Below are 144,179 nucleotides of genomic sequence, written 5' to 3' on the forward strand. Positions count from 1 at the left end.
TCAAATATCCTATTTTTGGCATTTGATTATTATGACAGGCTAGGACGAGAGGCACAATGCTTTGGGAATAGAAGAAATCGGTGGACACTTGGCATCGAAGGTCACATGCACTTCATGCATGAGAATATATCCCCTTGGTTGTGGTTTTTTGTCTCCCAACTTTGGAATTGAAGTGATTTAATATATATGCATGTTTTAGCCTCATTTTTTATCGTTTCTTGTTGCAGATTTTAGCTAAGCTTTTGCTTGTCTCTTTAGTGGTTGATAAACTATTGGAGAAGGAGGCTTTTGGATGGGATGTTCATGGTTTCCAAGGGTATTTAAGGATGTGAATCATAGGATTAATAGGTGTTCTAAGGAAGAGAGTCAAGGAATGTCATAGAATGATCTCATTTTAAAGGTTATCACTGTGTTGAATTGTTAGAATTTCTTCAATTTTATAGATTGATATTTTGGGCTTGTGTGTTCTATTTGTAGAAAAGCTCTTAGGCAGCCTTGAGGTCATGGGTTTTCTACAAATATCATGTATTTTTCTTTTCTTTTCTTTTTTTATCATATTGAACTCGTGTGTGAATTTATTTGAAGTTATTAATGTGATAGTGCATCTGCAGTGAGTTGTTTGTTCTAGATTTGAATATCATTTTGTATGCAACACTTTGGATTGCATGATTATTGTTACTAGCAATTTATGATAGCAATAAGATGTTATTATGTGAGAATAGTCTGAAATAAATATTTCATATCAATTGTGTACAAGGGGAAAATCAACATGTCAATTAGATTATAAAGGCAACCACAAAACCTTAAATCTAAACAACATAATCCAATCACAATACAATGAAGGAATACACAAACAAAATCAACAAAACAAAATAACAATAACACAAGAAAATTCAATGTTGATTCTCATGCACTTGGCCTCTATTGTTCTTCTTTTCCTTGTGTGGGTGATGGCTCTCAAAGTTGCACTTTACGAAAACCTGCAAGATAAAAGCACAAGAATACAAAGACAATGATTGTTGAAAAGGAAGGATTGGTGTTCAATTTATAGATGTTCAGAGGTTTGATTCAATGGCTGAGATTGATCTAAAATATAATTGATTAGTGGTTTAGATTTCATGGGATAGGTTGGTGGGAGATAATTACTTATTGTAACTAGATATGATTGAGAAAAATAGCTCACTTGACTGACTAGTTAAGAGACTTGATTGAGGGTGGAACTGAATTGACTAAATTAGAAAATGATGATTTTGAAAAGAGGGGAAATGATTGACTAATTATAAAAAGTGATTGTTGACTCACTAGTTAGAACTGAGTGTTAATGGTGGTTAGGAATTTGCACATGTGATGTCGGAAATTTGAATGAAATGTCATTTGAAGGAAATTTAGATTTTCGAAAATGTGAAATGAAATTAGAATGAGAGGGAAATGAATTTGAATTGATTTTGGAGGGAAATTGAATTGATTTGAAATGATGGTTAAATGAGATTAAACACATTTAGGAAATTTATTTAATTAAGAGGACATTACCAGCTAATTAAATAATTTAAAGAAATTTTATCAATATGAGAAGATAGGAATTTAATTTAATTAAACAATAAAAAATATTTAATTAAAGTGAAGAATAAATTTTATTTAATTAATATTAGAAGGGAAATGGTTTAATGATTAAACGGTTTAATCATTAAAAGGGAAATTTGAATGATTAATTTGTAATAGAAGAAGAATATTAATTTAAAGAGAATAAATTCAAGGTTTACCTATGGAGGAGGAAGGGAAGTTGTAGAGTGGGTACAGGAATGGCGATGGTGGAGGGAAAGGAGATATTGAAGATGATGTCTCCAACAATGAGATTTTCAACAATGAGAGAGGACATATGGAATGCCATACAATAGATCTCTCGGAGGAAGTAGAGATTGATAGAGAATCGATGAAAGATTTGGTGGTTATTTGTAGATTTATTGGAGCAAAAATGTTGGGAAATAAGGTGTTGTATACCTTGCTTAATAATGTTTATAATTGTAATATTTATTTATTATGTGATGTTGCACATGGATGTGTAACATGTAGAGATTCATTTGGAATATTATGGGGTCACTTGATGAGTTGTATTGTAAAATTGTAATATTATATTGTATTTATTTAATATTGGGGAAAGATATTAAAAAAGAGAAAACTTAATACCCAATATTAAATGTGGGTTCAAGGGTTAGTTGTGAGCACATGGTTTTATTTTACCACTAGTTGTTTTTGTGTGAGATTGGGTCTATAAAAGCAAACACATGTTTAGTGGTTAAAGTTGGTTGGTGGTTTTGGGTTGTCATTGTATTGAGTCCTTTGGAGGATTGCATTTGTGAAGCATGACATGGGATATGTGGATTAATTCTTGGACACATGAGAATGCATTGGAGGGTTTGATGATTTGAAGGTATTCATTGTAACTCTATATTGCTTTATGGTTAAATAATATGATGGAGTATGGATGCTTTTGGAGGCTGGGTTTTTCCCTCATGAGGGTTTTTCCAAGGTACATCTTGTGTTATCTTGTTGCTTGTCTATTTTGATCTTTGCATTATGGCAATTTCGTAAGCTTGTATGCATGATTTTATATCATGGGTTATGTAGGAAATGAATTAATAGTATGTGGGTTTAAAGCATTATTTTAACAAAAAAAGAAGATAGAGTCTATAAAAAAAATGGATTAAAGAGTCTTGGAAAACGGAGTTTATTGTAAAATTTATTCCTAATTTTTTTTTGTTGTTGTTATTTTTGCCACCATAAAGGAGAGGGAGAATATTTTGCAAGTTGGTTTATGGACGATGAAGGAAGATCCTTTATATATGTAGAAGTGATTCCTAAATTTTAACCCTGTTGCTTACATGTTAGGGTTTCAAGAAGATCCAAAGCAAATATGAACTAACAATTTGTGTGGGATAAAAAGTGACACTAAGCAAACATGCCCTAATCTCACTTTCAACCACACACTTGTGGAATACGAAAGAGCCTAGAGGTATCACACAATTGGCTACTTCTTCTTGTGGAAGAGAGAGCCACGGGCTACCTATTAGGATTTCTATTCCTTTGTTGTAATTGAAAGATGAAATGATGCAAGTTCAATCCCTAACCCCAAAGTGCAAGTATGAACTAATAACAAGATTACAGAATTGAACTTAAATGATGGAAAGCTGTAAACACAAGGACAAGACAAGAATGCAAATGCGTACCCGGAGTTAAAATCTGACTGAAAATATTCGGGACGGGGGCGCGGGCGCCACTGTCCTGATTCTGCCCCTGAAACTGCTCCGAAAACTGTTGTTTTGCAAAGCTGTCAAAAATGCTGAAAACTGCTGTCAAAAGGACCAGGGCGCCCCACGCCCCTGTCCTGGTCTTTTGCTCTGAAATTTGATGCAGAGTGCTGTCTCGACCTGCTATTCCCGGATCTGCAACCTGCAGCGTCGTTCGAGTCCCGAAACCTGCACTTATATCTGAAAAGATGTTTGGGCGGCTATATAGGGTTTTGCCTTAGTCAAACCCCCGCTTCGGTGATTTCCACCTCCACGAATAGCCAAGTTGTATTGTAAAATATATTGTGTGTGCAGACCTAGTGTGTGTGCAAGGTCCTTAAATGCAAGAAAGTAAACTAGAGCAACCTAGAAAGTAAACCCTAATTGCTTGTAAATGATAATGTAAATGCTCTAAATCAAGATGCAAAGTGATCTAAAGCATGAATAAAGGATATATTGAAGCTTATGCAAAGACATGAAAACAACATGAAATCATACCCAACCCTCAAGGGAGGAGTACAAGCCAATCTTCAGTCGGTAATCTCCTATTGTTCTTCAATGTCTCCCAAGCCCTAAATGAATGAAATTGATGAATGCTTGATGGATGGATGTTGAATGTTATTGAAGTCTTCAAAGATCTGCTTTTTCGCTGCATAGAAGGTCCTCGAGAACCCAAAATTCTGATCCTTTCAAATGAAGAAAGAGAGCTCTTATGTATGAAACCCTAGGTCTTAATTTCAACTTTAGGCCAACCTAGAGATTGAATCTCCCACCAATTTCTTGGGGTTAAGCTTTATTTTATGATTGGATCGCGCTCCTAAAATTTTGGGAAAAATGTCCGGGACCATGTTGCACTCCGGGCGCCATGGTCCCGACAACTTTTCACCAAATTTTCAGGACTGTCGGATATGATGATTTTAGAGAGAATCCCGAAGTTACAGGTGATTTTGAGATGTTTTGACCCCCGAAATCAAGCCCCCAAGTTCAAAATAGGACCTAATTAGGGTTTTTGATTAAATGATGTATAGGAGGAATAAAATGAAAAGGGCACACTTTAATGAAAGGGCCCAACTTTATGATATGGGAGATGATAAAATAGAACCTTAGACCTAATTAATTTAATTAATTAAGTGCTAAAGGGGAAATGTAATGCAAAATGCAAAATGCGCCAAGGCGGGTGCTAAACTAGGTGTGAAATTGTACCACCCTAGCAAGTGCGTACAATTTACGACGCTACACAATTATATGCAAATTTAAATACAAAAGATAAAGAAATAAAACAGGACACAGATAACACAGAGATTTAACGTGGTTCACCCAGAATGGGTTACGTCCACCATACACAGCCGTCCAATCTTTCTTATTATCCAGCAAAAATAGTACATCAACCTTCCAATGCCTTAAGCATCCCAGCAGCTTATAACATGCATTTTTAGGGCAACAAACAAAGTCGGCCTTTTTAGGGTTTTATTACAATGTCGGTTTTCATCAACAAAAAAATGGCAAAAAAAAATTTCTCAGGGGCTACCGCCCCCAAACCCCCGTAGCAGGCTTCACCCACTTTCCCGAGGCCCAACCCAACCCTGGACCCCACCGAGGATACGTGTTGAGTGTATAGTACTTTGCTGATCAGTCGCCACATATCAACATTACATCCATGCGATTTTGTCATATGGATTAGGCTATATAATTTGCCAATTGAATATAGGTGGGAGGATTGCCTAGAGAAGATTGGTAGATCACTAGGCATTCTCTTTAATATTGATGTGGAATTGGCAAATAGTGACTTATTTTTATGCAAGAATAAAAATAGTCGCAATTAATATTATCCTGTCCAAAATCAAACTCTATGCACAAAAGAAACATTGGTTGTAGAATATTGAAGTTGAGGAGATTAAATTCTTCTATCTAAGGTGTTGCGGAAGAGACCACAAAGAAGATGAATGCACACGGGGTATGAGAAACACAAGAAAGTGGGTTCCAAAGAGAATGATCCTTCAAACGAGAGAGGAAAATACAGAACTATAGAAATGATAGTTATGGCCATATAGAAGGACACAAAGAAGTCACCAAATAGGAAGGGAGAGTATTTTAGAGATAATGGAAGATCTTCACAAAAGGAGACGACGTCATATAATCGACTGACAATGTGATGCCAAAAGAGAAGGTGGTGGATTCTCTTGAGAAAGGTATGGTGGTGAAGAATCAAAAATCCCCCACACTACTAAAGATGAAAGATAAAGAGCCAATGGAAGATAAGGCGAGCCAGGTGGGTGAAGGGATAGAATTTCTATTCGATGTGAAAATGGTGAATGATTGGCCTTCAGAGGATTTTTCAGGGACTCAAAGCTACAAGGGTAATATCACATAGAAAAGAATAAAGTATACAAACAAGTTAGGTGAAGGAAAAAGTCTAGCTTTCTTTCTAGGGCTATTTTTTATTGAGGAGCTAATTCTTTACCTCCGATCTGATTTGTTGATTGTTTTTAATCTAAGTCTAGAAGGTACCCTTAAGTTTTGTCGCTTGTTTGAGATGAAAAATAATCCAAGTGTCTAGTCTAGATAAGGATCATTTTTTAGCCTTTTGTGAAACTTATGTAAAAAATGTTCTATCACCGTTCTCACTCCTACAAGATTTCCTAATAGGTCTTATCTAAAAAGTTTAATTTGTCACCCTATACTAAGTCAAACCATAATCCCCTAGGTCAAATATCCTACTAGAGAGTAATCATAGTGTTAGTTCCATATGCGTATCATACAAATATAAAAAATAAATCATGTCATAGAAACAATGGTAGTATATAAATGCATTGCATTTCCATCCATACATATATTAGATGCATCTATATATATTGTGCTTACATTGCATACATCTCATTTATAATAGAAACTAACCAAAAAAAACATGAACATAATACCACCATACACAACGTATAAGCATAAACATCTCTATAAACATCCATATTTATAAACATAAGTTTTGTAATCATCCATGTGCATAACAATGAAGCAAAGTATAAGATATCAATTGAGAACAACTATATGTATTTCAAAACCAACAATGGCCATCATAATATATGCTAAAAAAATAAATATCTTCTCCTACTATTTTCTCTATCAAGGGAGCTAAAAGAGAAAAATAATGCACATGTGTAGGCATCTCCATGCATGGTGGCAAGTGAAAAATCTCAAATCATGAAAGGCAAGAATCTCAAAGATCTCAAGATTGATTTCGTTGTCGCAAATGAAAGTGACCACCATTTCTTTTAGCATTGTTTTTGCATAGTAGGCTAGATTTGTTCTCATTGTGTGTTTTCTTTCATCATCTTAGCAAGTCATTGATACAAGGCAAGCAACACAAATGAACTTCAAACTCCCACATCTAAGGTACCTTTATCTTTATTTTCTACTTAAATTGAGATGATTATTTATCAAAATGCACTTGAATTGATTTGTTGGTCTTGATTTTGCAAGCCTAGATGTGGGACAACAACAAATGTGAGTACATGTAAGTGCAAGTGCAGTGCCAATTTTCAAGAGTAGAACCTACTTATTATGTAGACTACCTTCCCTAAGGGGGCATATATGTGTGCACGAAAAAATTACATAGGCTAACATAGTAGTCTAATGATAATTGGGCAATCCAACTCATAACCCACAAAAGTGTGAATTACATTTTCTCTTAGTAATTTCAAGCTTGATGACACATCCCCTAACCTATTTAGCCCCTTGAGCATCTTGTTCATATGCGTGCATGCTCAAACACTTTTTATGGATCCATAATTAAAGGATCACTTGGGAGACTTGAGTGCCACCAAGGCAACCTACCCTTAAGTTGTTGGGTCACCCTAATGACATGCCCTAACAATGATAACTTTCTATTTTGACAATTTTGCTTTTATTATTTCTTTTGATTGACAGTCTCTAAACCTCACAAAATCACAACTCCCTTAACTAATTTTGCTGTCCCCTTGAGTGTTGATCAATATTTTGTTATTCTCCAATTAGTCTTTTGTTATCTCTCAATCAATCCTCAATGATTTCTCAAATAACCCCGCCATTGGTGTTGCTTCTCCAACTAATAAGTTGTTTTTAAAAAAACACTATCATAACCCAAAGTGCTACTATTCAATGAGCCCAAAAATATAATCATTTTTAATTTCAATAGTTTTATTAAATGACTTCAATCGGTACTGAATGAAGGTTTAAATTCATATTTATGTTTATATTTTTGTATTAAGATTTAAGACTTTTAATGACGTTTCGATTGAACATATTTTAGTCATGTTTACTAATTCCTATGGGATTCTTACTCAGATTGTGTTGAATGTGAATTTTTAATACATCATGAATCCTATTGATCTAATAGAGAATTTTTATATTTTTTTAAAAAAAAATTTAAAGCAATTTTTTTCTGCAATCCCATGTCCCAACAAATTAAAATTTTACTAGTGATTATGTTATAATGTATTTCTCTGCAGAGGGATCGTGCTGCACAACTCCGACAGCATTAGTTTTGATCTGTGCAGTTTTTCTGTAGTTTTTAGAGAAAATAAAAAACAAAGGAAACGAGTGGATTGAAGTCAAACAATTGTGCTTTTTGTAACTTCCAAGATATCCCTTGGTCTTCCACTCTTGCATATTAAACTCATTTATTAACGTATTACGACTCTTCTTTCATATGAGAGACAGATTGATAACGAGAGCAATACATAAACATCTGTAACCTTTGCATGATACAATCTTGCAATTTACAGTTCTAACATGATGTGTTCTTGCGCATAGACCACTCCTGTTATTTAATGAACTCTGAATAATACCCATGGATCATTCTTGTTTAATGGAAACCGAATAATACTGTGCATTATAACAATTACATAATTCAGTTCTGTTCATATCACATTTCCATACCAGTTTGAGTGTATTGCCCTAGATTAGTGGAATCAGAGCCCTGAATATCTGAATCATTCTCTGCAGTTTGTATGCCCACCCAAATGAGCTCTGGGTATATGAAGCTTGATCTCGAAATTATTTCAGAGATGATATAAAGCGATTTGCAGTGACAGAAAGTCGATTTATAGCAACATTATGCAGGAGGAGGAATGGGAATTATTGATCACTTTGCTCAGCTTTTGCAGCGGGAACAATATCCTTAAGATCTCATTACTCCAGCACTAGATAGACTGGAGGCCAAATACTGCATGAGGTACAGATCAATCTATGTGTAAATCACTAGATAAATTAATGCTCTAGATAACTTGTCTAATCTTGTTTGTTCATACTATGTGATAAGTCACTTTTCTCATCAAGAGAAGGTTGTTTTGCCTCTCTGAGATTTTCCTTGGCTATTAAGAAATGGTGGATAACTACTGCATTAACTATGAAGATGACATTACACATGTAGATACTTGGAATGATTTTGTAGAAGCCTTGAAATAAACTTACTACCCTTTTGGAAAATATGAGGATCAAAACATCATGAATTCAATTCAACTTTAGCAAGGTTGTGACCAGTCTATTAAAAATAATATATTGGTATATTCCACACTTGTGACCTACAATTTGAACATCTAAAAGGCAGAACAAAATCTCTTTTGAAGTGTAAATCACGCCTGACACCTTATATCCGGATGAGACCTTATATCCGGATTGACATGGTTTTCCTCCATATTTTGTCTTTAGGAGAAGCGTATAGATCTGCTTAATAAATCTATTATGAAGATTCTATGTCATAAGATAAGAATTGAGTCTGGAGCCAAACAAAATTCAAAACAAAGAAAGATTCCCATGTCAACTCTATAAGAGCATACTATTTGAAGAGCAAAAAGAAGCAATGGAAGACATGGAAGCAGTGCAGGATACAGAATGTCGATTAACACTCCAATAAACAATGTCGTGCTAGAAATGATTACTTGCATGGGTGAAAACGCCTTGTTTTACCACGGTGGCACACATTGAAGGTAACCAGATCATGAATTGTGTGCTGAGCACCATGGTAGTGTTTTTAAGCATTGTCTCATCTGTCTGTATATTGCTTCTAGATTTGAATCAATGTTTTGGATCACATTCTTTGATCTATCATCAGAATAATAGAAAGCATAAAGAAATTCAAAATAAAAAATGCTTTTCTCATTCTACAAAATGGTTGAATGAATGATTGATTTACTTCATTGTTGGTAATGGTAGCTAGTCTCTGGAGATAGTTCAAAGTTTGAATCTACAAATAATGCATCACCTACCATCAAACATATGTCCTTGAATCTACAATTGATATGCTTTTCAGTCATCGGTGCTATTTGATCTACAAAATCAAACCTTTTCAAGATATAGTCTTCGTGATGTGGGACCATTAGAGGTATGTAATGTTTTACTTGGGCACTCATATCTGTTTCAGTGTCATACAATCTATAAAGCTAATGTTGGTCAAAAAGATATCACAACTAGAATTAGTCCCTAAGTTGTCACTCATCAGTGCTAAGTAGTGACAAAAGCTAATTATTTTCAGTGAAAAAAGCTCCATTCTTTATGTTAATACCTAAACTTGAGGAACACATCCTTGTGGTACAAACTAATATAACTCCTTTAGCAGAAATAACAACTGGGCAGCATGCTAGATAAATACAATCAATAGTTCATGCCAAAGAAGGATGGTACACTTAGGTTGTGCATTGAGTGTAGAGCTCTCAAAAAGATCACTGTGAAGAATTGCTATCCTGTTCCTAGGATTAAGGATCTGAGGACCAGCTCCGTAGTGCAAAATAATTCATCAATATTGATCAATATTGATTTAAGTTAGGGTACATTCAAATCCTTGTAGAACCAGACAAATGGAAGACAATATTAAAGTCAAGAAAGGTATGCTGGAAAGATTGGCTATGCATTTTGGTTTGACTAATGCCCCTGTAACATTCGTGAGGTTGATGAGAAACATTCTTTGCCCATTCACTACTTTTGCTGTTGTTTATCTTGATGATATTATCATTCTCAATAATTCACGGGAGGTACATTTGCGCTATATTGAACAAGTTCTGGACACAAGCACAAATAGTACAAACATGAGAAGATATTCTTTTGCAATGTAGGAAATACTGTAACTTGGGTATATCATTGATGCACGTGTGAATTGGGCTAAGATATGTGTCATACAAGTATGGCCAATATCAATGATCCCCATAGAACTTTGCAGTTTTCTAGGTTTGGTGAATTACTACACAAAAGTTTGTTTTTACCTTCGAACCAAGTTACCAAAGATGCTACCATAGCAATACTCACCCGGTTAGCTACATTACATAAAAAGCATTCGAGTAATTATAAAGCAAACTTTGTTTTGTGCCATTGCTCGGAGAAATTTGGCAGTTAGACAATTGTTGATTACCGTTTGTGGAAGAACTCTTGTATTATTTGGGATGCTTGAGTATACCGAATGAGGTTGAGTGTCAAAAATTGATATGGGAGGCTCACCTGAACAAGTTTGCAGGTCATTTTGGAGTTAACAAAGCTCTTAGAGCACCGAAGAAATATTTCTTTTGGTCATTTCTGGGTCAATGATGGACACAAAGCTGTGAAATTCTTGCCATGTTTCCTCCTCAACTTGATAGATTGGCAAAAGTGGTTAATAGGATGATTGTGCAAATTCGAAGAATGTAAAATTCTAGGAAATGGTGCACATGGGAAGGAAGTCTCTTCCATTAAGCATTACTACGATAGAGCCATTCACAACTCTTCTCAGTACAACCATTTTAAGGTCTTATTGGGTTTTAACCATAACTACAATAAAGCCATTCATTAAGTGTGGTTGAGAATAATATCAAGATTTTGTTTCTAGATTTGAATATGTATATTTTTGTTGTCAATGTTTTGGATCATACTCTTGATACAACTAGAACCATTCACAACTAAAATGAATTGGCACCAAATAATGTAGTTTGTCTTTTGTTGCCTACCATAGTAACAAATCCTTCAAGTGAAAAGAAGTTGACAAGACTGCCAAGTTCTTTGAGCACATTTAACATATTTAGTAGCAGGTAAAAACCATTTTGCAGAAAGTCAAGTGCCGATTATAAGCAGTACCATGATCAACATCAGGTACCACATACTTTTTAAGAATTGAAAGCACTACATATTTAGAAAAGGTACCACGATTTATGTAAATCATAAACCATTTTAGTTCTTGTAAACACAAAAGAAGTCTTAGGAAGAGTATCATAAAAAGAGGTCAACCTATGTTTAATAACTCTACATGATCATCAAGTACAACAAAGGGATTGCGACTTAGTAGTAGACTATTTCAGCAGACCTACAGTCCAAGGGCTACTCTCGATCCTCAATACATATGGACACCAGACCAAGTTTGGCCAGACTCTGGAGAAATTTATTAGGCTTTGCATGGCACTAAGACAATTGTTGATTACCATTTGCGGATGAACTCTTGTATTATTTGGGATGCTTGCGTGTACCGACTGAGGTTGAGTGCCATTTCAATAAAAGGCTCTTGGAGCACCAAAGAAACATTTCTCTTGGTCAGTTCTGGGTCAATGATGGACACAAAGCTGTGAAACTCTTACCATGTTTCCTCCTTAGCTTGATAGATTGGCAAAAGTGATTAATGGGATGATTGTGCAAATTCGAAGAATGTTAACTTCTAGGAAATGGTGCACATGGGATGGAGTTTCTTTCATTAAGCATAACTACAATAGAGCCATTCACAACTCTACTCAGTACAACCATTTTAAGGTCTCGCTGGGTTTCTAAGCATAAATAAGTACAATAAAACCATTCATTAAACATAACTACAATAAGTTAAATTTATGAAATTTTCACGGTTTACAATGGTATTAAGATTTTGCTTCTGGATTTAATTGTGTATATTTTTTCTGTCAACGTTTCAGATCAAATTTTATGATCCATCATCAGAACAACCAGCAGATAACTAGAATTTGATCCAAAACATTGATTAAGAAAACATACATAATCAAATCCAAAAACAAAATCTTGATACAAATGAACCATTCCCAACTAAAATGGATTGAAACCAAGTGATGTAACTTGTCCTATGTTGCCTACTATAACAACAAATCCTTCAATTGAAAGGGAAATTGACAAGATGCCAAGTTCCTTGAGGCTTTGAGCACATTTAACATATTAAATAGCAGGTACAAAACATTTTACAGAGAGTCAAGTGCCAAATATAAGCAGCACCATGATCAACATCAGGCGGCACATACTTTTTCAGGTTGGTGACAGAGTCTAGTTTAATGTGCAAGAATGGCCTGTCTAGCTTGACCCATACGCTCACTAAGAAAGTGGGAGAATGCTTTTGAGTAGAATCTTCGTGCTTATCTTGGTCCACGTGTAGTATCTGTTGCAGTACTATTGCGTCCTCATTTAACGCCTTCGTTGGATATACCATATACCTAGTTGTTGTAGAAGAACTCCAGTTAGTAAAAGCCAATCTTGAGTGCAGCAAACCATCAGAAGTGAATCAAGAAATTGACTTAAGAGTTAAATGCACCAGGATTCAAAAGATATCTCTTTTGCATCTTCACACAATGGGGATCATTGCTTCTCAAAGAAGGGCAATTGATGCAGAATGATCTGTTGCTTTGATTGACTTGGGGTGCAATGATGTTACTATGTGCCATTGTTGTCTTTACCATCTAGAGATATTGTGACCTGCCAACTCCTTTCTAATCATGGTGCAGCTCTGACTGTGTCAGCCCTGTTTTGCGCACCTGGTTTGTATTATTTGTAGAAAATGGGAAACAAAGGAAATGAGTCCATTAAAGATAAATGGTTGTCTTTTTATTAACTTGCAAGATGGTGTTGTCTGTCTTTTTGTTAACTTGCAAGATGGTGCTGTCTGTCTTTTTGTCAACTTCCAAGGTGTTGCTTTGTCCTCCTCACTTGTATGTTAAAAGTTTTTTTTATATATAGGGAAAGAATGCAATTTACATGAGAAAGGTTGAGTTAATTTTTATTTTTTATTTTTAAAGTTGTCTTTGTTGTATTTGTGTTTGTATGTCATTTTTGTATTTGTCTTTGTCATTTTAGAAAGCGTGGTGAGATGTTAGAGGTTAAAGATTTTTAATATTTATGTATAATTTGAATTTTCAATTATTAGATTAGAATTTAGATAGAAAAGTTAGTTTTATACGCACATTATTCAAAAGGTATTTGTTGGAGCTCTTATCTATATAATATAAAAAAATGTGAAAAAACAAACTTTCATGTTGGATAAATATAATTATAAAGATGATTTACAAAAGGTCAAATTAAAAGACAACACAACATATCAAAAATCTTATACTAATAGGGAGGAGAACCATACTACCTTGAGAAAATTATAGCAAAACAAAATCCTAAAGGAATAAGGGCATACAACCAATTAAACCAATAACACAATGCCAACCTACTTCACTAAAGCAACCATGAAAAGATTGTCCAAGACCTTAATGTTCCATAACACATCAACCTCCTACCCTACCATGACCCTCAATCAAAGATTCCAAAACCTCTAGCACTGTGTTCTATCCTTTCTTTTCAACCATCATTTGCTTAGGAACTTGATTCGCAACACCTCATGAGTGCATCAACGACTTAAAATACACCCCATGATAATCTTTTGACACTATTTGTTGCACAATGGTCCTGTAACGAAGGAAATTTGCTACCTCAAGGATGATGAATCCTAGAGAACAAATCGACCCTCTGATACCTCACTTGAACTAGCGTTGAGGGTGAGCCAGGGGATGAAAATAACAAACTGAATAAACTAACCACAATCCAAAGCTCTCAGATGATTCTGCCAAGCCTCTGTCCAAGGGATAAGTGCACAAGTCTGGGACACTAGCGCAACGCGCTGTCATCTTGTATGGATGAGGTACAAAGATCGCACAAAAAGTATCAAACGCAATTACAATGCAATAAAAACATAGAAAACAATAAAGCTAAGCTAATGAATGCAGAATATGAAATGACTAGGATAAAATAAAAGGAGAAACGATGAGAGAGACTCACAGCCAGTCCACGATTGGAGCCTCCCGTAAAGGGACTATTCTTCCACGATTATTTACCTACACACAAACAAGAGAGAAAATGTTGGGGGTTGTGTTTTGGAGCATGCCTAAGCCAGACCCCCATTTTGGTGTGTCCACTGCCACGAACAACCCAGATAAAGCTACGGGGAAATAAATGATGAAGTTGATGGAAAGACAATGCAAGATAAAAGAGTGATAATGCATAAAATGAATGAAAAAGAGAATGAGTAAACTCCCCTATCCGAAATGCTATGAATATGGTGTTGTGAGCTATCTGGAGAGCTGCAACAATGGTGGTCTTTGTGAGAAAAGCTATGAATGTTGTCCAAAGAGATTGCCAAAAGCTCCAACCTATAAGAAGTGATCTCAAAATGCCAAAAGATCCCAAAAATGCCATCAAACAGGAGAGATATAGACCCCGAAAGGAAAACCGACGTCAGTGGGCGAATGCAAGGGCATTGTGATTCCTTCTAGGTGCAGGCATAACGCTCAAATGGCCACTTGCGAACTATCAGATTCGTAGGACGCTAGCGCACCACGTAGACATCTTTGCGTCACGCTATAGTCCCAAAGGTGACAAGTCAATAGAGTTGGTGAAATTCCAGTTTGAAGTTGACAAAGCGATCCTGATGGACAAAAGGACAAAGATGGCGGTACACGACCTCTGATGACGTGAAGGAAGGTGCCATTTGTTGCGTTGAATTGTACAAGGTGTGATTTTTTATATTACAGGTCCTATATCACTTTCTAGAAATGAAAATCTCTTATAACTTATACTTGTGTTAGAAAAGCTAATGTTCTTTGTCTCTTGATATACACATATGTGTGTGATTTTTTATGAATGTTGTATCCAAATTACTTAAGCTCTTGAAAAATAGTGGTATTTGTATTTGTGTCCATGCATCTCTTACTTTTAATTTTTTAGGTAGGTTTAACATTTTACTTTTTATGTTTTTTTAATCATTTTGTTAAATGTTGTTATAGGGGATGGGTTCTCACAAGATACAACTATAACACCCAAAACAAATGAACCTTGAATATTATAGTTTGTAAATGGGTAAATGCTTGTTCTAAAGACCATAACCATGCACTCTCAATTGATGATGAGTTGATAAATGATACTCATGTTTCTCTAGGGACATGCTTAAGAAATAATCCCATTAATCAACTTTCTCCCACCGCTTCAATATAGTCCAGTGATGTATGGAAACCTCAACAAGTCTAAATTGAGGCAATCAAGAGATTTCTTGACAAAAATGAGGTGAGCATAGGAGATTTCAAAAAAGAAAAAAAAAATTATTATCAACATAGAAAATTATTATTTTAGAATTGTTGAAGAAGTATGTTGATTACTCAATGGATTTATAGAGAGCTTGTTAGAAACACAGTTGTTGTTGGACCAAAAGGTTGACCTATTAATGCCCGATACAACTATGAGATTTAATGAATCCATGGGAGGCAGTAGAGTCATGCCATAAACCCGAGCACTATGCTACATAGCACAAGGAGACTAATGACACACACCTTGCAACAATTCCTTCCTAGCGCAAGCAAGGGGTTTGAACCCGTGACCTAGGCTCTAATACCACTTGTTAGAAACACGATTATCGTTGCACCAAAGATTGACATGTTAATGTCGGATATAATTTCAATATTTAATGAATCCACAAGAGGCAATTAAGCCATGTCACAAACCTGAGCACTGCACTACACAACAAAAGGAGACCAAGGTCACACACCTTGCAATAGAGTCATGCCTTTGAGTATTTTGAATCTTTACAAATAATACAAGCACACATTGATGTTAAAATGCATATGCAATGTGATTTCAATTTGCTCATAGAGTTGTTATTTAGATGGAACCCTATATAGGACACCACCTCATAAATAACAAAAAAAAATTCCTTTCTCTTGCTCATCTCATAAAAAAACTACACACTTGAAGGAAAGCGCTAACATGGTTGCAAATGATGCACTAATAGGCCCTTTTAGAAAAAAGGTGAATTTATTCTCAAAATGAGAAACAAAAATATGATAAATATATGAACAAACAAAAGTTATAAGAGGATTAGAAAGCTTCATGATGTAGTTAAAGAAGATATCAACAATGATGCCTATCTCTTGTGTATGATGAAAGGTGAAGAATTTAGTCAAACAATACAAGACTTTCATCTCAATAAATAATATGTGTAAACATCATAGAAAGTAAATATTTTAAAAAATCAAAAAGAAAAATAATTAGAAAAATCATATATCTCAAAAGAAAAATAAGCATTTCATTATGTTCACCATTGCATTTATTAGTGGTATGCTCTTGCTCGATTTTTATCCTAGTAAGGATTCTTAGAGTTGCTAGTATATGTTATTTCTATTGAACTTCATACTCCCAAATATAAAAAAAAAAGATGTGCAAAACCATTTAAAGTAATGGAAAAGGGAAAAAATGGTGTTCTTACTCTCAAGTGGAGAACATTATAAGCTCAAATATATGAGGTTGTCATCCCATCAAAAAAAAATCATACACACAAGTGAGATAAAGGCAAGAGTCTAGCTTGCTTTTTTGGGGCCATTTTTTGTTGAGTAGCTAATCCTATTCTAAATCAGCCCACAATCCCCTAAGTTGGATATCCTACTAAAGAGAAATCACGATATTAGTTTTGTATGCATATCATACAAAAATAAGCAATAAAGCATGTCATAGAAGCAAAGGTACTAGATAAATACATTTCATGTACATCCACACACATATCATATGTATCCATACATATTGTGTGTGTACTACATACATCTCATTTATAACCAAAAATAACATGAACACAATACCATCATACATGTATAAGCATAAACATATATATAAACAACCATTATTACGAACATAAATTCTATAATCATCCATGTGCACAAGAGTGAAGCAAAGTATAAGATATTGACATTAAATATATATATATATATATATATATATATATATATATATATATATATATATATATATATATATATATAGAGAGAGAGAGAGAGAGAGAGAGAGAGAGATTAAAACAAATCATGGTTATCACAATAACTATTGAAAATAAATAAATTTGAGTACAAGTTTCTCCACCAAGGGAGCCAAAATTGAAAGAGAGTGCACATAAACAGACAAATATCTGCATGCAAAGGATCAAATAGAAAATCTCAAAGCAATAAAGGTAGTTCTCTCAAAGACATTAAGGTTGAATTCCTTGTCACAAGTGAAAATGGCCATCATTTTGTTTAGTTTTTCTTTTGTATGGTAGGGTACATTTGTTCTTGTCGTGTGTTTTCTTCGTCACCTTGGTAGGTCATTAAGGAGAGGAAAGGTAACACAGTTAAATTTTGTAAACTCATGCATCCAAGATACCTTTTTATTATATTTATTTTACACTTATGTTGAGTAGATGTATCAAAAATCACAATTGATTTGTTGGTCTTCATTTTGCAAGTTTCGATGTAGGACAACAACAAAGGTAAGTCAAGTATCTATAGGTCTCACTTTGCATTTTATAGGAACAAAACCTACCTATTATGTACACTACCATCCCTAAGGGGTAAATATGTACATACTTGAAGTTACACAAGTTGACCTGGTAATCCAATGACGATATGATGATCCATCTCATGACCCATAAAGACATGTATTATATCTTCTCTTAGCAATTTGAGAATTATTCCCTTGACCATCTTGCCATCTTCATGCATATAATATCAGCTAAGGATCACCAAAGAGACCCTAGGCTCACCTAGGAAACTTTCCAATAGTGGTTACCTTGTCATCTTTTAACATGGACAATTACTTTTAGTTTCAACAAGTTTGACTTTTCTTCTTCTTTTGATTAGGATTTCCCTCTGATCCTAACTAAACCACTACTCTACCTAGCTAGTCATCTTATCCCCTTGACTCTTAATTAGTCTTTTTTATCCCCCAATTTACCCTTTATGATCTCTTAATCAACCCCACCTTTAGTGTTCCTTCAATTTTAAACGAGGATATTTATCTTCTTGCTAACAAAACTCATTCCCTCAATGAGTTGCTTCTATAGGTTTGAGTTTTTATACTGGACCCCCATAAGCATTTGATATTTACATAGGATTTTGAGAGCCTTTTACACTCTATTTATCCAAGCTTCTAAGCTTCTTGCATACAACTCTTAATCTCCCTCAATTTCCCAATTATTTCTTATCATCAAGTGGAAGTTCTAATTGTTATAGAGAAGGATATTGACAAAGTTGGATTGTTGGCGACATTCAAGCATGTATCAATGCAAAGCATCACTTTCACATATTATTTATTTGAGAAGTTATTTTAGATTCAGTAATTATAAAAGCATCTTTCCCTTGAGGAAGTAAATTCATTATCTCTTCTTAAACAGTTTCAAATTAGCTACTTTGGTAGATTTAGACCTTAGATTATATTTTCTTGTCTTTTCTATATCTTAGATTAATTACGTTTATTTTTATTAGATCATATTATCTCAAAAAACTAACACAAAAAAATTGCATCTTAGAAAAATACATATAGTTTTGGCTTGTTAAAGGGAAATCCCGAGTGCATCCGGTAAGAGAATCCCAGAAGGACGTATGTTGGAGAAAACCAAAGGAGGGATGGCATAAAATCAATTTCGATGGGGCTTCCAAAGGAAATCCAAGACCTTCGGGGTGTGCGGTGAGGGATTGGGAGGGGAATATGGTGGCAATAGGAGGAAAAAGAATTGAAGATGGAACAAATAATGTGACAGAGGCAAAAGCGGCCCTTTTCTGGATCAAGATGGGGAAGAAATTAGGGTTTAATACCCTTCATTTGGAAGGGGACTCACTTGTAATCATTAATGTGATCATTGCAGGGGAAATCCATGCTTGACGCCTACAAAATATATATTGTGGCTATTAAGGCTAAGTTGGATACCTTACATAATTTTAAGGTGAGCCATGTAAGGTGTTCGACGATCAAGATGCTAATATCCTTTCAAAATGGGCGACATCATTTGAAGTGGTGGGAGAAGTACACCTTGAGGATTTTCAATCGGTCACATGAGCGGATGATTAGTGCAAGTGTCCTTCGAGGCATGTGAATATTCATTTTAAGGTAGGGGACTAGGATTGATGGGACGAGGGTTGGGAGAGGTGGCATTATAAGAATGCCAATGTGTGTGTTGGTAGCAACATATGCAGAAGGGTGTGACAAAATTCTTCGAGGCAGGGTGTAATATGGAGGCAAACTTCATTCTTATCACCTCTTGACAACAAGTTGCTTTTCATGGTCGGGTCTTTGCGAGGAGGTTGAAGCACATCTTTTTGTTTGGGGAGAAAAAGTTTACACAGGTGGTAGAGATCTTGGTTGGCAACATCATCCTGCAATTCAAGCACAGATACAAGTCCAACATGGACATAATTTTCCTGGTGATTGCCTACAGTTTGGAACTAGGTGAACCCATAGAGACAATTAAGTGGGTAATGCACTCTATTTGGGAGAAGGAATGGCTCAATGGGCTAGACTCCCTTCTGGAATGGGTAGTGTCGAGGGTGGGTTTTGATGTGAGGGAAGGTATGGAGGACTCGCGGTTAGAGGAAATATATGAGCTTATTTCGTTCATCTGGCAGCCACCAGATTGTGATAGGGATGAGCAGAGGCTAGAGGCCCTAATTGGGTGGGACACAATTAAGGCATTCATCAAAAACAAGGAGGCACATATGAGGAGTGCATTGGCATTAGCAGATGGTGAGCCTAGCTCTGGGGGTTGTCGGTGATCATAGCGTGTGCGGAGGAACCAGGGTGTTAGTACGGATAAGGCAGATGGGGTGGCAAAATAAAATTTTTGAAAAGATGGTGGATTTTGAACCTCGACACGAGATGGTTTTTGTAATGCATTTTTGTTTTTGAAAGCATAATGGCTATGGCGAACTGTATATGGGCGAAGTTTTTTAGTAATGGTAGATAGTATTCTAGGGTAAGGGTTGGTTTTTTGACCATGTAAATCTTTTTGTCAATCACAACGATGTATGTAGTTTGGCTGGGGAGGGTTTTCTTCGAGTAGTTGATGGCTTGCCAATTGTTGAATCGATTTTAAGCCTTTGGTGGTGACAGGGAATGACAGTTGTTCAAGTGGTTTGTGGGTGGTGGATGCAAGGCGGGGTTAGGGTTTCAATTGACTAAGGACCTAAATTTTGGCTAGTTTATTGTTTTAATGTTTTTTCCTCTAATATTAATAAAATGTCGCTATTATAGATTTTTTTTAAAAATATATAGTTTTACATCCATTTCAAGAAATTGTCTTTAAATTTAAAAAAACTAAACAAGTAGATTGGTTTACTTTTTGCATTTATATAGAGGATAGTTACATATAGAAATTTCATAAAACTTTGAAAACACCAAAAAGAAAAAAAAAGCCTTTGATCCCAACATGAGATATTCAACTAACATGTACTCAATCTTCTTCCCTATTTAATATTTATAGTCGATGTCCCCTATAATTAGAGAAGATTAGAGAAAGACAATATTATATGAGATCAAGAAAAACTTGCTAGATTAGAAAAACATTTCCAAGGAAATATTTAAGGAGCAAACACAAATCTTGTAATGAATTGAACAAACCACAACGAGGGTCCACATCACAAAAATATTTCATATCTAAGGTCAATTCATAAACCATCTTCACGAGGAAACTATGTAGGACATTTAAATAATAAGTGAAATCTAAAACACCAATTTGAACATATTGCAATGGTTAATCTCTTAGTTCCATCTAATTAACCAGTAAGATGCAATTAAAAATCAACACCGCACATAAACAAAACACAACTACATAAATATGCATGTGGTGTTTTACTTTCCTTCAAATAGATATACTTGTTGATTCCACTCCACTCAGTTGGCTCTTGCCACAAGAGTAAAAATTTCTAGACAATGCTTCTTGGCAAGGGTCTAGTTTAATGTGATAACTGAAGTTTAACTCATTTGTCTTATGCTTGGGTTGATTTTGAACATCATATTTACTCATACAACCTACAAAATAACCCATGCATCATCTAACTCCAAGCAATAATTTATAAATAAGTACAAATTGGAAACCATCACATGGTTTTGGAAAACCATCAACAAGACCAAGAGAGGCATGGTGCCCAAATAGTGAAGTCACAAAACCTAACACTCTTGTTGACATTTGGTCTCCCAATTTTTCATATGACTAGTCAAGATTCTAATGCAGCCTCCCTCTTACATGTTATTATTCACCATAAGAATCTATCATATATAACCCCGACAAAGACTAGTCAAGATGCTCCAACACACCTTCAAGATGTTGACACATGGTAAAAATTTCAACTCAACATGGAACTTTACATCCTCATGCAAGGAAAAAATCCACTAAAGAACAAAATTAATGCCACCTTCAAATAGGATACCAAATTTTCAAGGTGAAGAAAAAAACACTAAAAATGAAATATCAACACTAAAAATATTAACATGTGGACATTTAGATTGCAAGGTTGAGACATCTTATCCTAAAAGCAAAAAGTATCACCTTGTATATTAATTCCCTTAATATCATTATGCAATAAGTATGCACATACAATCATGACATAACTCAAGGATTGAGGTGCATTAAACGTATAAATTTCAAGTGTAGTATAAATTTCATGCTTGTAATCCTAATCACCACACTAGGGTTTGTCGTGTGTGTGAAGTAGGGTACCTCCAGCTGCAACACAAACACTCAATAGATCATTACAAGCATGGTTAGCAAATTGAAATCAAACGAAAGATAAACTATCACAAAGTGACCTATCATCTCTTAAGAAATGCGAGTGTGGATTTGCTCTCAGATCTAGATGAGCAATCCCAGTGACTTGAATACACCTAAACGAAGGATTTAAAAGGATACGATATGCAAGCTAGATGAGTGTATGATTAAGCTAGATTCATCCAAGAAGCTAATTAAGCTAATGATATGCATGATTATGCTAAATGATGATGCAATTAAGCTAGAATATGATCAAATTAAGCTAGGTCTAAGATGCAATTGCCTATAATAACAATTCTCTAAAATGACATGAGATGGGATGTGCCTATAATAACAATTCTTAAGATGAAAATGAGATGGGATCCTTTGTGCTCCAAAATGGGGGATATTTATAGAATTTCCAAGGCCAAGGGTGAGGTGGCAGGAATCAACGGTCAAGATTGAGTCTGAAGATATCAAGGGTCGAATTGGAGGAGGTTGGAGAAGAGGTTGGAGGGAGGAACACTTGTCATATCTATGGTGACAAGTGTCAAGGAGCCTTGCTCACAAGAGGGCAAGTGTCCAAGGGAGGAGACATGTGGCATAAGTGCCATGTGTCTCAAGGGGAGAATATCCACCCCATAGGAGGTTAGGATAAGGAGGTTAGGATGTGCAAGATAGGATAGGGTTAGTTAAACCCAGGATTAGGTGAAATGGGTTAGGTTAGGGGATGGTTAGGTTAGGTGGTTATAAGTTAGGAGGCATGTGGGTAATTTGAATTTAAAAATTCAAATAATAGGAAAAGGCTAATTAACTTTCAACAACTCATAAATCGATTTATTTTAATTAATTAGGAGATTAGAAGAAATGAATTAAATGGGGGGATGATTAATTAATTCAAATTAATTAATCAAAGGGAGCTATTGAAATGAACCTATTAAATAAATATAAGTAGGTGAATGGGGGAATTTAATCAAATTGCTAATGAATTCAATTAAATTGGGAAGGGGGATTGATTAAATAATTGCTTATTTGATTAATTATCTTCAGATCATTTTTAGGTGTATATAGGATTAACTATTCATGTTCTTAGCAAGTTCCTAGATTCTTATTGTCCACAACCTTTAATTTGGGTTAACTATCTCCCACTTAGATACACTGCAGATTCTTCTAATATTTTTTCACTTATCACCATTGCCTTGTGTTTCTTATCAATAAAGTCATCCTTGTTGCATGCCCTAGATCTCATCTCTTGCGTTTTCCAACGTCTAAATCAAAATCCATATCCAAGAATAGAGAGACCACTCATTGAGAATGTGAATGGACAAACCTAGCATTAAACAAAATATGTAGAAAACTCCATCACTAGATATCTAATCAACATAAACCATGGTATATATAATAATGCTTCCTACACCTAAATCTAGAGAAGATCACATTGAATTAATCTTTTTTTTATTTCTCATGACAAATCCCTATCCTATCTTCACACGAACACTTTATCGCCCCATCACTGCCTAATAAGTCATCCCCTTATCAAGCACCATTGATATTTTCAAGTCTCCCTTATTAGAACCCTTGATTTTCTAGGAAAATCTTGATCCCATATCCTCTCCTTCCTTCTCTCCTTTCCTCGTATCTATCAACCCCTTAGTTCATTTCCTAGTTAGTGACTCAATTATCTTCCTATCTTATATGCATAATGGAACTTCATTTGAAACTAAAAATATAAAACAACTCTAAGTAAATAAAATAAAATAACTCTAAAGAAAATAAAAAAGCTCTTTATATCCCCTCTTAATGGGGCTCTAGAGATTAATCTGCTTGAAAGTTAACTTCGATGGAGCCTCTAAAGGAAATTCGGGTTCCAATGGTAGAGGTTGTGTGGCTAGGGATCATATAGGTAGAGTGCTTAGCAAAAAAATTAAATTTTTGGGTGTCATAACAAATCATGATGCAAAATTTTGGACATCATATCTCGGGTTAAGATGTGGTGTAGAACTGCAAGCAAGTAGATTACACTTGGAAGGAAACTCTCTCATCACGACAAATGCAATACATAAAAAAGAGACACCCAATTGAAAGCTCAAAAAATGGCTTAATTCAATCTAAGACTTAATTTCCAAATCCAAGGAGTTCAAAATATCATTTTTTTAAAGAGGGGAATGAGTTGGCTAATGACTTGGCCAAGAAGGAGATGAGATAGAGCATGTTTGTCCAATCAAGGAGGGTGGGGATGTGTTTTGGTGGATGGTATATCTCCATTATTACTACAAGTGAATATGATAAGATGGGGGAGGCTAGATAGTGTGACTCCCTAGAGGTAAACGTACAAAATGACGAGGGTTGGTTGTAGGATATCCTTCCCCTTTCCATCACAATAAAACTCTCTTTGACCCCTTAATTGGGAATCATTTGATGTTTGGCTCTGCTAGTTAAGGTTTTTTCAAAGGTGGTGGATGATATCCCATGATTTGAACAATTGGCTTGATCTTGTTGATTCTCTAGAAATCTTTCTTTGCCAATATGAATTGGGTGATAGAATAATAATGGGTTTTAGTCTCAAGGCATTTTGCTTTTACCATTCATGAATATATGGGTAGATGTGAAGTGACAAAGGAGCCTAAATATTGATTGCATGAGTGTGTAATTTTATTTATTTTTATCGGTAATAGTGATTTTTATTAATTACTCAGGATTTTGAGTTGGCCCGAACCAGGTGGTGCTACAATTAGGGAGCCACCTCCCCAGATCCATCACCCCCTTCGAGAGGGGGGTCATTACAATTGTTCCCATCCTTACCCCGCTTACCCTTTTTACGCTTCACCTCTATCCATCCATTTGATTTGGCATCCTCCAAACATTTCAACTTTTGAAAATCCATTCCAATCAACCCCTTACTATCCCAGCAATGATTCTCAGATTGATTCCCCTCATCCAAGCCTGTATTTAAACCCCTATGAGAGCTAGGACCTTCCTCCATCAACTGAATACCTCCAATAGCATCTTGAAAGGAGCTGCAACCCTCAGGAAAAACTCCCTCGCCAACCAAACCACCAGCCATATCTTGCCCTTCATTTGAAAGTTCTGGAACCTTCACAATAGAATCATTGATCAAACCGCCAACATCCTAGTGAGATTTTAGAATCTCAGCCACCTTCTCCACCGTGTAAGATTGGGGGGTAACATCCTTCCACCATGAAGCTAGACTCTGTTGGCATTATGTGAACTAGTATGAGGACATAATGATATTGTGTGTTGTCATTGATGTCAATACGATGAAGAGAAGAGAACCGGTATAACACTTTGAACCGGCATTTGTGCCAAAGTGAAGCGGTGTGTTTGTTCAAGGTGAACCGACATATGGTTATGGGAACCAGAACATGGAAGCGTTGTATGACTACCGGTTGGTAGTCTCAACTTCAGGGTTTTCGGTTGAAGTGCTTCAAGCTTGTGTAGCTCAACCGGTGACTGTGTGTGATGAGTTAGCATGATAATGATGAACAGATCATGTTGCCACATTATAAGCCCTGTGTGCGTGAAGGATCTTGCATGAAGGAGATTGTTCCTATCTACCTCGGGAATGTGTGAAGTCTGTAAATGGTGATAACGTGTGATGGGTTATCAGCCGCCATGAAATCGATGGAAAATGAACGATGGAGAATGTCTTGAGATTGGATCAAGACTGTTGCATTTAATGTAGTGTGCTCAATGGTCAGGATTGAACCATTTGAATTCCTTAACCTAACAAGTTTAGGGTTTAGGGTTTATGCTACCGACCTATCCGTTTTCCTATAAGGTCGATGTTGTGATTCTTTTTGAGGTTGTTGGCAAAAGTTGTGTGTGTGTATCCAAGAGAAGAGATACGTGATTCTTGCTAGACCAGAGGAGAGAAGTGATACCTACAGAGTGTAAGTGCATAAGGTGAAGAGGAGCTTAAGAGGATCTGCATTGGCATTGAGTGTTCTTACCATATCATTGTAATACCTGTTGATCTCTAACCACCTCAACAGTTGGAAAATCCCTTAACAGGGTAGCTTTCACTGGCTTGCTATAAATCCTTTAACAGGGTGACTCAAAACCATTGAGTTCTTGAAATCCTCTAACAAGGTAACCTTTAACAAGGTTTAACCCTTAACCGGGTATTCTAGCCATCCTTTAACTGGGTGATCCCTAACAAGATCGATTCCTAACAGAACCTATTATATCAGTCTTTAACCGGACAAGGCTCCTAACATAGCGGACTTCTAAAGAGTTCAAAAACAAGCTTGTGGGTATTCACCCCCACCGTGGTTTTTCCCAGTTGGGTTTCCACGTGAAAAATATGTGTGTCATGTGTGATGTCTTCTTCATGTGATGCTATGTTGCTTTCTATCAAACGGTGAATCATGTTGATCTAGTTGCTTATATATATATATCTTTGATGGTAGATTACATGTTCATGCATTAGGATGAAATGGAAATGAAGTGTTAGATTGTATGAGAAGATAAGTGTCAACCGATTTATGCTTGTCTCAATTATTCTAGGTTTTGTCGGTTGTACTTTGTTTAAGGACCGGTGTTACTGTTTGTCTGTTAATGCACAGTGTCTGGTGACAAACCGGTTTAAGAGTGTGTTTTTGTCTGTACTGATTCACCCCCCCTCTCAGTACCGGTTTGGTACTATTCGTTCATCATTGAGTTATCAAACTCTTCACCCTACACTTAGCACAAGAATCGGCATTATGTCCAATCTTAAAACATCTCCTACATCTGAAAGGAATCTCTTCATAATCCACTGACTGTAGCTAACTTCCCTTTGAAGTAGAAATAGAGATCTCCGAAGGGAGGTCCATGGACATATCCATCTCCACCAAGACACGAGCAAAAGTAGTATGAAGTAAATTAAGAGAGGCATCATCAATCAATAAAAACTTACCAAGGGAGTTCCCAATAGCTTCAAAACATGAGTCAAACCAGTATTGCAAAGGTAGGTTTGGAAGTCTAATCCACATAGGAGCGCGATCAAAATATTCTGACTCTGGGTTGAAAGTCGGATGCCATGGTTTAAACATCGAAGGATTATTGTCCTCCCAGCACCATTGGCTACCACCAAGGATTTTATTTCTATCCTCCACAGTCTGAAACACCACAACAAAAAAACCTCGAGCATGAGGGTAAATCTACACACTGTCATCCACAATGGGCTCCCATTGATAAAAGATCCATTTATGTAGAGCACCAAGACTTGGCCAACAACCCCTAAAATGCCCAATAAGCCCTAATGTCGAAAAAATGAGCTCATTATGATCAACCTCTTTCTCCACCGCCTCTGACAAAGATACAGTAGTCGACATGGCCAGGACAGCCGCATTCGAATTTGAGGGGCCCTAAATATCTCTACCATGGGGAGACCTCCACCTATTTGGTAGCGGGCCAGCCTTCTGATCAAGCATTGCATGGGGTCGAGACTGGGAGCAGAAGCCATAACGACTGTCATGGGCATTTGAAGCGGCTGCCCTAAACCCCTGTCGCTCGTTTGGGGACCCAAACCTGCCTAGCCTTCACACTCTGCCACCTCCATGCTTTACCACAGATGCCCAACTAACAGTGTCCCACTCGGAAGGGAAGCCACCACACTCCGCAGGAACCCTAACCCATGGAGCCACCAACAACATCGCAGTGTTGTTTAACATTAAGAAGACTTTAAATTAATGGTTTATCACGAGTGTGTAATTTTTAGAAGTACGCACGTGAAGGGAATGGTAGAACATATAATATACCTCTTTTTAGATCCTTTGTTTTGGTCGATAATATCAGTATTTTATTAATATTATATCAAAAAAGAATTACAAAGCTATAATTTTTCAGAATGTATACGGTCTCTGTGAAAATAAAATTATAGAGCCGAATGAAAATTCCCTACCCTGCCATCCAGAAACTACATCACCATACTGTAAAATGTCTCCTTTCATCAAATTTTCCATCCACAACTATCCACTTTACACATTAACCAGTACACTGTGACATAACGACACTAAACGGATTTGGCCGCTTTGTGAGAAAATTCAGAGAGCCAAATTCACAAACTACCAAACAATGCATTTCAGAATTATACCATGTGCATCCTCCCTGCAAACACATTCTACATACCAAACCCTAACCACCCCTTGCAGAATATACATATTCAAGACAAAGCCATTACACGTTTTTACAAAATTTCTCATCTAAGTGGCTATCATACACAAATTACATTACATATGGGAAAAAGGGACCCATAAGACAAAAAAATTCAAACAAACTAGTATAAACAAATAGACATTGGGGACCATCGTGCAAAGTCTTCAAAACTTCGGTCGCCCACGTTCACTCCCCGTTCATTGCACTTGTGCTCTTCTACCTCGCCGCCTCCTCCTTTGTCGCGCTCCATTGTCACCACCAGCATTACCCACCAGTACCAACACTCCACCACCCATTGCTTCCCTCTAACGAAGGAGGTTCTTTAGAGAATCCCATGCAATTAAAGCCTCAACTCGACGTTCATCCCTATTGAAACCCGTTGGCCAATGCATGAATGTGACAAGTTTATGCAACTCTGCCATCCCCGGATCCTCCAAGCCCTCACTGAAATCAAACCTTGCGCCTGGAATAGCCCATTCAAGTACCAAATTCAGCCCAACAAGCCATTCATCATCAAGAATTGACCTCACCACCCACTAAACATTGTTTGTGGAGTCACCCAATTCTAGACCCCAAGCAACCAACATGGTAACCACATCCATATTCGAACGAAATCTATGTTTCGCCTCTAGAAAAACCTCCCCAAACAACATCTCCATCACATGGATGAATTCATCATCCTTAATTTTGAAAAGTCGTTTCATTCTTAGTGGCAAGAACTTATCCAAAAAATTCAACTTGAGGTCTATCAGTGTATAGAAGAAAATTAGCCTCCATGATAACTCCGCCACCCCAAATTGTTGCAGATAGGTTTGAGAATGACATGATTTCCTTGGGCCGCCAATATAATGCCACCCGCACAAGTGAAGTCCCATCAAGGTATAATTTCCTTTACATCCTCATTAATGTCATACTTATGAAAACAAGAGGCACCTTAAAATTCATCCAGGGGAACGATAGACAAATATTCTATACGTACTTCCCAACCCTTTCAAAACCAACCACCCACTTTGCTAAAGTGTCAACTACATCATTAGCCGATCGTCGAACATGACCCACGCGATATTGATGTACCAAAGCCAACTCATTACGAATAATTAAAGAATCGCCTTCCATATTCAAATCTTGGAAAATTGCATACTCTTTCCAAACCAAATTGCAGTTAATGCCACCATTGCCTCCACTATGTTATTCGTCTCATCCTCAACCCATTTCACTCCAAATGCTAGAATATTACCTTGCCAATCCCGTGCCATAAACCTAATGCTTGACGGTTTCAGATTACCTTTCGAAGCCCCGTCAATTTTTTTTTTATCCAACCCTCCTCTGCCTTACTCCATCCTTCCTTTTTCTGTTTATCATCACTCGGATTCACCCAATGATGCCCATTCATGGGCCCTCTTTTTAGATCCTTGATGACAAAGTGATGACTCATATTTCCTAAAGTATGGTGGTGTGTAAAGTGTGACAACAATGAACACATCTCTGCATTTGGTTGGTAAGAAGTGCTAAATGTCTTTCCTCAGAGAGGTGTTTGATAAGAGGTTAAAATGCATTTTCAAAACTAATCATGACCTCATTATACATGCAGTTAAGGTGGTTTTAGGGGATGAGTTCATGAAAGAAAGTCACTAGCATAGGGTTAATATAGACATCTCGTCCATGATCCTTATGACGGTGATAGATGTTGGGTAATCAAAGGCTATGACAAAATTGATGTGCAAAACATTGATTTAGAGTAGCTTTTCAAAAGAATTGGATGATGTGTTGGAAAATGTCAACCTAATGATGGCGGTTCCACTTCCCAAGGATTATTATGTGCTTAGGCATCAGGGAAGGGAGGTTGCTAAATATCTAATGATTTCATTCTTTGAATCCTTCTCTCTTTCCTAGGGGGAAGCTGGCTATGGAGAGGAGTGTGTTGTTCCTAAAAATGATGTCGGGTTTGGTTCTAGAGGGGTGTATGGGTTGGTTGCTTAAGTACCTTAAAAAGGATAGTTTGATGGGATACAATGAAGAAGAAGAAGAATTTGGCATGGATATAATTGAAGAGGAAGTTGGGTCTGGTAGTGTGGGTGTGGGTAAGGCTATGGTGGAGGATTTGGTAGTATGGTCGAAACTTTAATCTTTTTGTTTATATGTTTTCTCCATTTTATCACTAGAGAGGTGTTATGGGTGAGAGGTACCACCTATTAATAGTTTGTATTTTTTTGTTCTATGATGTATTAGGGTAGGCAGTTTATTGATTTGGACTAGATATGAAGTTTCAGATGATCATATCCTCTTTTTATTAATATAATGGGTGCAACCCTATGCTACCATTAGCTTATAAAAAATTCTCTTTATATAAAAATAAAGTAAATAATGTAAATAAAATAAAAAGATTCTTAAGTAAATAAATTAGATGTATTTAAGATATCTACACTACTAATAAATTTACATAAGGTATTTAAAAGATTAATTTTTATAATTATATAACTAATATGATTTTAATAATTTACACTGGCATATGCTTCATAACTACATCTATCTAAATATGTTGAGATGTCGATGTTAAGAAGCATTAATCTTTAGATAGATTGATATATCTCGATATTTATAGTAAAATGTATTTAAGATATCCATGTTATTTTTACTAGACTCTACATTAAAAGGTGTTTATAATATTGATACATGTTATTTTTGCTAGACTCTAAATTAAAAGGTGTTTATAATATTGATACATGTTATTTTTGCTAGACTCTATATTAAAAGGTTTTTATAATATTGATACATGTTATTTTTGCTAGACTCTAAATTAAAAGGTGTTTATAATATTGATATATGTTATTTTTGCTAGACTCTAAATTAAAAGGTGTTCATAATATTGATACATGTTATTTGCACTAGCATTGTATATTAAATACACCTATATAAAAGAGATTGGGAATACTAATATATTTTGATGTTTTTTGTTAGATGTATTTGAGATATTCATGCTTACTTTTGCATGATACTTCTTCTTTTTAACCATCCTCAATCATACTTTGAAGGTGATGAGTCTAAGTCCTCTAATATAGTACTTGGTAGCATACCATTAGTGATGGTATTTATTTTTGCTAGTGCAGGTATGCCAAGTCTCAGAGAATTTTGGATCTACAAGTGACAAACAAATTTTTACTTCCATCTCTAATTTCTTTATTTGGTTTAGTGATTGCATCCTTCACCCACTCAATCAATTACGTCGTGGTTTGATGCTTCTCACCTATTGGCATTGTGACCCCTAAGTTAGGCACGATGCCATAAACTACTTGATATTTGTATTATTAATGGCTTTAGTTTTATCTAATTAAATCTTTAATTGTATTGTGAATTGTCGCTAGTTGATACAATGCACTAATCTAATGTAGCAAGATTATTGCAAGTATTTTACACCTTAATCTATGTATCTAAATCCTTATGGTCATTTCTCTGTTTTTTTGTGTAGCTTGGATTTATTTTTTATTTTTAAGATGTGTAGCTTGGATTTTTATTATTCATACTATAAGATTATTTTTCCCTTAAGGTTTTGTCTCACATATTACTAAAGACTCGTTTGTTTTAGTAGAGTTTTAAATGCTCTTTCCAATTGAGTTTATATATATACAATTAGTTTCTATTGATGTATCGTTTTAACCATTCTATCCATAGCTTCTTTTAATGCAATATTTGTATTCATCAAGCCTTTCTTTTCATCACAACTAAATGCATAGATCTCCTATCTCTAGTTTCTCAGGTTGTTAGGAGGTGTGATGATAAATAAAGTACATATACTTCACCTAAAAGCAATTTTTTCTTAGTCCACTTATTATCTCCATATCTAATCTCCCACAAACAAGTACATTTTGTTGGTAGACCTTTAGTAATGTCCATTTTCAACATAGATGGGGGTGTACATGAAATAAGAATATCTAGAAGTTGTCTTGAACATTTGGTGACATTTTTGAGTCTATTGCCAATAGCATCAAGAGACTTGGTTTTCCAAAATTGTATCAACAAATAAAGTAATCTCACACACAAAAATGCAGAGGAAAATGAATCTAAACTTGGATCAGGTAGGGAATAAAGGCTTACATAGATAAAATTGTCTTGAAAATCCTATAAACATGGCTATAGGATAAATTCCTTATCTTTTAGAGAGTCAAGTTTTAAAAGAAAAGTACCTTAAGCATAGGGATGTTTTTTTAGCTTCTAGGAGCTTCTTCTATTGAGAAAAGATCCATGCATGACAATCACACAATTTTAGCCAAAATTGTACAAAAAATTACAAGTCATAATAGGTTTTATCAAGTGATCTTGCTTAGTAACCCCATATTCTATTTTAATGTCCAAGGAATGAGTAGAAGGACATAAATTAACACAAGTAGTCATAGAAAGCATAAAATCTGAAGGAACCCTTGCCTCACACGATATAATGTTTCTGCTCTAAAGGATAGGGGTTTGTGGGGGTTGTAATTGCCACCCACCTTTTTCTTCATAAGAAACATTTTTTTTGGCCCAAAAATGCTAGTCCAAGTATTACTATGATCAACATTTTGAGGAGATACTATTGGCACATGGATCAACCTACTCAAGCTATTTGTAGAGAAACGATGCATGAGCATAGAAGGTCATTTGTTGGGCTAGATCTCTGGTGGAGAACTTAAAAATCCCAAGTGAATCTTGATCCTCAACACAACCTACACAAAACACTCCAGAGGAGCCAAAAACATATCCAAAGCCCTCCTATTTTTTAAGTAAACATAAGAGAAAATAAATTGAAATCTATGCTAGTTGAAATATATATTATTATATATTGTTTCATCATTTTAAGTTGTTATTAATTAATCTATATATAATTGTGTGAATTCCTTAAGTTAACTTAAATTAATACAAGGAAATCATTTTTCTTTATAATATTTATATGAATATTTTTTTCGATATCTATTCAAACTACTGTATTCACATAGACACATAAATATGTAAGCAATATTCTATAAAAGATACGTAGACATTATTTATTTAAGAGCTATTTTATTTTAGACATTATTTATTTTATATTTTGTTGAAGAGCTATTTTATTTTCAATAATATTGCAATAAATTATAAAAATTATGCTCAAATTAAAAAAGACAAAGGAAAAAAAATCCTTTGACTTTTATTATAAGAGTTATTTTTTTTAATGTAAATATACATTTAAATATCCATCCATACCACTAAATAGATGCACACATATATAAGAAAAAACATAAGGATTATTTATATTAATAATTACTTAAGAACTACTTAATTTTAAATATTTTTTACTTCTAAGAGTTGTTAGTGAACAGATTTTGCTCTTTGCATTTAAATGATTAATTTTAGGACTCTATTACCTTCTTTTAAGAATAAATGGTTCATTGAACAGTTGGGTCGGCGTTTGTTCAATCACCTCCCTCTGAATTTTTGCCTAGGTACAGCTCCCTATCTAGATTTTTCATAAAGTATGTTTTTGTTTTTATATTTATATCCAAATGAAAGCTTTTGACCAGAAAGCGTATAAGGCCGCCTATATCATTCTTGGATGAAAGGCTATAACTTTCCTCATATCTCATAAATAACGGAAACTATCTTCTTAATTTTCAAAGTATGTAATTACAGTAACTGAAACAAAGTTCAATATACTTCTTCCAAATAAAGACGAAAGCACCCACAAACATGAATGCACCCACAAACATGAATCTTTTCCAAAGTAATCAACACATTCAAAGGAAAGAGCATCAGAGGAATAATGAAAAACTGCAATGAAATAATCAAATACTGTTTCTTGATCGGATAAACATATGCAAAGACAAGTTATCCATTCGGATTCAAAATTCACAGATCTTTCTTCTCCCCAAAAACAATATCACCAAATTTCATATATATATCTTTATGTAATCAAAGACATAACGATACATCTGCTAATCTTTTTCCACCACAGATTTCAAGCATCTGATCTCTCCTTTGATTAGGAATAAGAAAATACAAAAACAAACACACGTTCCAGTTTTCTTTAAAATCAGTTACTAAAAATCTAACCCCTCTACCATCGATTCTACTTAATTTATAGTCTAAACGGGGGGGGTCTCCCTGAAAACTCGACCACTCCCCGATAAAACAGTTCTGAAACCAACATAAAATATATTGGGACAGTTGTCCCAAAGTTTTTGCATAACTATGAAAAATGTTTTGTTTTTTAAATAAAGAAAACAAGCCCAAAGCAGATGCACTATGTTATATCTCATCATCACCCTCTTCTCCGTCTTCGCGAGCGTCATGAGCAGCCGTGAGTTCTTGGATCATTGATTGGCTTGGGATTTTCATTGCATTAAGCTTCGCCTTTGCCACCTCTTTATTCCACCTGTGTTGCACCATTTTCTCTGAGTGCTTTGGCAACTGATCATTCCCAATGAATACCATTGATTCAATCCTAGCCACTTTGGTTATATCCTCCGGCGTGAAACTACTCCTAACTCTGATCTTCTCCATGTTCAACCGGAACGACTTGACTGCTTCCTGTGTACTTGCCCCGCAGATTCCTAGTTCCCAGTCATAATCGGGATTAACCACTTTATTATCTTTGACAATACTGCTCTGCAAATCCTGGAGTTCATAGATGGAGGTTTTTGCATCCGCAATTACTGACTGAAAGGTGAGCACCCGCCACATGATAGTCTTCTTAAGCACGAAAATTTGGCATTCATCAGATACCAGCTTAATTGAATGTTCTATGAGAAATCTGGTAGTTCCATACTCTTCGATTTTGGTAAACAGAGGGAGGACATTTTGCCATTTGTGCTCTTCTTTCTCCAATGGTGCAAGCTGATTTTGAATTTTAGAAATCAGGCCCTGTACCTCATCACACAACTTCCGGGAGTCGGTAATGTATTTCTCACCATCTTTGATCACTTGTTCAATCCATTTTTCAACTGCTTCAGCAATGCTCTTAGCTCGTTGAACTTGATCCATCAACTTCCTATTTTCCGGAGAAGTTGGGTCAAAATTCTCAGTGGCATGGGATATTGACATTGCTCCAAGGCAACCGATGCTCTCGATGAATTGAGCCAAAACACTTATATGTCTTTTAAGTTCTCTTTTCTCCCGTCCATCCTTCTCTGACCGGGTAAGCATCTTCTTCACTAATACTAGAAAAAAATGGTTATCTGTATCCCTACTCATCTTTCCCAACTCTACCTTTGTTATTTCGAAGTCATCAGAACCGACCTCTTTGTTCTCATCTTTCGGTTTGTAAGAAGCAATTTCTGCCATCCATTTACCAGTTTCCTCGTCATTGTTTAGGTGCGCGGTGGTCTTGAACCTCTTTGGCTTTGGATTCTTCTCAGAGTACTTGGCAACCATCTCCTGAATTGGAATGGTCATAGGAAGAGAGCTCCTTTTCTTGTTCACTAAGGTTGTTAACCATTTAGGAGTCGCAACAGAATGAGAAGTTCCTTCAATCATTTTTGGGGGTGGCGTCATTGCTACAGTCACCGTTTGAGAGTCTAGAGCACAAGCAACTTCACCATCCAAATCTTCAATTTCAAAGATCTGAGCTTCAAGTACGACATCTTTGGCTCCCATATCCTTGACCTAATCCATCCTCTTCTGGGCAAAACTACGTGATCGAGTATGCCGAGGGGTACTGAAATCCAGAGTTGGGCTAGGTCTGCGTCTAGGCTGAGCCGACTTGATTTCCTTACCTGCACGAACATGAGCACTGTTAGAAGGACGTTTTGGTGAAGACATACTTCTCGTAGAAAGAGGCTTGGCGTCTGGCTTCATTGCTTTCTTCTTGGTCACCCATGCCACTGTTCTGTCCAAAACTCGTTCGGTTCTCAATTGAATGTCATCATTTTCGTCTTCATCCTAATTAATTGAGGGCATTTCAGTCTCTGTGTGGGCTAAATACCCTGGTTCAAACAGTTCAAGATAATCTTCTTCAAGCCCTTTAATATCTATCTTTATTTGTAGAGAAATAACCTGTTCCAGCACCAGTCTCATATTTTCTCTTTTGGAGACTTCAAGTTCATCTGAACAGTCCTCCCAGAAATCTTCTAATTGTGGCATGGGAAGACAAGGCATTAAACCGAGGCTCCGAGAAAATCCTTTGTTGTCAAACCCTTTTCTTTCAGCATATAGAGAGAAATTAAAATTTCGAAGGTCTGCTCCTATACTTAGTGCATCAGACATTGAATTACAGGATAACACTCCCAAATGTATTGGAAAATGACCTTCCCACTTGTCCTTTGGCTGTGCCTTCTTGACCACGGAAGTCAGTTGTCTGCATACTTCTGCTAGGACAAAACAATCAAAACATAAATGCGGAAGCTTGAAGGGTTCCTCTTCAAAGCCTCCCACTCGTATATAGCAAAAGCATGGAAACTGGATATAAAAGCTTCCGAACTTCTTAATCAAAGCCTGCGCCTCATCTGAAATCCATTTGGCTTTTGTACCTTTCAGTTCATGACACATATCGCCCAAGAATGCATTATGTACCATTCTGAAATCTTGTAGGGCATTGTCCTTTTGTAGCATTGGATAAAACTCATACACCGAAACATCTTCCTCAGCGGGCTGCTTGGGTATGCCGGTTAACTCCTTAACACAGGCCAGACAATACAAAAGATACGAGGACATGAAGAAATTTTGTTGAAATTGCTTGGCTAGACTCAACTGCTCTTTCATCGAATCAACAATTAACTCTGCCCAATCCAGATATTGTTTTCCTTCCAGAACTAATTGTACATAGCAATATATCCAATCATCAAAGCTATAAGCTTCGGTAGAACCTCTGGCTCGATGTAACAGAAGCATTACATCGTGGATATGCGGCAACATGTGGTTCTTGTTAGGATTTTTAGGCAGTCTAGAACCACCTCTCTGAGGGACTTTCAACCAGTACTTCGCCACATTATTCTTGTGTCCAGCTCTATCCGCATTGAACTCACTAATTGACTAAGCAGAGGAGAAATTAGAAAACTGATAATCTGGTATTTTGAACACCGAAGCAATCACTTCGCGGTTAATGGCGAGAAGGGTTTCGTCGTTATCCCTTTTGATGGTTTCAGATACAGGGTCATATCTGGCAATACACTCCCGAACAAGCTCTGGACAAGGGATTTTCGAAGGAAAGGCTGCAGCTTCTAAAAGTCCACTACTCAAAATCTCTATACAGAAAGACTTATCAACACCCCTGAACACCTTTTCTTTCAAATCTTCAAGGTTCTCACCCTTTAGGTCAGTATCACTCACTATGGCTTCTGTGGACGCCATGCTAAAGACGTTTCCAAACAAGTGCAGGGTGGACTTCATGATTTCAAAACAAGAAACCCAAACTTGATTGCAATGAAACCAAACATCTCTATGAGAGAAAATGCAAGGGAAAACATTGGAGAGAATAAGGAAAAACTCACCTTCACAGCTATATAACCAGACGACGGCTAGCGGCAAGAAAAAATCCTATCCAGGGACAATATAAACACAAATCCAGCAGCAAGAGCAAACACAGAACACAAATGATTTTCATGCCTTATAAAGAAAGGTAATAATGCAGACACATTAAATGCAATGATTTCACAATTTCATTCCGAATGCGGCAAATTGATAGATTAGACCCCCACACGCATGCATTGAATGCATGGCGGCATACTTTAAGAAACTGCCAGTTCCTGTAACGTTCACTTACTTCGAAAAAACCAAAGAACGACATCATTTTACAATATGGTTCTGCCTCTCCATATTTAGCAATAAATGCACTTCATCGAAACATTAGAAACCATGGGACCCACCAGTATTGAACCTGTGTGAACATCTTGAACCGACTTCTTGAGTGTTCAAGTAGTTCAAGTTGTACACCACGTCAAACTGTTGACTGCTTTGCTGTGTTGAACACATTGAACATATTTGAACCCTTTGAACTTAGTTCAACAAGTTCAACACAAATATTATGTCACCGAACAAGAAAAACTTTATTAAAGAGCCGCTGCAAAAACTTAGAGAAAATGTTAGTACGAAGAACCTTTTCTGAACACTTCGGAACCTATTGAACCTAAATGAACATCTTGAACCTAGTTCAGAACAGTTCGACGCGTTCAAGGAGTACAATGAATTGTCCGAACTTGAATGAAAATGACTAGAGAAAGGACTTGAGGCCGCATTTAAAGACTCGAACCAAGGTAATATGGTATGAACTAGGACTCCAACATAAAAAGGAAATTATGACCCATTCTCGGCATGAAGAATAAATGACGCAGTAACAAGAGTTACATTTTATTCCACTTAACAACTATAATAAGACATCACTCATACTTTTATTATTAAATATTAATAATTTGACATGTAAATAAATGCAATATTTAAGTTAAGAGATTTCTATATGTTCATTTTCATATAGAAATTAGCATGATATTTATTTTTGTATACATATGAATGATGTTAGTGTATATTTTCATATAGAAATTCGTCACTCTTGGAATTATTTTTTTACTAGATAAAAAAATACTTATATTTGCTTTCTATCTTTTTTGAGTGTGTCTTACTCCACTCAATCTTTTATCTATCGTCATCTCAAATTCTCACTTTGAAGGATACAACCCCTCTACCATGCTTAGACGAATTGGGAACAATCAAATACCTTGTCCCACTAACCATCTCAAAATCACAATTCTAAAAGAATACAGTGACACCCACCTTGATATAATTAATTTCAAACTACTCTAACATTAAACATTTGCATGTCATCTAAACTTAAACATAACAAACATTACTGATCATACTCTATGATCCATCCTCAAAATATTCTTCAAAATTTCTCTATCAAATTACCTTGTAAGAGATTGGCACGAGTAGTTTATAAATTTGACTCTAAATTTGACTACCTGGTACTCCTTGCGGGAGGTACCTATATGATTTTCACAATCCATACTAATATCATTTACTTACTTTTGAATTTGATTTTTTTGGCATCAACTACTCAGATCACACTTTATGATCCATCATAAAGATATTTAGAAAATACCACAAAATTCTATGTTTTTTTAGTATCAACGTTTAACGTTTAGTATGATTTGTATGATTTGTTTAATATCAATATTGCGGATATCCATCATCATCTAGAATAGTAGAATGGATAGAATAGGTGGTGGTAAAGGGTTTGAAAGGGGGTGAGTCAACCCAGCACCGCGTAATCGCCCACATTATAATAAGACCACCGCTAAGGCACATGCAAATTCCAACATGAAAGAGCTGCCGCGCCTTTATTTTAACGATTAAGCTATTAAATATTATATCCACAATATAAATGTAATATTCTGACGGGTAGCGAGACTAGCGGGTTTCGAACGCAGCACGTCAAAGAAAAATGTAGTAAAGCCAGGTGGAAGGCAGTGATTGGGAGGGAGAGCAGAGCTATAGACAGAGAATATCCGGGGATTATTTGGCAACCAATCTTTGGAATGGTAAAATTTTGCCATTGTTAGGTAAGAATAATAAGAGGAAGAAAGAGGAGGGGGGAATGAAACGGATGCAAGTGCAAAATAATAACATTAAAAACGCAGGCAATTTATAGAATTGTTTTTCTTTTTTTGCCCCTTTTCTGGGTCGGTTGCGCCTAACGCCTAACCTGCAGACGCTGACCATTTTTATCGGATCTGATCTGATCCTTCCCTTATCATTTTGGGCCTGCTGCCGCTTCCAGATCCACCAGAGATAATAAACATTTATACATTGTCTATACACCTCGCCCCTTAGATCTTGCGCCACAGGTATTTTTGTTTCGTTTATGTTCTGGTTTTTCTTCTTGTTTGAGGTTTTTATTCATGAGTCACCGTTATTTTTCTGGTAAAAAATTAGCTCGGCGGGGGCACTGGCACTGGAAAGTGGGCTTAGGCTTGGGGTGTTTTGCATTTTGATAGCATTGTTGTTGTTATTATCGATATTGGTTTCCGAGGTTAGGGTTTTTGCATCGAGAAGTTCAAATTGCGGGCAAGGTTTCTGGGGGCATTGAGGGCAGTGGTATGTGGAATTGAGAGAAAATGTTATTGCACGGAGGCCGTTCAATAATGTTACACTCATTGGGATAGCGTATTGAATACTCGACTTTAACATGAGGGTTTGATTTAGAGTTTGGAAGGCTGCGAATATTTTACGGCATTGGGGGCAGTCTTTTGTAGACATTTGACAGATGAACAAATCTGCATTGAGTTCGTGTTGTTATGTCGCCATTCAGGCATTTCAAATGGATTCTCGCTCTGGAGGATTTTGTTTGCATATGCCACCAAGGGTTTCGATTATTCGGCTTTGCTTGCACTTTTTAAGCTGTCAATGCTGAATTTTCTTATTCAACTGTTTGGAATTTTGGCGTAGAGGGATTGTTTGGTTTGAATTCAAAGATGGTGTTTAAGGGTAAGTTTTTCTGTAGTCAGAAACAGTCCAAGCCTGAAGGAGGTGATGGCCAAAACTGCAGCCAGGTCAACAATGCATGGTCAAATGGCATTGGGAGTAGTAGCAGCACTATGGGTAGCAGCAGCAAGAACGGGAAAAAGAAAGGGGCAGTTGTCAAGGAAGAAAGTAAGAAGGAAATTAATGCAGCAGGTGTTGCTGGGAAGGATAGCAAGTGGAAGAAAAAGGAAATTGTAGGAAAGGTTGCAGGCAATAAATTGAAAGACGCCGTAGATGGTGATAGCGTCAAAGATGGGACAAATAGTAAGCAGGCTGCCACAAAGCTCAAAAAAGTTGTGACAGTAGACCAAATCCAGGATAAGAGTCCTGGGCAATCTCCAAAAGAGACAGTTGGTGATAAGTCGGGCATTGATCGATCTTCAGGTGCAGGCTCCCCCATTTTGGCATCCTCTCTTGGTCTCAATCGAATTAAGACTAGATCTGGTCCTTTACCTCAGGAGAATTTTGGTGGTAGAGGTTTTGTTAATAATTTTGACCATTTGAGGAGGTTTGTACCTAGTCTGCAGGATGGGGTACCAACAAAAAGTTCAACTTTGGGTGCTAGTAAATTGTCAAGAACTGAAAACTCTTCCAATTTGACCTCAAATGGTGGCAAATCTTTGCAAAACTTAAGTTCCTGTCATAGCAGCCCAATGGGTTCAGGTTCTGTAATTATAAATGATGACAGGGGATCACATGCTGCAAGCTCAAGGAAAGAGTCCCAGAGTGGAACTTCGCAGGATAACATTTCACTTGGCAGTTGGGTTGACATAGACAGCAACTTTGACAGCTTATCAACAGGTGGCCGATCCAGAGATGACAGCCCAGTTGTGCATAGAGACTTTCAGCTTCCTTCTGGCAGTCGTCTTCAATATGGTAAGGGTGTGTTATTTGTAACAGTAGTACAGTGATCTGAAAATGCCCTCAACTTTTAGGTAAATGGGATTGCACAAACTTGCATAGAATCATTTCCCTATCTTCTGTCGGTCATTTTCCTGTTTATCCTGTGAGATGGCTTGATGTAATGAATTTAATGCGAGCAGGGAAAATCTTAGAATCTTAAACTTGTAGTCTTGCAATAACAGTGTGTAGAGTTAATCTACTTCTAACTTGATCATATTATCAGGTTTTGATTTAGTGAGTTTTTTTATGGTGTCTAGTCAGTTGTAATTAACAATTACAAACTTATTATTGATTTGAAATCCAGACAGGCATTGCACTTCATTTGTAACAGAGGTAGATATGCCTTGCATGCAAAATTCAGTCTTGTTAATTTTTGAAAGCTGCACATTGCTATAGTTTCTCATCCTTCAGATTGTCTCTTTATACTTATGAAATCCTACAATCTTACTGTTTTCAACTTTATTAAGCATAACGTTGGTAAAGTGTTATGCTGCCTGTTCAGCCAGATAAAAATTTGATGTGATTTGTGCTTCTATGAATCACCTGACATAAACAATGTAGATTGAATGTACCAAATTTGTCTTTGGTTTAGTTGCTGCTTCTTTGTTTTTCAGCTTTGGTTTTCTTAGTCTTAGGTAATATCTTTTGCTGTTGAAATTTTACTGTTGAATAGGGACCACCCATGCAAGTTCTACAAGCTTTTCATGAATTATGAAACATAGAGGTTCAGTATATAGCTTAAGCCTAAAATGGCCTTTTCCAATTTTTGCAACCAAATAATTCTTGAAAGACCATGGTGCAGAAACAAAAGCCTCTGCATGGGATGTGCCAGGATGCAGCAGGAGCTCAGGTCCACATATTCAAGAAATAGAGGTAACAACTTGGTATTGCTTCTCCAATACAGGGTAGACTTCCATATGAGCCTTTGTTTATTTATCATTTACTAGCAGTATCCTTCCTTTGGCATTGTAAGTTCTATTTGAAAACTTTTATGGGCCAGAGTTATATTAACTGTTTAAAACCATGTTGTAGGCCACTTGTGGTGCTGCAAAAGAATCAGAATCTCCTCGCTTCCAAGCTCTACTTCGTGTAACAGGAGGTCCTTGGAAGAAGAAATTTCCCAATGATGTAAAGAGTTTCTCCCATGAATTAGATCCTAGAGGGGTTCGACCTTTCCCATTTTGGAAACCACGCAATTTTAATAATCTACAGGTCAGTAATCCTATTCATCTTTAAAATAAATTTAGTGTGAGATGATTTAAGTTTCGTACTTCTCTTCATTGTTGATTTGCAAAGGACTTACAAAATACAATCTATCCAGAAAATACTAACAATTTAAAAGTTGACTCCCCAAATAGAATTTAATGTTGTATGTTTCTCTAGATAATTCAGTGTCTTTGATTTGTGCAGGAAGTCTTGACAGCTATACGAGCCAGGTTTGACAGGGCAAAACAAGAAGTAGACTCTGACTTGGCAAAATTTGCAGGAGACTTGGTTGAAATACTTGAGAAGAACACAGAAGTTCATCCAGAATGGCAAGAGAGCTTGGAAGATCTCCTGGTCTTGGCTCAGCAGTGTGCAACAATGTCAGCAGGGGACTTTTGGTTGCAATGTGAAGGTATTGTGCAGGATTTAGATGATAGGCGTCAAGAACTTCCTATGGGTGTGCTAAAGCAACTCCATACGCGCATGCTTTTTATCCTTACGCGTTGCACACGTTTATTGCAATTTCACAAGGAGCAAGGTTTGGATGAAGATGGGAACATTTCAAGATTTCATGTACCAAGTTCAGGGACACCTTATCAGGAGAAAGAAAAGATTTCCACTTCTGGAAAGGAAGCAAAATCAACTCGTACTCCACGTTTTTTTAGTGAAGAACAAAAACCTTATAATTGGGAGGGTAGAGAAAAAGCTGTACCTTCTTTAAATATCCGTGCAGATACAACAAAATCTGATGGTTCTTCTGGAATGAGGGATCGCATTGCCTCTTGGAAGAAGCTTCCCTCTTCAGGTGATAAAAATCAGAAGAAAAGCACTACTGTGAAAGAATCATCTACTGAATTTAAGTCTGATTCTATTAAGACATCAAACAAGCAGAGAACCTTGGTGGATGGTAATCAGGCAAGTGTCAAAGCTCCAGAACTTCCTACTCTTAAGGAAAATTCTATTCATTCTACTACATCTTCTAAGCATCAGCATAGGATTTCCTGGGGTTACTGGGGAGATCAGCAAAACATCACAGATGGGAGCTATGCAATGATTTGTCGGATCTGTGAGGAAGAAGTGCCCACATCTCACTTGGAAGAGCACTCACGCCTTTGTACAATAGCAGATAGATGCGACTTAAAGGGTTTGAGTGTAGATGAACGGATGAGAAGGATTGCAGACACTCTTGAGAAGATAGTGGAGGCCTACACTCCTAAGAGTTCACAGACAACAGGAGGAAGTCCTGATGTTGGAAAAGCATGCAATATGAGTGTAACTGAAGAATCTGAAGAGCCTTCTCCCAAGCTGAGTGAATCCTCTCGTAGAGGTTCTGAAGACATGCTAGATTATCTTCCAGAAACCTATGGCATGGATGAATTGAAGGGCAATATAACTATGTCATGTAAGACTCGATTTGGGCCAAAATCTGAGCAAGGAATGACAACATCGTCTGCAGGGAGCATGACACCACGGTCTCCCCTTACTACTCCAAGAACCTGTCAGATTGACATCCTGCTTTCAGAGAGGACAAGCTTTTGTGAATACGAGGATCCTCGCCAGGTAAACCTTCTTACATTTTGTGATTGTTATCATTTTGGGTTTCACAATATCAAGTTAGCAATTCACTTAATATTCAGTGTTTTAGTAATTATTTCTATTGTGTGATTAACCCATATATTTCAAGAAGATGAATATAAACAACCTTGGTTAAAAGAATCACTAGTACAATATAAGGAAAATAATCTGCGTGAAAGCCTTAAGGCATTTAAATTTTAATACAAATTATATCAGGGTGAATCCTGTAGTGGATATAATTTTCTCAGAATATGATAAAAAGAAGTTTATCAGAAAGAGATAGTCTTGTGAGATAGTGTCATATAATATATTGGTGTGCTGATATAGGGAGGATCTGATTGTTGGTTGATGATACTAGAGAAACTGATTCCTATTTTGAAAAATTCATGCATTTAAAACTACAAGGGGATGTGTACCTGCACACCCTTCCTCTCCTCTTCAAACTTGCGTGCCTGGGACATGGGGATGGCAGGGGATTTCCTATGGTTGTTCATTGTCTCCAACATTTTGGGTGTGCATACCTGAATTGCCCTGTTTGGAGGTTCTACATCGTGGAGACGTCTTGCTGTTCGTAGGATGGTTTGGGACATCTGTCTCAGGGATGGCTTGACGTCTTCAACTTTATTTATTTATTGAAACAGTGTTTTTAACAAACAAAAGGAAAAATGTCTATCACTGAAAAGTGAACACATGAATTTTTTAAACATTCTATTGCTGCTATACTTGAATTAATGGACATTGAATATTGAATTTGATGTATCATGTCAATGTCTAAGATAGCAGTAGCCACTATCAACTAACAAAAACCAAGATTGTCACCAACATTGGTTTACTATCATGCCTAGGTGCACAAGCAAAAGAATAAATGGTTCTGATTCTGACATTTTTATTAGTCATAATAGTGCTGCTAATTGTAGTGGTCACTTGCAGCTTAACTACTGATGATAACACTAAAGTCAAAGCATGGATATTGGAAATGAAGTTTGAGGCTACAGTTTTATGGATGGGTAACTGTGATGGCAGTAGGAAAGCTAGAGAAGCGATGGAGTACAGAAGGTTGGAAGAATGGACAAGGAAAGAAGTTTTGGGAGAGTTCATAGGAACAATAGGCAAAAATCTAGAATTAGAGAAGGCAATTCCAAAAGTTTGCTACCAAAGGTTTTAGAATTCTCTAAGTGAAAAATTTGTTGGAAACAGCTTATTTAAGATGTTGGCATGCATAGTAGTCATTCCAAAATGCAAACAGGTCACTACTGGATTGTGTTAGTGCTCAGGTGGGCATAGTTTTTGAGAAAGCTCAGGATCAGGCACTTGGCAAGGTTTATGTCTATTTGGCATCTTGACAGTTAGTTTCTTAGGTTGAGAAATTGCCTAAATGCATCCTAAGACATTCCATGGTACTGGACATAAAATAAGTGCACGATGTAGAGTAGAAATTTTGTAATAGGCAATTTCCAACATTAGAGAAAGAATCTGCAACGTCTGTTATCTTGATATGCATTCCAAAATTAACAGACAGGGTTGTAGGGTTGGGGCCTGATCCACCCTTTTCAATGCATCACGTCTGTTAGACCCTGGGTCTCCCACTCCATTGAATCACTGATTTTCATAAGTCATTGATGTTTGCATTAGTGGGTTGTTTTAATTCCATCACTGGTGTTCAAAGTGGATTTCCTCGAGTCTCCACCACTACCTATGACACCCACCAAGCATCAAAACAGGTGGTGGACCTTTTTTTTTTCCATTCCTTCTCCACCTTTTGCAGCCTAGCTGTGTGATGCTTGTGGTCTGGATCAGTCTTCCAGAAAAATTATCCCTTTTCTTCTAAATACAAAATTTGGTTTTCTGGGGAATGGACCAGCTTCACCAATTTTACCAACCCCCTTAGCTTCTTTACTTTCTTTCAGCTTTTACACCCACTTTGTCATCCATCTGCTTGGTCTTCTTATCTCCAGCCTTTTCAATAACATGTCACCGAAGAAATTGAGCTTTGTGCATCACTCATGTTTCCTTCCAAATTTGCACTAAGCTGTTTTGGTCCTTGGTTGAGTGGTATAGTACCAGGGCATGTAGAGCTTTGTAATTGCTCCTCCATTGCACCGTTAGGCATCCATTTATTTCTGCAGAATATAATCTTTTTTTTTTCAGGTGTGCGTGTGTTTTAATTTTAAAGACACAACAAACATGTTATTCCCAACAGTAGACACCTTTTGTTTGGTGCCACTTTGCTTGGGTGTAGGTTTAACAGACATTGTCAGTGGCAGATCCCCTTTGAACCCAAAACCAGGGACAGCATAGGAAATATATTACCCCATGCCACTGCTGGTGAGAATTACACAAGGATGGACGTTTGAACTAGAATCATTTTGAGATAGTTTAGCTCCTACCACCCTTGTAAACAGACGATCATTTGGAGCAAAAACAACACCCAAAAAAAAGAAATGTTGCAACACTAGACAAAAAACCTATGTTCTACAGAGTCTCAAGAGAGGGATATGAGAGGATGCAGGGATTGGGGGGGGACCAAAGGTGTAGATTTGGGGATGATGGGCGGAGTGGTGGTCAAGATAGGGATATGAAGGGATGGGGGGATCAGGGCTAGATTTGGGGATGATGGGGGGGATTGGCGGTGCTGTGCTGGTAGGTGGAGGTTTGGGGGCTCAGCCTTTAGTGGGGTTGAGGGGCAGCCATTTTCACAATTTTATCACTTTGTTTTAGCAGCATTGAGTTTTCATTATTTCTGAAACTTCAGAGTGATTTGGAATGAGGCTTAGATCCATATTTATAAGTTTTTTGCGAGTGCTTATGGTTTGAGTGGGGCCCATAGGCTATTAGGGTTAGGGTTACTGGCATGCAGATTGAAAATACTTTTTGATTTTTAAAAGATTTCGACTTTTTAAAAATGTCTCTCTTTAAGGGGGATGTCCTGGAAACATCCACAGGTTGATAGTAGAGGCATTGGGACATTTCCTCCAAATCTCCAAAATGCAGGGATTTTTTTTTGGGTGGGACGGGGGAGTGGATTGTCCCCATGCATCACTGCAAAAAACAGAAAGAGTCAGAATGATACAGTCACCATCCTACCAAACAATACAAATTGCTGATCATATCTCAATGGTCATACACAGAACAAAAATAGACAATTTACTTCTTGTATATATAAAACTTGGTAAACAAATTCCATTATGCGTTCAATGGAGATATACACCTATTTGCAATGGAAGGGTATTTTGTCACAATAAACTTCACCAAAAAAAGTCAACACTTTTTGGAGGCTTGTTACATGTAACAGTGGCTAATGATTTCCTCCCTCTAAAATCAATTTATCTTTATCGAGCATGACCTTGAAATTATAGGTCAAAATTCTAAACACTTTTACGGAAAGATGAGGTTAAGAGGTTAATGGTGCCGTGTGGATTTTCACCCAGATATCCTTACCATAGCATTATTAGGGTCTTACATTATATGCTTTCTTATTGAGGGGTTTCTCTAACCCCACTTTTGACTCCGTTGTGATTTTCTCGTATGTGTTGTCCGGGCCTTGTCAAGATCAACTTGGTAGGGAGATCAGTAGCTTTATTTGGTTCTTCAGCCTAAAACTGTATGAAGAGACTTTCAAATGCTCTGGATGGTGTACAGCTACCTGTCAGTATGGATCTCACCTGCAAGTTCTCTGTGATTTTTATTCCCATATTTAACAGGTTGGCTAACATTTGTCAATCCATATCCAGCGTAAAATGGTTTATCCAGTTCTTACATGCAAGTTTCATTCCATAACACACTCCAACAGCCTAAGCAACATTATTTGCAGAGAGCCCAAGTATGCATACCAAAAGACTGGATTGCCTAAATGGTGTCTTCGTTTGCATTTGACTTGAAACTTACTTAGATTCCTGTACAGATCTCTATCCATGTTGAGTTTAACATGGATGGCTCCCATTTCACATCTGTATTAGCCTTTTCTACCTGCCCTATTGGAACCATTGTATTTTGAGGCTTACGGAGCTTTTGGTATATAAACTTTAATACACGAGAATCATGATAAATATGCATAAAGGGTTATTTGGAAGTACATATGTGATATATGTCATCAAGGCACATAGTATTTAACCTATATAATTGATACTTACACAGGTAAAGCTTCATGCAAATTGCATGCAAAGGTTTGACTAATAAACTTTTGCTGCTTGTTGAATGCTTTAGAGATGCATCTTAGCACTGTAGAGTGTTCAGAACCTGAAATAATGCAAATTCCATTCACATCTTACAAATTCATTGTTTATATGATCTTGTCTCCAATGATGTATGAGTGGAAGAAGAAATATTTTATTGATATTATTAGTTGTGCATGACTTGGAAGAGGTCTGACACTTGCAATTCTGATTAGGCAAAGAAGAAAAGAACCCAATAAATGAGACATGATTATGCTTATAGGATGCTAGTATGTCGTGTTCAATACTTTTTATTATGTAAAGGTATTTTTGATCCTTGAATGGATCCAATAGGTATGACCATGGGGTCAATTGATGTTGTTTCCAGTTCAGAAATTGTCTAAAGACGATGGTTTCATGTTAGTTTTCCATAAGATGGTTTCAGAATCGATGATAATTCTTCTCTGGTTTAAGTCTGGCTTGAGATGATGTAGAGGACCACAATGCCAAAATAGAAGGATTAGAAATGGAAAACAAGTAAAAAAAATTGTGACAAAACTGCTGGTTTACAGCTGGAGGTGATTGTGTAACTGATGTGGTGTTTTCATGACTGTTAGAGCTCAACAGGGATGGTAGTTCCAATCGAAGTGGAGAGAATGTGGAATTTGAGGGGTTTTTGACTCCCTAATTTTACTTTCTTATGTTTTAATTAACTTTTGATGCCAACAAGAGATGTTGGAAAGGCATAAGGACACTTGAAACAAATTTGGCTAGGGTTGATTCTCAATTATACCTTTAATATTTTCATGTTTTGATTGTTGCAAGATGAAGAATATGGCTTCCATGGTGCACTCACAATTCGTAGTTGTTGAGAGCTCATTGAACATGTAAGGATTCCAATTCATACATGTGACATTTTAAACACTTATAATTGACTAGATAATACTAGCATGAGGAGTATGAGCGGACTCTTTTGGAGTTCTCTTCACTTTGGAGTGTTTCTGTATGTGTATTTGCATCGTTGATTGTTATAAACTGAACTTATAAGTGTTCTAAGCAAGATTCTCAATTGTTAGAAATTTTTGTGTGGAGTGGACAAGGTAGTACTTGTGACTAATTAACTGTTTGGAGAGTGTTTGAGATTTTATAGGTCAAGTGGTGGAACCAAAGCTAGGTTTAGTATCCTTGGAAGCATGTGATATAACAAGTCTATTGACTAGTTATGCTCTCTACATGGTCGAGTGGACGTGAGAATTTGCTTTCTTTTGAGGTTAAGATTGATACAAGATGGTGGAATAGGACAACTAGATTGATGGTCATGGATATGGGTAAAGAGATGGATGAGGATGAGGCGCAATATAGAAGATTGGAAGATGATGTTGCCTATATCTCCGACTTGATAGGATGGTTGGATGGGTTGGAAAATATACCCCAAGCCTTAATTGATATTGGATATTGCACAAGAGCAAGAAGAGGAAATGGAAGAGGCTAAGAGGATCAGGGAAGAACAAGTGAGTCTTCTTACCATGGTTTTTTGATGAAGTAGAGAAAGATATTAGTTGTTTGATGGAGAAATAAATGTTGAGAAATCGGACCAATGGATTTCTCTAATGGAGGTATATTTTAGTTTGCGCAATACGTCTCCTCATCAATAAATCTCATTTGCTAGAATCAAGCTATTTTGGCATGATCTCATGTAAATTTAAGCTATGTTCATTCCTTGCAATTTTTTAATGTGCCACCTATATCTAAGTGAGAGGACTTCAAGAAGTTGCTCAAGAAATAATTTTACTCTATTTGCTATGAGGAAGAAAGAGTAATGTATTGGCATTATCTCAAACAAATACAAGGTTAGAGTATACAAGAGTACATGATGCAATAGCATTTGGGTCCATAGGCAATCTTGCATTGCCCAAAAAAAATTCAAGTTCGTTCATTTAGTTTTGGTGTTTTCTCTAGGAGGCGATTTTTTAGATTGAGTTTTGGTCAAATGAGGACTACATCTTGTTAAAGGGCTTAATGGGCATCCATGGTAAACTTTGGTGGAAAAGAACAAAAAATGAACAAGTTATGTCAAACAGGAGGTTTGGACCTCCTCAACAACAAGTTAGAGGTTTGGGGTGTTTTGGGAACCCTCGATGGTTCCTAGTTCCTAGTTTGGTGCTGCCAAGTTTCCAATTAATGTGTAAGTTTTATGATTCAAATTTGGTGTAAAAAGGGTAAAAATCCAACAATGGTTTGTTCCTCCCCAGGAACAATTCGAAGGTTTGATGTGTTTTGGGAGCCCACGATGGGTTCCTAGTTCCTAGTCTTTGCTGACAAGTTCCCGATTAACATGTAAGTTCCAATTTCTTTCGTTGAGCACCGACAAAGTGATTTTTTTAAGTGTTTGCATTGTTTCTAATCCAACAAGATCCAAGACTTCAAAGTACTCATGAAGGTCCCAGTGGATTGAAAAGCACTAACAAAGGTTGGAAATGTTTCGCTGAAGGTAGGGCAGGTTCCAAGAACCCTTGGAATCCTTGATGGTTCCAATTCCCATTCTTACCCTTGACATAAGGAACATAGGCTTTGACATCTGATTTTCGAAAGTTCCTTGTGAGTCCAAAAGCCCCAAAAAGGAAGAAGGCTTGAAGTTTTGAAAGGGACTAAAACACCAACCACGAGACAAAGAAACAAGGCATTGCAAAGCCCGAAACTCGGATGAAGGCAAAGCTAGATAGCTTCTTGTGGAGGTGGAACCTTGACAAGACTAAGGGATTTGGTTCCTACTCAAGGTGGAACCCCTGACAAGGAGTAAAGGAAGAAAAAGGGTTAACATTTGCATGGTTCCTAGAGGTTTCTATTGGAGCATGAACCCTTGACTGAAAGGAGCTAGTTCCTAGTTCTTTGTAAATCATTGATGGATTGGGGAGAGTGATTTTTAAAGAGTGGGTGCCTCCTAGGGTATGCTGGAATTGCCAATAGAGTTCTTGATGGGTATCAAAGCGTTGACTAATGTCGTGAACACTCTAAGTATCACATTTATTAGTTTTTATTGGGTGAGATTTTAATTATTTATGTTTTATTAGGTTAAAACCTTGAGAGAATACTTTAATTTCTAGAAGTCACAATGTCACACATTATATTAGTTTAGAATTTAATGTTTGGATATAAAGCTAGACCTAAGCTAGATATTCAAACTAAATATTTAGTTAAAGCTAATGTTAGAATACAATTTACTTAGAAGTTAGAATCATAGAAGCAAAAGTCGACATTAGTCACGATTAATCACAGATTGCTAGAGATGTAGATTATTTCCCATATAAATCGTGAGAAGTCGTTGACTATCAGTCAATGACTTTGGCTGATTAATTGCACTAAAACTTATGTTGGTGAAAAATCAACAAAATATATGTTGGTGAAAAGATTGACGTAAACCCTAAAAACTACCTGCAAAAAAAGGCTGATTTTGGGTAGGGTTAGGGTTAGAAATTTTTGTCCTTGGATTTTTGCCAACTTTTTGACTTCTACGAAACCCTAAATGACATTCTATATTCCTGAAAATTAAAACCTTAAACATTTCAAACGGTTTATGTGTTCCACTCATCCAAGTCACTCTTCAACTAAGGTACCATATTATCTACACGTTATAAGCACAATGAGTTCGGGAATAACCTTTCTGCAAGTGATTAGCGCGAGAAAACTCGGGTGTTCCCTTTCTTCCGTAACTTTATAGTTTATATTATCCAACTTTCAATTGAAAACTATTACATATAATTGCGGGACTATAAACTTCTAATATTTATTGAAAACTTTATTAGCAACAATTCTTACATATTTTTTTAATATGTAATTTAAAATAATTTAATAATTAAACTATAAAATAAAATTTAAATTATTATATATTTCATTAGTGTGTCGTTAAGAATTATATAATTTAATAAAATTGTAAATTAAAAATATAAATAATTTAAAAATTTAAATTAAAAACTTGTATCCTTATAGACCATTAATTAACTTGTATAATTTTAATTTTTAATATATATTTATGATTTTTATATTTTTTTGTTTGGACAAACTGCCCAATCCCCCCAAAAAATTTTATGTACTGATATATCGTACCGACCTTCATGATTCCGATTTGACAATATAGTTGTATATCTATGCTATGGAAATCTTAACTTTTTTTTCTCTTTTTCAAAAAAATTTTACGTTTTTTTTTTAAATCCGTTTTTGTCCTTTTTGTTTTTGATTTTTTCGAAAAATCTTATACTATTGATTTGCCGAGTTATTCCCCAAACGATTTTTGCTGCTATGGTTAGAATAATCAATAACAAGCGAGAGTAAATGTTTAATATTACATATTAAGCTAAAATTAATATTAGTCATTCAACTTAATTTTATAGAAGATAAAAAATTCTATTTTACATTTTTTTGATGCTATTGGAGAGGTATCTATTGGGGCCCTTGTTTATATAATATCAAAAAAACTGTTAAAAACAAACTTCCATATTGGATGAGAACTGACAGTTGTAGTTTGTGAACTGGCTTGGAACCAATACCTGGTTTGAACTATGTTTGGCCCTAATGGCATCACAGATTTTTCTCCTTTTTCATATCTGACTATAAACAAAACATATATTTTTTCACTATTTATTTCTAGCCGATAAATGATATTCTGTATTTTCCCTCATTTGATTCTTTTTGTGCATGCACATTGTATCCTAGGTGCATTGTTTCCAATGTTTTCTAGCAATGTTTTGCATTGATACTGGTTCAGGCATATTATCTATTTCAATGTTGTTCCATTGCCCAATGTAATAAATGGATTGAATAAGATCATGATGTTTTGATTTTGATTTTTTTTCTCCTGTTAAATGTATTTCAGATATTTATTTGCTTTTGCTTAGGATTTGGCACTCAGATTTTTGATCTCCTTATTGGTGTGTTGGGGTGAGACTGTGGGCCATTATACTAAAGTGTGTAGTTGAGATTGCAACCACTTTACTGTGGGATGGGGTTGAATCTCTTAGTCACAAACTATGATTTTACCCAATCCTCACACATGTATTAATACTTTACAACCTCCATGACATGTCCTGAGTTTTTGATTATCTTATTTCAGTGTGGAGATTTGAATCTGCCCCAAATATTATTAGGCATGTTCCCCTTTAACTTTACTTTGCAACTCTTTGGACCTTTCTTTGTAATTTTCATATTTTATATTGTTTGGTTTCATGTTTGCTTATGGCTGCACTCTTTTTGAGTAGCTCGTCTTCGTTATCCCTCCAAATAGCGGATTATTGAAATGAAAAACACAAGAAAATAATCCTGGATATGCTTGCACTTATACATTAGCCAGGCAACATTAGTATTCAAGACCTCAATAGTTCTAGAAAGGATTAAGACCATCCTCAAGCAAATTGCAAGATGGGCACCATATATTATTTATCCTTCATAAGGCATTGCAGAAATAATTGAATACAATGTCAATAACTATTCATTTGAAGGGTACAATTTACAGTCATCCTCCTAGGTATAATTCTCACAAGGACTTGCAAGCCCCTGATAATCAGAGGATATACTTGGGGGATGATTGCAACATCAATATTCATTGATTCAACCCTAAACTATAATATAGAAAAACAATATTATTTTTGAACATCAGTATCATTCTTTCTTTCTTTCTAGTTTCTTCTTTTGTATTTGTAATGTCCCCTTTTGGGATATACTTAAATGTTGCCCTAAAATCACAAGTTTAATTAACAGTTGTCTTTCCAACATAAACTATGGTGTAAACCTTGCGATAATATTAGCCAATATTTGAGATGTAATTCATAAGACTAATTAGGGATCTATACAATACAAATGTGTTTGTATATAACCAATTGTATATAACAAATGTCCATTGGGCTTAAAGTAAATAAGCAATTAACATCACATACTTAAATTTGCAGTTCATTTCTTAAATTGAATCATAAGAGGGGTTGAATGAGGGGAGCATGATAGGGTGCTAAGAACATTCCCCGCACTAAGCTAAAGAGCAGGATACAACACCCCTTGGCCCACAAGTGGCAGGCATCTCGACCATCCAACATGGGGTGGTCTACTTAGTGGGGCAGCTTGTCTCTGCTCTCCCTATTCGTGTCACCTTATTAACTCACCTATGATTGTGTCTATTCTTAATTCATTTCCAACAATCAACCGTTGGAGAGGTTGGAGAGGAAACCGCAATAGGGTGCCCGAAAGAAACATTCCTCTTATCTAAGCCCAAGGGCAGGATACAACACCTCTTGGCCCAAGGGTGGGATACATTCCTTTTTGCTAGAAAGAACTGTGATTATTTGCAGGGGCATGACAATCCGCCCTTCCCAAGATTGCTTGTCCTCAAGCAACGATCATGGAGAGAGTGTTTTGTTTTATTCCTTGGAGTCAATGTAGAAAAAGGGAACCTTTCATATATTAAGATGAGAATTAGAAGCATGAAACACATCTATGTTCTTAATTTGTGATGTTTTCTATTAATGTTTGTCTTCTTTCTGAAGATGCAAACATAGAACATTATGGTGATGTATCATAGATGATGTCATCTACCTTATTAAAAATGATTCCCTGTTTCTTCAGTGGGTAATTTTTCATTACTCTACAGTAGAATCTCTTAACAGGTAATAGGAATCTAATAATACTATTTTGGGATCAAAACATTGTTTGAGAGCAAGGTCTCTGTCATAGATGTGTTTCAGTTTCTTTATTGACGATGACCATATCATACATGAAATAGCTTGGTCATAAGATAGGAATTTGTTCGCTGAATCTTTTGTTTATATGATAGTTGTACCCTAACACAATGTAATGTGCCCATTTGGGATTTCACTTAATTTAATCCTGAGATAACCATTCAAACTTGAGGTGAGAATTGGAATATAAAATTTACCCAAACTGAAGACATTTCGTTATGATATTTAATTTAAATTTTTAAGAATAATTTAGAAAAATAGACTTATCTTGATAGCTTTCACTGATTTGTATTTTTGAGAGATATGCCGTAATGTTATACATTGCTTGAAACTGCTATTGCTTACTCCCTTCTAAAACTGAAATAATTCTCCTTTAAGTTTACCGGCTACCTTAAATTTGCCACAAATCAGACTACAATTCCCGCATAAGTCTATCATAAACTCCTTCACTAATTGCTCTTTATAATTTGTCATTCATAAAGTTCCTTACTAAATCTGCCGTCTATCTTCCTATTAATGTTTCCTTGTACATATGTTTATATTCCTGAAACCATGCATCCTCTCCCCTAAGTCTGATTAATATAATTAAGTGTATTCCTCAATGAATTGAGGTATTTGTACTTAATGTAATGATCGCATACTATATCAAGTATAGCAATGTAAATACACACTAAGATATAATGCGATATTGCTTTAGCCATATGGATTGCAGTCTCTACTATGATCTCTTAACCCATGCAATGTTGGATCTGTATTATTGCTATAGCGATATAGTTGCCAGTCAAATATGGATGGAGAACCTTGCAGCACTAATCTGATGTTGTGTCTGATATCTAATGGTGATATGCTACTCGCCCTGATCCAACAGAGCAGATCTTAATAAATACAAGAACTACTAATGTACCAATCCGATTCTAAACTTGAAGTCCCTCTCTTTCCTTGCTTTCTAGGGTTTTGTTAGCGTCCTGTGACCTTTTGCTGCAGTTTCACCAAGCCTTGTCCAGTTCAGAGCATTTCAGGCCTTGACGATTGAAAGTTAGTTTTTGCAAGTTATGTGATTCTGAAGTGTGAACACCACCAGAGTGCTTAGAGAGGCCAAAGGACGAAGATCGCAATTGATTTGGACGAATTTGGACAACTTTCTATTTTTAGAAAGTTTGCTTTTTTGCTTTTTCCTATTTTTTAGGAAGTTTCGTTTTTGGCATTTTCACCCTGATCCTCGGTATGGCTATTTTTAGAAAGTTTTTCCTATTTTTTAGGGATGTCTGCTTTTTGCTTTTTCGGGATGCAAACCTAGGGTTTACACTTGTACCACTGACCAGCTTTGACCGGAACTCGAAAATTCCAAGTTTTGATCTAAAAAAGCTAAATCCCTAGATTTTAGGCTTTTTGCTTTTTTGGGATGCAAACCTAGGGTTTATACTTGCACCACTGACCTACTTCGATCGGAACTCGAAAATTCCAAGTTTTGATCTAAAAAAGCTAAATCCCTAGATTTTAGGCTTTTTGCTTTTTCGGGATGCAAACCTAGGGTTTACGCTTGTACCATTGACCTGCTTTGACCGTGATCCAAAATTTTCATGTTTTGACCCAAAAGGCTAAGTTCCTATATTTTAGGGGGTCATGGCACCTTCAAAGGATAATCAGCTCGAAAAATCATCCTGATCCTCAAATGTCCTGAAATTTGGCGTTGTCTGGAATGTCATCCTGATCTTGAAATTTGACTAAGTCTGGAAAATTGGAGAATCCTCCAAAAATTAGATTTTGCATTATTAGTCCTAGAGGCCTGAAACCACTCTCAAACATCCTGACAATATATATGAAATATAACTACAACTTATACTTAAATGTTATATTTCATACATAGTCTACCCTCTTGAGAGCCTCCAAAAGTCCGCCTTGAAGAGCAAAGGTCTAGAAGTCCGCCCATGTTGGAGATGTCTAAAAGTCCGCCATGTTGGGAGGTAGACCAAAACTCCACCAAGATGGGAGAGATGCTTGAAGTCCGCCCAAGAGGAGGGATGCCTAAAGTCCGCCCTAGGAGGTGTCTCCAAAGTCTTCTCAAGGTGGGAGTGTTGCCTAAAGTCCACCTTGCATGGATCAACTCCAAAGTCCGCCATAGGTTGAAGAGGCCATGGTGGCCAACACTCCAAAGTCCGCCATGTATGTGTAGGGTGCATAGGGGTGTAGCCTAAAGTCCGCCCAAGCATGCCAAGTGATGAGAAGCCAAGTCTAAACTCCGCCATAGGTTAGAAAGCCATGAGGAGGTGTCTCCAAAGTCCGCCCAAGGTGGGAGAGATGATAGAAGTCTGCCCAAGTTGGGGACACCACCAAAGTCCGCCCATGAGGAGAGACCTTCAAAGTCTGCCCCATGCCTTAGCCAAAATTTCACCATGTAGGAGTCAACACTCAAGTCCGCCCCACCTAAGGAGGTCATGTGGGTGCTAAGGCCCAAGTCCGCCAAGGTTGTAGGGGGCCATTAAGGAGGCCATGGAGGAGCTCACTCCCAAGTCCGCCATGTTTGAAGAGACCATGGTGGAGCTAAGCCTAAAGTCCGCCCCACTTTGATGGAGGTCATGTGGGAACAAGGTTCAAAGTCTGCCCAATGCCTTAGCCGAATTTTCACCATAATGGAGGCCAAGGAGGAGCTCCAGCTAAAGTCCGCCATACCTTGGAAAATATCCAAAAGTGCGCGAAAATTCAAGAAAATTGGAAATTCAAAATTTTAAAATTTCACCAGAGCATTGAAAAGTCAAACACAATCAATATGATGTCATAAAAAACTTATCTAAAATTTCGAATTCGAAGACCAAAATAGAAAGTTTTTCAAAATGGAATATTGGAAGATTAACAAGGATTTCGAACTTGAAAGTCAAAATGGAAAGTTTCTAAAAAGGGAAATTCATGGATTGTCAGATATTTTCAAACCTCAACCAAAATAGAAAGTTTCCAGAGAAGAATATTGGAGGATTAATTAATATTTCAAACTCATAAAACCAAAATAGAAACTTTTGGAAGATATTTTCAAAATTGGAAACATGACCAAAAACTTTCTGAAAGAACTGGAGATGAAATTAGAAGTATTTTTTTAAAAGTTTCTACTTGAGAATTTAACCTTGCTTACAAATATTTCATTTTTAACTTCATTATTACATCAACAACTTCGAAATTACTAAGGAAAGCTTGGTAAAAGTTCAGTTCGAAGATCATCTGGACAAGTATTTTGACATTTTTGGAAGCTGGATAATCGCTTTAGACCAGATTTTTCGCGGATTTTTGGAGGACAATCAAGGCGTGAGAAGATTATTTAACCTTTGCTGAAAATTTCTGAATATTTTCGAGAAGATTTCTAGCCCTGTTTCTGCACATTCGAAGGTGAAATCAGATTCATAACGCAGATTTATGAATTTTTCTGAATATTTTCAAGAACTTGAGAAATATTTTTTCAAAATTTTTTGAAAAAAAAATATTTTTTTTGGTTAAGTATGAAATTTTTTGAAAGTTTTAACAGTTGATGGTGACTTCAACCGGCCTCAAGGCTGAAGGTCTGGAGGTGAAAATTCAATTTTTGTGGCTAAGTATGAGAGTGAAAAATGGAAAATTTTCCAACACTTAGCCATTTCGCGGCCCCGTTATTTTTTTCGAAATTTTGCAGATATTTTCTAACTTAAAGTTTTCATCATTCATCTGCAGGTCTTAGACACCATGAAGTTCCAGGTAGATAAAGATGCTCCTCTAGAGTCAAGGATGACTTCAAAATGGAAGAACGTCGGCGACACCAACCGCGGACACATCAATTTGAGGGAGTTCAAGAAGCGAATGTTTGGTTTGGACAACCTTGTGCCTACCATCATTGCGCGAAAGATGATGAAGAGCAGTATTGTACGTGCTGCTGGCTTCCTTCCCACCATGCAGTGTAATGAACTGGTGGTTGAGTGTGCCAAGCATTACAACCCCACCAGCAAGGACATCATCGCACCTGATGGGAGGATATTGGCGAACATCAGTGATGAGGCCATCAGAGAGGCCTTCAGGATCCCGGAGTATCACAATACAGTGTATAAGGCTAAGTACGAAGCAGACAGTCTGTATCAGGACCACTTGGAGGAGTACGATGCCATCGTTAATCATTCCTGGTTGGACAAGCTAAGGAAGGGAGCCTCCAAACTTCAGAGGAAGAGCCTAGTAAGGGCATACTTCAAAGAGGAAATAGAAGCGGGATCATCATAGAGATTGCAGTTGGAGTTCACAGGCAAGGTTCATCCGGGCATGAAGATAGCCAAAATTTGGCTAAGTATGGGAAATGTTGAAGGCATGTCAGGGTATCGAGAAGAAGGACATGATCACAACGAATGCTTGAACAATTTGATCCCATCCTTTCATATTTGCAAGGGGTTATCTAGAGCTTTTACCCTCCTCCCACGCAACAAAAATTGGCAACTGAAGGTAGGATCATCACAGAAAACACAAATGGAGTTTCGAGCCAAATTCAGAATTGAAGACGGGACCACGAGCAAGGTTCGTCCGAGTATAGAGAGGGCCAAAATTTGGCTAAGTATGAGAAAAACTTCACGAGGGGATTTCTCCTCCAAATTCGAGGCACTTGAAAGAATCTCAAGGCATCAAGAAAGAAAAGTTCTCAGACTTGGTGAAAATATGGAAAAGTTAGATAAACTTCCAACTTCTTGAAGAATTTCATCTCCTGAAGGAATTAAAAAATACAAGCTCCCAAGCAGAATCAAATGGCGACAAGAAGGAATCAAATTTCCATACTTGGACGATTTCTTGACACAAATTGGAGAATTCAAGAAAGACACCCAACACGTTGAGGTGGCGCCTCGTCATTTTCCAACCAATCAGATCGCTCCAAGTCAGCATGTCCAGGTTCGATGAACCTGACTTATCCAGAAGCTTCTAGAAGGGCACACTTCACAATGCAACAACCTTCTATTTTCATTGATGGTTCATATTTAGCAAGAAGGACAAGTGTCCCAAATGTAATTGGTCGAGGGTAGTTAGTTTTGGGAAACCCTAATTAGGGTTTATAGCTTTCAATTTGGACCCTTGATCATTGTTTGATCTCGATCGTTCATTTATTCTTGAAAACTATATAAGGCTACCTCCTCTCATTTGGAGGGGGTGAGGTTTTTGATGTATTGTTGCTTAAGGTCATTTCCAGATAATATATTGCTTGTGTGTTGCTTGGTAATCTCTATTATTTGAATGATTTGCATGGTTTCAATTGCCTCAACACTTAGTTAGAATTAATTTAGATTTGCTTTCATTGTTGTTAATTTGAATGAAGGATTTGATAAGTGTCAATTGATGGTGTATTTCCGCTCATACTTTTGGTAAATGGATGATTTCCATTCTACCGTGCAAAGTTAGTTTGAGCCCATCCCCTCTGCATCCGAACATCTCGATCATAAGCACAACCCATTGAAGATTGCACCGGCCTTGTGTAGTTGTCCCTAGTGTGGCGAAGCAAGGTTTGGTTTCTCGAAAGCATCCAGTTGATACTGTCTCCAGAATTCGTAGGATTAGATTAGCCTTCCTGATCCCTATCTCTTTTTCCCTTTCTTTTGAAAGTCTAAATCCCAGAAAATCCCCCCAAAAAAGAAGAGCCTAAAATTGCTAAATCCATCTAAGTCCAGCAGTTCAAGATACTTGTCAAACGTAAGTTCCCCTTGAAAATTTCAGCATACACTACCCAAGAAGCTATTCAACTAAAGTCACTTGTTTGCACATATAGACCTTGGAATCAATAGTGATTTTTCAGGAGAGGATAGAATTACCTTTGGGTATCCTATCCTAATGTTTGGTAGATGATAAAACAGACACCAACACATCCATACATCAAACCCTAAAGAGGATAGGAAAACTTCCATTTTGCAACTCCCAATAGAAAAGTTTGAACCATCAAAAACCATTGTGTCCTTAGACTTGAATCTACCCAAGTTGGAGAACACTCTTCTAACTGGGAACCTAGGCTCTGTTACCAATTGTTAGACACAATGCACCACTGAGAGGGCGAGGGGGTGAATCAGTGGTTCTCAAATCTTTTCCCTTTAGCTATCCTATGTGAACATACCGATCATTAGATCTAACTATGAACAGACTTACCGGTTAGTGAGGAGTCAAACTCAAATGCAAACACTCACAAGGGGATATCACATAACACCAACATATACGAGGAAAATCCAAGATGGGAAAAACCTCGGTGAGCATTGTTGCTGGAGTCTACTGCTCCAATCCAGCCTCACAATGAAAACTGTTACAATGTTTAGGGCACCAACCCAAGGAGCACCAACCCCTGCATCGAGCTACAACTCAGTGTTCACAAAGATAACTTCAAATACAAAAGTAGTTGTCTTGTTACAAGTGAATCTTGCAACCATTTCATATACCTTTCTCTACCGGTGAGATACCTTCTCTGCTACACCGACTCACTTCTCTTGCTGCTCTCATTTGCTGCTTCTCTACCAGTAAACTGTACCTGTACACCTTTTCACTTCTTCTGCTCTGCTGGATCTCCACTGTACTCTCTGCTCTTTTCTGATTCTGCTCTCTGTCGGTTCTTTGTCTATCTTTTTGCAGCCTCCTTCACTTCTGCTCTCCCGGTATGAATACTACCGGTTCTTCTCTCCAACCAGTTGAATGCTTCACCCGGGTTCTCTCTCATTCCCACTCTCTTCATAGGTGCTCGTTGAGCACTTGGCTGATTTGCTCTTACTTGCAGAGGTCTTCCTCTTCGCAATCGCACAATATACTTCTATTCAGCAGCAATCAGTAATCTCTTTGACCTTCATACTTATAGCCCAGACTTCCCGCCAAAAGCCAATTCATAATCTGTGCGGTTAGGGTTTCCTCACCATACTCGAGGCAAACCAAATCCAATCAGATCTTATCGGATCTTGTTTGATCCGATCTTTCAGACTGTCAATTTGCATGACTCCGCCATTTATACATCTCCTAGATCACGCCTTTCATATCTGGCGACTTTCTTTTTACCCTAATAGCTGATCCCCCGGTCAAACACGAAAGATCTGTCATGCTATTTCCTCCATCGCCTCGATCTTCTCAATCGCTCTTAGCTGACTTGTAGCTATCTTCCAAACCTCGAGCCTCAAACCCCTACAATAGCTCTGTAGCATGTCCTGTGATTTGTGTGATCTTTCATGAAAGTTGACCAACCCTGCAACAACCTTGTTGATGTACATTCCATCTTTATCCAAACGTAAGTTCGCCACGTTGACTCCATGTGGCATCCATATTGACCAACTGCCAGCTTAGCACTTCATGTTGGTCCAGATAGGATCACCGACTAGCCACTCTACTGGTTCCTCTTTCCTGCCAGTTTGCTAACCCTGCCAGTATCACACATTGTACCGGTAACCTCATCATGTCTGCATTTTGCTGAACTGTGGGTGGAACACCTTGGCCGGTCGTTAGACATGTCTTCCTTGAGCAAGCTCATTTGCTCATTTCCCCAAGGTGGAGAGTCATCTGCATCTGCACCTTGCTCATATTACCGATGGGCTTACATACCGGTCATCACTCTTGATGACACTAGTCATCAACCTTCACTAGACTCCTTCGTCGGTTAGACCATTCTCCTCTGATTGTATCTGCTTAGCCGGTTTGTCTGAATGACAAACACATCACTCTTCTTCAACATGCCTTCTCTATTGGTCCAGTGCATAACCCTGATCTCATGCACTTAAGGCATTCCCTCAATTCACCGGTGGATCTAGTGTGATCCTTCAAGTACTTGCCTTTAGCTCTTTACTCTTATCTCACCAGACTATAATGCACTCAATGCATATGGGAGATAATCTCCACTTACTTGGTGGAGTAACACCTTGTCATCTGCTCATGTGAGTTCCCCGTTTGTGCAACATATCTTCAAACAGGCACATGTGATCCGGTGTGGACACTCTCACTGTTGGTCATTGCTTCTCAAGATGATTGCATCTTCATCCGGTGGGAGTCCTGCTGTTCTGTAACCTCACAGCATGCCGGTTCATTCTTCTCTTCTAGTGTTGATGTGATTCAGATAAAAATTCTGCCTCATCATCACAAACAATCGCTCAAACACCTCTATATCTCATCACACACATATAGAAATGTAATATTTGGAGAGGAAACCACAATAGGGCACCCAGAGCGTTCCTCTTATTTAAGCCCCAAGGCAGGATATGACACCCTTTGGCCCACGAGTGGCAGGAACTTTGTCCATCCAACATGGGGTGGTCTACTTAGAAGGGGATCCCGTCTCTGCTCTCCCTCGTTGTATTTCCTTACTAACCTCGACATGATTTTTTGTAGGAGAATAAGTAACTCAATGAATAAGTTAGGAATCTAGTTTGATTAGCATTTCATATTATTGCCTATGCCAAAATATATGAGAAATTATGTATTAAATATACTATCATATTGCATACCACAATATTTGCTATATTACCAGATTGCTGTATGAAAATTCAGGTTACTTATATCAGAGATGATCTGATCTGAATTTCTTGATTGCGGACCCTTTAATTTTGATCGCTGTAGTTGAAGGAACTGTTAAAGATTAAGGAGAGATTATTATTAATATCTGATCGCTGTAGCATATTGGGTTCCCAAATTAGAGAAAATTGTGAGGTCTTATGAATAAGGCAATTTTTTATGATAGTAAATATTTATCTCTACTTCAAACTTCTTTGTTCTGATTTCCAGACAATATGATCAGAACTGACTTATGTTCCAGATCAGGACTTCTTCATTTTCAAGATGGTATTTTTTGATGATCTCCACCATCATTTCTGCGTTATCTTTTTATTTTCTCCACGATGGGAAGGGTTACAACCCTTAGTTCTGAAAAGTCACCAACCGCTGCCCCTTCATAATCATCCAAACACAAACTCAGTTGGCTTCTGCAAATTTTTAATTTTGCTTACTTGACCCTCTTAATGATATTTATTACTATTATTTTAATACTCTTTCCTAGTCTGAGTTGGCCCTTTTTCCATGGCACTAGCTTATTTATAAGGTCGATCTATGTATATTATAATCTCTTTCACTAGTTGGTTTTCTTAGAATGAAACACTGTTATTTTCTTGAATTTGGTCGGCTTCTTGTGCCCAGGTTTAATATTAAAGGGTTCTCTGACTTTATTTGCTAGAAAGAACTGTGATTATTTGCAGGGGCATGACAGTATTCCTTTCATGACTTTTATTGTTTACATTAAACTATAATATAGAATACTGAATAACAAAAATCTGAATGATGAAACTCAGGTCTCAGGCTTATTGTGAAGGTTAACATGCACATAAATACCTTGTGTAGTCTTCCTGAACAAAACTGTTAATTTACAAAATATATGCAGTGTATATAAAAAAATCTCTTACTTAACATTTTTATGAATAGGAAAAAGTTTCCTAACCACTTAGAATTCTGCAAAGTGTAATGTATTGTAAAACTAGCTCATATCCATACATGTATAGGTTTGAAATGCATCAATGTTTTTTATGTCCACAATAATGTGTGTTTTTGTTGGATGGATGGACACAACAACTTTGGAAGGTTAACCATTAGCACAATTTGAGGCCTGCACTTACACGAGTCAGCTACTATTGTAGAAACTTCTATTTGAAATTTCTTTTTGAAACAGGTCTGTTTATCATTTGGATTTCTACAATCCCAAGCATTATTTGGGAGTTGTAGCTATTAGTTGAAGTGAAACTAGCAATAATTTGATATTGTTTTTAAAATTGTACCTAACCCTTATGGTTAGTTTTTAGTCCTAAATTTTTTGTTTTGATTTCAGAACATCCCGCTGCACTAGGTTTCTTCAGCCAATGCTAAAGAAGGAAAGTTTTCTTTTTATTAGGTTTAACTAAAAACTGTACCGTTTTAAAACTAGAGGAAGAAATTAATCCTGAAAGTTGTGCAATGAAGTGAATATGAAAATTTTAAATATCTCTATTGAATGCTAGTTGAATCCATTTTTGGATGTGTTTGGAGTGGTGCTTCTTTCTCTTTATGGTCTTATGTTGCTTAACTTGTGATGCAGATAAATGAACTCATTGATATTGCTCGCTGTGTAGCAAATGCACAAATCAATGAAGGAGGAGTATTAGAGTATTTAGTTTCATGTTTAGAGGATCTCCGCGATGTCCTTCAGCAAAGTAAGGCTGAAGCTCTTGCAGTAGACACTTTTGGGAAGCGTATAGAAAAGTTGCTTCGGTAAGTGTTAAAATACTAATGTAACATTGAAGGAAATTAGGGATAGAAATTCAATAGGATATATTGATTTATTGTGGCCTTTGTCAAGAAAATGCACCATTTTTTATGGTATCTTTACCTCAGAATTTTAATATGGCATGAGTATAAATTGATATTTTGAACCTTAGGATACATGCTAGAATTTCTTCAGACACATATTACAGCTGAGATTTTGAATATACTGCCCATTGGTGAATATATGATGTTTAGAAAATTAGGATACATATAAGAGTTTCTACAGTGACATATACATTGCATCCTTATAGAATGCTTTGATGCTCTGACCTATAATGCACAACTGTTATATGGTATTAGGCATATATTTTTTAATGATTATTGTAAAACATGTTAACAATTCTCTATTACCTGGTTTGAAAACAGTGAGAAGTATTTGCATGTCTGTGAACTGATGGAATCAGAAGAGGAGAAGCTGGAAACATCTGGCGGCATTTTGGATGAAGAAGGTCCAATGGATGATGATGTGGTTCGGAGTTTGCGAGCAAGTCCTATCCATTATGCTTCCAAAGACAGAACTTCAATAGATGATTTTGAGATTTTAAAACCTATAAGTCGAGGGGCCTTTGGACGAGTGTTTCTGGCCAAAAAGAGGACTACTGGGGATCTCTTTGCTATAAAGGTAGAACACACATACAGGAATCATTGGTTTAGTTTCATTTTGCTTTATAATTTACTTTATGTAAAGCAGTAAGTATGAAATATACTTCTTTTGACTAAAGAGTAAAATAGTTTGCATCATTTCAAAATTAGTAATGTACAAATGCTTGAATTTTATTTGTTTTTAAGAAAATTCTACTAGATTGTCAATTTAGGAATCATTTGTGTTAGTTTTCAGAAGACTGAGGAGTTCTTTATTCAAATTGATGTGGAATGCTACTTTAAAAAGGTAATATGAATTGTTACAATCCTAAAAATCAAAATGCTAAAATGTGCAAAAAGCTTTAGCGCAAGTATTAGTAGATGTTGAAAGGTGGTTTGAACCTGAGTCACAAGGTTCTTTTTTGTGTTTGAGTTTAGTGAGGAGAAATTTAAAACAAGTTTGTTAGACAATATAATTGGGAAAAATCGTCGTTAATTCCAAAGATTTAAGTATGCATTTTTTGTTATTTTATTTTCAAAAAAGAATATAAAAATGTGACAAATGGTGATATTAAAATTGGAATTTTGGATTTTAGAAATAAGCAGCTATATGTAGGGGCTTGTGTAGTTGAAGGTGCCATCGTTGATTAGTCATGATGTCTTATACAAGACAATGGTTATCTTCACTCCTAGTATAAATTGATCCATGCCTTCATATATATAGCCCATTATGGGCTTCTCCTCATTAGTAACTCAAAACAAAACAACTAAAGGATTTGTGAATTGCATTTATTGTTAAACATTAATATAAATGTATGTGGACAAAGATAAACAAATAGAATGGAAATACAAATTAAACATAAAAATGGAAATATCAAATATGATCTAACCTCGATGATCTCCTTGGTTGAAAGATAGAAGTTATGCTCATTAAAAAAACTGATCAACCACATGAACCCTTGCATTGAACTTAGCATATGATGATGTAGAGCACTCTTTACTAACAAACATGTGCTTCAAAGCATCCTTTGATTGAAGTAAATATAAAAATGTGATAAAGTTTGTTGCAAAGTAGATTATTCTAGGTTGAGCCAACTCCTTGTTTGTATGTAGGTATATGTATATGTGTGTGTGTGTGTGTGTTTATATATATATATACACATTTGCAAGTATATTCATGTTGGTGTTTTTTTTTATGCACGCACAACTGAGAATAAAATACCTAGAGATATCCTATTCTCTCTTGATCAAAATATTTTATGTGCTAAACAGACAGATTATGTGATCACAAAGGTGACTCAATGGTTCTAAATTCATGCAGATAGGCTCAGTTGGTTCGTTGTGATATGTTGGTAATCTCAAGGGGGACTTACACAATTGTTTGAAGAGTGAATCAATCAAAGGATTTTGTTGATTGTCGACACTTGTAACTTTTATCTTTTTTGGAATAATTTTGCAATGAGTTCCTATTCAATCCTACTTCTACTAAGACTTGAAAAAGAAGGCAAAAGGATGAGGGTTTAGGAAGCTACTTCTAATCTTAAGCTAATCCTATGAACTTTGGAGACGAAAATTGCAAAAGTGGAATCCGAAAACAATTCTTGTTTCGCCAAATTCAACAACTACACAAGAAAGGTGCAATCTTCGAAGGAATTTAAAAGATTTTCATATCAATACTATTGACCAACATCTTGAACAATGAATAAAGCAATAGAATTTAATTTTCATTTACTGGTTTAGGCTAACTTTGCACGATAACTGAAAATCATCCAATTATCAAAAGTATGAACACATTATTTCACTTTGAGCAATTTTATCAAATCCTTAATTCAATCTAACCACTTGGAAATGAAATCTATTCTATTGAGAGCAAAAGAACCATGCTAACGTGCAAAAGTAGACAAGTATTCATCAATAGTTGAACAATGAATATATCTTTGCACTTAAGAAGTATCACTACAACAATTTCTTAGAAATCTCCCCTCTTTACAAATGAGAGGAGGGTGGTTTATATAGGCACCCCATTACAAAGCAATGACCTAGATTGATCCAAGATCAATGGCCAAGATTAATAGATGAAACCCTAATTAGGGTTACGTGCAAAAAACACTTTTCGGCCAATGGAAAAATTACAACACTTTGGATAACCAATGAGAAAATAGGAGCCATTTAGTGTTGGTATTTTGGTATGGTTTTGTCATTGATGTCAACACCTACTAAGACACTAGCACCTTGGAGATCCAGAAGCATTCACCGACAAGCAAGTAATTATTGCACAGTCACTGGTATATGGTTCACCGGCAGGATATAATGATCACCGACACTCGAAATTATATGGAAGACACTTGGTAATGTTGAAGACGTCTTTTGGACATCTTGTCCTGGAGTTTTGTTCATTGGTATATTCATATTTGCATATTTGCTTTTACCGACAAATAGGTCCAGGGTTACCTAGGGTTACACCGACAGGTTTATCTTTTCCAGATCAGTATGGCACGCTATGGAAATGATTAATTATTGTGTTGTAAATGCATTAAGTCGACATGTTCAATCAGTTATTGCATCAGACATTATATTGTTTGTAAAATGTTTTTATTGTAATATCTATTAGAGCCGACCTACTAAAATTGGTCTTAGGTTATGGTATAAATGTAAGATCTTAATTGTAAGATCGAATGTGGGAATGTGAAAAAGAATTGTGTGAAGGTATATGCAAGATTAAGCAGAGCTAAACACGAAGACATCATTTGAAGGTGAAGTTAGGTTTTTGTGAAAGCATATCAACATTACACCAGTACTGAATCCAGCATATGAAGATGCTATTTTGTGTAGTACATTCTTATTGAATTTAACCATCCAACTGTAGTCAGTGTGACTCCCATTTTGTGATTGAGCAGTGAGCTCTAGGCTGTTGGCCTTTCTGCATGTGCAGATCCCATTTATGTACACTTACTATCTGCAGTAGTATCATCTGATTGTGGGTAAGGTTTCCGACCGTGGTTTTTCCCCTTACAGGATTTCCACGTACAAATATTGGTGTCATATGTTGTGGATGACTTTGTGTTTATATTTCATGCATTAATCTTTACTGGTATAGCTATTAACTGTTAAAACTGTCTACCGGCATACTTAATTGGTTTACCGGTATTAAGCATTAAGTTGGTTAAGTTATCTTTTGGTTTAAAATTAGTTGACAACTGATTCACCCCCCCCTCTCAGTTGTCTCCGGGACCTAACATTTAGTATCTTCCACTTGTTGAGTCTGGTTCATTGCACCTTGACATGTCTGATCGGTTGATTGACGACTAGGATGCCACCTTAGCTTGCCTTGCAGAATTGATTCCCCATCATGAAGAAGTGTCGATACCTTAGGCAATATCTCTTGATAATCAAGTTTCTAACTTTGATTAAAACTATCTTCCTTCTTGGATCATGAAATTCCTTGCCTTGGACTTGGATTCTTGCCTCGAGTTCTTTGTTAAAATAATATTAATATCTTTTCTTTAACGGTCATCTTCTATTCTTAGTGGTCATCTTAGTTGTCGACTTATCTAGCTATTTAGCTTTTTAGTCGACTTATTTAGCTTTTTTAGTGCGTTAAGTGAAACTATTGCTTCTTTATTAAAGACGCATAGTTAGCTTTATATTATTTAGCTTTTTAAGCTTTATTTAATATTTTAAGCTTTTTTAGCTTTTAGCTTTATAATTCTAAAAATTTCCCAAGTGGAATTTTTTTAGTGAGATTAGTTTTCAAAAGTTTTTTTTCCATGGGAATACTGAGTTTTTTTTCTGAAAATTCGAGTAGGGTTTTCTAAAAAATTTAGTTTCCGAGTCTTTTCCAGCGCCTAGGGTTTTCACTGCCAGTGCCTTATTTTCTAATTATTTTTTTCTGATTTTATTCTCAGACAAATTTCAGGTTTCAGGTTTGTTCACGATTTGGTTTTCTGGGTTTTCTCAGTATTTCATCTTGGGTTTTGTGCTAGCATTTATGAACCTTGGGATATGTGCCAGTCCATCTGTTTTTGCTGATTATTTTTCTGCCATCTAGGGTCTTCAGCAAATTTCGTCATTTGCATTGGGATTCGTGCCCCGCATTCCATTCCACTCCAGGGTTTCAGATTTTTTTGTAGCTGTTTCTATTCTGATTTTTTAATTTGATTCTTCTTTCTCCTACTTACACAAGGTTGACCTCGCTCAACCTCAATTTCCGTGATGGCATCTTTGACCAACATCATGTTGGAACACAGTTAGAAGTTCAACGACCTCAACTACAACACCTGGAAACAGTGCATGTTAACGATGTTTGAATATCATTGGCCATGATCAGATTGTTTTAGGCAAGGCTACTTGTCCTTCAACATCAGGTGCAAACCAGGATAAATTTGATGAGTGCACTCGAGAGGTTGTCATGCTTATCAAGTTGTGCGTCATAGAAAATCAACTCCCTCAGGTGCCTTTAGGTAAAACAGGTAAAGAGATTTGGGATCTCTTAAAGGATCTTCATGAAACGTCCGACAAGAGTCGAGATTTCTTTCTGAAGAATATGTTGTTTTCTATCATGATGGATGAGAAGTCATCTATCTAGGAACATCTTACGAAGAGCAAGGACGTCCGTGACCAGTTGGAAGCCATAGGCTGTACCATGGTGGAAGAGGATATGGTAGTGATCACGCTGAAAAGCCTTCCTAGATCCATCGAGCATTTCATTGATACGCCCAATATCTCATCTACTAGTGTTGATCTGAAGTTTCCCGATCTCTTCAAAAATTGTTTGTTGGTTTTCTCCTCAAAAATCATCTGTAATTCATGAAGTTCGCGTGGGATTTTGTGATTCCGGAAGTTCTTAGGGTTTGACGGTTTTTTTCCTCAAAAATCATCTGTAATTCGTGAAGTTCGTGTGGGATTTTGTGATTCCGGAAGTTCTTAGGGTTTGACGGTTTTTTTCCTCAAAAATCATCTGTAATTCGTGAAGTTCGCGTGGGATTTTGTGATTTCGGAAGTTCTTAGGGTTTGACGGTTTTTTTCCTCAAAAATCATGCTTTGTTGCAGTCAGTTTTGGGTCTCACTGCTAGGGCGAACATTTGCAACCGTGGTATCTTGCAGTCTGTTTTGGAGTTGCTATAGCAAACAGTGCTCAGTATTCTTCTGCAAAAGGGTTTGCTGATTTTTCCTCAAAATCAGCAACAAAGTGCTACATTAGCTTGGATGGCTTTTGGTACTCTTGTTCATCTACATTCTTTGCATTTGTGATCAAAACACCTGCAGTGTATCCTATAGGGTATTGAGAACGATGACCATTAGGGAGGGTGTTAAAATAATATTAATATCTATTCTATAATGGTCATCGTCTATTCTTAGTGATCATCTTTGTTGTCGACTTATCTAGCTATTTAGCTTTTAAGTTGATTTATTTAGCTTTTTTAGTGCATTAAGTGAAACTATTGCTTCTTTATTAAAGATGCATAGTTAGCTTTATATTATTTAATATTTTAAGCTTTTTTAGCGTTTTAGTTTTCACTTAAAATGACTAGTTCTTAATTTAGAACGTCGTCTTGTAAACTCTTTATATACGGTTGTATATCGTTGAATAATCGATCCGATTATTTTGAGTAATCAATTTTTCATTCTTGACCTCATGTTGCAATGTTCTTCAACCAAGATCGCCTCCTTGTATCGACCCTTACTCTTGGATTTCCAAAGGAAATTCAAGATGATTAGAAAATTTTCTTCATTTTCATCGTGTCTTAAACTTATCGCTCCTTGGTGTGGGATCTTTTGTGTTTTGGATTTTCTAAAGAAATCCAAGGTGGATGTAGAGCCTTTCATCCTCTGATGACTTAATCTTCTTGAATGTCTTGATGAAGTGTAAATCCTTCTTCTTTCGTTCCCTTGATCCTTGGATTCCACTTTGAAGCGTGAATGTTGTCCTTCCATGCGTTGTGGAATCATCTTTCCAACTGATTCCTTGTTTCATTGGCACTTTTCTGGAAATCTCATCCTGAGCTGACATCTACTACCTGAAAACATGGAGGGACATATATGGTGTCAACTTGACATATTTCGAACAATAACTCTGATTTTCTGATTAAACTTTGAAAATCAGACTTGGAATCAAATTGAGTATGGTCTGAGAAACAAAAAACAGAGGTAGAATAACTAGGAAATTATGAAATTCATGTTTGATAATGAATCTAGAATTGAAAATCAGACCTAGAAACATCAAAATGTCCATTTGACCATTTTTCTTCGTTGATTTCGATGACTCCTCCAAATTTCACAAAACTTGGCTCTTTTGTAGAGGCTAGAGACCGGAGACAAAACCCTAAGATGCTAAGACACAACCCTAAAAAGCAAAAACAAGGGGGTCCCCATTTGCAATGGGGCAATGTGTGAAAACGTCACAACAATTCACTATAGTTCTTACATGATTAGATTCACAATTTTTTGCCAAGATGCTCTAAAATGAAGTCAAGACAATGAGCAATGGAAGCGATCCAAATAAGGATGGCTGCCAATTTATGAGAAGTGTACATGCTAAGTTGCTGATCCCGGTTCGGGTTCGGGTTCAGGATCAAGATTTGGGTTAGTGGGTTCGACAAATTTTTTTTTTGGGGTTCTGGGTTCATTAGTGTAAAGGGGAAAATTTGATTTGGTAATTTGCAACATAGAAAGAGAAATCACCAAATCAATTTTCGCTCCGGGGAGATTTCCTTTACATTCAAAAGAGGGGAAAAATCCACTAGATTCAATCACAAATTAGATAAGGACTGAATACTAAATGGATTGATTGATTATGATGTGTCCCTCTTTTGCAAGTTGAAATGCTGATTTAGGGTTAAGTGCTGAAATTGAAGACAAAACTAAGAAAATATTGAGCTACAAGTTCGGGATTCAGTCGTGCACTTGGATCTGAGTAATATGAGCTAATTCGGATTTGCCTTGCGAAAATGCCCCGAAAAAGCAGGGACCGTGGTGTTGTCTCTTGGTCCTCCGAATTTTTCGCACGTTAAAATGGGTTTTTCCGCCTCTGGAAATAAAACTTAATTCCAGAATTACAGCTGCACACCTGTTTCCGACATAGAACGAAGGGGGAAAGGTTGGGAATAGGGATTTGCCTAAGTCAAACCCTGGTTGAGGAGTCAACCTTGAATGAAATATTGCAAATGCTTGAAATAAATAATGGAAATGTATACCTTTAGATCTGCAATGAATGATGACGATGCTTTGCTTCTTGAATGTAATCACATATGTTGTATGAAATGGCATGAACATGACAAAACCCTAACACACACATGCTTGCAAATGAATGATGTAAAGTTGCTCCACAATGGATAGATGAAGAGTATGCAACCTTGAAGACCTCTAGAGATGCTTGATGATGAATGTTTCAATGCTTGATTGCTTGACTATAGTTCTCCTTGCCTTCCCTTGTTATGATCTTATACTCAAATGAGAGGGGAAAACCTCCTTAAATTTTGGATGGGGCCTAGGGTTCAATGGGCCCCAATTAGGGAGGACCAGGGTGTAGTGCCCTGGTCCCAATGAGGACCAAGGCGCCACGCCTTGGTCCTACCCCAAATTGGGCCAGGGTAAGGGTCCCCGCAAAGCTCAAAGTGAAAATATGAAGTTTATTGCATGGCAGAGGCATAAATGGGTCCAGATCAAGTGTGAGAATGAGAAAATTAAAGCGAGGGCCCCAAATGCGGTGAAAATTGCAAAGGGTGCAATTTTAGGATGCTACAATTAGTACAAAAAATTATATACATATATGCAGCAGTAGTTAAGTTCAAAATACACCACTATGCTAATAGTCAAATAACATAGCAAAATAGTAAATACACCACCATATTAATGTTATAGTTCAAAGAACTTCAAAAATAATTATTGATCAAATATCATATGGGTCATCAAAAATATCATCATCATCCTCCATATGCCGTGGTAGATTAGAAGAACCAGCTAGGAACAAGCAACAATCAATCGTCAACTCTCCTTGAGGAATGACAAGCAAAAAACGAAGTTCAACAGTGGAGCAAAGTAGTTATGTTTTTCATTCTATTGTGCAAAAATGAAGTAGCTTTTACCTTTTTAGTGTTTTAAGTCATCAAATTAGGGTTGGGGGGGGGTCGAATATGCTTTTAAAAAATGCGTGCCAAATTCTTCGTCACTAAAAAAGATTTAAAAAAGTAAAAATTTTTCACTTTTGCATCAAATTCTTCCTAGGTTTTGCGAAAGGCTTTAAAATTCTTCCTGTGTTCTTCTGGGTTCGACAGGGAAGAACCCACAGGGCATTTGCAGGACCTTGGCCGGACCCAAGGAGAACCGACCCAGGACCAGGACCTGGGGGGTCTAGGCAAAGAACCCGGTAACTTAGTCGACATGTAACAACATAATTTGTTGCATCATTTGTAATTATTTTTACAACCTTTTTCTCACCCACCTCAAATAAGATTCCCTCCAAGAGTTGCACTCCTTGAGCACTGCCTTTTAATTTAATGTACATATTATTTGCTGCCAATAATCCAGGTCAGTAAGCCCAATTTAATTTACGTACTATTTAATAGTTGCTGCTAATAATCAATCTCATTCAGCCCTTTAAATAAATTACTGTCATTTTAATTCTTTTAATCTGGGTGAACCTCTTACAAGTAAATGCTTTTATATTATATTTTTTTATTGCCTAGGTTTTATTTATAAAGCTGTGATCTGTTTGTGTGTATGGAGGCATGACACAAAGACCTCACATTGATTAAAAGCTAAAATTTGGATAGGAGTTTTTCATGAAGAATGCCATAACATTGTCAAACTGTCACACTGCATTGATTTTTGGATTCTATCTTTTGGGTCTATTCTTTAAGAGAAATATTATGTTCATCCTTTCAAGGAAATTGCATTTGCTTGAACCTGGGAATTTTTTTTGTGGTGGATTCCGTTTCCATTCAATTAGAGTATTATCTTATTCAATTGGCAGGTTGTGTTGAAAGTTTTACTGTGGTGGATTCCCTATTCCATGCAACCTGCCAATTTAAAAAGATAATAGGAATCCACCACAGTAAAACTCATCAGACCAAGCAATGGCATGGAAAAATGATTCTTTTACATCATCTGGAAATATTGAATTAATCACATTTTTATGGAAAAATGTGAATAGAACTTAGAAGCTACTAACCAAATTTTTGATTTAGCACTAGGCACAAACTTTATTGGAGGCAAGGAACTTTGCACAGGAATCAAACATGCTACATGACAATGAAAGTTGAAAACCCGAAACTGCAAAAAGCAATCAAACACGACAATGCATTAAACTCTAATTTTGATTTATATATGATTGAAATTAGTAATGTGTGTTTTGAAGAATATTTTTAAAAATAATGTATTTTCATTGTTCAAATGCTTGATAAATTTACTGAGTTTTTGCACAGTTTTTCCTCGAGTTTTTAAATTTTTTGGGTTTATTGAGTTATTGTCAAGTCTGAGTTTCTCATCTATGCCCAAAACAATGTACAAGGCATTTAGCAATACCAAAATGATAGCTACTGTCTCATATATATTTGCAAGTATTTGTGTATCATTGCTCTATTTTGCTCATGCTATATGTTCTTTGTGCAAATCCAAAATATATCAGCTATGCCTTCTGCGCAATGTGGGCACATACTAAGGATTACAAATTAAGGAAGTGCTTGTGCCTTGTGTATTTGTTCCATCACTCATTATGCACATAATACTCATTGTGCTTGGATACCTGGCTTTGATTCGTCTTATTTTTATGGGGCAAAGCTTTACCTTATTATGTACTGCTACATTATCCTGCTAACATTATCATATCGACCAAGAATCTTATGCAATCAGAGCACTTGTCATTGTATCACTAGCACTGTGCTGCTTTGTACAAGTTACATGTGTGCATAAGTGGACAGATTTGGGTATGTGCTTCACCCGAGTCAAATTTCTACACACAGTGTTTGTGTTTACATAATCTGTCTTATATGCACACTTTTTGCAGCAATGCCATCATTGCCACTCCCATTGACCATGCATCATTCTAGTTCTTTTCATGCTCGAAATACTCCATAGCATGCATCCCTTCTTTTCTATGCACTATTCTTGGCGTGCATATAGTCATTTGCTCCTACAATTTTTTCCCTTCACTTTTGCACACAGGCCTCTACAGTTTGACCTTTATTGCATGTAATCCCTACTTTGCTGTGCATACCAGATTTAGTCCAGAAAAAGCTTTTGAAGGCCTCTTAATACCATATCACCAAAACTATATTCAACTTGCTTTTCTTGTGCATTTATTTCATATGAGAAAACTCCTGTTGTACCAAAGTTACTTTTTGAAGCTCAAACAACCTATACCTGCAACTCTCTATATCCCCACTGCAACACCAAATAATTACATCCATGGCAAAAATGCTGTTGGGTCCCTACGATGGAACTGATCGTTGACCAAATATACCCTCTAATGCAATTGTGACCTGAATGATCAAACATTGGAACACTCCCATTGGCTTGCCAACGACAACAATTTCAAAGCCCAGTCTTGGCAAAGTGCTATTAGATTTGGAAACTCAATGCTGGAATTTTGCTATGGAGATTTATCATGCAACCTGCAGATTAACAGCATTTGCACAATAACAGAAACTGAACAATAACAATAAATACCATGGTTAACACAATACTGGAGCTTCTTCATTAACATTACAAACCATAGTTACATATAATTGACTGGACCTTGCCCACAGGGGGCAGCTGAATCTCTCTCATGCTTTCTTGATTTTCTAAACTTTCTTAAGGATTTAACCTTTTTCAAATAACCAACTGTGTATCCACCTGTAGACACATAAAATTGTCCTCTTGATAACCTTAATCTCTATATTAATTAATTCATGTGGATCCATTATTTTATTTATTAATTCCTTATTATTCTATTTCATAATAATATATCTTTCACATCATTTCATATCATTATTCCATTAAATCCATTTTTCCATATATTATATTATTTCATTATATCCATGTTAGGAATTGCATCTAGAAAATATCAATTATATGCAGATAAATATTAAACACGGGAATTAAAAAACACAAAAATAATAACAGCAAAGAGACAATATTTAACGTGGTTCACCCAATCGAGGGCTACTGTTGATTTTATACTTTCAGATTAATATAAAACTCAGAAATCAGAATTTAGTTTCTAACTAGATTGTTTGCTGTAAAATTTAGAGATTTCTAGATTTAGACATAACATAGAAATGAACAAAACACAATTACCCTGGGAAAACCTCCTAGGAGGAAAAAACCAGCCAGAAAAGATCCTCATATCTGATTATAGCTTATATTCAATATTCTGATTACAACACTTATCTCAAGTACTTGAAGAGGTCTGAGATGTTCACTCTTAGGGCTGAAACAAGTCTGCACTTTCATAAGCATTAGGTCTGCCCCTTTAGCACACCAACCAGCAGTCAGGTCCGTACTCTTGTTTGCACTAGATCTGCACTTTTAGTGCATCTTAAGTCTGCACTTTTGCTTGAAACAGGTCTGCAACCTTGGCACCTTGAATCTGGAGCAATTTGCACTCCTTTATGATGGTATTGCACTTGATTTAAGCACCTTCAATGGCAGATATGATTCGCATATGTTCCTTCTTCAATCTTCCAGATTTCGCATTAAGCAGATGTATAATTCGCATGAAAAGATTTATATTGAGTGATGAATGATGTGAAGTTGCCCTTTATTTATATGAGGTGAAAGATTAGTTAAGTCGGCTTTTACATTAGAATAGGGTCGGCCCTATATATGGGAGCACGTTTCCTTAAGTGACGTGAGGATTTAGGGAGTGCCGTGAGAGAGGGCCCAACCCTACACGTTGAAGGGGGGGCCAGCCCTTTGGGCGGATTCCAATGTTGCCTAAGGCAATTGGAATCCGCCGCTCCTACCTAATTACAATCAACAGCGACATCCACCAAACAGAGAGTCCAATATTATTATCCAGTAAATCAAAAACCGATTACAACCAGCAATCCCTTGCAACTCAATACCGCTGCAAAATGCTATAAAATTCTTTATAGAAAACCCTAACCCTGCCCCTTGACCCCACTTGGGGGCGCTACCCCCAAACCCCCATCAAAAAATATGGGGGGAAATCGTGCCGATAGAAGTAGGGAAAATTTAACCTTCGAGTCTGATTAGGCTCCATATAACAACAATCCATTTCCTAATCCCTCTCATATCACAACTTCTTCTTATTTATCCTCTTTCACTTTCATCAACCACATCCACTTAGTCAATGTGGGATAAACATTTACATTTCTACACTATTCTTTTATCCCACATTCATCCCAGTACTTAATCCACCTTGAGGACATCTATTTAAATCTTGCTCCCTCTCATTTCTCAAACATTCACACATTCACACATTTTCACATTCTCGCATTCTTGCACTCCTGCTTTTTCATAGTTTTGCATTCTCTTGCAATTTTTTATGTTTTTTCACATCATTTGCAATCAATCTTTTAATCTTTGTTCTCCATATCTTCTTCTGCACAATGCTCTGAGAGCATGTGTGTTTTCATTTGTTTATTTGCTTAGTGTTGGTTCCCCAGAATGCACACGGTGGGGTTTTACACTGCCACAAGGACATAAACCAAGTCGGGCCCTCGAATCATGCTTGGAGAGGCCCTCGAATCATTTTCACCATTTCAAAACCTTCTGAGAAGATAATGAATTTTCTGTTCTTTCTACCAATTGAAGACACCACCCAGCTGTATTTATAATGAAAAATACCTTTCTTGGCGGGGTTCATGCATGGGAAAAATTATCATTCCAATGCTTTTCTACTCATCCTGCCAGCAAATAGATTCAAGAAATCATATCCTTCAAATCAAAAACACCGTCAGACTCAAACTGCCAATTCACTGCCCTTTGACCAATTTCACATTACGTGAACGATTTTGTTCTTGATTACTTGATTTTGTGACTGCAAAATTTCTGTTTCAGAATCCCCCTTTTTTGGATATTGAGTCCTTATCTTTGAAAAAATTTTGGCAACAGTTTCTTGATTTTCTGCCTTACTGTGAGAATCTCTGACAGTACGCATCCTATGATCTTATTGATAGTTCCTTGATCACTTCGCTTCCAGCTCATAAATTAAAATTATCCTTATCTTCTCATCCCTTTGAAAACCTCAACTCCTCTTCGTGGTGGCAATGAAAACTTGCTCATATTGCCACCTTTGGCACTGCTAGCTTTGTCTACTAACATGACTCGACCCAACAAAACACCTCCTAAATCGGCCTTTTGAGAATCGGTCGACATCCACGTGCCTAGACTTGTCTCTGTTTATTCCATGTTGACAAGCTTATTTCCTTCTGTCTTTATTTTCCTGTGTGAATGACACAAACAGTCCAAATCATCCTTTTTGAAAAACGCTCTCTATCGCAGATTTTGTTCAGCATGGCACATCGCGCGATCACTATTTGCCATTATGGATGTTGACCTTCCATCGTGGCAAATGGGCCTGCCATAAGTCTGACAAAGCATTGCCGAATCACCCTACAACTCCATACTATCAGCTGCCCCACTGTTGGACTTTTTCAACCTGCCTGGGACACGTGGCATCATTTCGCGATGCCGTGGTCCTTAACCTCCCTGCATCTTTCATCGCGGGACTGCGAGGGCTGTCTGATCTGCTTGGGTCATAATATCACTGTCCATTTAAAACACGTGCAAATTCATGGGACCTTTAGTTGCTCGGTACTTAAACATGGAGATATAAGCTGAAACATTAAGGCCGGACTTAGGGAAAATAAATACCCGCAGAAAAATTAAAGGGGGCCTGACCATAATGGAAAAGACATAGTCTTTAGGAAAAATTAAAAGGCCGGCAGAAGAAATAACGCCTAGGAAAAGGAAACACGGTCCCTTCGACGATAGAAAAGACCCTCATGTTTAAGGGAAAAAGGTAATGAAGAAACATAACAGGCTTTAGGTTTTAAAATAAAAAGCTCACCCGGGAACATCTAAACCTAAAAACCATAAACCCTGAGGGTAAAACAAAGAGCAACATTAATTCAAAATGACAAAAACATTGTCAGAGATACCAAATTTTGCATAGTCATTTTCAGGACTATGACTTAGCACGTGTGTTTATTTGGCAGGTACTCCATTGTTATGATGTTGGAACAAATCTGAATCTCTGATTGAGACCCCCATTTCCTTCATCCACACCACCTATGCATAGGAAGTCTGCTTTTATAGACATAAGCACGTCTTATTTTCACAGTAAAATAGGAATTATACTACAAACACGTTGCTTTGTGTGCATGCTTCTGCTTATCATAAACCATGACATTACTTTATATGCAGGCAATCCTCTTTGCACATAGATCTGCTAAATTTAGGATTTGACAATAAATATGAATTGCAACATCAAGGTCTAATGCTATATGTCTTTTCAAATTTCTTAATTCTTATGAATTCAGAATTATTTTTTGAGGTCTTTGAACTAGTAATATATGTTTCTGGGGGTTATCTATTAAATTGTTTTCTTGTTTACGAGATTGACCTATAATATTGATTTCTTAATTTGGGCAATATTGTAGGTTCTCAGAAAGGTAGACATGATTCGGAAGAATGCAGTGGAAAGTATTTTAGCTGAGCGTGACATTCTAATATCTGTTCGGAATCCTTTTGTGGTGGGTATCAACCTCATTATTGTACCTAGCACTGAGTTTATGCAGATGGAATCTCAATAAGTACTCCAATTTAAAATGTATTTTATTATTTACCAGTCACCATTTGCATTTATATTAGGTCCGCTTTTTCTATTCATTCACATGTCGAGAAAACTTGTATCTCGTGATGGAGTACTTAAATGGGGGAGACCTTTATTCGTTGCTGAGAAATTTAGGCTGCCTAGAAGAGGACATGGCACGCATTTATATAGCTGAAGTTGTAAGCATCTCGTACATCATTTGTTTTGATTGTAGAACTGGTTTACTCTTTATCCTATATTGCCTCTGTTGGGTAATGAATTTTTGTTATGCTCTTGTAGGTTCTAGCTCTGGAGTACTTGCACTCATTGCACATTGTGCATAGAGATCTGAAGCCAGATAACTTGCTGATTGCCCATGATGGGCATATTAAGGTATGCCAACTTTCATTCTTACGTTTTTTTGTTGCAGTTATGAATTTCTTTCAAGCATATGTATAAAACATTTAGTGATTAACATTTTGGTGTTTATATTCATTGTTATTTAATAATTTATGTTTTTAATTCTTCAAATACAGAGATGCTGATATGCTTAATGTATTATGAATAACTAATTTATGGACCTGTAATATTTTTAGCATATGCAGTTTGCTCTGTTTCCTGGTTGTCTAATGCTGATTTAATCAAATGAATGGAAGTAAGCATTTGATCTATAATAAAAAAAATAAGAGCAGAATCTGATTGAATATTATCAGCCTAACATTAGTAAGTTTATGTATGGAAATATGATATGAGTATCAGTATATGAAATTATGAATACCTGAAATATACAGGGGTAATCGAATGGGAGCAAGACATTGAATCTGATCTGGATAAGAAGGCAGTTAGAATTTAGAATTATAAAGCAGTGGTAATTTGAATTATAAGGCAGTAAGATACAGCAAAATTTATATTTCTGTGGTAGTTGGTATGACACATTTGAATCCAATATTTTTTAGTTTGTGAATTTAGTAAAGAACATTATTTATTTAATTAGCTTGCCAACCCATCAATAATTTTAGGATTAGTAATTATTCATTTGATTTTTAGAAAGCAATCATATTAGTAATTGGCAAGGAAACATAATAGAGGGATGCAGAGTATGGGTTCCCTCAATTAAGTAGACCACCCATTGAGTTGGACTGCTTCTGGGCCAAGGGGTTGGATTTACTTGGTTTGTTGTTGGCTTAGTTGTGGAGGACAGTTTCCTGGCACCCTATTGTGCTTTCCCCTCAAGTTTCTAATATGATTGGTTATTAGGAATAATCTATAGTGTGCATGTTTACAATAGGAATCTTCATTATCATTTTGTTTGATGTCAATTGATTATTTTCCTAAATTCAATTGCTATTGTGTAATTTAGTGAAAGAATACTCTTATAAATAAATTGCGTCATTGGATTTGTTATTTTGGGCAAAATCCAGGTACTTCCACAACAGGGGACACTACATTTGATTTTTTTGGGGGCTCTTACCCTTTTAATATTAAAAAAACTGTTTACCTCAATACAATACTCATACAAACCAAACAAGAAAAACATGAATATGCAGTTACCAAACTCAGCAAGGGACTGCTGCAAACACCATCAACAAGTCCACTCCTATCACAATGATCTGACACAGTTGCCAATATTATTTACCTGTGAGGCCTCTGGTTCCAATACATTAGAGAATTTCTTGTGGGATTGGGTGTGTTTATTCCTTTGAGCATTTTCCAGTATAATCTTACTGGATAATTTTTCCAGTTGAGGCATTTTTGTTTGTTTAGTTCTTTTTATGTCCAAGGAATGGAGTTAGCTGAACAATTTTGAAATTGTCTTTTCTAGAGAGGAAGAACTTTGCCTTTTGCAACATTAGAGCCGTTTTTGATATTATTTCTTTTAGTGACCATTTTGTATACATGTTTTTCATGCAGTTGACAGATTTTGGACTCTCAAAAGTTGGTCTCATAAATAGCACTGATGACTTGTCTGGACCAGCAGTGAGTGGCACAATGCTTCTAGGTGAAGATGAACAACAACACTCTGTCACAGAGCAATCTCACCAAAGAGAAAGGCGTCAAAATCGTTCAGCTGTTGGAACCCCCGATTACTTGGCACCAGAGATCCTCCTGGGAACTGGACATGGTCCGTTACCAAATCCTTTATGATGAAAGAAAGATGAGTTTTGTTTCTGTTCCTTATTTGTACCTAAGGCAGATGCTTTACTGAAAACATTTTCTTCTTCCCATATATGCAGCTGAAACTGCAGATTGGTGGTCTGTTGGAGTCATTCTTTTTGAATTGCTTACAGGGATTCCACCTTTTAATGCAGAACACCCTCAGGTAGCGTTTTTACATGTTAGTGGCTCACAGGAGTAGATGTGAGTTTATTTAACAAGATGCCCCCATTAGATAGAAGTAGAATAATTAATGGCATCAAATTTTTAACACTTTAGTAATAAATACATGGATACATTTGGCAAGTCCTGGTGTCTGTTTCTAAGATATCATGCTTTTAATGATCTTTATTTTTTCTGAAGGATTTTACATATACAGTACTGGAAACATATTTATTATTTATTGACGTTGTCTGAGAAATTTTAATACCTACATATGCCCCTTATGTACATTTAGTAGCATATGTCTTTTATATTCTAACACTGTTGTGGTGCTGTTTGCCAGAATATATTTGATAATATTTTGAATCGTAAAATACCTTGGCCAAATGTCCCTGAGGAGATGTCATATGAAGCAGAAGACTTGATCGATAAGTAAGTCCAATATGCAAGGATAATCTGACGTAGAAAAGCCCTTGATACTTCAAATTTTTTTTAATTGTCATTTCAGTCCTTTATCATGAAGTAATCAGTTTTTCTTCATAGCATTTATTTTACATATTAACTTCTGTTCTTGAATCTTAATTTTACCCTCTTAACTTGATCACTTGAAATTGTTGTTCTTCACCTAGTGATGCTTGTTTGGTATTGGATTCATGGAAATCTGGTGTGTAGACCTAGGCTCTTTGATTTTTCAGAGTAGTTTGTTTGTCTGCATAGTCAATAATGAGACAGGGATGGAGGTCTAGTCTTTTGGAACTCTCTACCAACATTGGTTCACTTAAGCGTCAGCTGTTAGATGTTAACTTTTTGGCCTTGATTAATTTGGTGATGGAGTTTTGAACTTTTTATCCTTGGCACAAGTAGATCTGTTTACATGCGAGTCACATTTTCATGACATTTATAATTACTGAATGTCTTTCTTTCTTTTGCTAGGCTTCTTACTGAGGATCCAAATCAAAGACTTGGAGCTAAAGGTGCAGCAGAGGTAAAACTAGATTTTGATTTTGATTTTGAGAAGAGTAAATCACTGTTTACAAATTGTCCCATTGCGTAGGGCCTTGAAGAAGAAGATTTCTAATATTTATGTCTAGGTGAAAAGAGTATGTTGCCTTTGATCGTTTCTACTCGTGTTTAAAGATGCATGGGAAACTTCTGCTATGACTTTAAATATGATTGTAATTGTTAGGCTTTGATTGTGTTGATGCCTAAGTTGCTGGTTCTGGTGTTGGAACGGGTATAGGTATGGAATATGGGTACACTGGTACAGAATTTTTTTTATTGGGTATATATAACTTCATCATTGATCAATGCTAAATGCCAAATGATAGTTCAGAATTTCAATATTATGTCATATGCCATATAATATATATCATATTTGTCTAGGGTCATGATTCAAATGAAAATCTTTACAATTACAAAATTGACATAAATACAATAAAAAAAAATAATTTTCTTCAATCTTCATCAATCATCAAAAGGATCTAGATCAAGATAATCATTTGAGTCAAGTTCAACATCATTTGAACCACAAGTAAATGAGTTACCACTCTCACTAGGTGCATCATTTGTAAGTGTCTCGTCATCATCATCATCTATAGTGACTCTAGCAAGCTCTTGAATAGATGCTTCCAAGTTGGCACACGGGCTATGTCCCAATGCTTCATTGATCCTTCCTTATAATGTTCTTGCTAATGCGGTAGAAGACACAAATTGGAATGTACGTAAACCAAGTTGTTTTCTTTTTTTGCAGCCAACTGGTTATGCTTCATTGGGTGGATAAAGGAGTGTGTACTTAAATTCTATTCAGCTGAAGAAGAATTTGCAACTTGTTTAAATTGGAGAGAAAACCAACACAACTTACAAATAAAAAATGCAAAATAAATTAATGAATGGTAAGTACTGAAGAGCACAAATACAAATGTTAAAAAATAAAAAATACTTATTTGTGATAGAATCTTGATTGCAAGAGCTTGGAGGGACAAATAATTTATGAGCATCTATAGCGTATTGGTCTTGAAGAGCACAAATACTATGATCTCATCCTGAGATGAACAAGCCAAACTCTTTTGGATCTAAGAATAGTCTTTTGATTGCTTGCTTGTACCCATTAGCAACTTCACTATCTCTATTTGGTGGAGTTCTCCTTGGCAAAGCAAGTATTTGTGAGCTATAGAATTTTGGAGATAATGGAATGATTTTTCCACACTTCAGAAAAATGTTTCTTTAGGGTGGTCATTCTCTTTTTGTGCTATTATTCCCTTTATTTTTTTATCATGGAGTCAATGCCGATTTATATCAGCAAACTTGATCGTACTTTTGATAGGCTTAGGGAGACATTCCACACGACCCCACCAATTGTCATCTAAGATCAACGACTTGACCTTCTAGGCTCTCACTGAATTTGATTGCTTCCAAACACTCCATTGGTTACCTGCAAAATTTGTCTCAAACGATTGTGTGATGCAAATCAAGTCTCAACAACCTAGGAGCATGTAAAAAATATGTTAATAACACATTAAAAATATTATATACATATTAAACATGGCATAAATGAAATTTTAAAAATAAATTAAATATACCTTTAACAATTCTAAATTTGAGAAAGTCTTGAAAATGCCTTTGTGACATACGATGGTTTGTAACAAACATTTGGATATCCTCACCCTCTTGGAATATATCTTTCACCCACTATATTTGAGTGCAATCATCAACACAAGTAGTTAGGTTGACAAGACAAGTAGTAGTATTTTTAATGACTAGATGAGACAATTAATAGACATCCGACAGAGAAGCATTCACGAGGCAGGGTAATAAGCTAACGTATATGTCCATTGATGCCTATGATTAAATCTCGCGGCCCTTTTTTATATAATTGCAAATGAACCCCTACTCTATGATGGGGAGTTGGTTGGTGCAGGCTTTAGAACCTCGGTTAGATTGGAAAGGGGAACCTTAGGATAATGCCTGATTTTATCAGTCTCTCGACTGGAGCTTAAACTAGAACCCAAAGAATTATATCCTCATCCAAGAACTATAGTTGGGTGGGCGGGCACTTACTACTCTAAGGAAGTTGGGGATAGTAATTATAGTGGGGTGGGAACAATGGGGGGGCAATATAACTGCTGGCCCATCCCTAATGCAAGGTGCGTGGGAGGCTAATGTTCGGTGGGAAACCATAGTTCCTGCATGCTTATTCTAGCAGGCTGATTAATGGGTTGGGTGGAAAGTAAGAAGGGCCAGGTGTGCATTCATGGGGAGTTATAGAGGGTGGGTGGGAGAATTGTATAAATTCCTCCCTTGACAGTTTCAGATTGTCTAGTCGATAGTACAGAGAGGCACAAGGTCTAGGTAATAGGCGGCTATAGGAATGCGGAAGAGAAGATAGTAGAGGCAATTGAGGAACCAGTGAATCTGGTTGCTGCTCTACCAGGAGAAGTAGTAGAAGCTATTGATTGATCCACCGAGAGGAGAAAGGAAATATCAATCTGTTATTCAAGTGCTTTAGAGCTTTGAACAATGGTAGGGGTGTTGAACCAATGGCTGGACAGTGAGCTCCGGGGTGTCCAAAAAATGCCATAATATCTTTCCTCAACCAAAGTATCTGCAAACCTGCAATTTTTTACATTGTTCGTAATGATTTGGACAACATTTTCAGGAACCACCATCTGTATGGACTCAATGAGCATTTTAGACATGAATTCTGCATCTTTCATTTGCCCCTCACAATTGATTGCCTTAAAAAACATTGCCCCTTTGGGGGACACAAATAACATTTATCCAAGAATCCCCAATGGGTTTGAGTGATGTCTCTACAATTTCTTTTCTTTTGTCAATAAGGTGGTGCACACCTTTTCATACCTAGGTTCCGTGAAACCGAAAGTTGCACTATTGATTGTCACCACCATTTCCCACCAATATAGTGACCTCACCAAGTTGAAAGGAAGACCTTTGTTGTAAATGTAACATTCAACTTTTTCCTTTGCGATGTCTCTTGCTTTGTTTTGCAATGCCTTGTCTAGTGGGCCTCTTTTACGTCAAGGGGTGGATTCTTCTGCTTGGATAGAGGGTGCCTTCAAGAAAGGATGTTGGGAGGTCATTCCTGACTTTGTAGGTAAAGTCATTGACTTTTTCTTTGCTAAAGGATGAGATCTTAGTTTGGCTCTTTCAGTCACGACATCAACTTCTTTTTCTCTAATGTATGCCATAATTTTTTCGTTTGACAACCCCTTCTTATTTGGCTCTTCACTTACTCATAGTCTCTTTCCGACTTATGGCACGAAAGTGATTTTTCATTCGACTATATGAGCTCTTAAAGTTGACTCCACACATTACAATTTCAAAAGAATGCTCCACTTCCTGGAAATTGTTCAAGCATTCTTTTTTTAATTCTTTTTTGTTGCATCGTCACCCATTGAACTTGAGGCAACTGCACAATAAATCATGACGAACAGTTGCTATTTCTGATTTAACTTGCTCAAATTTGAAGTTAGAATTTTTTTTCCATTGTTCAATACCTGTCGCATCAGTTTCTTTTTTAACTTGAACTGCTCAAAACAAATATAGATGGACAGTAAATCAGATATGTGTGCTCCTTGGTAAGGTTTTGAGAAAGTTTTATTTTTAGGTATCTATTTGCATTTGAAAAAATTATAAATTTTAATTAATTTTTATATCTTATGTTTTAATATTTATTTTTATTGCTTATGTTTTAATATTTTTCTCTTATGTTGTGATATTTTAAATTATTAATCTTCTTCTTATATTTTTTAAAATTAAATTTATAGGATTTCCTTTTATTTTTATATCAAAATTAGAAAATTTATTAAATAAATATTTTACTGCTAAAATTTTTAACTTCTTTATTTAATATTTTCTAAAATCTACATAATTTTATCTATAGGTTTTTTATTCTTTTTTAAATAATACTTGTGAATGTAAAGCCATCAAATAATATATATTTGGATTTGATTAGTATGGCATTTTGATTTTATAATACTTCTTGTAAAGAAATACCCAGCACCTTAAAAAATATTTACTTCACCGGTATACTGTACCCATGTACCCATACACAATCTGGTTTGGCAACTTTGTTTTCTATGTATGTATATTTTTTTATGGATGAACCCAGAACTCACCTAGCACCCCCCACAAAAAATTTGCCACACCAGCATATAATATCCATGTTGCCAATTCTGATTTCAATTCCAATTCAGTAACATTGGCTAGAAGCTATGAATTTAAACTTAATTCTATTATGCTACTTGGGTCCCCAAATGACAGTGAAACGGAGAGGAATTAAAGAGCTGTTATACAAAGAAATGAAGTGTTGAAATGAGGAAATGCAATGCAAACACAAGATTCATCCTGGGATGAAACCACCCCAGAATTAACCATATTCACATTATTCTGTCCTGGGATGAAACTACCCCAGAAGTAACCACAGTGGTTTCCAAAACTAGGTCCTATGGGTACTGGCAGTTTGAATCTGCTTACTTTACAGAACTGGTGGTTTCATGAATTGGGTTCTGGGGGTGATTTCTGTGCCCGAAACATGCCAAAATGTCCACATCTGATGATGGAGCTTACTCCTAGATGTGATACAGATGACACAAAAATCTTGCAACTGTGAAAATACTTATGGATAGTAAATATGGAGTACATTTAACTCTTAGGGAACTGCACTTTTCACAGAGTAAATCTGGAATCTAATACTGAAACAGTTCTACAATTTTAATGATAATGAGCCTCAAAACATTCCCCAAATTTAAAAGAATTCATTCTAATAAAATTATAACTTTTTGATATTAAAGTTGACATTTCTGCTGGTATAATGAATTTTAACAGCCTGAATAAATCTTTTCCTCTTATACCTTTTTTAGCTATGTGAGCTATAGAGCTTACTTTTGCCGTTAATATATATGTATAAATGTGTTGTTCTTGATCTTTTAAGCTGATTAGCATGATATGATCATTTTCTTAAATTTTTAATCTCTTTATTTTCTCGTATTTTCCAACTCTACTGTTTCACAGTAACCACTGGATCTCTGCAGGTGAAAAGGCATCAATTTTTCAAGAACATTAACTGGGACACACTACAGAGGCAGAAGGTGATTGCTTTTAGAAGCTATTTATGCTACTGAATTTTATGTTTTTTTTCCAGAAATTTTTTCAATAGACAATCAAGTTTATGTAAACTGGGCATTTTTTTTCAGGCAGCTTTTGTTCCAACCGCAGATGGGGCACTTGACACAAGTTATTTCACTTCTCGATATATGTGGAATGCATCAGAAGGGGATGTTTATTCAGCTAATGATTTTGAAGATATTAGTGACTGTGGGAGCAGTAGTGGGAGCAGTAGTTCTTTAATAAATGGACCTGATGAAGTGGTAGGTCATATTGAATTTCAACTTGTTTACAACAAAGGGACTGCTATGGTGGATTACATTATACTTAAGGTGGATTTAAAGTTTTATCTGAAGATTCTCGTTTCTTGTAAACAGACAGATGAATGTGGAGGCTTAGCTAAATTTGACAGTACATCTGTGAAGTACTCCTTCAGCAATTTCTCATTCAAGGTTTAATAATGTTTCTAATCTATTTGATATTTTTAGATTTATTGGCTGAGATGTATTTTTAGAGGAAAGTATGCTTAAGACTTCATCTCCAGCAAATACATCTTTTGGATATGTATAATTTGAAGACGTGTTTCTAGAAGCATTGTACTCAAGACATGTTTTTTAGGACTTATCATTGCCATTAAATCCATCTTGTGCAGAACTTGTCGCAGCTGGCATCTATTAACTATGATTTGCTGACAAAAAGTGGGAAGGACTCTCCAAGAGGTTCTGATTGACATTCCTCTTTCTCTAAAATGTTTACCATCTGGTAAACTGAAAGGAGATTATCCACAAATCATCAGAACCTATGGGTATTCCATGTACAATATGTAAATGTGAGGCATATTCATAAGTTTTAAATATATCGTTAAAATAATTATTGATGGGCAGCAAATAAACCTAACAGTAATTTTATCATTTTGTTGTCTCTGCAGATATCTTCAACATGTGATAGCATTATTAATTAGTTGTGGAGGCATATAATTTTCTTATAATGTGAAATTGCAAAGATCATATGTAAGGAAGTTGGCCTGGGCAGCAGCCTTGGAGTTGCATATTTGCGAAAAGTAATCAGGCACTATTCTGCTATTTTGTAAGCTATATAGTGGCTTTGTAAAGTTTAAAAGTATCATGAATGTTCCTTTTCCCTATTCAAGAGCAGGTATAACTCTAGAAATGTTCCCAGTGTCCTGTGTACCAAGTGACTCTTGTGGTCTACTTGCTGCTTCAGACCATTAGTTCAAGCACATTTCTATGTGTGCCTGTCTGCTGTTGAAATCTTTTGTGTTGCTTTGAGTTACATGTATGGAAATTATTTTAGCCAAACAAAGTGGCACGCTGATGACAATATGTTATCATTACACGGTGTATAAGAAATGATTTTGTCCATTTAAATGGCAAGCCTGTGTGTGTGGTTGTGCATTCGCGTTTGAAACAAAAACAATAGGTGAGGCTAATGTGTAGTTATTTCATTTAGAATTTTTAAAAATGTTGTAATTGATGAATTATTTTTTTGACTTGGAACACTGGTGGTCATTCTGCACTGGGTTTGTACTGGCAAAACATGTCTCAGTATATATTTCACATGATATCATCTTCATTTCTCACCAGCCATTGAGTGGTCATGGCCACAGTGTAGGGGTCATCCTGCTTAAATTTCATGGGTCAAATTTGGAATCATAAGGGCAACAATGGATTGAACTTGGTAGTTACATTCAGTTTAATCAAAGATGCATACTATTTTATCATCATTGAATCAATCCAAGAGAAGTGATTGTTCTTGATAAAAAATGTAAGCCTGTCTGTGGAGGTCAAGTTTTCTGAAATAAGCAAAATGGAAGAGGCTTGCTTGAGTTGGTTCACATGTACGAATATAGCATGCTTGCATTTAACTTTTTAGCACTACTGAGTATTCTGGCTTGCCTTTTTGGCTCGTATGGGCATCTGCCAGATATTTTTTCCTTTTAACTCATAACTATGTTGCCAAATATATCGAAGATGCTGCCATAGTGCAATTCAAAATTTACCTTTCACTTCATACACAAACATTCCCATATTAAGATATAAACTATAGCTAAGAAATTTCCTGTACAGGTTCTTTTTCAGATACCTTTTATGATGAATTTTACATTATTCTTTGAATGTTGTTTTCAAAAGAATGTTTTGCTAACACTTGTTTTACATTGAGGACACTGTTGTGGGAGATCTGAAGAAATTCAAGGGATTCAATAATCACTCCCTAGAGGTAGAAGGGCATGACTATTTTTTGTGGTAATTGTTGTATGAGTGCATTTGCTAGCCCTCCGTAAAATTCTTGGTTTTGATGGTTTGCAATTGTATGGATAGGAGAAAGTTTACGAGACCAAATGCTCATGGTACCAATAGAGTGGCTTGAGGTCGTTGCAATAAATTAAAAACAATTCAGTTGGACAATTCACAATTACAGAAACAATGGTGGAGCTCATTCCCAATTCTATCAGCCGCTAACTCAATATTATACTAGACTTGTATTGGCAATAGAATATGAAGAAACCATTCCTTTTAGTGGCTCACACAACGTCTTAGAATCTTAGAATATGAAGAAACCTTTTGTTTTTAATGGCCCAGAGAACATGTCTCAGAATCTGTCAGACACCAATTATCGATAAAGTAAGATAAATTAGGACCAGTTCAAAGATGTCAATTGTTAAAGGCACACGGCCTCATTTGGGAACGGTACAGGACAACCATAATTTTCAGACCATGCTTCACTATGGCAGCTTGACAATGTGCTGAATTCATTTTGATTGCGTTTTGTTACATACATATCAATTATAACAATTCTCTTCTGGATAACTTTCTTTATTGGCAAGCAAGTTATATACCCAAACATTATAAAACTGTGTTTATTATGGAAGTGGTTCAATGCAAGGTACTTTTTGACAAATAGATTCCCTTGTCATAGCTAACACCAATGCTCACATGTTCTTGTGATGGCACAGACTGTGTGGTGCCGTGTCAAGTGGACAAGGTTGATTTCTGTTGCAATATATTTGGAGGAGTGATATGTATTGAGGGAGGTTGCTGTAAAACATTTCACAATGTGATCAGGGACCACCTGAAAATGCATAATTACTACATAACAGGTGCTCTGGCTCCTATTAACTTTTACATGCAACATATCCATTTGGGCGTGAAATTCCTAGCAATCGGTGACCTCAATGGATGTTCATTAACAAACTTAACATATTTGCGAGATTGCCAAGGTACAGCATAAGCCAATCATGGAGGGGGTTGTGAAGTTGATCTTGTGCAGCTAAATCCAACACAATCAAGTTAGGACAGGATATGAAAAGATTAGGAGATGCATATTGGAAAACTGCCTGTTACTATTTGATTGGCCATGTGGCTCATACAACTACCTCACCAATGGTTATCTTGTTAAATGCTACATGAGGGTGTAAGAAAGAATCTAGCATCTGCCTTACCTTAGGATCATAATTAAGCTCTGTTGTGACATCTTCATGCATCGCCCCATTGCAAATGGGGACCTCCATTTTTTGCTTTTTAGAGTAGAAGTTTTGCCTAATGTCCTAGTGTTTGCCTTTTGCTTATGAGAGGGTTTGAATATTGAATAGGACCGTGTGTTTTAAAATGTCAAATATTAGAGTGATCTTGAGTTTTGCCTAAAGGGGTTGCCTCAGGGTTTTAATTTATTCTTGCTAAGTGCTGAGTTTTAATTTTGCCTTGACATTTGAGCGTAAATTTGCCTACGTGTTGCAAGTTGGTGATATTTTGTGCCTATGCATTAAAATGTTCTTTAGGGGTTATTTTCTTGCTACTAGGAGGGTATTCAAGTCAAATTTGCACTTTATCTTGACGAAATCTCTATATTTTCGCTCAAATTTTGATAATTTTGGCTAGGTTCCGATGCACTTTAATGAAATTCTAAATGATGATTTTGAGTGATTAAATTGTTAAATTCTTGATGAAAATCCAAGTAATAAGGGTCAAAATGTCAAAATTCTTGATGGGAGGTGCTTTTCCCCTCATATTCCTAACTACACATGATTTTCCCCACTCAAAATTCAGACTGGACATAGATTTCCCTTGGATTCCAGACATGCCCTATTTTTCCCCATTCAAAATCCAAACTAGGGGCGATTTTCCACCAGGATGATTATAATCTTTGTCTAAGTGTTGGGAATTTTTCTGACTACCTTCAAATTTCCCCTAGGGAGTGTGGATGAAGTTGACGATGGCTAAAATGATGATTCTTGATGACTATCGATTTTCCATCAGGATTTTTGTGACGAAATTTCATGGATTTTAATGCGGATAATGATTCCAGACCTTAGGCGAATTTTCACAAGTGATGATTTTGACAATTTTGAGTTCGGATAACTGTCCGGATAGGGGTCGATTTTCCCCTAGAGGCAAATTTGTCCAAGTTTAATGAAATTTTGTCAGAATTTTTATCTAGACATGGGTCAAATTGCCCCAAGAACATTTTAATGAGTTTTTATTGGGATTTTTATCTCAACATGGGGGATTTTTCCTCAGGGTTAATTTTGATCAAAATTTTGGAATATTTTAAATAAATTGACCCCAAATTTAATTGTTTTTACAAATGTTGACGATTATTTAATAATAGAAAATAATTATTTAATGATTTACAATGATCATTTAATAATTAATTATTTTTCTAATGCAAATCGATTTTCCCAGGTAGGTTATAAAGGCAAAGTTTTATCCCACATTGCTTGTGTGATAAAGTTTCAAGGTGAAAATGTGTTTAAGTATGCCTGCCCAGCATTAAAATAACATTATAAGTGTGTTGATGTGACAGTTTGAAGGCTAATTGAAGAGAGATTGAAGTTCCCCGCTGGCGATTTTTGGCCAAGTGTCAAGTTGACACCATTGTTGGATTTGAAGTTGTAGATTTGAAGGAAGAGCTTGCTCAATCAAACTTGGACGCCATGATTGGAGAGGAGCTACAACATGTTTAATGGTTGATTAAGCCACATATAGTGATTTTGGGAGATGGCGCAATGATTGGAGGGGCTACGATTTTTTTTTAGGCAGATTGCCCTTCATTTTGGGTGATTTTTGTGATTCTCTTGAGCTCCATTGTTGTTGGGAGGCTGCCATTACACTCGGATCAGAGTTTGACGCCATTGTTGGAAGTGATTCAGACACCATTGTTGGTTGGAATCTTCATTTCCAGGTTTAACTTTTCACTCCTTGCCATCACACACTTAGCGATTTCATTGGGAAGCCATTTTGGGGTGATTTTGATAACTCAATGATGAACGAATAGTACCAAACCGGTATTGAGAAGGGGGGAGGGGGGGTGAATCAGTACAGACAAAATACAATCCAAAACCGGTTTGACAACAAATACTCCAAATGACTGGCAAACAGTGACACTGGTTGAAATAGAGTGCAACCGGTAAGACCCAGAACAACTAAAACAATCATAAACCGGTTATTCACTTAGCTTTCCTCTTAGCTCAATACTATAGTACCATTACACCCTCATGCATGAACATGTAAACTATCATCAGATTTTCACAATAGTTAGTTCAATATGTTTTATAGACAGGCATAAAACACAGAGCCATCATATGCTTAACAGGTAATAACAAAGCATCACAAGATAAAAACATCACACATGACACACATATTTTTCATGTGGAAACCCAACTGGGAAAAACCATGGTGGGGATGAATACCCACAAGCTGCTTTTGAACTCTTTAGAAGTCCGCTCTGTTAGGAGCCTTATTTGGTTAAAGACATTACAATAGGTTCTGCTAGGAACCGATCCTATTAGGGATCACCCGGTTAAGGGATGGCTATAATACCTGGTTAAGGGTTAAACTCGGTTAGGGTTACCTTGTTAGAGGATTTCAAGAACTCAATAGCTAAAGGATCTCCGGAGCTCTATAGCTTCTCAGAACTCAATAACTTCGAGTTACCCTGTTAAAGGATTTGTATCAAGTCGGTTAAGGCTGCCCTGTTAAGGGATTTCACAACTGTTGAGGTGGTTAAAGATCAACAGGAATTACAATGATCTGGTAACAACACTCAATGTTAATGCAGATCCGTTTTGGCTCCTCTTCACCTTCTGCACATTCACTTTGCAAGTATCTCTTCTCTCCTTTGGTCTGGCAAGAATCACGTATCACTTCCCTTGGATACACACATACAACCTTTGCCAACAACTTTAGAAAGAAACACAACATCGACCTTATAGGAAACAGATAGGTCGGTAGCAAAAACCCTAAACATGTTAGGTTAAGCAATTCAAACGTGCATTAAATGCAATAATCTTGAATCGATCTCAAGACATTCTCCATCATCCATTATCCACCAATTTCATGGCCGCTGATAACCCATCACGCGTTATCATCGTGTGACAAACTTCGCACATTCCCAAGGTGGATAGGGATAGTCTTCTTCATGCAAGATCCTTCAAGCGCATAGGGCTTACGTGGCAACACGATCTGTTCTCCGTTATACTGCTAACTCATCACACAAAGATCACCGATTGAGTCACACAGGCTTGAGGTACTCCAACCGGAAATCCTGAAGTGGAAACTACCTACCAGCCGGTAGTTATACAATGCTTCCATGTGTCGGTTCCCATAACTACATGTTGGTTCACCTTGACATGCCGGTTCACCTTGAACAAATATACCGCTTCACTTTGGCATATATACCGGTTCACACATGCCAGTTCTCTCTTCTCACATATCACATATGCTGGTTCACATCATATCACATATTGACATCAATGACAACATGCAATATCATTATGTCTTCATACTGTTTAACATAATGCCAACATATTTGGTGGCATTTTCTGAGTACACCATTGTTGGTGTGAAGTTTGGAACTCTATTCTCAGGTTGTCTTCAGACTTATTCTTCATTTCCAGCTTCCTCTACACTTGGGAAATTTCACTTGTGCATTGTCGTTGTGAGTTTTTTGGGCATTTGGTGGAGCTTACATTGCTGATCTAAGTCTGAAACTTCACTTTCAGATTTGTCTTTAGACTTAGAAATTTTTACCAGCCTTTTTGTTTGTGCTCAGATTTGACGAACTTCACTTTGGGAAGGTGAAATCCATCAATTACAAGTGTTTCCTATGACTGGGACAAATTTAAATGACTGGTTTATTGAAATTGCAGGTTGTCTTTAGACATTGGGCAACCATTGTTGGACCTTGGAAGGGTGTCTTTAGACTTTAAAAACTAAAAATCAGACTTTTCCACACCATTTTCGAAACATTTTCAGAATTGTGGTATACTTCCAAGCACTAATTTTGACATTTTTTCTGAGTTATCTTTAGACCGAAACTTCATTTCCAACCACATAGTTGTGCCCAGATGTGACCATTACTGAGTTTTGAGGGGCAAAATAATTCAAATGCAAGCATGTGACATGGCTATGACCATTGATTTTCATCATTTTCAGCGTGTCTTTAGACTTTTTGGAGCCATTTTCAGACTTTCAGAGGGTGTATTCAGACTTAAGAATCAGAAAATCAGACTTCAACACACCATTTTATGAGTATTTTCAGACATTGGAGGGCGTATTCAGATTCAGTCATCAGAAAATCAAACTTTTACAACAACTTTGATATAAAAAATAAGTCACTTTTTGAGTGTTTTCAGACCTCCAAGTGATATTTTTAACCCTGGACATTCATTTTTGGGCTCCAAATACTTTATTTTCCGAGTTTACAGGGGTGTCTTCAGACTTATTTATTGCAATTAGACATCCTAAGTTTGAAAATCGATTTTTCAAGGACAATGAGTCCAGATGGGGGTCTGATTTCCACTGAAGGGCGAAATTACAAAGGAAAGAAATTGTCTAGATAGGCATCAAACTTCCAGCAAGCAAAAGAATGGATAGGGATAATGTGGATGTTTTGAGGACTGGGCCATCTGTATGAGGATGGATTTCCCACCAAGGTTGGAATAAAGTCTATCATACTGGTGTTTGATTCAATGTTTGTTTGTTTGTTTTGCAGGACTGTTACAAGGAAGGGAAGCATGACGATCAAGGCTTGAGGTGAAGGAAGATGCGTGCAATGCGAATGATGATGGATCAACTCCAAGATGACAAACAAGTGAAATGCATATTGCAAGGAAACTTGAACAATTTGGATAAGGAAGATCAACACTACAAAGATTAAAAGAGGATTTCCGAAGGTGAAGATGCACACTAGATCAATCATGAAGAGGACTTCACCTTGATAATGAACAGATGAAGGAAAGCAAGTTCAAGACATAAGCACAAAGGGATTCCATATCAAGAAATCATGAACTACATCAAGAAGTTTCAATATCAAAGACCGCCAAGGAAGGAAATAATTCAAGATTCCAAGATTGGGAAATTTTCCAAACATGAGGAAATAGTTCATGGAATTCTTTAACATAAGGATGGAATGCAAAGTATCATAATGAATCCCAAACATTATGAAAAAGAGGAATGCACAAGGCAAATTGATTAAGTGTACAAGGCAAGCTGAGGTGGCATCCTAGTCACCATTCATTCAATCAAAGGGTTCCAAGTCAACGTTCATTCAAGGAGGGAATAGGTGACACATGACACTACATGAAATATTATTTATCTTACTTACCCTTGTTTCTAATTGGCCAATATAATGGTGGTTGTAAAAAACCCTACTTAGGGTTTTATCTTGTAATCTTGGCCGTTGATCTTGAATCAATCTGAGCCATTCATTTCTTTTGAGGCTCTATATAAACCCCATTGCCTCTCATTTGTAAGAGAGATTTTGTAGAATTGTTTGTATATGCTGCAAATTTTAAATATAAATCATTGTTTGACTTGATGGTGATTTTGTTTAAGTCTTGTTTTGCATTCAATGTTCTCAATTCTTCCAAGTTAGATTAGAATTTTTAGATTTAGAATTTGCTTTCAATGTTTTTTTTTTTCGGTAAAAAGGCCTAAGCCGTATTTTATTGATAAAAAATGTTACAATCTCCGCTCAGTGCGGGTGTCGGTAGGAAAGAGTGGAGAGGAGAAAACCTCTGGCATTACCCGGGACCATCGATCCAGTCAAACTAATAACCTTTAAATTACAATTGACTTTTTATAGGTTCTACAATCTGGCTTGTCAAAAAGCTCTTCATATGGAGAATCTATGCTTGGCATGGGATAGTGTATTTTTGTCTAGCTTTCCCAGTTCCCTTTTGCCATCATAGTCACCTTCTACTTATCCTGCAAAACAAATTTTAAAACCTTCTCCTGCAAAACAGATTTTCAATACCTTCTTCTACAAAACCACTATGTTAACTGTTAGTTTCAAAAGAAGAATAAAGCCAATACTATTTCAGTACACTCTCCCCTGCTGTTATTTTAGAATAGGTTTCTTTCCAAATAGGTCAACATCAAAAATTGTTGGTCCTACTTTGAAAGATTACCCTGTCTACAATAATTCTCAAAAAAGGAAGCACTGGTCAGCAAAGGGTTGATACTACCACAACCTCTCTAGTCTGCACTTTAGTTTCTTATTATGATAATCAAGATTTATGTCTCATCTAAGTATAGTTTAACTATAATTTGATATTGTCATACAATGAGTATCTTACCCTTCGCTATGCATATTATATCAAAGAAAATAAATAGTTCACTGTGTGTTGAGCTATCTATCGATCCTATCTGTCTATGCCTAAGATTCATTATAATAATTATAGCAAAAAAACTATGTAACTGGAGCTTAATCTTCTTCCTTGTCCTCTGCAACTTCCATACCAGAGGCCTATGATTCAGTGGGATGATCTGCCTGGAACGGTGTCCATCCTTCTTCGACCATGTAACTCACCCACCACTCTCCTTTTAGTTCTTTGACCACTCTCAGCCATTGCTTAAGGAATGCAATGCTTCTAGCAATCTCTGTTTGTCTTTGGCTGCAAAGACTCTGGTCTTTATTACTGAGAATGGGCCTTTTGAACTCTACGTTAAGCACCTCCCCCTTATCAATGACTTTCACCACTTTGGAGTAATCTTTCGGGTAAGGTGTTTGTAGATTCTCATCCACACATTTTATCGCCAATTCCAGGTTATCCAAGCTTTCTTCTTTGAAAATCAACCTGGATAATGTGATTGTTACTGCTTTTCCTTCTCCCATTGTAAGTAGAATCGCTGCAAACCCTGCTGGGATGCTACTATTAACTCTTTGCCTATGTCCTGAAAGGATTATCTCATCACCCAGAATCCTCTTGGTCGCATGTATAACCAAATCATCCTCCGTTTCCTACTTCTCAGAGCAGAGACAAATACCGGAATCCATTTTAGGCAGAGTTTAGTGATGAATGCCTATGCGAAGATATACTAGTTATGGAAATCGGTGAAACCGATACTACAAATAATGACCCCGGTTGTGCCAAGCAAGTCACATGAAGTTTACCTCTTTGTCTTTCACTATGTTGTATGATTGCTTGTAGATAATTCTGACATATTCCCTTCCCAAAATGTCCTGCTGTATGACTGCGGGAGTGATGATTATTGATTCGCTTTACTTCTAGCATTGCTGGTGCATGATCGCTATGACAATCGAGTAGTATTATTATGATGATTTTTGGCTGTGTTTCATCATTTTTATATACTACATCGAGACATAAATATATGTCCATATATATATGTACATATATATATGTATATATATGTATATATATATGTACATATATATATGTACATATGTACATATATGTATATATATATGTATATATATGTATATATATATATGTATATATATGTAAATATATATATATATAAGGGCAAATATAACTATATTCCTATGTAGATGTAGCGTCATAAATTGTACGCACTTGCTAAAGTGGTACAATTTCACACTTGGTTTAGCTCCCGCCTTGGCGCATTTTGCATTTTGCATTGCATTTCCCCTTTAGCACTTAATTAATTAAATTAATTAGGTCTAAGGTTCTATTTCATCATCTCCCATATCATAAAGTTGAGCCCTTTTCATTAAAGTGTGCCCCTTTCATTTTATTCTTCCAATACATCATTTAATCAAAAACCCTAATTAGGTCCTATTTTGAACTTGGGGGCTTGATTTCGGGGGTCAAAACATCTCGAAATCAGCTGTAACTTCGGGATTCGCTCTAAAATCATCATATCCGACGACCCTGAAAATTTAGTGAAAAGTTGTCGGGACCATGGCGCCCGACGTGCACATGGTCCCGGACATTTTTTCCGAAATTTTAGGAGCACGATCCAATCATAAAATAAAGCTTAACCCCAAGAAATTGGCAGGAGATTCAATCTCTAGGTCGGCCAAAAGTTGAAATTAAGACCTAGGGTTTCATATATAAGAACTCTCTTTCTTCATTTGAAAGGATAAGAATTTTTGGTTTCAAGGACCTTCTACACAGTGAAAGAGCAGATCTTTGAAGACTTCAACAACATTCAAACATCCATCCATCAAGCATTCATCAAATTCATCCATTTAGGGCTTTTGAAGACATTGAAGAGCAATAAGGGATCACCGACTGAAGATTGGCTTGTACCCCTCCCTTGGGGTTGGGTATGATTTCATGTTGTTTTCATGTCTTTGCATAAGCCTCATTATATCATTTGTATTCATGCTTTAGATCACTTTGCATCTTGATTTAGAGCATATTACATTATCATTCACAAGCAATTAGGGTTTACTTTCTAGGTTGCTCTAGTTTGCTTACTTGCATTTTAGGATCTTGCACACACACAAGGTCTGCACACACACTACTTTTACAATACAACTTGGCTATTCGTGGAGGTGGAAATCACCAAAGCAGGGGTTTGACTAAGGCAAAACCCTATATAGCCGCCCACCATACCTTTTCAGATACAAGTGCAGATTTCCGAATTCGAAGGACGCCGCAAGTTGCAGATCCGACGGAAGCAGATGGAGACTGAACTTCACACCAAATTGCAGAGCAAAAGACTAGGACAGGGGCGTGGGGCGCCCTGGTCCTGCCAGGACAGGGGCGCTGGGCGCCCTGGTCCTTCTGTCAGACAGCAAGTTTCAGCATTTTTCTGACAGCTTTTCAGGTTGCAAAACAACAGTTTCAAGAGCAGAATCAGGACAGCGGCGCCCGCGCCCCCGTCCCGAACATTTTCACTCAAATTTTAACTCCGGGTACGTATTTGCATTCTTGTCTTGTCCTTGTGTTTACAGCTTTCCATTGTTTAAACTCAATCTTGCAATCTTGTTACTAGTTCATACTTGCACTCTAGGGCTAGTAGTTGAACTTGCATCATTTTATCTATCATTTGCAACAAAGGAATAGAAATCCTAATAGGTAGCCTGTGGCTCTCTGTTCCACAAAAAGAAGTAGCCAATTGTGTGATACCTCTGGGCTCTTTCGTATTCCACAAGTGTGTGATTGAAAGTGAGATTAGGGCATGTTTGCTTAGTGTCACTTTTTCCCCCACACAGTAGATATATATTTGTTTGTTTCCATTTTGTCCATGCTCGAGTATGCATTATATATATGTCTTTATTTATTTCTATTTATGTGGCTATGTATACATATATGCATTCATATGCATATATCTATAAATATACATATATGCATGTACGCATCTATATCTATATACATACTTGTATATCTGTATATCTGTGCACATATATGCATGTAAGTATATAATTTGTCTTGCTATATGTATGCAGATGAGCATATTTGTGTCTGTCAAATCTGCGATGGTGCCATCTCATCCTTTTCATGTCGTATCGGTTTAGAGATTAGTGTTACAGTCTAGTGTCATCATTTTGCTAAGGACTCAGGACGAGTATTGCATCTTTTGCCTCTGAGAATATATATGTCTATATTTATGTATACCTCTGTATGAGTGTGAGATTGTTTCTATGTGTGTATGAGTTGTATGCCAATTTGACACATTCTTGTCTGCCTTAAACCCTTGGTGCTTGGCACCATACCTAGTTTATGTTTGTGCCTATAGAAGGGAGTGGTCTCTGCTCTCAGGATACTATGATGGATGGGTATATATGTGATTGCATGCGCTTATAACTATATCTATGTCTTTATATACCTGTATATACAACTATATATGCATCTGTGCATCTATATATGTCTCTGCTCATATATATGCACATGTACATATATAATAATATAAATACACCTGTATACGTACACGCATATCTTTATTTGCGCATGAACCTATATATACTTTCCATTCTACATATAAATGTGTTGTGAATGTTACTAGGATTCTGTCTCAATTTATGTTTGTGTGTGGGTATCCATACCTGACTGTCTGTGTGTGGTTGTGTTAATTCCATCTGTTCCTAAATTGGCTAACATATCTGCCAATGTGTTTGCTTCCTTGTAGATGTGATTGATTGTGTAGTCTGAGAAGCTTCCCAATAACAATAGGGCTCTATCCAATAAGCTTCTGAGCTCCCAATTTGTCATTGTCCTAGTCCTTATTGCATTAACAATGGTAGCCGAATCCCCTTCTATTTCTAATTTGGCTATTTTTAATTGTTTGCATAAATTTAGACCTTCTATTAGGCTCAATATTTCTGCCTTATTGTTTGTACCATGTCCTAAATATCGGGAGCTCGATCCAATACATATCCCTTCATGTGAGTGAATTATACACCCCACCCCTGCCTCCCCTGGGTTGCCTCTGGATGCTCCATCAAAATTGAGTTTGCACCATCCAATCATCGGGAGCACCCATTTGCATGCCTTTGTATTTCTCTTTGTTTACCATCTCTCTTGAGGCCAGCCCATAGGACTGTAATATGTTTTTAATTTCCTTAGCTTCCTTTAACTGTCCTTTTCCCAAAATTATTGTGTCGTCTGCAAACTGTTGATGGGTGCATGGGTCAACTCCACTCGTGATCTGAATTACTGACAATTTGTTGGACCTCCGTGATGCCTCCAAACTCCTTCCAAGGGCTTCAAACATAATTATAAATAAGAATGAGGATAAAGGATCCCCTTGTTTGAGTCATCTGGAGGTTTCAAAGAAGCCTTCCGGTTTCCCGTTTAGTAAGATAGAGAACCTAAGGTTTGATATACAAAAGTGAATCCAATTTATCCATTGTTTGTTAAAGCCAAAGGCTTTCATGCAGCTGCATAGGAAGTACCAATCGACTTTGTCATAAGCCTTTTTAATGTCTAATTTTAGCAGCATATTAGGCTGCCCTTGGGTTTGATAGGAGTGTATGGCTTCCTGGACAATAATAATCCCATCTAAAATAGATCTATTGGGTACAAATCCTGTTTGTTCTTCTGATATTATGATAGGCATTAATTTTTTTAATCTATTGGCCATGACTTTAGCTAGTAGCTTGTAGATCATGTTGCATAGCGAAATGGGTCTGAACTCATCCCATTTTGAGGGGTTCTCCTTCTTTGGGATTAAGGCCAAAAAAGTGTTGTTAATTTCTTTTAGGAATCTTCCTGATTTGTGGGTGGATTCCAAGGCATTAGTTACCTCGTCCCCTAAAATTTGCCAACATTTCTAGAAGAAACAAGCAGGGAAGCCATCTGGACTAGGGGCTTTATCTCCATGAAATTGTACCGTAGCTGTTTTAACTTCTTCATGAGTGATTTTGGAGTTTAACATTTTGTTGTCATCCTCTGTTATCAATTTGGGTATGTTGTTTGTTAAGATTCTATTGTTGGTGAGTTCTGAGTGTTCCCAGTTGTTGAGGATGTTTTCAAAATACATGATTGCATCTTTTGCAATCTGATCTTGGTCCATTATGATCTGATCGTTGTTATTGGTGATTTGGGTGATTTTGTTTGTTGTTCTTTTAATTTTAACACTGTTGTAAAAGAATTTGATGTTTCAATCCCCATCTTCTAACCATGATTCTCGAGATTTCTGTTTCTAGTATATCTCTTCTCTGGCCAGAATGCCTTCGCATTCACATATGAGCCTTTTCTCAACTTCATATTGTTAGGGTTCCCACAGATACTGAGAGGGGGGGTGAATCAGTATCTGACCGGTAATGAAATTTTCTTGATATAAAACATGCAAAACATAAAGTAATAGTATACCGGTATACAAGAATTAATGTAATAAATAGAATCAAAAACATCCACATGAAAAGAACACCATAACACAAGATGTTTAATGAGGAAACCCGGTGTGGGAAAAACCTCAGTGGGATTTGTGACCCACAATATTCACTTACTGGCCAATAAGAGAATATTACTTACAATAGAGGCCTGCACATGCAGGAAGGCCAACTGCCTAGAGCACACTGCTCAATAAGAAGTCACACTGACTTACAATGAGGATTATACAAATCCAATATTCTGCACTAATTTACAATGGCATCTTCAATGCTAGATTCAGTACCGGTTCTTGCTCTGTTCTTTACATATACCCTTGACCTATAATTCGCACATTAGGTCTGCCTAGTAATTTTCTTTATTTTTGCTTCCTATCCATGTCTTACAAATGTCTACAATGATCTCTTTTATATACAAGAGTCATTTTACAATTTGCCAAGTCGACTTACAATAATAAACAAAATATTACATATCAAAAATCCTGTCGGCCTCTGTGCCGGTATACATCTTTTCTTCTGTGCCGGTGTAGAGTGATCTTGCTAATGCTGGTGCACTATCTTGCTTGAATAATGCTTTGCCAGTAGAATGTCTTGCCGGTGCCATAGGATTCAAGGTTGCCTATGTAATGCTTTGCTGGTATAATGTCTTGCCGGTGCCATAGGATTGCAAGGTTGCCTGTGTAATGCTTTGTCGGTATAATGTCTTGCCGGTGCCATAGGATTGCAAGGTTGCCATCAATGACAAAACCTTCAATCACACACAATGTCTCATTGGAGTGTCCATATGCCAACAATCTCCCCCTTTGGCATTGATGGCAACACTCATGAGAAATTTCAAAAAGATATCCAAAAATGTGTAGACCAAAAAATTTACCAAAAAAGGTGAGTGACTCCCCCTGAGCATATGATCCTTGTGTTTTTGAATTTTCTCATCCTACTACTCCCCCTTTGGCATCAATGACAAAGGTTAGTCGAGTTTGTAGTTATACCAGTCCATAACCTCAACCTTGTAGCTAGGTAGTTATTATCTAAAAAAGATCTCCCAAAATTAAGTTTATACCATCCATAAACTTCTTACTGTCTTTTATTGCTGTCTCAGTTCTTTTTACAGTGCCGGTGAGATGCTGCAAATGCTCTGCCGGTGTTTTACTTCCTTGTGTTAATGCCTCTGAGATTTCCTTCCGCAGAGATGCTAAATAGTCCAATCTTGGACTTAGTTTAGATCTCAAATGTTTTGCCTTGTTTATTATTCTCTCTTTCTCTCTTTCCAATTTGAGCAATTCTTCCTCAAAATTTGCTATCTTCTCCTCAAAAACTGATAATGAATCAGGTGAGTTGACAAAATTGTCTACAAGTTTATTTATCTCATCCCATGCCTTGCTTATTTTCTTGTCAATATCTACAGTCAAAAGGTTTGTTTTATATGTATCTTTATACAGATTCTTGTACTCTTTTAACAAACTACACAGTTCCGGTAGAAGTGTGTCAAAATCTCTGTTACACTTCTTTATTCCTTCCTCAAAGAATTTCTGTTTTTCCTTTTCTACAATTTCCTTTACAGATTCTACCTTTATTTGCTCAAAATTTCCAAAAATATATTTACATAGTGTATCCAACTGTCCTAAAGAATCTTTATTGTCTATATTACAATTAGGAGCTATTGATTTCAAAAATGGGATTGAATCATCTATTGCTTTGTAAGCTTGTGAGCTATAATCAGTTATTTTCTTGATAGATTCAAGTAATACCTCAGTCACATTTGTTGATTTTGATGGTGACCCAACAAACTGAGTACCGGTGGAAGTGACCATGCTTGTATTGACCTCTGGCAGGTCAGTTTGTCTCTGCATTTCCTTAAGCACTGGTTTTCTTGCTTCATTTCTTACCAGTGGCATCTTTTCTGGAGCCTTTAGCTCTGTCGGTTTCTCTGTTTGTGCTTCAGATTCCATCTTTTTCCCTGTATCCGCTACCGGTTGCTCTGTATTTCCTGTTGCCGGAGGCTCACTAGCCATATCTGTCTTATCTGTTGTATCTTTATCTACCACTATGTTGATCTTCTGAGTATCAACATTCACAGTATATAGGACTTCAGGATTTGTATTGCCATCCTCTGTATCCATGCTTTCAATTGTCGGTTGGTCTTCAGTAGTTGCTGATTTTACGGGTGGAGTATTTAAAGGAGGTGGGGGTAAGTTGTCTCTAACCTTGATACTTGGTGGTCCACCAACTTTACCTTTCCCTTTGTCCTTCTGATATACCTTAATAGGCTTGGGATTCCTATATTCTTCTTGTTTATCTTTTTCAACCAAAAATATGTCCCAACCATTTTCTGTATCCTCTGAAACCTCTGTAACTCTACCTGCCATCAGTGAAATTTGCCGGTGTGCAGTGGAAAAAACTGTCCGGTTGGCCTGAGCTATCAGATCATCAATTTCTTTTGGGGAGTTTACCGGATATACTGCAAGTAGTTTTTCTATTTTTATTTTCTTGTCCAATTCAATTACTCCTTGCCTTCTGGCCTCAAGTCTTTTGTATAAGTCATCAGGAATTTCATTTAAGACTTGCAACAAAAACTTTTTAAACATGTCCATGTGTAATATTACACTCTTCTCAACTTGCCCTTTCTCATCATCCGATAGGGTGTCATAAATTTTCCCTATGTTCTTCAATTTACCTTCCTCTGTGATCTCATTTAACAAAATTTCTAGAGGTGCCAGGTCAGTTGTTGCCTTTTTCTTCTTCTTAGGGGTCGACTTCTTTTTAGGTGTGACCTTTCTGATCGGAGATCTCACAGCTTGTTGCTTCTGCCTTGTCCTTCTAGGTGAAGGAGTGGCTGCCGGTGAGGGATCTCTTTTCCTAACAACTCTTTTAAAAGTTTCTAGTATATCTCCTTCTGAGGAAGTACCTACCGGTGATAGATGAGCTTTAGGTTGTTGGGCTGCCAACTCATCTTCAGTTATGCCAGTTTTCTTTAATATATCTTCCTTTACGGCTTTTGCTTATCTAGATCCTTTCCTCACAACTGCCTCAACCTTTTTCACTCTCTTCTTAGATTGAATTTGACTTTCTATGGTCTCAGCACTACCAAATACTTCTTCCTTTGGTTCATTGGGGGCTTCCGGAAGTGCTTTGGCATAAGTTTCCACTATGTGGTCATCTGTTTCATAGCCCATTTCTGTTACCCAGATTGTCCTAGGGATGACTGCTTCCATCCATATTTCATCCTTTTTTATTACAAAACATATATCATCCTTGTATTTGTTGACAATTTCCTGTGATAGTCTGATTTTTTTGTTCATTCTGACCTTTAGTGCTTGAAAATACTCATTGATATTCTTTTCCTTGTTTTCACCCATGTTGTTGAATAAGTCTGATAATTGTTTTCCTACCGGTATGTCAAATCCAAAATCTTTATGTCCTATACCAGGAACCTGTTTTGTTATATGTAGCATTAAGCATACAAGTAAATTTCCAAATCTAAAAGTTCCTTTCTTATCCTTCTTGATTTTGCCTAAGTTATCAATCAACTCATCTTTTAACCATTCACATACATCAATTTTCACATTTTCTTTTACCATATCATGAGCACTCTTAATGTATAAATTGGAAACTGAGTTGAGTCTATTTGCATGAGTTGCTTTGTACCCTAAAATCATGCTAACAAATCTAACATTTATATCGGCCACATCATTAACCCTTAGAGACCTTCCGTCTGATGTTGCACCAGTTAAGTTCATTACTAGGTCATTGGAGACCTTCTTAGTCTTGTCGGGTTTATTATCGGTGGAAGGTAACCTTGTTACTGCTTTCACAGCTTCCTTTGTAATTTTGTGAATTGAATCAAGCCAAAAGAATGAACCATGTACCCTGCTTAAAACTATCCTAATCACTTCCTTGGGAAATTCAGGAATGCAAAGGATTTCAGTGAATCCTAGGGTTTCAACAACTTTATATTCAGGTTTTACATTTTCGGAATTGTCACATATAACAATCTTATACATGTTTTTAATTTCTTCATCGCCTAATTCCTCTATGTTGCAATGGATATAGATTCTAGGATCTTCTACATAAACAACTCCTTTTGGAATTTGGGAAAAAGCACCTGTATTGTCACCTTTCTTAGCTATCTCGGGAACTAGCTGAAATTCGGGCCTAGGGCGTTTTATAACCTCGACTACTGTAGGGTTTGCTATGAATTCAGGTGCAGAGGAGGATGCCATGATGATAAATATCTTTTTCTGCCTTTGGATGGATTGATTGCTGAAATGCTTTGCCTCTTTGCTCGAAATGCCTTAGCTATGGAGATTTCGCACACTTCGAATGTTTGAATGCTTGGTGAAGTGAAATGGAGCCAAAACCTTATTTTATAAAGTCTTTTTTGCTACCTACCACATTAATTGCTTGTCGGTAATGTATTCACTTAACTTTATTTGCCGGTAATAAGTGATTTTCAACTTCTTTTCTCTAACCGAGGGAATAATAGCACATGTGTCATTAGATTGCCAAACCCTCAAGATAATTTTCTTCAATTAGATGAAGAACTTCCTGCCGGTGGAGCATTGCTCTGTCCTGCAGGTGGAGCATCATATTGTCCTGCCGGTGGAACATTTGTTGGTTCTACAGGTGGAGGAGTATCCCCAATATTTAGATCAGCTTTTCTAATCCATTGCTTTGAGAATTCTTGCTTAACCTCTTCAACCTTTTCTTTACCTTTCAAGCTAGTACTTTTGTTGTCTACCGGGGTACCTTTACTTCTACAAAATTTAGCAATATGACCAATATTGTTACATGCATAACAAGTTACATTATTTTTCTGAATAGCTTTCCCATAACCTATACCGGTTTGAATTCTGCATTGATTTGATAAATGTCCAAATCTTCCACAAACATAACATCTTACATTCATTCTGTAGTTTTCAGAGTTATGACCAATTTTGTTGCATTTGGAGCATTGACCGGTAGGAGGATTGATATTCTAATAATTCCTAGATCTACATTCGTTTGCCCTATGACCATATTTATTACAGTTAAAGGATTTTCCATTGAATTTGTAAGTATTAGGAGGTCTTACAGGTTTGCTGTGATCCTGAGTATTTGCAGTACCAGAGCTTTCTCCAACTTCAAATCCAATTCCAAAAGTGTTACCTTTGAGTTTTTGATTCTTCAATAAGGTACTAAGTTCTTCTGAGCTTTTCTTGAATTTTTCTTTGTGTTGATTTGCAGTTTCCAATTCTCTTTCCAAGATTTCTTTTTGTCTCATTAGTTCATTCGAGTCATTCTGAGTATGCATCATATCTGTCTTCAACATGTCATTCTCATAGCTAAGTCTTGTATTCTCATTTGCTGCATGACTTAGTCTTCTGGTCAATTCTTCTTCATTCTTCTTTCTATCCTCAATCTCTTTGCAAAATCTCATAGTCATATCCTGCATTTCATTTTTTGTTGTCATGATCTCTTGTTTCAATTTGCTTATCATATCATTAAGTGATTCCTTTTCATCATTCTCATTTTGCAATTTTTCACAAAGTTCTCTTCTCTTATTTCTTGTAACAGTAAGATTTTCTTGAAGTGCCTGAATAATATCCTAAGCTACTTTTAAATCATCTTCTAATTTGATATTTTTCAACTTCTCTGCATCATAGTCAGTAAGAGCTCCTTCAAGTTGCTTCATCAAATTTTCCATCTTTACCGGTGTCAAGATCTTCCTCAAGCTGTCAGGCTTCTGAAAATAGAGGACCAAGCTCTGATACCAATTGTTAGGGTTCCCACAGATACTGAGAGGGGGGGTGAATTAGTATCTGATCGGTAATGAAATTTTCTTGATATAAAACATGCAGAACATAAAGTAACAGTATACCGGTATACAAGAATTAATGTAATAAACATAATAAAAAACATCCACATGAAAAGAACACCATAACACAAGATGTTTAATGAGGAAACACGGTGTGGGAAAAACTTCGGTGGGATTTGTGACCCACAATATTCACTTACTGGCCAATAAGAGAATACTACTTACAATAGAGGCCTGCACATGCAGGAAGGCCAACTGCCTAGAGCACATTGCTCAATAAGAAGTCACACTGACTTACAATGAGGATTATACAAATCCAATATTCTATACTGCTTTACAATAGCATCTTCAATGCCAGATTCAATACCGGTTCTTGCTCAGTTCTTTACATATACCCTTGACCTATAATTCGCAAATTAGGTCTACCTAGTAATTTTCTTTATTTTTGCTTCCTATCCATGTCTTACAAATGTCTACAATGATCTCTTTTATATACAAGAGTCATTTTACAATTTGCCAAGTCGACTTACAATAATAAACAAAATATTACATATCAAAAATCTTGTCGGCCTCTGTGCCGGTATACATCTTTTCTTCTGTGCTGGTGTAGAGTGATCTTGCTGATGCCGGTGCACTGTCTTGCTTGAATAATGGTTTGCCAATAGAATGTCTTGCCGGTGCCATAGGATTGCAAGGTTTCCTATGTAATGCTTTGTCGGTATAATGTCTTGCCGGTGCCATAGGATTGCAAGGTTACCTGTGTAATGCTCTGCCGGTATAATGTCTTGCCGGTGCCATAGGATTGCAAGGTTGCCATCAATGACAAAACCTTCAATCACACACAATGTCTCATTGGAGTGTCCATATGCCAACACATATGTCTCAGAGGTCATCCCATTTTGCATCACATTAGTGTTTATTATCTCCAGTTCATTCTTAATTCTTGACTTTTCCTGAAAGATGTTTTTAAATTTCTCTTTGTTCTAGTCTAATAACTTGTGCTTAATCTCTTTCATCTTAGAGACCAGACAATACAATTTTGATCCTACAAAGGTGCTTTCCCTCCACCATTTTTATATGTTGGGGAGGAAGTCTTCGTGTGTAAACCATATTCTCTTGAACTTAAAGGGATATCCCGTTTGCTTTGTTTCCTCCACAAGTTCTAAGCGTACCGGGAAGTGATCAGAGCCTGACTAAGGTGATACCGTAGTTTTTAGTTCTGTATGGAAATCGGTTAGATCTCCTTTAAAGAAGAATCTATCGAGTGTTTCTGCAATGTTAGTGAAATATTTTCTCCTGTTGTTCCATGTGTGGAAACCAGTCTCTATTTTGATTTCAAATAAGTTCTTGTTGTTTATCCAGTCAACGAAGTCTCTTTGTGATTGTTTAATGTTTGTTTTACCACCGCTTTTATCTGATGAGTATAAGATAGTGTTGAAGTCACCACCTATGATGATGTGTTTTCCATCCTGCATCCTTAAGTATTATTCTATTTCCTGCCACACTAATCTCTTCTTTTATGTTGGGATTGGGCCGTAAACATTAATAATTATAAACTCAAGGTTAAGACTAAGAGTTTTGACTCTGCCAGCCATCCAATTTTGCATTTTGGATTGGCATGTGAATGCAACTGTACTTTTTCTCCACATTATACCTAGTCCCCCCGATGCCCCAGTAGATTCCACAACTTCCATTTGCCATTGGGTAAATTTTCTGCTAAATTTATTTATATCAGTCTTGCTTAGTTTTGTTTCTTGTATCAAAACTATATCCATGGCAGATTTCAGTATACTTCTCTTAATCAATATCCGTTTATTAGGGGCTCCCAAACCCCTACAATTCCAGGTAAGTATGTTTATACCTCTTCTAGGGGTTGGGGAGATTTTCCTTGCCCCAACAGTGTTGTTATTTTGGCGTACCCCTCCGCATCCCCGTCCATCTTTCTTTTATCTAAAAAAGACTTCCTACCTCTTTTGTTGCTCAGAGTTTTTCCACAATCAGGAGTTGGTCTCTCACTTCCTGTCTGGAGGATACCTTTGTTTTGTGGATTGGATGGAATTCTATCTACTATTCTGTTATTGTCTGTCACCTGCATATTGATTAGTTCCTTGATAATGAAATCTCTTTCCTCATTTGCATTCAACCCTTCCACAATAGGGGAATCCTCCAGAGTGGTGTAGTTTGTGGTTATATCTTCTTGAGCCTCCTCATTAGGGTTGACGATTAGTAGGGGTGTTTTGGAGGGGGATTGAACCTATTCTATAATGGGGATATTATCATTTTTTGCCAATTTTGATGGGGTATCGATGAGTATTTCATCTACATATTCCTCAACTATTTTCCCCATTAGGTTTTCTATAACCTTGTTCAATTCAGCTTGGATTTGCTCTTCATTATGAGTCTGAGTTTCTAGGGCTCTGTCATTACTATTTCCCAAGACCGAGAAAGGAGGCGGAGTTGGGGTAGTCTCAATCCTTTGTTGACCAGTGTTTATAATAAAGCCACCCTTATTACCATTAAATTGTATGTCTAGTTTCCCATTTGAAGCTACAAATTTATCCAAAACTGATGCTTGCGGCTTCTGAAAATCATGGTTTGACCTCTTATAGAAGGCTAAATCTTCTGCTATTGGCCCATTAAACCATACCAGTTTTAGAGTATATATGCCATCGATTGTTTCTAAGATTATATTTTTTAGGTCTCCCTTAGCTTTGTTGAATTCTATTAGCATTTTTATGTCTGAGCTATCCGACCAATTTTTATCGACAGCTATGAATTTGCCCAGACTATCCCCAATTTCTATAAGGATTTTAGCATGCATTAATTCTACAGGAACATTGTGGATTTCTATCCATTTTAGTTCCATTTCAAATTCAAAGCTTTTAGCATCAAAATTCGGTTGCCAATCAATGAAGTTAAAATTTATGCCTTTGTAAAAAACATAATCTTCACGCAGAAGCTTGGCCTTCATAGATTTACCATGGCATTCTATATATATAAAGTTGTTTACTAGGGTTGTTATACTAACCTGGCCGTGGAATTTTGTTTTCCACCATTCCACAATTTCTTCGATTGGCAGGTTGTTCCCTCGCCATCTTGCAAAGAGACCGTGCCCTCTGTAGTACTTGCTTAAATCCTTTGCTTTTGTAGGGAACTCGATTTTGATGGGCTTTGGATCAAGATTTGTTGCCGCTAGGGCATCCTCATTTCTTACAACCTTGTGTGGTGAATTGCCCCGCTTCGAGACCGAGACCGTTTTGGCAAATTTAGGGCCATGTAATGGTAGTGCCCTTCCTCCATTCTTCACGGGTCTAACATAACCCTCCATTCTATTGGTAAATGGACACTTTATCTATTGTGGCTTACTGATGGAGCATCCAGGGCCTGAATTTGTTCGAGAGCCCAGTGGTATCCTATTTGCCTTAGTGGTGCAACTAGGAATTTGTGAGGTGATTGGAATCACCCACATTTGTGGTTGATCCATCGTTATGACTTCCTTCGTCTCTGCCCTAGTTGCTCTCTTTCCCATTACCACAATCCACAGATGGTTATGTGCCGAAACTTCCCTAGCATGTGGATGATTGTCAGTCAACTCCCAGATCCTGCCCCGGTTTGGACGTTGTTCGCCGTGGTGTCGAAATGCATAGTCTTCAACCGTCCTAGCAGCCCATCGCCTTTCTGCCTTGATGGTCTTCTTACTTTTCACTGTTTTCCAGGGTTGTTCCTGCCAAACGAAAACCCTACCAGATGTTGAAATGACCCCATCGTGTATTCTCCCCTCATCACCTACTCGGTCATTCACATATTTGCCAAGTTGCAGAGCCATTTTTTAATATATAAAATATTAACAAATTTGCTTTCAATGTTTCTTAGATTGAATGAAAGAATTGTTGAGTATATTTGTGTAGAATCTATTTATCCATACCACTAGCCTCTTGTTTATTGTAAGTGCGTCGTGCGTGGTCAACTGGAAATTTATGCAAACTTAACTTCGATTATTATACATCTATTGCTATGCATCAACTTGGATGGTATCAATGTTTGATGGTAGTAATTTGAATATCTTTGAGATATACCTTAGATGATTGCACTAAGCTTGTGTCAAAATCTGTTTGACTTGATGGTAAGACCATGCCTAGTTTGATTCCACTAAATTTGTTCATCATTTCCTACATTCCTAGGCTTAGAATAGATTTTGTGAACCCTATTCCCTTTTGTCCTTTTTTTAGAAATTCTTGTTAGAATTGATTCAAGAACTTCATTGTTAAATTCTAAGTTATCGACATACCTATCCTAATACATGATAAGATTGAGCATTCATGTACAACGTAAGTCCCCTTGTGATTCCAACATTATCACATCAAACCACTGAACTTATCCACACGTCAAGACCTGACATTTCGTAACCTTGGAGTTGTCTCATTTGATCACAAAGCATAGCATATGAGAGACTTTGTTCAACAGAGGATAAGATACCTTGGTATTTTATTTTGTGTTCGCATGTGCATAAAAACACATCAACAGGCTCAACGCCCCACATGACAAAATTTGAAGTGATCTTATCAGGTATAAGTTCTTTCAGGTATGATTTGCATGAAGCAACTTTAAAGATAATTCCTTTACATCTAGTTTTTGTGGCCATTTAATGCCAATTCAAAACTCTCTCCTCATACATATAGAGATTTTGCATATTTATAGATATAGTCGTGCATAGATTTTTTGCCTTTCTCTTTCTCACAGAGCGAGTCCATGCAAATTTAGAGAGAGAGAGAGAGAGAGAGAGAGAGAGAGAGAGAGAGAGAGAGAGAGAGAGAGAGAGAGAGAGAGAGAGAGAGAGAGAGAGAGAGAGAGAGAGAGAGAGAGAGAGAGCCTATTCAAATGAACAAACAAAATAGATACCTCTTAATCATAGTAGCATTAATCGTTTGGGGAATTTATAGGCAAACCAAAAGTATAAGATTTTTTGAAAAAGTCAAGTTTACAAAAAAATGTAAAATATTGTATAAAAATAGTTAAAATTTACATTTTTTTTTAATATTTGAGGACATTTTCATAGTATAGAGATATTGTAAGCAAATAAAACAAAGACATCGTAAGCATTATGGAATGTTAAAGTAGAAAGAACTTTTAACTAATTCTATATTCAATTAACGACTATGAAGACACCATGGCACAAAGTTTCAGGTTTTGTAATGTTTATGAAGACATTAGGTTTTCTATGCAAATGTTCCTATAAAAAATATTATTTATTTAGAATAAAAATAATATTAAAAAGAATTTTTTGCTATAAAAAAATAAATTAATTCTATTGAAGCTCAAAGTAAATATTCAATACCATTTTTTGTTATAAAAAATCACAAAAAAAAAGTTATTTTTTATTTAATTCTATGAAAGATAATAATTAAAAATATTAAATAATATTTTTTTTTATGAATTTTAAATAAATATTAATAAAATTGTTTATATTTTTCATACAGGTTTTATTAAAAAAACTCATTTTTAACCAAAACAACAGTTTATTTTTTAATTTTTTATGCAATTCTATGAAACATAATAATTAAAAATGTTATATAAATTAAAAAATAAATAATTATTAATTAATATTAATAAAATCATTATATTTTTCATACACAAATTTTATCAAAAATAATATATATATATATATATATATATATATATATATATATATATATATATATATATATATATATATATATATATATATATATATATATATATATATATATATATATATATATATATATATAAAACTATGAACCGGTGAGGCCACAAACGGGGGACTTCATCCCCACACTTCACTTGTTCAAATCCGCGAGCACAATGGCCTAGCAAAGGCATAAGGCCTTGCGAGCACAATGACCCAGCAAAGATTTGAACCTTGGTGGCCATTTTGTTTTTGCATTTGGTGGGTGGCTAGGGTTTTCATAGACTTCCTTTCCCATGCACGTGTTTTTCGACAATTAATCCCTCAATTTTTATATGATTTTCTTTCGATTATATGCCATAAAAATCGTTGAACACTTTGATCGATTTTAACATGATTTTTCGAGGAAAAGATCTACAGTGTTGGCGATTAATGAATCGCATCTGATCACAATTTTTTCCAGAGTTTTGCTTCTATGCTCTTAATGATCGATGTTTTGAATTTAGAATGAATAGAAATGTGACAATTATGAATCAACATATACGACATTCAAATGTGAAATCTTTGTGAACAAATAAAAGACTTTAAAGGTTAAAATTGATTGGAGAGATCAATGGAAGAGATTGCTTGAAAGGTTTGGAGCTATGAAAGATCTCCAAGTGATATCTTGTAATTAGTGCACTAAAGGAGTTTCATAATCCAAGTAATTAATTTGGATGTTTATCTTAGAAAATGATCTTTTTGTAAGACCAAAAACTTTTTTTTTTAATGAAGCTTGTAAAGAGATATGATCTTCTAAGATTGAATGGATAGACAAGATTTTCAAAGAGGACATAGTTGTGAAGTATGGGGCATATACATGCACAAATCCTTTTTTGGACATGTGCAATCTTAGACCTTGAGTAAGATTTGTTTTGATTAATGATGTTTTGAAATGCAAATGCTTAGTCAGATTAAATAATTGATTTTAGTCAACTAATGAATTGAGAGGAAAAAGGAAGGAATTAAGTAATGGTATATTGAATTCATTTTTTGAAATGTGAATGAGGGATTTAAAATTCATTTAAGATAGAACATTGGAAAATATTGATTAAGTAAAACATTGTGCTGATTTAATTAATAAATGCTAGAGTGAGAGTTTGATCATTTTTTTAATTAATATTGGTTGGAGGATCAAGATAAATAATTAATTAAATAGTTTTTTTTGAAAATTAATTTATGTAACGATGATGTGAGGAAATTTTTAAATAATAAAAATAATGAGAGGTAATTTTAGGGGTCTACATTTTTCCTTTCTTTGAGATGGAGTTGTGACTAACATAAATAATATCATTTTAAATATTATCTTTGGGATGATAAGGGTGGTGATATACCCAACATATTTTAATAAATGATATTAGCTGAACAAAAATAGCATATTTGACCTCTCGAATGAAGAAACAAGATTTTGAAGGAAAAATGAGGAGCATTAGAAGAATAATAGATAACAAATTGTTGAAAATGGATAAATAGAGGAAAATATATGGAAGGGGGTGGAAAGTTTGATTAGGGGAAACAATGGAAGGTTGGGGTGAACAAATAGGGGTAGATATGTAAAAATATTTAATTTTTGGTTTTTTTCACTTCAAGAGTTTATAAAGCAAAGAAAAGAAAGGAGTTGAGAAAAGTTGGAGAACATACTAGAAGATTGACATTGAGTAGAGTCTGTGAGGCACTATTGGTGGCTTGTAGAGACAAAACATCAATTCATATGCAAAGTTTGAGCTTAGGATGTATTTAGGGGTCATCAATAGGGGTAAGAGAACTAGGAAAACACATAAAGCCACAAGAAAAACCTTTCAAAACTTGCATGGGGCAATGCAACACATGCACGAGAGGGTGTAGTGTATGTGAAGTGTTTTGGTGCATGTATCAATAGCAACATGTGCACCAAGGAAACATGTGCAAGAATCCGTGAATGTTTGAAATTTGGTGTATGTATATCATAATGAAATCTGTGAATCTTGAAATATATATGTTTTATCCTATGGCCTTTACATGTTTTAGTATATGCACTCATAGTGAGATGCATGCATTTCCAAGATTCAACACATGCATATGTAGGAAAGGGGAATGTGATAGATTATGGAAAGAGAAGAGGGAAAGCCTGCAAGGGGTGGGAGGTAGAGATATAATCATTAAGATGACTAAGGATATTAGGGGAGAGTTCTAAATGAGGTGGATGCAATGATGTGGTAAACGTGGTTGGACTAGGAGTGGTTGGAGGTTACCTTCATTGTAGAGAGTATATAGGCTCCTTGTTAAATCATTAGTTGACACCATTTTTTTATTGAGTATTATAGAATGAACATACTTTAGAGGCAATTTGGGCTATTATAGGGTATCCTAGTGAAGGTAGAGTATGCTTGTGTTTGGGTGACCTAGGAGGAGGCTCAATGGAGATTGAGGGTAGATTTGTGGTTGGCGAGATTGAGATGGAGGCATGTGGAATGCATGCCATGGTATGCTAGAGAGGGGGTTGTAGATTTTAGGATTATGCTAGAGTGCATGAAATGATGGCGATAACACATGCCACTTAGATTGATTATCCCTAGGTAGGCAAGAACATGCCACATGATTAAGGACAACTACAAAGGCATAATGGAGGTAGTGACAAAATATGGGTGGGGTTCATAGGCATTGTTAATTCTTACTGAAGGGGAGATGACTAACAAGGCTAGGGGGAGTGTAGATAAGTGGCATTGGTATAGAGGCACATGGATGTAGATTGCCAATTGACATTGACATAGCTAGAGCAAGGACAAGAAGGGTCACCGATAGGGCAGGGGATGGATGATCTTTGAGTGAGAGTAATGACTACATTATTACAGAGGGATACCTTATAGGTGAAACAAGAGGAATGGTAGTTTAGACAGATTAGCCAATAATATAAAGGGAAAACTTAGTTGGCAAGAGGGATAGTCTAGTGATTGAGTGTGATTAATCGAGAATAAAGAGGTACGCCCTACAACATGTCGATGATGGTATATAAATACAATTGGGACCTCAAGGGTAAAGCCAATCATGATTATTTTTGTTCTTGATATAATAAAAAATAAATGATGATGATATCAAATAATGAACTAATTATGTAATAATTACTCTAACTAATCATTGGCATAATTTTGAATCATTATTAAAAGACAATATAGAAAATGGATAGTTGATAGTGTGATTGGGATAATAGATGGTCGTATTTTGAATGTAAATATTATGCTAACATGTGGTTAAATCCTAGCTTGACATAGCATCAAATGTTATTTAATAGGGTAGAAAGAGAAAGGTGACAATGTATCTCATGCATAAAGGAGTAACTTTCAAGAATAGCAAACCAAAAGATGCCTTGACACATCATACACTATTTGGTGACCTTGATGGGTCTTGTAATGTAACAACAAATAACACAACACACAAAATAAGTGACACATCCCATGATATAGACCTCTCAAGATGCACCATAATATAACGATTGTGGCTACCTTGTGTAGATATAGTACATTTAAAAGATAACAAAAAAATAAAATCAATGGTCAATTGACATATATGAGTTTGCCTATTGTGAGTGTTGAAAAGGATGAAGATGATGATGTTCGATATGGGAATGATATATCCTATGAAATAAAAGGATGGAAAATAGATTTTATGATGAAAAACAATGTGACTTGTTGTATCTTATCGAGGTCGATTAAATTTTTTTAGTTTGGTATTTTAGGTGCATAGTTTGTAGGTAAGATACATAATGCCAATATGCTTGTAAGTGTGTAAAAATTAGGTATATGGATAGCGTACAAAGCTTAGGAATAGGGATACCACATGAATCTTAGGAATATAAATTGTTTATAAAGCTCATGAATAGATAGGAGGCTCATCCTAGGCACATAGTAAGAAATAAGGTGAATATCAAAAGACTTTTCCAAAGCATAAAGGAATCAATCACCAAGAGCATATGAGAAATTTATATTGTAGGTTGTGAAAGGAATATGAATGGTAGGGGATTAAGATGCATGATTTCAAACTCTTTCTATAATTTATCATCTGTGACTATAGAGAGTATTATAGGGAATGACTTTCTAGGACATAAATGGATAAGATAGGATATTTATCAAGAATGGGTGTGCTAAATATACTAAGGAAGCTAGTTTGATGGGTCACAATAGTAGGGATTCTATTGTCCAAATGTTTGGCATGGATAAGAGGTTGGAGAAATAAGATGAGGTAGAGGGTTGCATACCTCATGCATAGAGAAAGGCCAAGCTACATCAAAGAACAACAAATACATTAAACTATTGTGGGAAAATTTATGAAAGTAACATGTAGGTATTACCCCTAAAATACATATTGATAATGGGGTGATAAAAAGAAGACGTGAAGGATAATGTAGTTTATTTATTACACATGACACTTGCAAGTAGGTTTTTACCTTAGTGCTTTCCCAAGGCACCATAAGGAGTGTTTTTCACCATATGGAAAATTTTCTCTACATATTTTTTTTGTTTTATTTATGTTTGACATTAATATCCTTTACATTGCTTATTGGAATATACCTAATCCTCACTGTGACTATAGCCTTAGGAGTGGCAATGAGTGGATTTGGATGATGTGTCATAAATAAATCCTCTCACTTAGAACTTGTAGTTGGTTTTTCTTTTTGAGGTGTTGTGATTGATAGGGGTTTTGAAGGAGCCTCCTATATCATTTTAGCCTTGTCGAATGATGGATTTGATCTCTTTTTATTGGTGGAAAGTGACATTCTAGTTTTAGGTTGATAAAATACACTAGGTGAAGGCATTGTAGGTTGAAAAGACATAGAGGGGGAAGGGGCATTGTAGGTTAAGAATACACATTAGGTGAAGGCACTCATGGGAGAATTCTCCCAAATTGGGAATGTTGTTTGTTCATAATTTTTCACACTTGGTGAGGTTGGGGGCCTATGCCCTAGACTAGGGATACAAGTCAAAGAACCCTCATGAGGAGAGGCTACATGTCCAAGATAAGATACATGTTTAGGAGAGACTACATGCTTTCCCCTTTCTTCCTCATTTAACTTATGTGGCTCTTGAACTCAGATTGTTGCAGTTTGCCTAACTCTTGGTTGCTAGCCTTGAGGTCTAGGGTTAACCCTTTTCCTAGCATCATCTAAAACTAATAATTCATCCCAAGAAAACTCTGGGAACTCAATATTCAAACATAGTTTTTTTACTAGCAATTAGATTAAGCAATGATGGAAAAATGAAGAGGCTTTCCCCTTTCTGAATTCAATTTCCATTTGAGATAACATATGCTAATGAAAATGGGAACATTCACATGTCTGTCATGTTGTAGGTGACTAGGAAATTTGAAGTGTACAATGTACAATAAGGAATTCCTACCTTTACAAGTTAGATATCTAATTACTTACATAGCTACACATGCCTAATGTTAAGGTAAAGAGAATCACTTAATACCTTGTGAAGAGAATTCCAATTGTTCACTTGGCATGATGAATTCATTTCAAGATACAACAACATTAGCATATTCTAAAAATGCATCTCCAGTTGCAGGCAATCTTATAACATCTGCAATGGTAGCCTTTGAAGCATCTATGTTGTCTATCAAAGTTTTTATAAATTTTTAGGTGACTCCATGATTACATCCTATTAACAATTGAAATTAATCTATACATCCTACTTGTTGAAATATTTAGAGATAGTCTTGATCACTTAGAATGACTATGTGATTATAAGGTTCTCAGTGAATTAGATTTCCCTCCATTTTGTGTTATTGTAAAAAAATCTTAGTGCAACATTAATGAATTGTGTAACATCTTCACCCCTTTTTTGTATAATAATGTCTACCTCCCTTCCAAATTTTAGCTAAATTCAAATCATTCACATTAGCTACTGGCTCACTGATATCTTAGTTGGGTAAGGTATGCGATCACGTGTTTTAATTGAGGGATGGTTGCTGAGATGAATCAAAAGAAGTGGGATAGTCAAAGATATGACAATCAATAAAGAATGCATTTGTACTTTGAGGTACCATTTTTATACATATACGGTTGTGGGTTACCATAAATAGAAAATGATGACATATTTTGGATTACAAAATTTCATTCCCTTCCCTAACTAAAGGGCACATTTGTCCTCAATTGGGAAGTGGTTGTGGAATTACGATGAGGGGTGGTGATATAGAATATTAAATGCACTACAGACAATAATGATAATTATGACGACTAAATGTAACATATAAAATGAATATTTTAACTCAATTGCGAGCAATATTTCAAAAAATTATAAAATCATAAAGAAAAGTATTGATCATTGCATGTTGTAAATACTATTGAAGCAATCGTGCTAGAGGAAAATATGGAGACATGATTAAATGTGATGTTAAATTTTTTTTATATGTAGCATGTGACGATAGAGAGGTTGCATTATCGTGGAAATGAACTCATAGCTTGAATATGAACATGAAAATTGATGTTGAGTGCTACATGTAAGAGAATTGTAATGCATATAATTGATAGTTCCCTTGATGAGTGGTTATGTGTATGAGGGTTATAGGTCTAGGCAGTGGCTATATGTGAAACAAATACAACTTCTACGATGTGTGGCTTTGTGTATGGTGGCTATAGATCCTTAAACCAATGGTTGAATGTATTGCAACTATAGGTCCCTCGACTAGTAGGTTTTCACTAAAGGGATTTTCTTTTGACAAAATAAGATACCATACATGTAAGCAATTGAGATCTGAGCAAAGAAACTCATTCCCAAATGATACATGAACAATTGTTGATGTTGCGAGACTTGAAGAAGTTGACAAACTAATATAGCAAGATTTTCTTATCTAGTGGCTTTTGATATAGATTCATGTGTTGTTTAATGACCATTAGACAAAATTTGATTGGATCAAAGATTTTTAATTTTATTGCTTCATTTTTATAGACCTTTTCAATGTCATAAGGTCCCAACCATCTAGTTTGTAATTTTTCCCGTTATGATATTTATACCTTGAGCCTTATGGTAGGAACCGATCACCTTTTTCAAAATTTTAATTTATTTAATAAAATCATAATAGCACTTTATTTTGTACTATTTCAATGTAATAAAAAATCTCTATTCTTAGCTCATCAAGAGCGTTAAGCTGCATGATCCTTTCTCGTGTTGCACATAACTCCATACCTAATTGAAGTGTTATTTGTAAGGCCTTGTATTCAAACTCAATTGGAGGGATCTAAATTTAATCCATTGAACATCTCATAAGGTGAAACTTGTTGTGGTTTTCCTAGTCATGTATGCTCAAACTACTTTATGAAGGCAAACCACCTAGTCTTTGCAATGTAAGATAGCTCTGTCTTAGTCAAGATTGCTTTAGTTTCTTAATTTGTGACTTCTACTTGACCATTAGATTATGCATGATGTAGATTAAACTTCTTATATTTGATGTTGTATTCATTGACCAATGCTCCAATGAAGTCTGATGTGAACCAGGGCCCAAAATCTGTAACAATTCCCTTGACTACTGCATACCAAGCAAGAATTTCTTCATATAAGAACACAACTATTTTGTTGTCTCTAGAATATGTTTTATGGCTCAAAGTTACACCCATTTGTGTCAGTATAAACCAATGTATATTCCTTTTGATTAAAAAGACTAATTATTCTTATGAAGTAAATGCTCCACTTGTCAAATGTTGAGACAACCAACTATGGTTGTAGGGGTATCTTATTATTATGGATTAGATGACCCATTCTTTAGCATTTCACACACCTTCTTGTATATTTAACTATATCCTTATGCAATACGTTCTAGTAGTAGCCAATCAATATATTTAATGTTGCACACTTGGAAACAAAATATCCATCATAGGGCTCATCATGGTAGACATGTAGAATATCAAATACATCATCTTCTCTAATGCACATACACATGAATTATCTAGTTTTTTTGTAGAAAAGGTATCCAACTATCCATGAGAATGAGAGACTTAGACTAGATGATGCTTTTCTCTTAATGATAAGTGGATTGGTGTTCTTCCCATGACTAGATAATTGGAAATGTTAGTATACTAGGGGGTTTGCATAGTTAATGCAAATAAGTGCTCACCATGAAAGAGTCCTCTATACAAGATTTACCTACATGAGAGGTCAAATTTGAAGAGAATACCAACAACTACATTTGCTTGACCAAGCTTATCCACTATTGTGATCGAATTCTTATAGCAATAATAGCCATCTAACTAACTAACCATTGACAACTAGTTTATCTATTAGGTACTTAATGGATGCATGATCAATATATACCAAAAAAATGATAGCTTACGATATAATGGAAAAAGTTATTGATAACATAGATCATGACCAAAATTTTCTTCTTAGTAATAGTATAATTTAACTTAGTTGCTTCAAGGTCTTGTTAATATAATAGATTGCACATTCTATTATTCATTCATTTAAACCCAAAATAGCTCCTATAGAAAAGTTAGAGGCATCTATATGAATGTGAAAAATGTATGGTCCAATTGGGTCCTCTTAATAATTGAGGCTTTGTTAAGGAGTCATTAAGGGCATGAAAAGATTCTTGGTAGGCTATTGTCCAAGACAAACAAAGGAGTTGCAATCTTGCTAAAGTCCTTTTGAATCTTTTACAGTGTCCTACATGACCAAGAAAATTTCTTAGATCTTTTTGTTTTTAAGGGATTGACAAGCTTATGATCAATTTAATTTTATTGGGTTCCACTTGAATTCCTTGTTGTGAAACATAGTGTCCTAGACTATCTCTCCCCCATCATCATTCAACACTTTTCATTTTTGAGGGATAGATTGTGATCTTGCACCTCTACAATACCTTTGCCAAATTCTTTAATGCTTCTTCATAAGTGTAGTCATTGTTGTAAGATCATCCATATGCATTGATTAATAAGGTCAAAACACATGCTTAGTACAACTTGTTAGAATATGGTAGGGGCATTAAATAGCCCAAATGGAAAAATTGGATAAGAATATATGCCCTAGGGATAGGTGAAAGTTGTCTTATCTTAGTCTTTTGGTGCAATTTTGATCTAGTTATAGCCATTGAACCCATCCAAAAAAGAAAATCATTTCTTTCTTTCTATGGAGTCCATGGAGGGAAGTGATCTTTCTTCATGGTTGAATTAAGTTCCATGTAATTCATACAAACACACCACTTTCCTCCTTTCTTAGGTACTATCACTAGAGATGAGACCCATTGAATGCTTGATATATAGGATAAATGAAGCCAATGTCCAAGAGTTTTTGTAATTTTATTTTCACAATTTATTAGACAACAAGAATCATTCATCATTGGGGTTGTCTAATGGATCTACATAATTTCTTGATGTATATTCACTGTACATATATTGGGATCAATGCCATGCATATCTTGATAATCCTAGAAAAAAGTTGTTTTATGAGTTTGTAACATAGAAATCAATTTTGTCTGTTGTTGTATATCCAATTGATTGTTTATGTTAAGTGATTTGCCTGGTGAAAAATTGACTTTCTTGGTCATGGCTATCATAGAAGCAACATTTTAGCATGAATTTTAAGGTTGTAGTTATGAGGTAGTAAGTCATGGAGTATACATCCAATTAGAGCTTAATTGGATGAATGAACTACAAGAAGAACACTATATAATGAGCAAGATAAGCACACCATGCAATTATTTTTTTGTGGGTCTCTCTCACAATATTGTCATTAATTTTTGCAGTGTATTCATGTAGTTTTCCTCAAGATCTTATCAAACTAGTTGATACATATTTGTGTTAAGGGATATAGTTGACTAATTTATTTGTCACGTTTTTGTTATAAATAATCATATTCCTTGACCCATAGCCTATGAAAGAATCTTCTATATCCAACCATGGTCGTCCCAATATGAGAGGATACCCTCTAAGTTATCTTTTGGTTGTAGGACCATAATGTCCATAGGATACTCATAGGAATAAAGTGTAATGACTAGGTATTCTACGATTCCTTTAGGCTTGACAATTGAACTATTTGCTACTTATAATATTGTAGAGGTAGGCCAAAGGTTATGTACTTGAATTGTTTGTGTTTATGGTGAAAATGGATAACAATAAACAACAATATTGCAAGGCTAAAATGAATCCAACCACTAAACCCTAGCCTAACAATGAACAAAGATCCACCATAACATATGAAGATAACCTAAGACAATGCAAAATAACTCAAAATCACAAAGATTATACCATCACATGTCCAATAGGGTTTTGATCTCCATTCTTCCTATCTCCATTGATCTTGCTTGATATATTTGCTCTCAGATTTTTATATGCACAAGAGCTCAACAAAGAACGAAATGTGGTTGTAAGTGGAATTGTAGTGTAGCCAAGTACTCCAAAATCAGTCATTAGTCATTAGAATGCTTGATTAGCATGAGTGATTAGGGTTTGATAATGAAGAAAGCATCTCCTTAAATAGAAGACACAATATGAAATGGAGGGATAAGATTGAGAGGTGTAAAAAGAGAGGTCGGCTAGGATTAGAGGGTAGGTAGAGAAAATAGTAAAATAATGAAAGGGGTAGGTAGTGTATGAATTAAGAGATGAATGACATGTGTCATGTGTAGAAAAAGATAATGAATTAATTAAATAAATAAAGATTTATTTAATAAATAGAAGAAGTGGGATCAATTAAATAAATAAATATTTATTTAATTTAGGAAAAGGATAATTTAAATAAATAAATGTATTTATTTAAATGAGAAATAAGGCTAGAAGAGGATAAATGAATTAATTAAATAAATAAAAATTTATTTAATTAATAGAAGAATTAGGCTTAGATAATTAAATAAATAAAATATTTATTTAATTAGACATGACAATTTTAGGTGTCTACATTTTGCCCCTCTTTGAGACAATGCGGCTTGTCGCGTTGTTTCAAAGAAGATAAGATGAACTGATACAGAGTTGCCCCAGAATGGGAATGATGTGCCCCCTCGAGAGATTGGATGAAAATGTCTGAAAATATTGCAGACAATCTCTCGATAAGAAAGAAAGGCTAGAATTTACTGACCGAATAAAGTGACAAAGTCACAGGATGAAGAATACTGACTCGGGAAATGAGGGCAAGGGCTAGGGTAGGCTATAAGATAGACCACGGGCAAAAGACATCCTCATTGTCATCCACACCCTTACGAGATCATAGTGCAGAGAGAGAAAAGAGCAGCAGCGATGGCTTTGGTTCATAGATTTGATCGCGTTCGCCGATTCCAGCGACCAGCAGATGCAGGAGAGCCGGTAAGTACCGCAAAACCTCCTCGTACTTTCACGCATTTCAAGTTTTGTTATTAATGCATGCTAGGTAGCAATAAATGCGCTAGGAATAAGATAGTTAAAAAATGCAAAAACGCACAACCGCGTCTGTGTCAGTGCCAGGCGCGTCTGTGTCCAATAGGCGCGTCTGTGTCGGGTCCAAGCGCGTCTATGCCTGGGACCACGTTTATGCTGAATGCGGACGCGTTTGAGAATTGTAGGGGCGTTTATGTCATGTAGGGACGTCTGTGTTCCCTGGCCGCGTTTGTGCATGATATAGGCACGTATGTGTTCAGGAAGCGCGTCTGTGTTGCAGAAGCGCGTTTGTGCAGTCTATAAGCGCGTTTAGGAGTGTAAAGCACGTTTGTGTGTCAAAATGCATAAGTTGAGTCTTTTTAGGTCAAATCGACAGTTCTGTGATGAACATACGCTGTCGATTGGATAAGTTGCTGAGAGGATACACTCAAACAGGTCCTCTAGGATGACTAGGATAGATCAAGGCACTTTGTGATGAACAGGGAGCACCAAGATAGGCAACACTTTGTGATGAACAGGGAGTGCGAATGTGAGTAACACTTTGTGATGAATAGGGAATGTCACACACGTAGTACTTTGTGATGAACAGGGAGCACTACTAGGATAGATAGCAACACTTTGTGATGAACAGTGAGTGTCACTAGGATAGGTAAGCGTATGCATTTAGGTAGCAAGTAGCATTTTGTGATGAACAGTGAATGCCACAATAACTGACATGATTGATTGGTTGACTGCAGGAGTATCTGCCTATGTTGGAGTCACGGGAGAGATTCCCATCGACTCAGAGGTTGCGACCAGAGTTGTCGATTCAGGATATGATTGGGATTGAGGAGATGGGTCTCACACATGTGCTATATGTGCCCGAGTTTCGGGCAAACATGGGTTTACTGACTGCACTGGCGGAGAGATGGCACTCCAAGATTTGCACGTTCCATTTGCCTATGGGGGAGATGACAGTGACGCTGGAGGATGTCTACAGGATTTTGCATATTCCGATCGATGGAGAGTTGATTCCATACGATCGAGACGGAGACAGAGAGGCACTGAGACGGGTATTTCAGGATCCCGAGTTGGAGATGAGAGCAGGTCACGTGGCATGGGATACCATGACCGCGACAGGGTTAGCGCTGCCAGCTGTTATTGGAGGAGCCATCAGTGGTTTCTTATGTCCAGACAGGGCTACACGGGGATTGGCAGTTGGCTGGGGAGGAGCATTGGAGACACTGATGACAGAGCACACCAGATATGCATGGGGGTCATGTGTCCTGGCACATTTATACTATGAGCTGCATCAATTTGTTTACCACGGATCAGTGGGCTTGGGCTACAGAGTGACTCTCCTACAGGTGTGGGCATATGAGCACCTTCCTATCACACGACCTATCCACTTCAGAGGCAGAGGGCATGGACGGAGTTTTGTGCATTTATACAATATGATTACATCACAGCCTCAGATTGGTCGATTGGAGCATTGGAGACGAGTCATAGATGACATTGATATGGTTATCTGGAGGCCGTACCTGGGGTGCGAGGAGTGGGATGACGACGCAGTGGAGCTACCCTATGCATTCAGGAGCAGGTATCTTATTGGGCGGACGCCCTATATTCTAGAGAGGCAGCTTGTTGACAGGGTATGCAGACAGTTCGGTCGGATCCAGAGGATGCCGCGAGGCTCAGGCATGTATGCCCGTACAGTCAGAGATCAGGTACAGTTCGGGCCACTTCTATCATATGATCAGGCCGTGACACAGATGGCCGAGATGATGCCATTACCGTGGGACATGTAGCTGGAGGTAGAGGATGCAGGGATGGACGCAGAGTATTCTGCATATTGGGCAGAGCATCCATTTCTGAGGTTGACAGATCCGGGAGAGCTGCTAGAGGGAGAGGTGGGAGGAGATGATGATGATGATGGTGGAGGAGATGGAGGTAGGGGCCGGTGGAGGCGGAGGGGAGTAGTGGGGGAGAGGCGGGTGGCACCTTGGAGGGAGGGAGGAAAGGAGAGAGCAGCCCAGGTGGTGAGGGGTCGAGGTGGATTGCCCCTACAGGTACCAGCAGCACAGGGTCCTAGAGCACAGGGACCTAGACAGGTGCAGGGACAGGAGCAGGTGCAGAGACAGGTACCTATTCAGGCACCTAGACAGGTACAGGGAGAGGCACAGGTACAGGCACCTGCAGAGGAGGAGCCACAGGCAGAGGCTGAGGGTGGAGATCCTGAGGAGGATGAGCTGCTAGAGCTGAGAGAGATCTGCCAGGGCCAGGCAGACGAGATTGCAGATTTGGTGCGGGAGAGAGATCGCCTCAGGATCAGGCTCAGGGACACAGAGCGGGAGAGAGACCAGGCCATCCAGCGATATACTGAGGCCGAGACAGCTCTGAGGGCAGGGAGGCGGGCAACAGAGGATGCAGGGGCAGGCTACACATATGTGCTGCAATCCGGAGAGGAGATTGCCTACTGGAGGGATCTGTACTATGGTGCCGTGCCAGCGGATCAGCGGGCGAGGAGCTTCCATAGATCATCGCGCACAGCGATGGCTACGGGAGGGAGTCGTAGGAGGCAGACATCCAGCGGTGGGGTCATGGGTCCTCCACCACCACCACCAGACAGGTAGGGGGATCCTGGAGCAGGACCATCTAGAGCTCAGACTCCGTCGAGGCCAGGCGGCTCCGAGGGAGGGAGTTCATCATAGCCATAGAGGGCTCCCCTTTGTATCAGTATATGTACCATTTTTGTATTGTAGACACCTGCGGGTGATTTTGTAGCCATATGATTCTTTTGACATCATTGTATCATGACACTTTTGATTATATATGAGAGATGATCCATTTTTGCGGCAGCTATATGCATGTGTACCTTATGTGATGAGATGTTCTTATGTGATGCATGTTTTATGATATGGATGCTTATATGATGTAATGCAATATATTTTTGTTCTTTTATGTTGTATATGTGATGCATGATGCAAATGTGAATGTATGTAATGCAGATGATTATTTACATAATGAAAATGTGAGATGTGCTAACATGTGTTGTATGCAGGATGTGATGCAATTGCGATATCTATATGTATGTATGAAATGCTTATATGTGGTGATGCAGGTGTAACTATATGAAATACAAATGTTTTTGGTGTGTCATCATACTCAGTCATGTGATAGCGGGCTACGCGGACTTGAGAAGGACGATGGAAGTCAATCAAGAAAGGGGGATGGAAGATAGAAGATATGAACGTGACAGAGCTTCTTGTGCGTTATCATCATTGAGCTTATTATGGCAAGTAGGTTATGACAATCGAGGCATCTGTTCGGCCCAGAAAGTCATTGTACCTGTTTGCATGGAGATAAGACAGTCACAAACAAGGAATGCCCCAGTTCATACTAGACTCACAGTGTCCTCATATCCTTGGACAAGTCATAGCATTACTAAAAGACAATCCACAGACAGCAAATGCAAATAGGTGACGATACCCCATCATCGCCTTTCTAGTCAAAGACATCCTGGAGATAGAATCTCTAGTCAAAGACATCCTGGAAAAGCTAAAAGACATGTCACCAAAAGATAAAATCAAAAGAAAACCAAGACTCGACACCAACATCCACTGTAGTCCTCAAGTTTAGTGTCTCTTGTCACTTGTTTAAGTCTTATTCGATTGTGGTCACAATGTTCACTTTCACAAAAAGGATAGATAGCACTAAACCATATGTTGTCTGAGTCTGTTGAAAGATTTGATTTTGTTGAAGCCCATTGTTGCGGCTGTGTCTCATTTGAAACTGACTGAATCCATGAAACTGATACTTTATTGTGGAGAAGATGGAACTTTATTGCGGACTGGCGATGTAGATGCTGCTTTATTGCGGATTGTGCGCGGATAGACTTGAAGGAAGCTGGAAGAAACTGTACTCCTCGAAACATGTGATGTTCTCAGTTCCTCACCCATTACTAGACGTAGGAATTGCCTTAGCCACAGATAGGATCGGATTTATTATGGATGGAAAGGGAGTGAAAAGGGATGGTTATGGATGGCTAACCAATCTTAGGTAGATCAATAACAAGCCATGATGGGAATGGGTAAGTTTATTGTGAACGAATAGGTTGTGAGTGTGTGCAAAGTGAAAGATGAAAGAGAATCCTGAAGGAGAGAGGAGCAAAGTCTCTACGCATGGCGCTGGTGACCCAGTTTTCACCATGGTACTTGCCTAGGGCGCCACCGAAGTGGTTTTCACCATTGGACGAAATTATTTCTCTTTACTTTTTTGATTTTTCAATTTTTTTGTTGTCACAAGGCGCCTGTTTGCCAGGTTTTCACCATGTAATGATTTTTTTGTTTTATAATTTTTTTGTATTTTTGAATTTTATTATTATTTTTTTGTATTTTTGAATTAGGATGTTCCGAAGAGCTTATGTGTAGAACCTGCGAAGGTGTATGCTATTGATAGGATCCTCTAAGGGTTCACCTTCTGTAGTTGAGAGCTGATATGCCCCAGATCCATATACCGCTGTAATGATGTAAGGACCAAGCCAGTTTGGTTCGAACTTGCCCTTCTTATCTCTGTCTTGCTGATTCTTGGGGTTCTCTCTGAGTGCTAAGTCACCTACCTCAAATGTGCGAGGCTTAACTTTGTGATTGTAACTGCGACTCATTCGTTGTTGGTAAGCCTTGAGATGATTAAAAGCAGTGTGCCTTCGTTCCTCCAGCAGTTCTAGTTCTTGTAAGCGAGAGACCCTGTAGTCTTCATCATTGATTATGTTTCTCAAGGAGACCCGTAAAGAAGGTAGCTCGACCTCAATAGGCAAGATGGCTTCAGAGCCGTAGACAAGTGAGTAGGGTGTAGCTCCTGTAGGTGTGCGGACACTTGTGCGATAGGCCCAGAGTGCAGGATTGAGTTGGATATGCCAGTTACGGCCAGCGTCGTCGACTGTCTTTTTAAGGATTTTGAGAATTGTTTTATTAGACGCCTCAGCTTGGCCATTACCTTGGGGGTAATATGGTATGGAGAAACGATGGGAGATATGGAAGTGCTCACAGAGTTCACGAACATCTTGATTTTTGAAGGGACGCCCGTTATCAGTAATAATGGAAGTAGGAATCTCGTATCGGCAAATGATGTAGTTCAGGATGAAGGTAACGATTTGTTTCCCAGTAACTTGTGTGAGAGGCACGGCTTCAATCCACTTTGTAAAATACTCTGTGGCTGTGATAATGAATTTATGTCCATTGGAAGAAGGAGGGTGAATCTTGCCTATGAGATCGAGTCCCCACTGACAAAAGGGCCAAGGAGATGCAAGTGGTTGTAGTTCCTGTGCTGGTGCATGTATGAGGTCTCCATGAATTTGACACTGCTTACACTTCTTGACAAACTGATATGCATCTTTTTCCATAGTAGGCCAGTAGTATCCAGTCCTGATGAGTTTCTTGGCCAAGGTAGGACCACTAGTATGCGGACCACATATCCCTTCATGCACTTCTCGTAACACAATCTGAGCTTCGTCACTCTCTAAACATCTAAGAAGGGTGCCATCTAGACCTCGTCGGTATAGGATATCTGCTAAAATGACGTATCGAGAGGATTGGCGAATGAAAGTGCGGCGTTGATTGTTCGATAGATCGGGAGGTAAGATATTGTCGCGAAGGTATGTGAATATGGGACCATATAACTGGGATTCAGGACCAAAAACACATATCATTTCCGTAGGAGTGATCTCATATGACGGAATCAGCAGGTTGTCTACCAGGAATTCATAGCAGGTCTCATTTTGCGGTAGATCAATGAGCGAAGCAATTGTAGCCATGGCATCAGCAGCGCGATTCTGTTCTCTTGGTATCTGCTCAAACTCTATCTTTGCAAAGTGCTGTTTCAGATCATCTACCAGTTGTTTCTAAGGCATTAGCTTTTCATCTTTTGTTTGATAATCATCAGTTGCTTGACGGATGACAAGTTGAGAATCCCCCAAAACACGAAGTTCCTGGATCTTCCACTGAACTGCAATTCTTAATCCAGTTGTTAATGCCTCGTATTCCGCTATATTGTTAGTGCACGGAAATGATAAGTGGTATGACTTTGGTATAGAATCGCCTTGGGGAGTTATAAAGAGTATACCCGCTCCTGCCCCGTGCTGTGTGTATGAGCCGTCAAAATATAATTGCCATGGCTTTGCAGGTGATATTGTTAGAATGGACTCATCTGGAAATTCTGACTGTATAGGAACATCATCTATCATGGGAGCATCTGCCAATTGATCTGCAATGGCTTGTCCTTTGATTGCTTTCCTGTCCACGTACTCAATGTCAAATTCACTCAGAATCATTACCCACTTGGCCAGCCGCCCAGTAAGTGTAGCTTTGTTGAGAAGATATTTTAGTGGATCAATTCTGGCAATCAACTTAGTCTTATGAGTGAGCATATAATGTCGTAACTTCTGTGAAGCAAAGACCACAGCGAGACATGCACATTCGATTGGAGTGTAGTTTAGCTCATATCCCACCAATGTGCGACTGATATAGTAGACTGCTTTTTCCTTGCCGTCAGGTATTTGTTGTGCTAGGAGTGCCCCCAGTGCCGTTGGAGTAGCTGATATGTAGAGTAACAAAGGTTGATCTAGAATTGGTGGCATCAAGACTGGTGGGTTCAAAAGATAATCTTTGAGCGTTTGAAAACCCTGTTGACAGTTCTCATCCCATTTGAACTTGATGTTTTTGTGTAGCAGGTGCTGGAAAGGGTTACACTTATCTGCAAGTTGTGCTATGAATCTTCGTATGGACTGGAGTCTCCCTTGTAAAGATCGAAGTTGACTGATATTCTTGGGTGGCGGCATGTCCAAGATAGCCTTGACTTTTGCTGGATCAGCTTCTATTCCTCTTTTAGACACAATGAATCCTAGGAGCTTCCTGGAGGTTACTCCAAAGACACATTTCTTTGGGTTTAATCTTACCTTGTATTTTTCCAGCCTATCAAAGACAACTGAAAGTATGTCCAAGTGTATGTTTCTGTCTATTGATTTTCCCAAAAGATCGTCAACATAATCTTCCACGGGTATGTGCATGAGATCATGAAAAATAGTGGTCATCGCTCTTTGATAAGTGGCGCCTGCATTTTTCAGCCCAAAGGGCATGACATTCCAACAGAAGGTTCCCCATGGACAAGTGAATGATGTTTTATGTTGATCTTCAGGTGCAATCCTGATCTGATTATATCCAGAAAATCCGTCCATTAAAGATAACATTTCATGGCCTGCTGTGAGATCAACGATCAAGTCAATGTTTGGTAATGGGAAATCGTCCTTTGGACAAGCCTTGTTGATATCTCTGAAGTCTGTACATATTCAGATGCTGCGATCCAGTTTGCTGACAGGTACTAAATTGGAAATCCATTCAGGATAATCAATTGGGCGTATGAATCCGACATCCAATAATTTCTCTAGCTCTGCCTTGACTAGCAATGCCACTTGTGGATGCATTTTCCTTAATTTCTGCTTTACTGGTTTTGCCCCTGGTTTGACTGTTAAATGATGCATCACCAAATTTGGGTCTAGCCCAGGCATATTCGCGTAAGACCATGCAAAGTTGATTTGTCGTCCCTTAAAGAAGCTTATGAATTTTGCTCTCTCGGCCTCTGTCAATGATTGAGCCAAAAATATGTTGTGTGGAACCTCTGCTGTACCAATGTTTGTCTTTATAGTCTCCTCTACCAACATGGATGATTTTTCCTCGTATGATGCTGGGAGAATGTCGAGCCTTCCATCTTCGGGCGCCTCAGAGAGGTTTTCACCCTCAGATACATCCTTTCTTTTTACTTTTTTGGAGTTAGATAGCGCCACAGTGTGGTTTTCGCCATAAGACCCTTGTTTTGTTTTTATTTTCACATTTTTGCGACTAGAAGGCCCGACACCCTCACCAAAGTATGCTATGTTGTTGAGCTCTATGGCGTATCCTGCTTTGTGGTCTCCAGGGGGAATATCATCTCGAATGCCAAGGTAATCGATAATAGCTTCGTCATTTTGAAATGTATCAAATTGTGCTGGTCCTTCATGATCCCAGTCAATGAGTTGAGGATGAACAAGGGGAAGGTCTTTAGTGCTTTCAGGGTTTGCAGGACTAATAGTGAAGATGTGGTTATATTCAGGTATGTCAAGGTAATCGTCGAGGTCATCGATGACACTCTCCTCATCAGTTTCGATCGTGAGCGAATCCAAATTGTCATCGCTAGTAGAGCCTTCTGGGACAGGTGTCCTCATCCTATGTGATTTTGACCTAGGACCTTGAAACGAAGCTTGTGCGGGATCCTTATGGGTTGGTTCTTGACCAACTCTGAACTTTTTGTAAAATTCCTCCTCCTCTGTGGGTTCATCTGGCTCTCTGAATGTTTCAGTGAGCTCATAGTCACTGGAGGATTTGTCTGAACCCCATTCCCACTCATTGGAGTCTGTGGAATAGTAATCCTCTTGTTGAACTTCGGCAACTGTAATTCGCCATACTTCTTTTGTTCTTTTATTATGTAGTCTAGGATTTAGAAAACCAAGCCCCTTGGAGCGTTCCCTTCTTGTAGTTAGCTCAGGTTGTAAGGGCTCCATGACACCTTCTTTGCGTAGTCCGAGAGGGCTTTTTCCATCATACCCGAATCTTTGTAGAATTTTGAAGCCTTTGCCATAGTTCTCACAGGGTATAATAATCTGATCATGTGTGTCCTCTTCAACGTCCTTATAGAGCATTTTATATAAATTTTCTTCTTCTAGTTCACCCCATTTTTGAAAGATGGTAGGATCCCATTTGAGTATCATGATGGGGATTTGCTTGTTAGGATGTGGCCTCCCATATTCCTTGGGAGAGCTCAGGACTTGTCGTAAAAACATTGTCTGATTCAGAGTGTATTCTCCCATGCCTTTGTCTTGAAACTTGGCTCTAAGTTCACCCTGTTTGGATGTCGAGGGTTTTAATGACTCAGGATCAATGTATGCCGAAGAAGGAGTAGCCTCACGATTGCTGGGAATGATAGTCTCAGTATGTGATCTCAAGTTATTGCAATATATGAATGGATTTGGATCGCCATTGACCGTTACCTCGACTCCATTATGAGGAAACTTAATGCATTGATGGTATGTTGATGGGACTGCCCTCATTTCATGAATCCACGGACGTCCTAGCAATATGTTATACGTGAGATCTAGATCTAGGACTTGACAAACCACATCCTTTGTGACTGGTCCTATTCTTAGCGGTAAGGTGACTGTGCCCTTGGACGAGCGCTCTTCATCATCATAAGCCTTAATGGTGATTTGGTTTGTAGAATTTACAGCTTTGTTAGAATATCCCAATTGTCTGATGGTGCTCAATGTACAAATATTAAGACCTGCTCCTCCATCTATCAGGACTCACTTTATTCTATGTTTATGTATGAAGGCTTCAACATGTAGAGGTGCATTATGTGGCTGACTTACGGAGGCGTCATCGGCTTCTGTGAATGTGAGGGAGTGTGGAACGGATAGGTATCCCACCATGGCTTGAAACTGGTCCACGTTCAGATCAGTAGGGACGGCAGTATCTCTCAAGATTTTGTCAAGGATAGCTTTATGTGCAAGAGATATACGTAAGAGCTCAAGAATAGAGATGAGTGCAGGTGTCTTCCCTAGTTGTTCTACAAGGTCGTACTCAGGCTTGGTTGATGAAAGATTGGTATTCTTAGTGGAGGCACCTGGCAATGTAATCTTACCCCGACGGGTTGTAACATGACATTCAGAGGTAGATTCGGACGAAGATCCCACACCTTTTAGGACAATTTTGGGTCTCTGAGAAGGATTCTCAGGATTTTTGTTTTTGATAGTAATGGTAGAGATATGATTGTCCATTGAGATGTGATTGATAGTAGAATCATAATTGTAAGGTGCTCTAGTGTAATTGGCTTGATCATCTGTGACTTTGCCTTTTCCTTTGTCATGTTTTGGGAATGGTTCCTTAAACACCTCATGTTCTTGATTAGATGAATGTCCCTCAATCTCTATATCTCCTCTGTCAATGAGATCTTGCACAATGTTTTTCAATCGATGGCAATTACCTGTCTTGTGACCCTTGCTCTTATGAAACTCACAATACTCATCATCATTCCACCAATTTGGTTTTACCTTTGGTTCATAAGGAGGAAAATCTGGAACTGTAATTACTTTGTTTGCTACAAGCTTTTTGAATACTGATTCCAGTGGTTCCCCCAATGGAGTGTACTTCCTTCGTGGTCTAGAAGTTGTTTGAGTGTTCACCTGATTGTTGGTAGAACTTGATCCAGAAAAGACGAACTTTGGTCTCACTGTATTAGCATCAACAACACCATCATTAACTGTGTTCTTGTTCTTGTTCCAAAATTTTGGTTTGTCCTTTCCTTTAAAGTCCTCTTTGTTTTCTTTGAATATCTTAATGACTCCTTGTTCAATTAAGACCTTTTCTGTTGCTAGGCCCTTTTCAATAACCTCCTTGAATGTAGACAAACAAGCTTTTCTGAGATCATAGCCAATAGCCTTATTAACGTTTTGTGTGAACATCTCCACCATTTGTTTCTGCGGGATTTCACAAGAGCATCTGCTAGCTAAGTTTCTCCATCTCTGTAAAAATGTTGCGAAAGATTCTCCTTCCTTTTGTTTAGTATTGCACAAGGTAGTAACTGAGACATCTGTTTCAATGTTGTAAGAGAAATGCTGAATGAATGCCTCCGCTAAGTCGCCCCATGACTTAATACCAGGAGGTAATTGAGAAAACCATTCCATAGCTTGATCGCCTAAGCTCTGTGGGAACAACCTCATCAAGTATGTTTCTTCTGCCGCTACCTCAATGCAAGCTGTGAAGAATTGTCGTATGTGTGCCTTGGGGTCTCCTCTCCCTCTATATTTGTCAAATTTTGGCGTTACAAAGTGTGGAGGAAATGGAGGCATTGGAATGCTCTTATCAAAGGGATAAGGACATATATCTCTCATAGTGTATGTAGGTTTTGGTGTACTCATGTCCTCCATTTTCTTTTGTAAATCTCTTATTTGTTGCTCCAAATTATTTTTGGGAGGAGATTGATTTCTTGTAGCATACCCCATGTTTGAAATGCCCATTTGAGGAGGAGCTTGTTGCATGTATGGATGATACTGGTCGTAGACATGTCCATATGGAGGTCTATATTGATGTGGCATATATGGAGCACTTGGCATAACTTCATGTTGAGGGACCCCATATCTATTTTGTGTGTATAAACCATATTCAATAGGCCTTTCATTTTCCATTGTGTTGCCCCCAATTTTGACATGAGGTCTCCTTGTGTCAAAATTTTGAGGATGTCCTTGAGTATCCACTTGTTTTGATTGATCCACACCTTGAGCATGTGTCTGAGCATAAGGCCTCCATGATGGTCTTTGAGTGTAAGTATCATATGTTTGAGCTTGTGTATGTGGGATTGCTGGCTTTTGAAGCAAAGCTGATGGTGACTCCGACATCATATTATTCGGTCCTCTATTTCCTCCACTATTTGGTCTCCTTTGATCCATGTTGGGTTGAGTTTGTTGTGAGGGTTGACTTTCCATAAGTTGAGATAAGTCAAAATCATGTGGTATTTTAGCTCCACTATGTGCCATCATGTTTAGAAAGTATTGTCGATCTCTCCTCATTATCTCTTCAACCAATCTATTAAATTGAGGATTCATTATGGATTCTTCTATCTCTGCTGATAATATTGAAGAGTTGTCCACTGTGTCATTGTGTGTAGCATTGTTGTTTATAGTGTTTGTGTTTTCCACATTTGGATTGTGTCTATAAACATTCATGTCTGGTAATGTAGTGTGCTCAGGATTGTAGAATAGATCATTGTCATACTCATAAGAACTCATGTTTACAGATTCTTGAGCTTCTTTAGCTATTCTCCTAGATTTTTGAAGGCGGGTTTCAACCATGAACTAGGTGTTAGACCAAGATGTGAGAGACTAGATGAAAAATGACGAGAGTATGGAAGACCAAGAGTTGTATGGAGTGTAAGTGAATCTTGAGGTGTACTTGCAATGCCCAAAGTGTAAGACCAAGTATGTAAGTAGTAGAGTAGGTGTGACTTCCAAAGAGAGGATAGTTTCTCTTGATGAGGTAAGCTGACCTTGACTCTAAGTAAGACCAAATGAGACCCAAAGGTAAGAAACCTTGATGAGGGACCACTTAGCAAAGTGTAGTTGTATGTAGTGTGTTGAAAGAGTATAGTGAGGACAAGCAAGTGACCTTTTTGACTCAAGTTTAGATAAGTATGAATGTAAAATGAGATGTGAAGCAATGATGGACTGTGTGAAACCTTAGAACAGGCTGAATGCTAGATGAAACCTGAAGAGACAACCTAAGAAGCTCAAGTATGCCGAAACTGATTTTCTTTGTTTGCTTGACTGTTAAAGTTTTCAAATCCTGACACAGACGCCTCTGTATACTTCACAGACGCGATTCCTAGACACAGACGCCTCTCTGTTTGACATAGACGCTGATAAAAACACAGATGCTATTCTGTACTTCACAGACGCGCTTATCTGACGCAGACGCGGTTTGAATAGACACAGACGCGTTTCTGTAACCTTAGTGCAATTTTTCCTATCTGTGAAGTTGTTTTGTTGTGACCAATTCTGATTTTTCGACTGTTTTTCGTGACAAGAGGACACAATGTTGATGACTCAATGTTTGCAAACTGTTTAGACTCCAAAAGTGTGTTGTTTGATGTAAAAAAGTTTTTGCATACACTTGAAGACACAAAAGACACAATGTTTTGCTGTTTTGTCTTGAATGTTTGAGTGTTTAGCATAAGACAAGCACAAATCTTAGGGTTGGCCAAGACAATAGTTGTTGATCCCACATAGGGTTTTACCCCCGAGGCTACGCTATTCAGAGCGGATACTTAGATGCTTGACCTCACTGGCTCCACCCTTGGCACTCACTTCTCGGGTCAGCCAAGCATCAGTCCCCATGAAAACTCCCCATGGCGAACTTTGTATCTCTACTAAGAACCGTATGTGTGTGGGCCGCTACTAGAGGTCCGACCTCCTGCCTCAACAACTAGAAGGATTTGGGCATCTAAAACAAAGAGGTGCTAGTAAGGGCATCCGCTCGTGTGGCCATACATGCGGCACTTTCAGCTCTGTAAATACAGAAGGCTCCCAGCCGGTAGGGGTTACGCCCTACAAATGATCAAATAAATTTGATCAAACGGGTTTATGGGGAGACATAGTGTCGGTATGAACTAATCAGCACACGTTATTCATAGTTTTCACCATGAATACATTTGATTATAGTGGTTTGGATGAGGTGGGTTTTCCTCGCTACCACTTGGGTCGTTCTCTTCTCACTAGTAGTCCTAATGACCACACGGGAAGACAGGCCCTCTAAAGATTAAACAAAAAGAGCCTATTGCTCAAGACACAAAAGACAATGATTCAATTTTAGTGCACCAATGGAAGTGTTTGCTAATCTATGAAAACAAGGCACACAACAAAACTACAAAACCCTAGCTAAGGCCCTGCAACAAAATTGTTAGTAGTTTGGGTTGTTTCAAATGATCACCCCTTCCTGCAAGCACACAAGTTAGGTAAATTTTAGAAAACCCAAAAGACTTTGTGAAAAGGGGCCTTCAACAAAAACGTTTTTGCCTCCAAAGCAAGCTGCACAAACTTGGTTAGCTAGATCTGCAAGAGTTAGCCGAAAATAAACCAGATCTGAAACCCTAAGTACAAAATCCGAAAACCCGAATCTCAGAAAAACTGAAATTGCAAAACAGAAAGCACAGACGCCTCTATACCAGACACAGACGTGGTTCTGTAATTCACAGACGCGCTTGGATACCGCAGACGCTATTCCCGAACACAGACGCGATAAGATCAATCACAGACGCGGTTTTAATTCACAGACGCGGTTCCAGAAACCTGCAAAAATAAAATCTGGCAAAAAACACAGACGGGATTCAAGATATTGCAGACGCTTTTGAAACACAAAAACGCGATCCGAATGCTCGCAGACGCGGAAAAACCTAAAATGTCGTCGAAAATTGTCCGATCTGCAACTTCAAAAATGCGAAATCTGCAACAAAAATGTTAAATGCAAAGGGACAAGAGTCCCACCGGGCGTGCCAAAATGTTTATGGTGAAAATGGATAACAATAAACAACAATATTGCAAGGCTAAAATGAATCCAACCACTAAACCCTAGCCTAACAATGAACAAAGATCCACCATAACATATGAAGATAACCTAAGACAATGCAAAATAACTCAAAATCACAAAGATTATACCATCACATGTCCAATAGGGTTTTGATCTCCATTCTTCCTATCTCCATTGATCTTGCTTGATATATTTGCTCTCAGATTTTTATATGCACAAGAGCTCAACAAAGAACGGAATGTGGTTGTAAGTGGAATTGTAGTGTAGCCAAGTACTCCAAAATCAGTCATTAGTCATTAGAATGCTTGATTAGCATGAGTGATTAGGGTTTGATAATGAAGAAAGCATCTCCTTAAATAGAAGACACAATATGAAATGGAGGGATAAGATTGAGAGGTGTAAAAAGAGAGGTCGGCTAGGATTAGAGGGTAGGTAGAGAAAATAGTAAAATAATGAAAGGGGTAGGTAGTGTATGAATTAAGAGATGAATGACATGTGTCATGTGTAGAAAAAGATAATGAATTAATTAAATAAATAAAGATTTATTTAATAAATAGAAGAAGTGGGATCAATTAAATAAATAAATATTTATTTAATTTAGGAAAAGGATAATTTAAATAAATAAATGTATTTATTTAAATGAGAAATAAGGCTAGAAGAGGATAAATGAATTAATTAAATAAATAAAAATTTATTTAATTAATAGAAGAATTAGGCTTAGATAATTAAATAAATAAAATATTTATTTAATTAGATATGACAATTTTAGGTGTCTACAGTTTGCATGGTTTCCTTAGTCATAGCATTAATAGTTACACCTAAATCAATCAAGTGTTGCATATAAGATTGTCAATAATGTACACATCAACTACTGGACTGCTAGGGTCTATGTACTTGGGAATGCCTGGCTTTCGTAACACAATATTTACAAGTTGTTCAATCACTTCAATATTTTGTGGGTCTTCTCCTTTTTAACCTAGATTATTTAACACAATTCCCTCACTATTTTAATATACGTAGGAACATCCTTGATGACTTGATAATGAGAATCTTACACAAATATTTTAATTGACCCGACAAGTCAAACTTAGGTTTAGGTTCATATTTCCCAGTATTCAATCTCTCTAGAAATGGATGCTCTTTAGTGATGACCTCCTCCTGCTTAGGGTGTTGATTTATATCATTTGAATGTAGGTTAACATCAATAGAAGGTTATCCTAAGGGATTTTTCATGATTAATGGAGATGTAGGGGTGGTGAGCATCTTCCTTGAGTGAAACTACATGTCAATAATCTCAACTGCATAACTGGATATTGGAGGATGTTGTTAGAGTAATTTTGTTGATGGAAGGTTGTTTTGAGTGATTTTTCTTGATCAATGGAGATTTAGGGGTGGTGAGCATCTTCCCTTAGTGGAATTGTACTCATTGATCTCAATTGCATAAGTTGGATATTAGAAGGTGTTATTAGAGTGTTTTTGAATAGGCTTATTGTTAGCATTTGAAAAAAGTTGGGTTGGCAATTGTATTAGTCTAGGTTGAGTAGGAGCAAAATTAGCACGATTTGGTAGAATAGTTGGTTGTTGAGGTAATGCATGTGCGATTGGTGCATGTAACTCAAACTAGGAGTAGATCAAAGTTGATTCTCTTACCATTCTTGTCTCCATGCTGATAGGGGTGGTTTCTAGTGCCGATTATGGGCTTGTGTTTGGTATGGTTGTAGAGGCCACATTCATTATAGAAGTTTCCATCTAGATGACATATAACTTGACCAATTTGGAGGAACTTGATTGTACCACTAGAGGAATATTTATAATTTTTTTGTTTGAAAAAGGAGCATTATAAGATATAGTGGATACTAAGGGATACCTTTACTTTAACTCCATTATTTTCATTGTGGCCCAGGAAGAAAACTTGGCCATCTTCATCCTCCAATGCCTTGAATTTTGGTCGTAGTCTCTTTTCTTTTGGTGGTAGTGGGGCTAATACTTTGCCAACCCTTCTTTTGATTTTTCATTTTTTTGGATCATAGAGTATGTGATTGAGTTTCCATGTGCTTGATTATGTATTTCTTCATGTCCTTTAGTATACTGCTAAGCTCCATCTATGAGACACGCACAACTGCTTTGGTAGTCATTTCTTGTAGTTTGAATGTCTTCTTCATTATGAAGCATGAATAATTATTGCAAATATTAAAAAATTATTCCCACATGACTTGAGATATGTCTCCTCCTCCAGTTAAGTTCAAAGCATCTAAGCAATCTTCATTAACTCCTTTTAAGAAAATGATCTTAAGGGAATCCTAAGATAACTTGTTCTTTTGAAACTTTTGTAGGAATAACATGAATCTTTCAGCATAATCAGGCTTCAATGGCTCATCTTATTTCTAAGTCATCCTAAAAATATCATCCCCTCTCATATCTCCTCTTCTACAATAATCTTTTTATATATTAAGAATTAGCTATTGCATCTCTTCCTAATCCCATGAACCACCTTAAGGAAGAATGTTTAATTTTAGCTCCAGGAACAAATCAATTAGTGTGCATATATGCTGCAACCATATCTCCTACAAAGTACGTCAAATTCTGAAAAGAACATGTCGGGGTCTTCTGTAATGAGGTCATGAAAATTATGAAGAGTGGGGGGAGGAATGTTCTTCATGACAACATTTCCTATTTAATTGGAAACAGGGAACTCAAAAGTGGTACTTTCAAATGGTTTTCCTCCTCCTCCCCGCAGGTCTTCCATAGTAGTTTGGATATTAGGGTCAGTGGCTAATGGAATAGCTTGTAGTTGTGGGTCACTGGATCCTCGAACTGAATTTACTATCAAGCTAGCTTGAAAATGTCATGCTTCAAGAATCTGGGGTCCACTTGCTTATCC

The 144,179-nt window shown here is 36.9% G+C and overlaps 1 protein-coding gene across 3 annotated transcripts; it reads left to right on the plus strand.

The window, feature by feature from the left end:
• The first annotated feature begins 39,666 nt into the window (after positions 1-39,666).
• Positions 39,667-90,682, plus strand: LOC131044292 (probable serine/threonine protein kinase IREH1). Of its 3 annotated transcripts, XM_057977590.2 has the most exons (19): positions 39,668-39,992; positions 40,081-41,544; positions 42,374-42,444; positions 42,604-42,783; positions 42,982-44,337; positions 65,280-65,452; positions 65,873-66,128; positions 80,698-80,790; positions 80,909-81,049; positions 81,150-81,242; positions 82,761-82,971; positions 83,084-83,169; positions 83,509-83,597; positions 84,099-84,150; positions 89,216-89,272; positions 89,378-89,551; positions 89,666-89,740; positions 89,941-90,117; positions 90,217-90,682. In XM_057977590.2, exons 2-18 carry the CDS (start codon positions 40,620-40,622, stop codon positions 90,016-90,018), a joined length of 4,110 nt encoding a protein of 1,369 aa, XP_057833573.2. In that variant the 5' UTR covers positions 39,668-39,992; positions 40,081-40,619; the 3' UTR covers positions 90,019-90,117; positions 90,217-90,682. The 3 variants fall into 3 exon arrangements, with proteins under 3 accessions (XP_057833574.2, XP_057833573.2, XP_057833572.2); XM_057977591.2 differs by having other exon boundaries at positions 39,667-41,544; positions 89,941-90,093; XM_057977589.2 differs by having other exon boundaries at positions 39,668-41,544.
• The last annotated feature ends 53,497 nt before the right edge of the window (positions 90,683-144,179 follow it).

This window comes from Cryptomeria japonica, chromosome 10 (assembly GCF_030272615.1).
Source record: "Cryptomeria japonica chromosome 10, Sugi_1.0, whole genome shotgun sequence".
Classification (NCBI taxonomy): domain Eukaryota; kingdom Viridiplantae; phylum Streptophyta; class Pinopsida; order Cupressales; family Cupressaceae; genus Cryptomeria; species Cryptomeria japonica.

Bases quoted from the DNA above. Each gene is read 5' to 3' on its own strand.
- LOC131044292 (XM_057977591.2), top strand. From the start codon at position 40,620: ATGGTGTTTAAGGGTAAGTTTTTCTGTAGTCAGAAACAGTCCAAGCCT. The intron at 66,129-80,697 runs GTAGAACACACA...GCAATATTGTAG, and splicing joins GGGATCTCTTTGCTATAAAG to GTTCTCAGAAAGGTAGACAT. The intron at 83,598-84,098 runs GTAAGTCCAATA...TTCTTTTGCTAG, and splicing joins GCAGAAGACTTGATCGATAA to GCTTCTTACTGAGGATCCAA.